At 36.8% G+C, this 131212-nt stretch overlaps 19 protein-coding genes across 22 annotated transcripts; 11 read left to right on the top strand and 8 right to left on the bottom strand.

The window, feature by feature from the left end:
* The first annotated feature begins 5925 nt into the window (after positions 1-5925).
* LOC135693203 (uncharacterized) lies at positions 5926-11843 on the top strand. 2 transcript variants are annotated; one of them, XM_065211603.2, is made up of 2 exons: positions 5926-6306; positions 10797-11843. In XM_065211603.2, exons 1-2 carry the CDS (start codon positions 6213-6215, stop codon positions 11633-11635), a joined length of 933 nt encoding a protein of 310 aa, XP_065067675.2. In that variant the 5' UTR covers positions 5926-6212; the 3' UTR covers positions 11636-11843. The 2 variants fall into 2 exon arrangements, with proteins under 2 accessions (XP_065067675.2, XP_065067674.2); XM_065211602.2 differs by having other exon boundaries at positions 5940-6306; positions 10794-11843.
* Positions 11844-13008: 1165 nt separating this feature from the next.
* Positions 13009-27785, bottom strand: LOC135693202 (kynurenine formamidase). Of its 3 annotated transcripts, XM_065211597.2 has the most exons (13): positions 27181-27785; positions 26146-26292; positions 25219-25263; positions 24478-24568; positions 22627-22740; positions 19803-19854; positions 19530-19615; positions 18193-18265; positions 17862-17959; positions 17040-17118; positions 16264-16396; positions 15848-15952; positions 13009-15328 (listed from the first exon to the last, which is right to left on the bottom strand). In XM_065211597.2, the coding sequence occupies exons 2-13, from the start codon at positions 26179-26181 to the stop codon at positions 15284-15286; spliced, it is 957 nt and encodes a 318-aa protein (XP_065067669.2). In that variant the 5' UTR covers positions 26182-26292; positions 27181-27785; the 3' UTR covers positions 13009-15283. The 3 variants fall into 3 exon arrangements, with proteins under 3 accessions (XP_065067669.2, XP_065067673.2, XP_065067670.2); XM_065211601.2 differs by having other exon boundaries at positions 26041-27773; XM_065211598.2 differs by having other exon boundaries at positions 22633-22740; positions 26146-27761.
* A 4000-nt stretch (positions 27786-31785) lies between these two features.
* On the bottom strand, positions 31786-34404 carry LOC148959012 (uncharacterized). Its single transcript, XM_089111381.1, has 2 exons — positions 34272-34404; positions 31786-33788 (listed from the first exon to the last, which is right to left on the bottom strand). Exons 1-2 carry the CDS (start codon positions 34333-34335, stop codon positions 33157-33159), a joined length of 696 nt encoding a protein of 231 aa, XP_088967507.1. The 5' UTR covers positions 34336-34404; the 3' UTR covers positions 31786-33156.
* A 1521-nt stretch (positions 34405-35925) lies between these two features.
* LOC148959011 (uncharacterized) lies at positions 35926-38544 on the bottom strand. Its single transcript, XM_089111380.1, has 2 exons — positions 38412-38544; positions 35926-37928 (listed from the first exon to the last, which is right to left on the bottom strand). The coding sequence occupies exons 1-2, from the start codon at positions 38473-38475 to the stop codon at positions 37297-37299; spliced, it is 696 nt and encodes a 231-aa protein (XP_088967506.1). The 5' UTR covers positions 38476-38544; the 3' UTR covers positions 35926-37296.
* Positions 38545-40065: 1521 nt separating this feature from the next.
* On the bottom strand, positions 40066-42684 carry LOC148959010 (uncharacterized). The gene is made up of 2 exons (XM_089111379.1): positions 42552-42684; positions 40066-42068 (listed from the first exon to the last, which is right to left on the bottom strand). Exons 1-2 carry the CDS (start codon positions 42613-42615, stop codon positions 41437-41439), a joined length of 696 nt encoding a protein of 231 aa, XP_088967505.1. The 5' UTR covers positions 42616-42684; the 3' UTR covers positions 40066-41436.
* A 1521-nt stretch (positions 42685-44205) lies between these two features.
* Positions 44206-47284, bottom strand: LOC148959009 (uncharacterized). Its single transcript, XM_089111378.1, has 2 exons — positions 46692-47284; positions 44206-46208 (listed from the first exon to the last, which is right to left on the bottom strand). Exons 1-2 carry the CDS (start codon positions 46753-46755, stop codon positions 45577-45579), a joined length of 696 nt encoding a protein of 231 aa, XP_088967504.1. The 5' UTR covers positions 46756-47284; the 3' UTR covers positions 44206-45576.
* An 11-nt stretch (positions 47285-47295) lies between these two features.
* LOC148959008 (uncharacterized) lies at positions 47296-49657 on the top strand. The gene is made up of 2 exons (XM_089111383.1): positions 47296-48156; positions 48640-49657. The coding sequence occupies exons 1-2, from the start codon at positions 48093-48095 to the stop codon at positions 49269-49271; spliced, it is 696 nt and encodes a 231-aa protein (XP_088967509.1). The 5' UTR covers positions 47296-48092; the 3' UTR covers positions 49272-49657.
* A 43-nt stretch (positions 49658-49700) lies between these two features.
* On the top strand, positions 49701-51949 carry LOC148959007 (uncharacterized). Its single transcript, XM_089111384.1, has one exon. The coding sequence runs from the start codon at positions 49701-49703 to the stop codon at positions 51333-51335; it is 1635 nt and encodes a 544-aa protein (XP_088967510.1). The 3' UTR covers positions 51336-51949.
* A 38-nt stretch (positions 51950-51987) lies between these two features.
* On the top strand, positions 51988-55100 carry LOC148959006 (uncharacterized). Its single transcript, XM_089111372.1, has 2 exons — positions 51988-52614; positions 53098-55100. Exons 1-2 carry the CDS (start codon positions 52551-52553, stop codon positions 53727-53729), a joined length of 696 nt encoding a protein of 231 aa, XP_088967498.1. The 5' UTR covers positions 51988-52550; the 3' UTR covers positions 53730-55100.
* Positions 55101-56621: 1521 nt separating this feature from the next.
* LOC148959005 (uncharacterized) lies at positions 56622-59240 on the top strand. The gene is made up of 2 exons (XM_089111373.1): positions 56622-56754; positions 57238-59240. The coding sequence occupies exons 1-2, from the start codon at positions 56691-56693 to the stop codon at positions 57867-57869; spliced, it is 696 nt and encodes a 231-aa protein (XP_088967499.1). The 5' UTR covers positions 56622-56690; the 3' UTR covers positions 57870-59240.
* Positions 59241-60761: 1521 nt separating this feature from the next.
* Positions 60762-63380, top strand: LOC148959004 (uncharacterized). The gene is made up of 2 exons (XM_089111374.1): positions 60762-60894; positions 61378-63380. The coding sequence occupies exons 1-2, from the start codon at positions 60831-60833 to the stop codon at positions 62007-62009; spliced, it is 696 nt and encodes a 231-aa protein (XP_088967500.1). The 5' UTR covers positions 60762-60830; the 3' UTR covers positions 62010-63380.
* A 1521-nt stretch (positions 63381-64901) lies between these two features.
* LOC148959003 (uncharacterized) lies at positions 64902-67520 on the top strand. Its single transcript, XM_089111375.1, has 2 exons — positions 64902-65034; positions 65518-67520. Exons 1-2 carry the CDS (start codon positions 64971-64973, stop codon positions 66147-66149), a joined length of 696 nt encoding a protein of 231 aa, XP_088967501.1. The 5' UTR covers positions 64902-64970; the 3' UTR covers positions 66150-67520.
* Positions 67521-69041: 1521 nt separating this feature from the next.
* LOC135691540 (uncharacterized) lies at positions 69042-71660 on the top strand. The gene is made up of 2 exons (XM_065209414.2): positions 69042-69174; positions 69658-71660. Exons 1-2 carry the CDS (start codon positions 69111-69113, stop codon positions 70287-70289), a joined length of 696 nt encoding a protein of 231 aa, XP_065065486.2. The 5' UTR covers positions 69042-69110; the 3' UTR covers positions 70290-71660.
* A 4418-nt stretch (positions 71661-76078) lies between these two features.
* Positions 76079-87893, top strand: LOC135693199 (transmembrane protein 115). Its single transcript, XM_065211593.2, has 9 exons — positions 76079-76215; positions 76850-76977; positions 79192-79261; positions 80402-80476; positions 80999-81090; positions 81487-81598; positions 82390-82589; positions 83810-83962; positions 85644-87893. The coding sequence occupies exons 1-9, from the start codon at positions 76174-76176 to the stop codon at positions 85852-85854; spliced, it is 1083 nt and encodes a 360-aa protein (XP_065067665.2). The 5' UTR covers positions 76079-76173; the 3' UTR covers positions 85855-87893.
* A 672-nt stretch (positions 87894-88565) lies between these two features.
* On the bottom strand, positions 88566-91894 carry LOC135693206 (actin-related protein 2/3 complex subunit 5-C). The gene is made up of 4 exons (XM_065211605.2): positions 91674-91894; positions 90156-90228; positions 89405-89581; positions 88566-88840 (listed from the first exon to the last, which is right to left on the bottom strand). Exons 1-4 carry the CDS (start codon positions 91811-91813, stop codon positions 88778-88780), a joined length of 453 nt encoding a protein of 150 aa, XP_065067677.1. The 5' UTR covers positions 91814-91894; the 3' UTR covers positions 88566-88777.
* A 29-nt stretch (positions 91895-91923) lies between these two features.
* On the top strand, positions 91924-103489 carry LOC135693198 (uncharacterized). Its single transcript, XM_065211592.2, has 13 exons — positions 91924-92148; positions 92726-92781; positions 92966-93068; positions 93164-93226; positions 94414-94500; positions 94795-94860; positions 95528-95588; positions 97960-98057; positions 99455-99545; positions 100112-100148; positions 100569-100693; positions 102487-102541; positions 102983-103489. The coding sequence occupies exons 1-13, from the start codon at positions 91962-91964 to the stop codon at positions 103040-103042; spliced, it is 1089 nt and encodes a 362-aa protein (XP_065067664.2). The 5' UTR covers positions 91924-91961; the 3' UTR covers positions 103043-103489.
* A 135-nt stretch (positions 103490-103624) lies between these two features.
* On the bottom strand, positions 103625-107566 carry LOC135693201 (uncharacterized). The gene is made up of 5 exons (XM_065211596.2): positions 107360-107566; positions 105875-106104; positions 105303-105413; positions 104776-104916; positions 103625-104254 (listed from the first exon to the last, which is right to left on the bottom strand). Exons 1-5 carry the CDS (start codon positions 107537-107539, stop codon positions 104002-104004), a joined length of 915 nt encoding a protein of 304 aa, XP_065067668.2. The 5' UTR covers positions 107540-107566; the 3' UTR covers positions 103625-104001.
* Positions 107567-109012: 1446 nt separating this feature from the next.
* On the top strand, positions 109013-124797 carry LOC135693195 (putative RNA polymerase II subunit B1 CTD phosphatase rpap2). Its single transcript, XM_089111087.1, has 12 exons — positions 109013-109030; positions 109374-109494; positions 110442-110540; positions 111749-111814; positions 116111-116196; positions 116494-116553; positions 117050-117459; positions 118184-118290; positions 118778-118866; positions 122825-122905; positions 123195-123263; positions 123661-124797. The coding sequence occupies exons 2-12, from the start codon at positions 109492-109494 to the stop codon at positions 123872-123874; spliced, it is 1284 nt and encodes a 427-aa protein (XP_088967213.1). The 5' UTR covers positions 109013-109030; positions 109374-109491; the 3' UTR covers positions 123875-124797.
* A 388-nt stretch (positions 124798-125185) lies between these two features.
* On the bottom strand, positions 125186-128254 carry LOC135693204 (haloacid dehalogenase-like hydrolase domain-containing protein 3). The gene has a single exon (XM_065211604.2). The coding sequence runs from the start codon at positions 126280-126282 to the stop codon at positions 125536-125538; it is 747 nt and encodes a 248-aa protein (XP_065067676.2). The 5' UTR covers positions 126283-128254; the 3' UTR covers positions 125186-125535.
* Between the last annotated feature and the right edge of the window lie 2958 nt (positions 128255-131212).

Below are 131212 nucleotides of genomic sequence, written 5' to 3'. Positions count from 1 at the left end.
TCACTATTAGTGAAACTTCCCAAAACTGCTGTCTGAATCCCAGCCATCGTCCCCATCATTTTCTTCTTCTGCTTCAATTTCATCTTCTGATGGCAGGGCAGCAAACAAACTATCAATCTCTAGACGCCGTTTCTCTGCTTCTTGTGATCTTCTTTGTTTTTCGTGTGGTTGCTGTCCATTTCGCGACCTAATCTCGCCATCCAATGGCATTATGGGAGCTAAACACAAATTAAGTCTCAGAAATCTAAGCAGGAAGACCAATCAACGATCAGACATTGGATATCATGCTGTTAAAGTTGCCTTTGAGCAACTAAAAAGCAAGCTTCAGCAATGCAGAAATGCTAAGAATTGGAAGAAAAAAATTGCCAATCAACATTTTATTTTTACATTTTTGTTGCTTACCATAGAGTTCTTCGTTAATCTTAGTCAAATCTGGTAGAAATTGTTTGCACGAATGCCACAATGGCTTGATAATACTGACTCTAGTCAAAAGTGCAATGACACCAAGTATAGCAGTGCACCCAACTACGCTTTGAGTGTTGCAGAGCACTGTTTCTGTCTGTAATGATTCCCTTGCTCGACTTCAATTTTTGTATTTTTCTCTGTGTCAATTGTTGGTATACCTGACCGGTTCTCTTTTAGAATCGAGGCCAGAAAGTGGATCTGATCAGTTCCATTATCGGGTTGTGAAGAAAAAAGTTCTGTTTGCCCTGCCTAGACATATTTTGCTGGGGTTTGTTATAAAGATCCGTCTTCCTGGCATTCTATGATGCAACTGTGTGAACTGTTTCTGGCTGTGTCTTCCAAGCATCTGCATCTCCAATTAAGTGACTTTTTACTGCAGCCTTTAAACCTTGTCTCAGATCACCTTGTCTAAGATCACCACTTGTAAGAGGGTATTAAAGCAATTCCTCTGAGGACGCATTACTGCCTATCATTGCACTAAAGCTTGCTGATCTTCTTTCAGCAAGATGAAATGATAAACCTATTTGTTCATCTTGCCAGTTGATCAATCAGGCAGCCAGTTTTGAAATGTTGATCGGGATCAGCTAAAAAAGAATCAAAGTAGCTGTCTAGCTTGTTGACGAGACCTTGTAGCATTATATCGTACATCTTTCGAGCATATGCATTTCTTTCCTTATGTGATTAATTTTCCCGATTTTTCTGGTATGAGACCTGTCTATAATATCCGATCAGTATCGTTCATCAATTCTTGTTATGCATTGGCGATGCCTAAAGCTCCGTCTACACTGCAATAATCTACCTAGGCTTAGCTCGGGTTCAGTTACCCAGGAAAAGCACAACCATTTGTTTCACTAACCCAAAATAAAAGGAGCAGCATAAACGATAAAATGTGTTGAACGTGGATCACTTTTAAAACGGTGCTTACACACAGATAAACAGAAAAAGAATCAGACATTAGTACCTATGCGTCACAGCAAATAAAATATAGTACCATTGGGCTCGATCCTTTTGTTCATGTCCTAACACAATGAAAAGTCTTATCTAAACTTACCCCAGGCTCAACTCACTCCAAAAGGTGGGTTATCTTAACCAGTGTTCAACCTGGATAAGTTGCGCTTACAACATTTTAACCTGGGTTCGTTTGACCTGTTTCATTCGATCTGCGTCAATATCTAAGGGAAGACTTAGAAAAAGCACGCTAAAATAAAAATGTCACATAGTCTTTATATCAAGCTGAGGCTAGTGTAAAACAAAAGTTAACTAGTTACGCTAGGGAAATAGTCTATACTTTGTCTTCCAATCACTGCAGAAAGATTCAATTTTAGCGAAACAGCTCTTGTCAGGAATGATCGAACTGATTCTTATTGTTTTATTAAGACTCCACATATGATCAATAACATGTCACTATTTTGTTTCTGATTCAATACAATCCACCATCAATACGATTCAAGCTACGTGCTACACTATCACTGATTAATTGTATCTTCTTCTAATCTTCACGGTTGCCTAGGAAAACGCTGAATGTGTCTGACAGTTGCTTTCTTATTGGTCAATGAAATGCAGATTTGTTGGAGATATGTACATAATTTAAAGGTTTACAAGAACTGAGACAGACCTATCTAACAGTATGTATAACATCCGTGGTCACGGTAAAAAGGCGGTTTAAATCGGGCTTTACTTTACCCTAAGCAATTTGCAAACCACATGTAAAGTTTTGCAACTGTCAGAGGCAAGAATTAATTTAAAGTGCAGTGATGACCACTTTGTACAGTGACGAATTGAAAATATGCAGTGATGAACTGACAAATGTACAGTGATGAATTTCTTCACTTTTCAGTTTGAAACATTCCAAAAATACTACTGATTCGGATGTTTTCAGAATAAAGACAAATGAATACAAATTATCATCGAGAATCAAATGAGATAATGGAATCAAGCTATGAGTGAAACTCAAATAAATGAAAACAATATACAGTTAGTCACAAACACACTTGCAAACGATATTTCTTGTAGATCAGACTTAGTAGAGGATCTTCACCCAATATTGGAAGAAGCACCTTTCCCTGTGAAATGCTATTCACCTACTGTAACCTCATTCATTTCATTTCATTCATTATCAATCAATCCCAAATACAATTCATACGCAAAACTCTACAACTAGGATACATTACAACACTAAGAACTAAAAACTAACAATTTTAAAAACAAATGAAAAAAATTACTTTACGTGATTGGATTTAAGATTGAATGATAAAGGACGAGCCCTCTAAGTAGGTAAACTAATCGAGAGAGAGCCCCCCTCCCCCCCCCGTAAAAAACAAAGAACCAAAAAATATTTAAGAACAAAGGCAGTACATATTAACCAAGAACCAGATGAACCTCATGGGATAGATCATATGTGTTTAATTAAAGTTTAGTTTTGTGAATATGAATCAAGAAGGTAACTTTTTAATTTTGAGCGAAAAACCACAGTAGAGCTAGCAACATGTATAAATAGTGGCAGAGTGTTCCAAAGTTTTGAACCAAAGTTTTGAACCTATTTGACTTGTAGAACAGAAACTGGCTTTCTTGCATTGCATGGCCAGAATGACCCAGTGCCACTACCACCATCAACTGGCCTGCTTCTCTTTGCTTTGTATCAAACACAATACATCACGATAGTAGGAGTGAATACCATTTCTATCTTATTTTATACAAGGATAAGAACTTTTTTTAGTTTGGGTATTCATAACGTTAGTCACGCATAGTTTTGAAAGATTAGTAGCAGTTACAGATTTGTATTATATAGTTAAAGAAGACAAACCTCATATTGCATTTTTCATAAAAAATATGTAATATACAGTAAGGCTATGTTTTGGAAAGTTCTTAGACAAATAAGAATATCTAACAAGGTAAGAGATCTAGTCTCTAAACGACAGCTTTCAATTAAAAGAAACAGCTAGAAACAATTGATTTGCTTTTGGAGGTTCAATCAATAACTTACAAACACAGTAAATTGCATTATACTTCGTTTCCCCCATTCCCAAAGAAATAGTATATTGACTCCATAGGGTGGAAGTGAAGAAAAACTCCCCTGTTATCAGGTTTGCTACTCTCTTTAATTTTGGTCAGGCATGATATGTTCTGGTAAGAGGTATACATAATCGGTGCTAGTTGTAGTTAGGCTAAATTACACTGAAACATGGGCTTCGATGCAAGTTGAAAAGTGAGGAGGAGGGGGGGGGGGGGGGCAAGAGAGATTCTAACAATCATAACAAAAGATTTCTGTTTTGCAAAAATCTATTTTTTTGAAAAGCTCTATTGTCTTGCAAAAAAGTAAGGGGCCATGGCCCCCGGTCCCCAATTTCTCGGAGGCCCTGTGAAAGTGTCGCAGAAAATCATATAAAACGCTTTTGTTCCGTCCTAAAGAGATCCAGTCAAAACTTAGCCACACTCCTGGCCACACCCTTTTTGGCCCCGAAAACCTTCGATTTACGCTGTTTTGTGCAGTAATGAAAATTCCTTAAATTAATGCCCGGTCAAAAGAAACGGAGATTAATAGTTTGCCATCTCGTACCGGGACTCTTCCATCTCGCAAAATTTTGAAAACACTGGCTCCTTCAACTCAACTATCTGCACAACTAGGATAATAGTTCCTTTGGACCGATGGTAATCATGACATCTCCCTTACTCTTAAGGGGCGGGGGCTGCGTTTTTAGACCCTTTTCTTATGTACTAATGTAGATAAATCATAGTAATTTGAAAAATGCTAGAGGCACAATATTTCCTTTGCCAACTAAGCATGCAAGTGGTGAACAACTTTTCATCTAGTTTCCTATCAGTCTAGATATTCCCTACCATATTTTGGTACTCTGTTTCCGCATGCTGGTTAGGTTGCAAAATCTGTGTTAGTGTACATAAAACAGAACATTTAAGCAGCGCAAGATGTTCTATTTTTATTATCGATTGAAATTATCCCAGAAATAGGCACAAAACTTATTTAAAGAATCTTTTTCAATCCATCATTAAAGCAGTTTTCAAACAGCTTTTTAAGAATGAGTCATGATCATGATCATAGGACTTGGTTTTATATAGACAGTTTCTTATGAAAAATGACATTGATCGTCTAAATGATGGTGGGAGATAGAAATCCTTTTTCATTACAAAAGGTGGGCGTCAACCAGCTTACCCCTTTCAGTCTCAATGACGTTGTTGACCACTGGCAATATAAAAAGAGCTGTTTGACGCAGTCATGCCGTTTTACGATTTGTGGATCAACTTCAACAATCGCGACCCAATCGATTTCAGACGTGTTGCATTGTGTGCAATTGACGAAAGCAGGCTTGACCAAAACAATGCTGAATGAACTCTTGGTTACAGCAACTGAATGCGAAAACCTGAGCAGCTATAAAAGCACACTTTCGCCGATTCTCAATCAATCAGAAATATTCCTGTTTGTCGATGTATTTATTAAATATTCATAGCTCAGAAGATTCAACCGTGCAGCAAGGCTGCGTCAGTTGGCCAATGAGTCACAAGACACGATCAATTTTCCATGTGTCTAAGATTTGCAAGCATAAACGCATGAAGCATTTCAAAAGGGAGGGGGGGGGGCAAATTTACGCAAAAGGAAGCACCTCCATGACCTGCAAATAAACACTTAACCTCTATTTCTATAAGGTTGGGAGGGGGCAAGTGTTTCCTGTGCCCTCAGCCACTACAATTAGGCTTCCATGTCATAGCATGCTGCCCTCTGTGAGCAAAAATGTTCTTCTCTGTTGTGAGTCTAGGGCTCTATGGTACCACAATTCTAAATACCAGATAAGAACTAAAGGTTACATTTACAATCTGCACTTTTATTTGTAGAATGTTTGCTCCAAGACTGTTAAGGACATACAAAAATGTGATGTTTAATCACTCATTGGTACTGAATATATTTTCTTCATAAAACCAAGCAAAATTAAAAAAAAGTTCATTTTGATCATAGCCTAAAATTTCTGTAAGCCTCACACTATTTTATTCATACACACTTTTTTATAAGATTGATCGTTGATACACACTCTTTTCTCTATATAAAAACAGCTTTAGCAACCTCGAGAAAAGTTAAAAATCTTTAAGAATTTTCCTTGGAAAACCTAGACATTTGTTTGTCTCACTGTCATCAATTTCGAGTTAAAGGCGAATGTTATCTACGTTGTGTTATAGGTGATTTTAAAACTATCATATTTCATCAGTAAAACTGAAAATGAGATTAAATCCCTTCTTACTTTACCATGCTTAACAATTCTTATCAAGAGTTATGAGACAATCACGAAAGAATCAAATCACAGCATTGATTACTCAGGAAATCCCCCCAAAACAACGAACTGTATTCAGCATTGGTGCCCAAATTCTGGGACCGTGAGGGTCTTTTTGTATCGCTATACGCGTTGTCTAACATTTTGGCATTTTAAGCAGCTTGTGCTTTTACAGCTGAAAACGCAGTTTCAAAACAACGCGAGTCTACACTTTAAAGCACAGGTTCTATACAACAAACTGTTAGTTGGATTGGAGCTGCACTGGATTCCGCCACCCGTACCATATTCACTTCTTCACTGGTCTTTCGCGTTCTGCTGAAATCCCGAAGCAGTTTCTCAACACAACTGGGTGTAGCTCATTTGCTGAAGAATTTTCCATCAATTCCGTGCAAGTTGCGAGTCATCAAAAATTGAAAGGCTACTGCATCGAAAAATTGAGATTTCAGAAAGCTCAAGTGAGAAGAAGAAAAGATGCCGAGGGCTTTTCTTCTGAAAAGGAGTAAGAAAATCAAAGATGAAGAACATAAAGGCTGCGCTGCTGAGATTGAACCGCAACAAAGATCAGGTAGGATTTAATATTTAATTTTGAGGATTGAAGATTCATATTACCTTTATTAAATGTAAATGACGGGAATCTATAAACCTACTGGAAAGATAATTGCATTGCAAAATGCAATTCTGCATGAACAAATTGATATATCTGCAGATAGGGAACTGGCCAACCTACTCAAGAATACGGGAGTCGTTTTCTGCTCCAACTTTGATATAGCTTGCTTGCTTAGTGCAAGATCAATGCGATGTCACCTTTCGTTTACAGGGGCAAAAAGTGTTTGATTAGTGATTCTGTCTGCTCAGTCACAAATAAAATTTGCAAGTTTTTTGTTTACTCATCAAAATCAGATTAAACAGCGATTGACGAGAAGTTCATCACACAAAAACTTGTATGTGCCCAGATCAAAACTGAAAAAGGTTGATCAGTCAATATCAATAAAAGGAAGTAAAATATGGAATGAACTTCCACTTAACATTAGACAGTCAACGTCACTGGGAATTTTCAAGAGAAAAGTGTATCAGCATTACCTTGACGTTTCAGATTTAAATACTTAAAATTTACTTTAAACAAAATTGTTACTAGGCTTTTTAAAAACTTAAAGGACATTTTTTTTAATAATAGTATTATATTCTTATAGCGTAGTTAGTAGAGAGGACCCTGGGGAAGATTAGTTAGTCTAACCAGGTTTATCCTCTGTAAATAAAGTTTATCTATCTATCTATCTATCTATCTGTTTTTTGAATTTTGATTTACCGCATATTGAACATTTTAATTATCATTTGAAGTTTATAATTTGAAGAAAAAAACAACACTCTTATGAAGTAAATGATCAATACAATGCAAAAATCTTGACCAAAGGCATTCCTGCAAGCATTTTACCCTGTCTCTTATCTGCTAGAATGATATATTGCTATATCGTGCTGTATGATTCGTGCTGATCAGCAAAGCACAATTCAGGTAATGATAACAAGTGAAGTAATTGTTATGCTTAAGCTTAGAAATGAATGCCAGTCAATTATTACATCATATACCTTCAATAGGGCAATAAAGGAACTTAAAGATAACGATATTAAAATACCGGGATTTACTCTCAAAAGTCCTGCAGTTTGATCTAGAAAAATAGAATTCATTTTTCTCGAAAGTCTTTGAAAGATTGCAGTTCCCAAGTCTGCTGTAGCGCAGAGGACCTTAAAACCAGTGCAGTGAGGGTCTCGACATCATCAAAGTTATAGATTCAATAGGTACAATCACTGCCGAGCCTTTTGTGACTTTTCAATCGTTTGTATGCAGCCATTCCCCGCTATCTTCAAACAATGTTGTCATATAAAGTTAGCATTGTGATAAAACTTTTTGTCACTTATGGTTTAATGTACTTGGTTTAAGGGCGAGGAGAGTTTGTCTATTAGAGACACAAAAAAGAAATGAAAAATGCAAATCTGTGCTGAAATATTTAGCTGTTCCATGGACTTTTGGCAATCAATGTAGACAACTGTCATGAATGCGCTACACATATACGCAAATCGGTTAGCAAGAAAAGCAGTTATCTGCTCCTTTAGAGTCTTTCCTTCTTGTCATATTCCTTTTCTTCCAGGAATAACAGTCCAGGAATAACGGGGTAGTCAGTGTGGATATGTTATAGAACAAGCTGTTTGGTTTTTTCTCAGTAACATCGAGTAACATCTAAATCTAATTATCACGAGATTTGTTCCCAAGCCTCGATCTCCCTGATGTTACTTTCTAAAATAAAGACGGCTTGAAAAGTGAGATGGGTCGATTGACTTTCGAAGAAGATAGAAAAGAGCCCAGTCTTGGACCTTGGTTAGAAGAAGTGTATACACCACATTAAATCTAGAAACTGACTTGATTGTGTATGGGCAACACAGAAGTATGAATATACATCACAATCTTGTACGAAATAGAGTACCAATAAATTATTGGCACTCGTATATGATATCGACAGCCACAGGTTCAAATGGTGAAAATCAAATCCTTTTAGTGCCCCATCTCCACCAGAAGTAAGGCAAAAACTTTACGAACTTTTTTTGTGAGGTTTTAAGTAGTTTTAAGGTTTGTTCTAAATTAAGGTTTTTCTAGGTTTGTGTTAAAGACTCCTTTATAGATACCTGGCATGACGGACGTTCGTTATACCCTGGATTTGTCATACTGGGGGAGTATATTCCAAGGTTCTGGACTTTTAGATCGTACAAGCGAATCTTTTTTAAAAGCGGAGATCGAAATAACGTGATTCTACTGTAGTTAAAAAACACTTATTCATTAACTATCTTAGTGGACAAGAAGTTTCTGAGATATTCTATTGCTTCTCGTGATGATGCGAAATTTAACACGAACACGTGGTCTACATCAGCGCTAAAATGACGATAAGCATAATGAAATATAAATGAATTTGTGCCCATTTGTTTTAGAAACGAGGTCAACCTCTACACAATCGGCATCAAAACCCTAGCGATGCGCTAATGACGCACAGGACCAGATTAGAAATTCTGAATCACGAAGCAAGGCAAACATACTTGCGGGAACAAACAACGTTTGTATTGCGAATCAAAACCTGCTTAGTTTGCGAAAGCGTTGTGAATCAGTTTTATGTAACGGATTTATTTCCTAATGAAGCCACAAGAATCGGAATGAATAATGCACCCACTCGTTGATTTATGTCGAACGTTCCTTTGGTTTCACATTGACTTGGCACTTCAAAAAATCAAACGTGCAAACGCATTTATCTCGTTATTAATAATTCCGTGTCAAGAATTATCAAATTCTAAATACTGCCTTTAAATTTTTCATGAGAGGTAAAAAATGTTTATCGTTTCGATTTGAAATCGGAAAAGTCTGCTTTTCATGCCTGGTAGAGCATATATTATGGCAACGATTAACCTGTCACCCTATCACCAGATTTATTTATTGTACCTTCGGCTTGGAATATTTTTAATGTTACATATTCTTCCTTATGTTTCCTAAATATTGCCTTATATCTCCTATTTCCTCAGTTTGTTTAATACCTTGCTTTGGCATGTTTTTCTTTGTTACTGTGAAAAAAAACCAAAAATCTTTTTCCAAAACATATTCACATTGACTGCCGCTTCGAAGGCTGGCAGTCCTTAAAGTAAGGGAATATGATAAGACCGAATGACTCAAAATGAGCTTACTTTCTTGCCAACCGAATTGCGTATATACTTGGGTTTTTACGTAAAGTTTTATTAGTAACAAAACTAATATTTGCTTGCATGCTCTCTTAATATAAAAAGATGGAGCAATCAAGTAACAATCCTCCGTATGTAGCTAGGTGTCCAAAAGTTGTTGATAGTGGACAATCGCTCCTAGGCCCTGTTAAAAACGTATGCAAGAATTCATTAGACAATACTCGATATATGTAGAGAGGGAAAGTTGAGTATGCTTCAACTCCTTCTCGAGCGATGTACAGTGATGTGGGCGATGTTCAGCGATGTTGACTCAAATTTGAAAGAAGATGTTCGACACAACAAAGAAAATCGACTTCTTCGTTGTGCCGAGCGTTGTTCAGTGCTTTTGAACACCTCTTTCCGACGTTGTCAAGCCTGCGCAAGCGCAAGGGGGACCTGTAAGCTCTATTTGATAGAAATCTTGCTTTAGGTTTCTGTGATCAACAGATATTGTGTCAAAGTGTTCGATACGATGTGCGTCTTACTGAACACAACAGGACACTGATGAACACAACTTTGCAAATGTCGAACTTAATCAAGAGAAATGTTGCTTTGGTTTGAACAGGGTTTAAGATGTGCAAGGAGAATCTTCGCGACATTATAAACACATCTAGACACTTGAATTTTTTCTTGATAATTGCATGTTAAAACCAACGCCTTCAGAAAAAGTTAACATGCAGCGATTTGTAGAAAATTCAAAATAGAATTAATGTTATTTTAATTTAGGAAGATGTTCAAAGTAGTGAGGATCGATAACACTTAATTCCACATCAGTTCTCGATCATCTCTATTGAGTTTTCTTCTTTGCAACGCATGTCTGAATTCCTCACCTTTAGCCCATTAATGGGAGAACTGAGAAGTCTGAAGAGCAAAGTCGGTGATTGAATGACTCATTACCAGGATTATTATGAAGCTGACAAGTTCTCTGCGTGCAAAATCTATTCACATTCCCTAATCGATATTCTTTAATCGAAACCAAAAATATAAACTAGATCAACAGACTGTTTAGTTATTCCGTAAACTGGTATTGAAATTCCCATTGATGTCATGGTTTTGCGGTGAAGGCTATGCGCGTGTTAGGCTCGTCATAGAAGGTTCAAATCACAGTCAGTGATGAATAGCATTGAGATTTCCTCTTGAATAGAAGACAGTGAATAAGAGTCACTGCAGGGACTGTAGAGCGTTGAGAAAAGTAGGTGGTCTAAGAAAAGTGGCAATCATTAGTCTTTTAAGCTAAATGCATTATATATAGAATATTTAACTTCTGTGTTACATATCATAACTTCTTTCAAATTTTTCCAGAAGCAGAAAACCATCAAGCGGAAGTGGCAAAGAAAAACAAGAAAATTCAAGCTGATGATTCCATCACAAAGCAAGAAAAAGTCAATCCCTTTTTAAGCTTTCTTCCCAAAAATGCAAGCCATGAAATGTCACCAGAGGATAAAGAATTCCATAATTCCTACCAAAGTGCCATTTTAAGTCGCTCCCCATTTTTGTCTCCTTCGCATTTTTTCCTGCCAATCCCTCTGAGACACTCTCCTCTAATGGAAAGCAAAGCTAAAGCCATGATGCTTAAGAATTTCCATGAAAGGTATTTTTACCCACGAACGACTCCATTCAGAGCCCTGGAGACAGTAAACAACAACAGCTCACTGGCTAAATACACACAACTCTCTGACAGATTGAAAAGGCCTATAAAAACCCATATTGAAGATGCCTATCATAGCCAGCCACCCTTGTCACCAGATGACAGATGCATGCCGCGCATTTACCCGTGTAAAGTCTGCGGGAAATCTTTTAAACGCTCATCAACACTCTCAACGCATATGATGATCCATGCGAACATTCGCCCTTTTGCATGCAACTTCTGTGGTAAACGTTTTCACCAAAAGTCAGACATGCGAAAGCATACCTACGTTCACACAGGCGAGAAGCCGCATCAATGTGGATTCTGTGGCAAATCGTTCAGCCAGTCGTCCAATCTGATTACTCACTCGCGTAAGCACAAGGGTTTTAAACCATTCTCATGTGAGCGCTGTGGCATGTCATTCCAACACAAGGTTGAGTTGAGAAAACATACATACACCCATGTCTCACCAAATGACAAAGCTGAGCAGGAAGACAGCCAACCAAAAGCTCTATAAAACTTTCTTAAAGAGAAACATGCAATAATGTCATCATACACAAACTGTGAAGTAGACATGGTTCTATTGTAACAATTAGGTTGTACAGGGACAGGATTAGGTCTTGACAACGGCACTAGAGCTTCAGAGGCTTATTGTGAGAGCGTCAGTAGAGATATATATATATATGAATAGCGTGTAGATAAATTAAGTCGAGAACAGTGACAAATATGTCTGCTTTCTTAAGAGGAAATCATTCTCAAAATAAGTAGCCATAATAATAAGGAAGGTTTTTAAATCTATATTTGGTATTGTTATACGCTGCACCTAACTCGAAAGGAGTCTGTTCCATTAGGAGGTCAATATAGTCTGATAAAACAACCTCTTCAATTAATAATAAAGGTTTCAAAAGTTTTTTCAGTTAGTAAAAATCTAAAGAAAAATGCTCGGACCCTTTGCAGGCAGCATCTAGTGGTTGACTGGAAAGGGCCTAAACCAGCAATCTAATTATCCATTGCTTTAATCGGCTTATGAGGTTCTTATATAAATTTATAAGTGTCTTAAATCCTGTCAATTTATGTAAAGTGTCGTAATACTTTTAAACTATAAAACTAACCCAGTAAACTGGACAATCAGTAAGCAGGATCATGCGACATACAAAATTAAGAGTTCGCTATTGATAAAACCACTGCGGAGGAACATCGAGAACCCCAAGGTTTGTTACCTGAAATAATTACCTAATCAAACTTTGCTGCTATCTCTCTCTCTCCAGCAAAATTTCATTTGCTTCTTATAATTCACATTGAAAACAAAACACAATGTTAATGCCTATACCGCTTACACCCGAGCACTGTATATTGTAATTTTTAGACATCGATGATAGTTTTATAGTGATTTTGAAAAAAAGTTTATTTAAATATCATTATCAATGCAGAAATTCAATGAAATCTCATCCGTTGCTCTTCATTCTGCTTTTGTGCCATCTTTACAGTTTAATTTCTTCACAAATGCAAAGAGTATGAAATTGCATCCCACGATATCCTTTAACAGTGCTGTAAATTAAGCGGGTTGACGGGCAACTGACAAACAACGCGGAATTTTTACCTCGTGAAATGCGTCTTTTACAGGAAAGATGAAGGAAGGCTGATCAACAATAAATCGGCAAATTCACTACGCTTAACGCCCACCACGTTTCCTTACTTACAATTATTTTATATAAGAAAAATAGAAACTTTTAAAATTGTACTTCAATCCGATTCGACCTAGCACCAAACAACTGTTTAAACGATTTGCCAGACTTGATCTATGTTGGGATCACTATTTCTAGCGGTGCCCCTATCTTAATATTTAATGATAGACGAAGTGTGAGATGAAGATTCAGAGAAAAATCATCATTCTGTGTAACTATTTTGTATCAAATCCATCAATATTCTATTTCACATTTCCGCCGATCACAATCCTTACTTCAACTCTACTCCCACCAACTAACTAACTTATTTCGAGTTACTACATACATAATCGCGTTGACTGAGACTTGTCGATTGATATTTTCCATACGTTTGTCCTTATTAGGTATTGAGAATCAAAACATGTTATTTACCACTGCTTTAAATCAAATAGTAAATCAACATTACAATTAAAACTCTACATGCCGCCGTGTATCTCGGCACGTATTACACTACTGAATGTAATAACAATAACTGTGTGGGGTCTTAAAGGCATTGAGTCATGATAAAATGGATTGGGTATACCCTAAGTGCCAAAATCCGCTGAGTCATGATTTTCATGAATGCGATGCTATTGGTTGACCTGAAACTGGTCACATGAACTCACCTCGTACTGATTGACAAAGCAATTTTCATCAATAGCAAGTTGTCAACAACGGATGCAAATATCACATGAAACAGCAGCGATCACGCCGAAACCAAATGGCCCCCTATAGAAAAGGCCTATTTACCATGACTCAATGCCTTTAAGATACCAAGGAAGGTCTGGGCCCCAACAATCTATGCCAAGATTATCTGGGATACATTGTGTTTAAATGGCAGTGTGTCTCAGCAATGCCATGCCTTCAGTCAGAGCAAATCACATTTAGTTTTGAAATATTGCATTAAACATTTGTCTGGTAATATTTTTACAGTGATTTCATACTATGACCAACAAGAAATGAAAAACTGCTTCATTTGAAGCCCTGTATACGGGGGAGAAATATTTGTATTTATCAAATTTAATTTATTTCAAAATTCTTATTCCGTACATTAGTCTCGTCGTCGTGTTGCTTTGTTCCAGGCAACATTTCGTACTATTACTCATTTAAAGATTCATAGAATCCGGCGGACAGTATATCCTGCGATTCGTCGATTATACACATCATCAACTAATCCTTGCCATGCTATGAGACCTAGCATTAGACACCAAAGCTTCCAAAAAGCAAAACAGGGTATATATAGCTTCCTTTCATTGGGTACACTCTTCTATTAGCAAACAATCTTTTCGTGGTACAGAATTTAAAAATTGCTTTGATAAAAGCAAACATTTTGAAATATGTTATTAAAGCTTTTCGTTTGACACTCTTCCGAGTATAAAACGTCAGAACATAGATCGAAAGCTCTACGCTAGGAAATATGTATACCCAGTTGTGGATCGAAATAGGCCAATCAGAAACGCGAGCATATGACTGTTAAGGTTGACCAATCAGTGCCGCTTGCCTATTGAGAATGTCACCTATGGAATCCCAAGGTAAAAACGAACTCCTTCTGTCTACACGATAGTGGTCATGGTTCTTAGCAAAAAGCAACTATCGCGTCATCACAATCTCGATAATTTGGCTCCCACGCTAAAAATTGGACAGCAACCAATTGAAGGTGAAAAGTCAGCAAAATTACTTGGTGTTATCTTAGACCAGCATCTTTTGTGGGAAGAGCACGTAAACAAGATAACATCATCCTGTTTTGGGGCCCTTGCCATAGTAAAAAAAATCAAAAATATCATGTCACTGAAACTTAGCAAGCAAGTTGCTGAGTTGCTAATATGGATTAAGCCGATGCTGTATTTCATCTTCTTTCATTAAAACTACAAAAACAACTACAAAAGGTGGAAAATGCAGCTGCAAGTTTTGTCTTAGGCCGCTAAGTTAAAGAAAAAGGTAACATATCATTAGGCTGGTTACCTATGAAAGAGAGACGAGAATGCCACCTTGTGAAGCTGGCTTTTAATTATATAACAGATCAAAACAAACCAGAATACATTGACATATCTTTAAAAGAAAACAGTAAACATTTGAGATCAAACTCTGCACCACAAATTGCAACTACAATAAATTCTAAAATTTTGAGGAACAGTGCAGCTGAAATTTTTAACAAGATGCCAAATGCGATAAGAAATTAAAAAACGAAAGCCGAATTCTCATCAAAATCTAAATAATATTTTCTTACTGAAGCAAAAAAGAGGTTGTTCGTTTGATTCATAAAGATAATAACTTAACTTTAAATTCTAATTGACTTTTAGCCAAATTTAAAATCTGGTAATTCTTACTTTCTCAGATCTTAATTCGTTTTTAGTCAAAATTGGACTATACAATTCCTATTATGTTTACAAAAAGTTACTATCAAATAGCCTGAAAATATTATGGCAATTCATGGCCAGTTTTCGCCCACAGCTACTGCCAACTCACCAGCAAATTTGTGAAACGTCATTGATAAAATCGACTATGACCTGTAAATTAAAATTTGATTTGTTAAAACATTTTAACCTAAAAGATCGTACAAAGGTCTTAAAATAGAAGTATCGATCAAAGGAAAAAGATTTCCTTTTGCTTCAAATTCTTCATACAAGGTAAAGCTTCAATTTAAAATTGAAGTACAATGGTAATATAATTCCAATATGGCAGCATCATCGGCAAACAGTTTCGTAACTTAGAGACGTGAAAGCAAAAATTGAGAGTGCTGTTTTCAACTTATTATAAAGTTGTTCCAGATGCATGCATCTCTGAATAGAAGGCTTTTTACTCCTATGAGGTTTTAACACAGAGTTATGTATATCTGTTTTAAATATTACACAGGTTCATGAATTGAGTATCAAACAACCTGAAAAGCTGTTTTGTGTATTCCTGTAAAACCTTTATATGGATTGGGATTCATAATATACCTACCTACCATTATTAATTTTATCAAAGACCAGGCACAAGCTGCATCTTGTTAAAAGAAATAAAAGGGGCTAGGCCAAAACACGCACCTTGGTGAGATTATAACTGGGAAGCGTGAAATTGTGAACAATACTGAAATGATCTGTGTTTTCTATACTATCATGTTTAACCTTGTACCCAGCATTTCTCAAAGCCTGCAAAAAGAACACATCAAATAATATTATGCCATAATATCATATCATTACATATATAATATCATATCATAATATTACTTACAAAATATCATATTATATTATTACATATCGTATTATTACATGCCATATTATATCATATAATATTCTTACAGACACATTATTCTACAAAACAATATACTACCATACACTATAAAATACAATACATTGTTTTGACATCATATCTTATCTTTGTACGTAACAGTTAGCTTTATTTAGTTTCAGCATGCTTCGTTGTAAAGTGTTATATAAAAACGTAAGTTTGAATCTCCTACTTCAGCGAACTCTTTTGATTGTCTATGGAATTCTGGCGATTCGTATTGGCCAACGAGGGACATGATTTTACAACTGGAATTGAACTCCATCTGGTCAACTGAGCACATTGGACTGAGCATCAATGCTTCCTCTCTGAAAATAAAAAAAGCAAAGCTAAAGACAAGCAGTTTGAGCAAAACACATTACAAAGGACAGGATTCACCAACAGGTATTCTATTATCATTCACCTAACATATAAATGGCACTGAGGTTTAAAAATGTGGATAAGCTTGATGCGAGGGATCTTATTCTTGCAAATATAACGAGTTAGATTGTTTGCAGCCAAGAAGGGTTGGATTCACATCCAGATATTTGTATCAAACGCTTTGCTAATTCCGTTTCGAACACGCATTTATTGAATATTGATTAGATTCACTAAATACATCAGAACTTTATGTTTAAATTTTCTGTACAGGCTTGTTTCATGAAAGTGTGAAGAGTTTATCCTAAACAGAATCAGGTATATCATAGAAAGATGAACTACTTCATTTGGATTCTGCACTATTGCCTATTGTATCGTCTGTAAAAATTACTTGAAAGCTAATCTAGTGCAAAAACATTCTTCAGAAGGGGCTTATTTCTAAAGCAAGGTGCAGCACAATGATACAAACATCAAGAATGTTTGTTCATATAGAGCTATAATGGCTAGGGCGAGCTGATTGAGCGTTATCACATTGGTGCTTAACAAAGTATTTAAAAATTTTTTACAGGAAACTGGTCTCTAAGAAATTCTTACGTATTCATATTTAGAGCATCGTTGACATAGGTGTTAACAAGAGGTCTCAAATCATACACTCCGCTGATTAGAACCAAGCCTGGCCAGAAAAGAAAAAAGACGAATCATTGCAGATCAAACACTGAACTGTGATAGCCATGCCACGGAAAAATCTTAATCAGAAAGAGGAATTTACTACATCACTTGAAATCAAGGCCTTAGCTAATGAGCAAATGTAAAGTCTTTTGTCGCGTTAGTCACCCCCTGACAAGAGGATCGATCTAAAATATTATTGTACGTGCTACACAATTGCAAAGAGGGGGATGACTCACTCCTAAAATCTTCTAATCCGTTCTTTGAATAAATTTTCTAATATCCCTTTTATGTTCACCGGCTATACAACCTCTTGCAGCAAAATATATATTTTTCATGCAAAATGTAATTTTTGAAAAATAAAGCATTATTTCATTGTGATTGTCCAGGCCATCGTGCTTTAACTCGGCGCTTCTGTAGGTGCAAAGTAATGCACTATCACGATAACAATAAACCCTTTCAAATTTTTCATAATGTATCCAGATTGAGATATTTGGAACATGCATTCGTTATGCTCGAAACGTGCTGTTCTTAACAGTCTATCTAATTTTAGTACTTGTTCTATTTTCACATTATGTTGTTTGAAGGTGGCACAAAATTGCAGAAACATTTTGTGACAAATTTTGCAGAAACATTAAGCTGGTAGAATCATACATTAGAAATGACAGCTAGGAATTAAAGCTCTTGATTGGACTGATTTTAAACAAATAAGACGACTTTATAGAAAATTAAGAAAATGCATTTTTCTACCTTGAACTGGAGACCTAGAAAATCCTAAGGAGTTCCAGTTGACAGTTAATAGAAGTGATGCCAAGTGAGCGCCAGCCGAGTGGCCAGAAACAATCAATCTATAACAGATTAGATATTGATGTAAGTGTGATTTATCAAAAGGATTTCTACATACAATCCCAAAGAATGTAACTTGTATAAAAATAAATGGCTAGTCTCCTTTGGGTTTTCAAACGATCCCAAATGTCCTGTTATCTTTGTGGTTAGCGTAGCTACTGACTGTAGAAATTGGTAGACTGGGAAACTATGGTTCTTTGCAAATTCTTGCATCAAACAACAAATCAATGCTTACGGTGCTGAAGGAAATCTTTCATGGATGGAACAAACTGCATTCCTGATTTCTCCAGCAATTGTCTTCAGTTTTACTATGCACAAAGCAAGTAAATAAAATTATTATTAAAAAAGATCAAAATTCAGGATGGTATAATAATTGAGATTCATATTCATAAAACAAAAGATAAAAGACAAAAGTGAGAATGAAAAGACAACATCTTTGGCCAGGTTTACAATGCGAACATTGCAGACTTTGTGGGCTTCACTAACTTTGTGGATTTATGGTTAATAGTCTGTGTGTCTACGAATGTAGTAATAAAAAATATCAAATTGCTTGCATAATTAATAACACATAATTGGAATGATATGTTATAAATAAATTCTTTTTATCTCTTAACTGCCTAATGACAAAATTTCAACAATGGTTTGCAAAGTCTGCAAAGTCCACAAAGTCTGCAAAGTACTGCAAATGGTCATAAATGGCAATGAAAAAAGCAAACTTAGTACAAACAAGAAAACAGGCACAACCAAGTCTCTAGGAGAAATGCCAAAATCTCAAGAAAAAGTTCAAGAACAAGAAGATCAAGATTAGGAAGAAGATCAGGAAGGAGATCAAGAAGAAGATCAGGAAGAAGAACAAGAAGCAGATCAGGAAGAAGATCAAGGACAAGATCAAGAACAAGATCAAGAACAAGATCAGGAAGAAGATCAGGAAGAAAATCAAGAAGAAGACCAAGAAGAAGATCAGGAAGAAGATCAGGAAAAAATCAGGAAGAAGATCAAGGACAAGATCAAGATTAGGAAGAAGATCAGGAAGAAGATCAGGAAGAAGATCAGGAAGGAGATCAAGAAGAAGATCAGGAAGAAGATCAAGGACAAGATCAAGAACAAGATCAAGAACAAGATCAGGAAGAAAATCAAGAAGAAGACCAAGAAGAAGATCAGGAAGAAAATCAAGAAGAAGACCAAGAAGAAGATCAGGAAGAAGATCAGGAAAAAAATCAGGAAGAAGATCAAGGACAAGATCAAGATTAGGAAGAAGATCAGGAAGAAGATCAGGAAGAAGATCAGGAAGAAGATCAGGAAGAAGATCAGGAAGAAGATCAGGAAGAAGATCAGGAAGAGTATCAGGAAGAAGATCAGGAAGAAGATCAGGAAGAAGATCAGGAAGGTAGATGAAATAAAAAATTTGACAGCAAATGGTGATGGGGTGACTCACTTGGAAAAGAAGGAAGCTGGAGGAATTGGTGAACTACACATAACTCTCAACAATGATAATGAAAACAGCACTAGTAGCAGCAACAACAGTTTGTGTGCCCTAAAAGAAGAACATGAATAAAAAAGGAATTTATCAACCTTTTGGAGCAAGCTCATATCCAACAACTATTGTAGTTATGCCATACTGTCCAAAAACACTTCCAAGAAAACTGTAGTAATCCTTCCTAAAAATATAATGGGATACAGAAAATGACAAATATTCAAAGAAAAAAAAGGTTGAATAGGAGAAAATATTTAAACCCTTGTGCCTCTTTCAGTCTGCAAATAATTTGAAAGGAAGATCATAGGATAATTAAAGTACTTCCTAGAATTTCATGTTCTTAAAAATAACATGTTTTTAAAAAGACAAACCCTAGTTCTTGCCAATATCCACCATGAATGAAGACAAGGATTGGCTGCTTTTCTGAAACATCAAAAATAAATTACATCAAAGCATAAAATAACCAATCTAAAAAGGCTAAAATCTAAAATGAAACACTTTGATGTACCAGACGATATTATAAGAAAATATAAGAAAATAGAACATAAACTCATAGACATGATATAATGAAAAAAGCACAATAAATAAAATGTTACCATGAATTGTGTAATGTTATGTAAGCATGAATCAGTCACCTCTAAACTCATACTCAAGCACACAACAACAACAACAACAACAAAAACGACAACATGACTTCCCCTTCGGATAAAGAAAATACGAGGGTCACTCCAAAATTATTGAGATATTCAAAAACCGCAAGAGGCATCGTGTTCAAATTTTCACAGTTTCTCAAAATACTCTCCACTGGCTTCCACACAAAGTCTCATACGATAAAACCACATATCAAAACAATGGGCCCATTGTTCCGCGGCCAGGTCAGAAACAGCCTCGTTGAAGGCACTAACTGCATCATCAGCGCTATCAAACTTGGTTCCGCGAATTTTTTCTTTCACCGCTGGAAAGAGAAAGAAGTCACAAGGTGCCAAATCAGGTGAATAAGGCGGGTGAGTCATCAACTGAACTGAATTTTCGGACAGAAAGTCGATAGTCAAAGCAGCTGTGTGAGCGGAAGCGTTGTCATGGTGCCAAAGTAGACCTCTTAAGCCGGTCCTTGGACGTTTATTTCGCCAAACTTCTAGAACCTGTGGTATACAGTGGTTAACATACCAATCCGCGTTCACTGTACGACGGTCTTCAACTTGAATTGTTGCGACATGACCCGTCTTTGAGAAAAATGACGCAACCATCCTTTTGCCGACGCTTCTGGATCGCCGAAATTTTTGGGGCGGGTTTTCACCTGGAAAGATCCAAATTGAGGATTGGCGCTTTGTCTCCGGGTCAAATTGGTAAACCCAACTTTCATCGCCTGTCACAATGTCATAAACCCGTTTCGACTTCCCTTCATTAAATTTTTGCAGCATAAACTGGCACCAATTGACGCGCTGCTCTTTCTGCTCATCTGACAAGCAATGTGGCACCCAGCGGGCAGCCACTTTCCGAACTTGCAAGTTTTCATGCAAAATTGTGTGCAATGCTGCTGATCCAATCTTTACGCTATCCTGCATCATAGAATAAGTCATCCGACCATCTTGCTTTAGCATCTTCTCCACAGCGGCAACTGTTTCTGGCACAACAGCAGTTGGGGGCCTCCCTGGGTGGGTCTCATCTTTAAGGCTCTCCCTCCCTCTCTTAAATTCGGCAAACCATCGAAAAACTGTTGCCCTTGAAGGTGCATTATCTCCAAATGTCTGCAGAAGCTGAGCTAGGCATTCTTCTTGTTTCAGCACCCTTTTAAAATCATAATAAATCATTGCGCGAAAATCACGTCTTTCAAGCTCCATTTTTAACAAATAAGAACATCTAAGGTGCTGAAATTCAAAACCCTTTTCTATTTTTTTCTCGCGCTTGAAATTAACAAAAATTACAAAACATGGGTGAAATAGATGGTAGAAGCCACCAAAAAAATTTCAAACTGATATCTCAAGCGGTTACTGAATATCTCAATAATTTTGGAGTGACCCTCGTACAGTAGTGTGAAAAATTTGTTTCAGCTTAAGTCAACTATGTTTGTCCCCTAAATATTGCAGAGATCACTGAGCTCTTCTTGGTCACTGTTCTCTTTTGCATAGGTCTTCTGTGTCTTCACTTGCAATGTCCTTATCTTCTTGTCATCTGTCATCAGGAAACCATGGTACTGATTCATCCTATTTTACTGTGCCCTTTACCACAATATGGCACCACTCTGTTAGCATGCCTTTTTTCCATTCTCGGTGGTAACATCAGATGGAGTTTGATGTACTTTTTCCACACTAATTTGGTCTGAATATTTGCTCTGTAGTTTTTTATTTGATGGAAGTTTGATGCAAACAACATCACCCTTCTGGAATCGATTTGCTCTGACTATAGACTTAGAATCATAGCAATCTTTGCATTTTGGTTTTAACTGCTTGCTTCCTGAATATGACATTAACCAGGAAACTCAGAGGTGGAGAGCTTCAATATTCTATACATCAAAATGCGTAACAAAATAATATGGTATATATTCATAGTAGTGTATAAGGAACACCGCAATGCGACAAGAATAAACAACAACAAACACACAAATCAGTGACACTTTATATTCATAGTTATAACTTTATATACTCAAGTGATATTTTTCTTAGGAACAAGAGCAAATTCTATATAGAAAACTAAGTGGCAGATTGGCAAAGTGGCATTAACAGTCTTTTCTAGCGATTCTAGGGCAGTGATACTGAGCCCACTTTGAGCCCATCACTCTCGGAAGTATTATTATAGGAGTTGATGTTTTGCCTTTAATTCATGACAAAAATTTGAAAGGGAAAGAGGATATAAATGAATTCAAGAGCAACATCAAATGACATATTGATTTTATAAATAAATTTTCTTCTAAACCTGTTAAAAAATAGGTTTAAGGACATTTGTTACTAAACATTGTTTAACTTTTTCTACCCTTTTCAGGTAATATTTTCATTTTTTGGGATGCAGAAAAACATCAGCACAAGCTGACTTTAGTTCAACCTGCAATAACAAATATCAAATCTGCATGCTACATGTAGTGTTGCTTGTTGAAGGCCAGTATCTCTACAAAATTGTCTTTTGCTTGGTTCTATTGTGGTAAGCAAATCTCAAAATACTTAACATTAACAGCACTTTAAAGTTTGGACAATATCAAACCTTCACCTCTTTTCTCTGAACTCTTAGGAAAGAATACATCCATTCTCTCACCAGCACTCTGACCATATTGAACATCAACATCACATTTAACTTTTTTTATTGTTTGAGTACTTGCTAGAATGATATAAAATAAACAATTAAAATCAATTAGAAGTTCCAAAATATATGAGACACTTGACAAGCAGAAAATTTATGTTTAAACTTGTAAACTAAAATGTGGGACTGTTGCTAAAGTAGCACCAGCAGGAGCAATGAAAACTACCTGGGAATAAAAGGTGCTACCCAAGAATGGACAGGAACAAGCTTGTTTTTTCATCTAAAGAGAAAAAATTTTTTTTCCTTTATATATTCTCATAAAATTTTACAAAACAGACAACTACAAGTTGATACCACAGGGAGCATGGAAATACATAGCAACCCTGTGGCCATTACATTAAACATATTTGCTTCAAATTAGAGTTACATTAAATGTTGCAAATTACATGTTACAGATTACTAATAACAAAAACATTTACAATTTTGATGTTAAAACAAAAACAAAGACAAACTACATTGACAAAAACAAAACAAGAATAATGAAAGACAAATTACTTAGGAGAGAAGATTTATAAAACTACTTAATGAAACCTTTCAGGAGGTCTGGATATATTTTAATGTTGCCTCAAGAATTTTTGTATTTGAATTTAAAGATAATTTTTTATGACAATAAAGAATTATTTGCAGTAAAGCTTCATTTGAAAGGTTTGTTAATCCATGAGGTTGCAATATAGCCCTCACATTGTCAAGAAGATCAAGTCTATCTGTATCATAAGCATGGCAGAGCAGCAAAAAGTGTCCCATATCCTCAATACCATCATTTACTGGGCACAAAGGATCCAAGGTAACACTGAAGTTATGTTTGAATTTGTGAAAATTCAGCTTGCTAAGTCCAACACCAAGTTGTGTCAAAATGGATAAACCTTTTGGGTCATGGATGCCTTAGACTAGTTTTTGAGGTTGACGGATAAATGCAAATAGTTGTTTTTTGAAAGCACTTACTGAGTAGGGTTGTTTGATCTCTGGGTCGAGTTTTTCCAATTCAGATAAACAATCTGGATAAAAACTAGCTTTAAATTTATCAGTTCTCGCATGTATTTGCCCTACTGAAGCCTGTCTGCGAAGAATGTAGCCTGATTTCTGAAGTTGGGGTATAGGGCTTCTAGTGTAGTCTGGTGTCAAGTTATTGATTATTTTAAAAAAAGAAACAAGGCGTCTACTCCATCGTCGGTGGTTTAGCAATTCCCATCCGAGTTCATCATAAATTTTTTGGCGCGATGTGCCCTTCCAGGCCCCAATTATTGCTAATGCGGCAGAGTATTGAATGGATTTGAGTTTTTCCATCGAATTTGTCAATGTAACAGTTTGGCTACAATCATGAGTATTCTGTGGAATGTGATATATTACGTCAACATAATCCAGATGGGGACGGACATAGAGTTTATACATTACGCTGAGCGAATATCGTGGCATGTACTTTGAAAGGAATCTTAACATCTCTATACCTTGTTTACATTTAGAAAATTTAAATCTAAAAGCAATGATGCAAATTTCAGATCGAAGATTAAGATGTTTGAAAGCTGTGCCTTGAATCCTGGATATTAGTAGTATGATCGAAAATCTGGGCCATGACTCGCATAACTTGCTCACTTGTTCAAATCTTTCACTCTGTTTCATTGAAATTCCAAATCTTCTTAAGTCCTAGACTAACAAATTTTCCCTTTAGAGTGAAATGATCAACTATGGAAGCACAGATTTTACAGTAAGATTGATAGACTAGATCTGCCTGCTTATCAATATGAGAAAGAAACTGACCTTCAGTAATTTTTTTGACATGTAGTTGAATTATTTCATCGGAAGAAGCCACATTAGACCATCTGCTTGGAGAATATTGATGCTCAAGAAACTGGAGGTAAATCAATTCAATAATCAAAGCTGGTGTATCACACAAGTCAAGAAAAATTGGGCTTAAATAAGGTAATTCTAATCTTTCATTTTATCTTGTTTTCCACTCTACATACATCTATGTGACTGAAACTAACATGAGTTTGACAGTTGGAAAAATTATAATTTTCCATGGGAACATTGGGCTAACTTTTTAAAACATTGAAAACTGAAGATTGTTCTGTCATCTTTTCCATACTATAACTTAAAAACTGGTCAATGCTTCTTGTTGAGATTGAGTTTTACATCTAGTGTTCAGCAGCCTTACACATGTCAGTAAGGATCCAAAGATGTTCTAGGAATCCATAGGGATCCAAATATTCATCAAATTAAGACAAATTTCACCTTTTGCTTATGATTAACCATACTTAAAATATTAAAAAAAATAAAGGAAATAAAACTTCACTACAGCAACAAATTCCATTGAAATGTATAGGAAAAGCAAAATTTTAAAAATGCGGTAATTCGCTACCTGACAGTCCAATTTTGGCACAGACTAATTTCAACATAAAGGTTCCATTTCTATGATCCATTCTTGGCAAATGTGAAGATAAAAAATTGACCGTAACAGACAATTGGTCGCTTGTCAGTAAGGTCTGCATGCAGTCTTACCTCCTTATTGCATTTCTGTTTTTCTTTGTTCTTTTGCTCATCCATCTTGAAGGAAACAGAACAGCTTACCCATATCCATATGAAAGTACCGCAGACCTTTTTGTTTGCAGTGGCGTAGCATGACTTTTTCAACTGGGTATTCTCTATTGAGAAGAGGGTGGGGCAGGGTGTGGCTTTGTGAAAATAAGGGAATAATAATAGGAAGATTAAAAGGACTAGCTATTGACATTTTATTTAATTTTCATTTTGGTCCGGTTGGCAAGTACTGCACTGTCAGGACGTTACTATGATGAAAACAATACTTTGCTAAAGAACCAAACGCAAATACACTCTTCCAACTCATTCATTGTATCAAAATACCACTAACCATTTCATCAAAAGTAATTCAAATCCAAACGTATCATTGAAAGTCAGTAAAAATATACTGGTAAAATATCTCACAATAGTTGTTGCTTAATTCTGTAAAATATGCACTGATGTAAAAAGAAAGTAAATGTAAACGTCTACTCTTGATACCTTAACGCAAAAGGGCTTTCGAAAGTTTAGAAATTATTCAAGTAGGGCATTACATGAGTTATAAATGGTTTGTGGAATGCAGTCTAGACTTTTTTCTTCATGGCCTAATCGTAATATTTTCAACACAAGTTAATGTTTGAAAGAATCAAAGGTAATGAGATGATACAGCACAATAATGCAAATAAATGCGCTCGAATAATGCAAACAAAATAGGTCAACAATGTAACTGAATGCACCAGGAAATTATAAGGATATTATCCAAGCCTATCTGCATTTACTTTATTCTATCACAAAACACAAGCCTACCTTTCCTTTCCACTTTACTGTTAGTGGATTAGGGGTCAAATGAGAGAATGATTATGAAACAGTAATAAGGACATTGCAATAGTTTTTGAATGAAATCATATTTACTGTTTTCGATGAAGCTCCAACCACTCTGACGTTCATCAGCTGTTTACGTTGATCTCAAAATGAGGCTATTTTGAACCAACTTTGAGGCTGTACGCTGCATATTTCTCAGCGTTCCTGGGCACTTACTTTCAAGGATTTTTCCTAAGACTAAGGAATTTTGGATATTTTTAAGGAGATTTTTAATGAAAATATGTTTTTGAGGATTTTTTAAGGAATTTTCCAAATTAAGAAATAAAAACAAAACAATAAAAAACATGATATTAAACAGAACAAAACTAGACAATGGCTTTTAAAAAAGCAAACATTTAGTAAACCAAAGCTTTTCATCTGACACTCTTCAGAGTTTAAAACGTCAGAACAACATGTTCCGCCTAGTATTAGAAACAAAATTCGTCCCCAAAGAGAACAGTCACCTCGGTCTTGCAAATCTAAAATTACAACTAAAACCTGCGATTCTGCTATCGGGCAGCATTTACTGAAAAACCCAGATTGTGCAAAAAACTATAATGGCGACATGTTTCGGATTATTGGTAAAGCCCGATCGTTGTTCCACCTAGCAGTTTTGGAATCTATCTACATGAGCACGAAAAACCTACTACTGTGTAGACAAAAGGACTTCGTTTTCACCTTAGGACTCCATTGGTAACTCCATTCTCAATAGGCAAGCGGCACTGATTGGTCAACCTCAACAGTCATGTGCTCGTGTTTCTGATTAGCCTATTTCGATCCACAACTGGGTATATATATATTTCCTAGCGTAGTGTTTTTTATCTATGTTCTGACGTTTTAAACTCTAAAGAGTGTCAGACGAAAAGCTTTAGTTTACTAAATGGTTGCTTTTTTAAAGCCATTATCAAGTTTTGTAACACCAAAAGATTATTAGAACAAAACTACACAAATCTACTATGCAAGTGCTGGCACTGCTGTAAAAATGTCAATTTTTGGCAATTTTAGAAAGTTCGTTTTTAACAATTTCATGCGCTTGACTATCTGTCGCACTGCTTTTTACTTTCTGCACCAGTTCTAAAAGCATACCATCCAGCTTGATTTGGTGTGCATGACTTCCCATTGCCTTCATGCTTTGATTGGTGTGCATTCAACCAAGTAATGTCTCGCGCTTTAAACTTCTTCTTAAAGATGTCTTTACCAGCTTCAAAGAACTGAACAAACACTCAACAGATGCATTTGATAAAGGTAATGAAAATGCCGTTGCTACCACTTTTCTCAAGTTTGGATACTTGTAACCGCCGTTAAGCATCTTAGCTTCAAGCTGGTTTTTTCAAAATGCTGTTGCGGTTTGATTTGGAAGTATATCGGTGTCCTCTTCCAAAGCTTGCTGCCCCCATTCCAAGTCTGCACGGCTACTGTCTGCTACATTTCTTAAAAACGGTATCAGGGTGAAAGCATCTTGAAGCGATGGAGGCTTGCATTGGACGGCATTTGATGGCAGTAAAAAATCTACACATCTGAACACTGGCTGGTTGACTTGAAAGCGCTTTCTGATTTGCTTGACTAACTCAACCAGGAAGGCAAGGCATGAGTTTCTCACTTTCAAAACATTCAAACCTTTTAACCTTTTATATAAACAATAAAATATGCTTAATACCTATTGTGTTCATAATAAATAAACATAAGTTATTGACATACGTAGTCAAGTTTCGTTGTTAAAGGAAGTATGTTGCGCCGTTCATTGGTTTATCGAAACAAAGAACAAAATTTCTATTTCAGTGAGTTTTTATTTCGTAACAAAGGACGCTTAATGATGCTAACGATGAGTTGTTCTAATTTGTCACGCTTCTTTAATTTCGAGGACCCTCGAAATTCAACAAAATATCGTTTACGCCAAGTACCGAATCGTTTATCGTACTACGCGCCGGGACAAGCATATTCGGTGCAAGCTTCGACTTTGAATATTGTAAATAATAAACCATTTATCGATGATCAACCTATACTCGTTCGGTTTCCATTGAATAATCAAGTAATGACTCAATAGACCTTCCCCTTATTACGTCATGGCGCAATGCATTCTGGTACTTGTAGTTAAACCCGCGAACGTTTGTTTATGTTTTGTACGGCGATCGTACGAAGTTCTGTTATTATTCTGCGAAGTTCTGCCAGTTGCTTGTCGAATTACATTTACGCACTTTGTTGCTGCCATGTGCATTTCTTTTAGACTACAGCTCTTTGCCGTCTTTTGGATCTCTTGCCTTTATTAGGTTTAGAAGCGGCTAGCTCAAGTTCACTGGCAAGTTATTTTCCGAAATGAATGACGCAATTTGTACTGCTGTGGTTTCTTTATATGTGTTTTTTCTACTTGATCTTGAATGCAAGCTGTAAGACTTCTCTGTGTTGCTGAACTCAAAGCTGCCTTAGCGAAACTCGCGTTGCCTTAGCTATGTGCGAGTTAATGCACTGAAATATGTCTAAATAATGCAAAACAGTCTCTTTGATGGAATCAAGTCAATGCTAGGGAAATGAGGAAGGCAGTCTTTTTCATAAAAATGCAGTACATTCCCCTAACAAGGACATTGTTACTCAAATTTACCTAAAAATCTGCAAACTCTATGTCCTTCCTTGGCCATTAAAAAGACCTAACCTTAAAATAAGCGAAAATTTCTTGTTGCCAATGAAAATGATCTGATTTGAAACCCACGAGATTCTCTAAGATCCAAATAAGAGTTGATTTAGAGAGTTGATTGAGAATTTTATCAAAAAATTTTGTGCACCAATTCCAAAGCAATTTTCTGCACTTATCAGAACCAGAAGCACCTAGCTGCAAAATGTTTGTTTGGTTAAAAGTTACTTGAATTGCTGATTTAAAATTTTGAAAAATGAAGATGGAATATTTGAATTTATGCGTCATTGAATCTGCAGTTTTATTTGCACGCCATTGGCTGATTAAACAATAACTTAATCAGACAACAACAAAAGTTATTGCGCGATCTATGTTGTAGCCTGCCTGCAGACTCTTGAATTGAATTGCAACTATTAATCCTTGTAATTAAGCTGAGAATACACATGAAAATTGAAATTGAAATTCTTCCAAGGAAATACCTTTTAGAAGCATGTGTTTCAGCAACGTTGAGCCTTACTTTGACAGTTATGGGGGGGGGGGGGGTGTTGTGGCTTTGTTTGGACATGCTGTGTTAGCGATATATTGAGCACCTTGCAAAAATTGCATTTAGTCACTAAATAGATTGTAACCGCCATGTTCAAAATCTGGTCTTACGTTATACCACGTGCGGTCTCGCAGTATCCTCAATAAAAACTGCGAATGGCTAAACACTTGGTACAAACTCCATGAATTGGTCAGGCTCTTTGCAGCTAGGCGTCACGTGCTTGGTTACCGCATAGAAACGCCTCACTGGAGAGCATGAGATCCAGCGGCCTATACGTAAACAATACGATCGCACGTTTTCTTCGTGAAAATTCTGAGTTTATTCGTAGAATTTGAAGATATGCCAGCATATTTTATCCTTTTTGAAATATAACATAGTCTTTTTAAGCTTTTTACTGCTTTTTTGGCGTTTTCCCGTTGGTTTTTGTCGTCACTTAGTAGTAATAGGTAAATCACCACAAGCTTCAATAGAAGGTTATGGAACAAACGGTAGGCCGATATTTTTGTATTTTATTTTCTTCCATTTCTCTAGCTTTGATGTAATGTCTTGGCTAATTTATTAAACAATTTTTGATTTACGCCAATAATGGTTTTTTACCAGAAGGTATACACAGTAGTGTAATTTGACCTTTAAGACTAAGGGGTACGGGGTCATCATGATGAAATTTACCGACGAAAACATTGATGAAGAGAATTTTAGGTGCTATTTCACCCACCGATAGCGATTTTACCGGGAAACGACGAAGATTTTTTGAACGAAATGAAGAATTGCCATACACTTGCTGACCTGGGTGTGACTCTCACTGCCAGGTAAGCTTGTACATGGAAGCTCGTAAGGAAGTGATGTTGGATCAAGTTGGCAATTCTTCTCGAGTTAGTCGGTAAATCTTCAGTTCGTCCACAGATCGTAACCCATCGCTATAGGTGGGTTAAATTTTATCATTGATCAGTGGCGTACCCAAGGAGTGGAAAAGGGGGGTCTGGACCCCCCCCCACTTTTCTAAAATATGGTCTGCAAGATTTGTCCAAAAAAGATGTAAAACTCATTGGGGGGTGTAGTGTACCGTATGCTTGTGTCAATAACAATTGTAAAGTACTTTGCTATTTACCATAGCTTAAATGAATCAAATAATGAGGGGAAATTTTGCAAAAAGGGCGTTTCCCTGCATTTGCGAGTGGTTGAATGTTTGTTTGAAACCATACAAATAACAAGCTCAGCTTGTCAGAAAACTAAGAAAAAATGGTGTAATACCAACCGCAGCCCTGCTGTACCGGGCGCTGTCCCACAGTCTTGTGCCGAACGAAACCTGGGAGCCAGTATGCTATTGAAGTACTGTACCCGCATTAAAGGGGCGTGTTTCAGCATAGGCATTCTATACTGTTTATTCTCTTTCATACAGAGTGTTATATATGTACACAAACATATCAATATATCTATACATATATATACACATCTGTATGATATATTTTGTGATTATGAGTCCTTGCTAGCTCCTCAGCTAATCCACCAGGCAGAGCATTTCGGGGCTTATGATCAGTATGCTCTTTTACACCTGGGTGCCCCCTCACCCCTGCGTCCAGGGATGATGCCAGCAAAGGTGTGTTAATATGTTGTAGCAGTGTACATAAAATATGTATATTGTAGCCATAGAGGCATGTATCATCCTTTGAATGTAGAAGTATGTTGCATATATAGACAAATGGTTATAAAATTGGGATATCTTGTTTATGCAGATAAATCGCGAATAGAAAAAGCATTGGAGTCTGGTGTGACATAATAGTAATGTTGATGGTGTGGTATCGAGGTATCTTACAATGTCATATGATGCTCAAAATTTAGTATGAGTGAACCAATCTCCAAGGTTGTTGTGCCTTTGTAAGGCGAGAATGGGGGTTTTTGACCATATGTTTTGTAATTCTTTATCCTTTGTTATAATATTCCAGTGTTTTTTGAGAATTTCACGGATGTGAATGGTGCGGTTGTCATAGGGTATAATGAAGGGTAAAACAGAGCCTTTCGGTGTGGAAAAACTGCCGTCATTTATTTGTTTAGATTCAAGTAGCTGCGATTGCGATAGTCTAATGACCTTATTGAACTGTTCATTTATATCATTGATCTGATATCCCCTTATGATGAGGTTGTTTTTTAATTCTTGTAATTTTGAATATAGCTCTTCGTCACTTGTGATCACTCTTCTGTAACGTAAGGCCTGGCTGTAAATGATTCCAGTTTTACAACTCCATGGGTGGAAGGAATCACCGTGTAAGAGATTGCAAGTGTCTGTTGGTTTTTGGTAGAGTGAGGTGGTAATTCCCCCCTCTTTGTGTAAGTTTATTGTTGTATCCAAGAAGTGTATATTTGAATTGGAATAATTTGCTTCAAACTTTATTGTTTTGTGGACGGTGTTGGTGTATTGTATAAAATTTTGTAGGTCCTCAAGGGTGTGTGGCCAAATGAAAATTATATCGTCGATGAATCTTTTCCAAAACATTGGAGTACGCCCCATTGGGGCATTTTGTAAAATATGTTGTTCTATAGTTGTCATAAATATGTTGGCATAGTTGGGAGCGAAGGGGCTCCCCATTGCAGTGCCTTGAATTTGTTGATAAAATCTACCATTAAAGGTAAAATAGTTGTGTTTAAGTATGAATACCATCATTTGTTTGATGTAACTTGTACGCATTGGCGGGGTGTCCCCATAATAATTCCGGATGGCCTCGAGGCATGCCTCGATCCCCTCGTCCTGGGGGATGTTGGTGTATAGAGATTTGACGTCTAGCGTAACCAGCCACGAGTTTGGTGGAATGCTAGTGTGTATTTCGAATATTTGTTGTAAAAAATGAGTGGTGTCTTTTATATATGAGGCACTTTCCTCGACTATCGGTCTAAGATAGTGATCAAGATAGGACGAGAGTTTCTCCGTAGGGGAGCCGCAACCCGACAGTATAGGCCTCCCTGGGATGCCCTCCTTGTGAATTTTTGGTAACAAATAGAATACCGGTGTTCGAACCTTCGTGTTAGGTGTAAGATATTCGAAAAGTGTTTCATCAATACGGTAGTTGTGGAGGAGATGTGTTAAAAAAGTTGTAATCTCGGCGGATGTTTCGATGGTATGATCTACTGGATGTTCTTTGTAAAAGTTTGCATCATCAAGTTGTTTTGTGGCCTCGCGTAAATACATGTCTTTAGGCCATAGTACAATTTTGCCTCCTTTGTCGGCTTTTTTTATTGAAATATTGTCTATTTGTTTTAGGCTACGAATGGCCTCTTGCTCCTCTTTTGAAATATTTAGAGGGTTGTAGTAGTTTTGTGTGTATAGGTTTAAAATGTCTGAGTGTACGTTATCAAGATACTTGTAAATGTTGGGGTTTCGAACAGATTCAGGTTCCCAACTCGATTTCCCCCTAAATGGAGAGGCAGTTGTATCACTTTTGGTGTCCTTGAAGTGGACTTGTAGGAGCATTTTTCTTCTGAATTCATTAAATGATTGTAATGTTGTATGTATATTTACACTTTTCGGTGTGACAACGAAGTTTAAGCCTTTGTTTAAAACCTTTTCTTGTAACGAATTAAGTTTCAAATCACTGAGATTGACAATATTGCTGTATCGCACGTTGTGAGATTGTTGTGTTTTGTTTAAAAGGTATTTGCGTGTTGATGATTTTTGTGTTTTCGCTTTCACGCGATGTTTTCTATTTTGGCCTAAGATCTTTCTAAGGCGTGTTTTGGTATGTTGATTCGTGAATATACGTGTACCCTCGGATCCTGTATGCAGCGAGAACAATAGAAGACAATGTAAATGAGGTTTGATAGTATAGTTGTAAAATAAGATAAAAAAATTTTTTTATGTATATTGTTAAAGTTATATGTATAATTATGAGTTCAAAATTGTTCAACGCCGTTCGCGTTTCCGCTTATTGCCTGTTGTTGAGACCTCTCTGGTTCCTTTGTATCGTATGTGTTTATCCATGGCCAGGGTTTCTGCCCCCGATACAATACCAGCGTATGCACCGGGATATCTTTTTCTGGCCATGTTTATGTAGTTTTGTGTGAGATCATCTTGCGATGACCTCATTGATTCGTGATGGGAGGCCAGTATGTTGCACATGGTCCTGGCGAACGTGCAACAGGCCTCTGCCACTTGTTTTTGTAAATCCGACGAGAAATCGTTTCTGTATCGGACGTTGACCTCCGGGTAGAGAAAAGTCGGATATCGACCTTTCTCTGCGTGTCTCTGAAATTCTTCAGATTTGTCCTGGTGGTAGAAGCTACTCGCCAGGCTGTTGGATATAAGGGCAGTCAATTTGCTGTTCTGCTCTTGATATGTCCCACTATTGTGCTGGCTGGTGGAGTGTGTTTTTTCGGACCTCTTTCTGAGAGGGGCGGAGGACTGTTGTTTTTTCTTCGGTATTTTGTAACCAGAGAGGCCATGCCTGGTGTTTTCGGGTGTGCGTTGGCCACATTCAAGAGGTTCCTCCTCGCTGGTGGTTTCCAGCACCATGTCCAGAAGTTCTTTTGTGTTATCTGTGCAAGTATAGGTATAGCAATGTTGTGAGATGTGTTGTGTGATATTACTCTATATATACAGAAACATATACACACATATGAATATTTGTATATAGGTTTCACCATTTGGATGATATGTATACAAAGCTTTTTGTTCTCGATAATTTTCTGGACAACCAAACCTATGTAGTCGTTCCCGTACCATAAAGGTGGGTCGTGTGATGTTTCATAGGTTGCACGATGTACCAATATCATAGATATGTAGATACAAAGATATATTTTCTTATGTGTACATTGCGTTTGCTTTATATGTACATGTTTATATGTGCACCGACCGGTGTATGCTTTGCGAATTCTGGTATATATTGGTAGAAACATGAATTTTGGCTATATATGTAACGAGTATCATATGAAATACTTGTATAGAGTGCTAAACCATGTGAGGAGAACGAACATTATAGGTGTGGATAATTTGTAATTTGTAAAGTAGAAATGTAGTACCTTTCTTGGTGGTGGATGAATCGCGTGTGTCTTCTTTGTCGTTTGAAAGGTAATTGCTGGCCATTATGACGTGCTGATTTTGTGGATAGTCTTGTGTTATATCAACAAGCGCAGGCGTAGATTTGAGCGAGAGTGAAGCTCAGGGGCTGTTGTATGCCTATTTGTGGAGCATATGATTGAGAGGTCTTGTGGTTATCGTCATGTCAGGCATCCACAGTGATGATGTACGAACAGCAAACATGACCGATGAGGGCGCCGCAGTAGACAAGCCTGAAGCGTTCTCCCGCGGAGATCTTGGGTTCCACCAACGTAGCAATGTTTGTTTGAAACCATACAAATAACAAGCTCAGCTTGTCAGAAAACTAAGAAAAAATGGTGTAATACCAACCGCAGCCCTGCTGTACCGGGCGCTGTCCCACAGTCTTGTGCCGAACGAAACCTGGGAGCCAGTATGCTATTGAAGTACTGTACCCGCATTAAAGGGGCGTGTTTCAGCATAGGCATTCTATACTGTTTATTCTCTTTCATACAGAGTGTTATATATGTACACAAACATATCAATATATCTATACATATATATACACATCTGTATGATATATTTTGTGATTATGAGTCCTTGCTAGCTCCTCAGCTAATCCACCAGGCAGAGCATTTCGGGGCTTATGATCAGTATGCTCTTTTACACCTGGGTGCCCCCTCACCCCTGCGTCCAGGGATGATGCCAGCAAAGGTGTGTTAATATGTTGTAGCAGTGTACATAAAATATGTATATTGTAGCCATAGAGGCATGTATCATCCTTTGAATGTAGAAGTATGTTGCATATATAGACAAATGGTTATAAAATTGGGATATCTTGTTTATGCAGATAAATCGCGAATAGAAAAAGCATTGGAGTCTGGTGTGACATAATAGTAATGTTGATGGTGTGGTATCGAGGTATCTTACAATGTCATATGATGCTCAAAATTTAGTATGAGTGAACCAATCTCCAAGGTTGTTGTGCCTTTGTAAGGCGAGAATGGGGGTTTTTGACCATATGTTTTGTAATTCTTTATCCTTTGTTATAATATTCCAGTGTTTTTTGAGAATTTCACGGATGTGAATGGTGCGGTTGTCATAGGGTATAATGAAGGGTAAAACAGAGCCTTTCGGTGTGGAAAAACTGCCGTCATTTATTTGTTTAGATTCAAGTAGCTGCGATTGCGATAGTCTAATGACCTTATTGAACTGTTCATTTATATCATTGATCTGATATCCCCTTATGATGAGGTTGTTTTTTAATTCTTGTAATTTTGAATATAGCTCTTCGTCACTTGTGATCACTCTTCTGTAACGTAAGGCCTGGCTGTAAATGATTCCAGTTTTACAACTCCATGGGTGGAAGGAATCACCGTGTAAGAGATTGCAAGTGTCTGTTGGTTTTTGGTAGAGTGAGGTGGTAATTCCCCCCTCTTTGTGTAAGTTTATTGTTGTATCCAAGAAGTGTATATTTGAATTGGAATAATTTGCTTCAAACTTTATTGTTTTGTGGACGGTGTTGGTGTATTGTATAAAATTTTGTAGGTCCTCAAGGGTGTGTGGCCAAATGAAAATTATATCGTCGATGAATCTTTTCCAAAACATTGGAGTACGCCCCATTGGGGCATTTTGTAAAATATGTTGTTCTATAGTTGTCATAAATATGTTGGCATAGTTGGGAGCGAAGGGGCTCCCCATTGCAGTGCCTTGAATTTGTTGATAAAATCTACCATTAAAGGTAAAATAGTTGTGTTTAAGTATGAATACCATCATTTGTTTGATGTAACTTGTACGCATTGGCGGGGTGTCCCCATAATAATTCCGGATGGCCTCGAGGCATGCCTCGATCCCCTCGTCCTGGGGGATGTTGGTGTATAGAGATTTGACGTCTAGCGTAACCAGCCACGAGTTTGGTGGAATGCTAGTGTGTATTTCGAATATTTGTTGTAAAAAATGAGTGGTGTCTTTTATATATGAGGCACTTTCCTCGACTATCGGTCTAAGATAGTGATCAAGATAGGACGAGAGTTTCTCCGTAGGGGAGCCGCAACCCGACAGTATAGGCCTCCCTGGGATGCCCTCCTTGTGAATTTTTGGTAACAAATAGAATACCGGTGTTCGAACCTTCGTGTTAGGTGTAAGATATTCGAAAAGTGTTTCATCAATACGGTAGTTGTGGAGGAGATGTGTTAAAAAAGTTGTAATCTCGGCGGATGTTTCGATGGTATGATCTACTGGATGTTCTTTGTAAAAGTTTGCATCATCAAGTTGTTTTGTGGCCTCGCGTAAATACATGTCTTTAGGCCATAGTACAATTTTGCCTCCTTTGTCGGCTTTTTTTATTGAAATATTGTCTATTTGTTTTAGGCTACGAATGGCCTCTTGCTCCTCTTTTGAAATATTTAGAGGGTTGTAGTAGTTTTGTGTGTATAGGTTTAAAATGTCTGAGTGTACGTTATCAAGATACTTGTAAATGTTGGGGTTTCGAACAGATTCAGGTTCCCAACTCGATTTCCCCCTAAATGGAGAGGCAGTTGTATCACTTTTGGTGTCCTTGAAGTGGACTTGTAGGAGCATTTTTCTTCTGAATTCATTAAATGATTGTAATGTTGTATGTATATTTACACTTTTCGGTGTGACAACGAAGTTTAAGCCTTTGTTTAAAACCTTTTCTTGTAACGAATTAAGTTTCAAATCACTGAGATTGACAATATTGCTGTATCGCACGTTGTGAGATTGTTGTGTTTTGTTTAAAAGGTATTTGCGTGTTGATGATTTTTGTGTTTTCGCTTTCACGCGATGTTTTCTATTTTGGCCTAAGATCTTTCTAAGGCGTGTTTTGGTATGTTGATTCGTGAATATACGTGTACCCTCGGATCCTGTATGCAGCGAGAACAATAGAAGACAATGTAAATGAGGTTTGATAGTATAGTTGTAAAATAAGATAAAAAAATTTTTTTATGTATATTGTTAAAGTTATATGTATAATTATGAGTTCAAAATTGTTCAACGCCGTTCGCGTTTCCGCTTATTGCCTGTTGTTGAGACCTCTCTGGTTCCTTTGTATCGTATGTGTTTATCCATGGCCAGGGTTTCTGCCCCCGATACAATACCAGCGTATGCACCGGGATATCTTTTTCTGGCCATGTTTATGTAGTTTTGTGTGAGATCATCTTGCGATGACCTCATTGATTCGTGATGGGAGGCCAGTATGTTGCACATGGTCCTGGCGAACGTGCAACAGGCCTCTGCCACTTGTTTTTGTAAATCCGACGAGAAATCGTTTCTGTATCGGACGTTGACCTCCGGGTAGAGAAAAGTCGGATATCGACCTTTCTCTGCGTGTCTCTGAAATTCTTCAGATTTGTCCTGGTGGTAGAAGCTACTCGCCAGGCTGTTGGATATAAGGGCAGTCAATTTGCTGTTCTGCTCTTGATATGTCCCACTATTGTGCTGGCTGGTGGAGTGTGTTTTTTCGGACCTCTTTCTGAGAGGGGCGGAGGACTGTTGTTTTTTCTTCGGTATTTTGTAACCAGAGAGGCCATGCCTGGTGTTTTCGGGTGTGCGTTGGCCACATTCAAGAGGTTCCTCCTCGCTGGTGGTTTCCAGCACCATGTCCAGAAGTTCTTTTGTGTTATCTGTGCAAGTATAGGTATAGCAATGTTGTGAGATGTGTTGTGTGATATTACTCTATATATACAGAAACATATACACACATATGAATATTTGTATATAGGTTTCACCATTTGGATGATATGTATACAAAGCTTTTTGTTCTCGATAATTTTCTGGACAACCAAACCTATGTAGTCGTTCCCGTACCATAAAGGTGGGTCGTGTGATGTTTCATAGGTTGCACGATGTACCAATATCATAGATATGTAGATACAAAGATATATTTTCTTATGTGTACATTGCGTTTGCTTTATATGTACATGTTTATATGTGCACCGACCGGTGTATGCTTTGCGAATTCTGGTATATATTGGTAGAAACATGAATTTTGGCTATATATGTAACGAGTATCATATGAAATACTTGTATAGAGTGCTAAACCATGTGAGGAGAACGAACATTATAGGTGTGGATAATTTGTAATTTGTAAAGTAGAAATGTAGTACCTTTCTTGGTGGTGGATGAATCGCGTGTGTCTTCTTTGTCGTTTGAAAGGTAATTGCTGGCCATTATGACGTGCTGATTTTGTGGATAGTCTTGTGTTATATCAACAAGCGCAGGCGTAGATTTGAGCGAGAGTGAAGCTCAGGGGCTGTTGTATGCCTATTTGTGGAGCATATGATTGAGAGGTCTTGTGGTTATCGTCATGTCAGGCATCCACAGTGATGATGTACGAACAGCAAACATGACCGATGAGGGCGCCGCAGTAGACAAGCCTGAAGCGTTCTCCCGCGGAGATCTTGGGTTCCACCAACGTAGCAATGTTTGTTTGAAACCATACAAATAACAAGCTCAGCTTGTCAGAAAACTAAGAAAAAATGGTGTAATACCAACCGCAGCCCTGCTGTACCGGGCGCTGTCCCACAGTCTTGTGCCGAACGAAACCTGGGAGCCAGTATGCTATTGAAGTACTGTACCCGCATTAAAGGGGCGTGTTTCAGCATAGGCATTCTATACTGTTTATTCTCTTTCATACAGAGTGTTATATATGTACACAAACATATCAATATATCTATACATATATATACACATCTGTATGATATATTTTGTGATTATGAGTCCTTGCTAGCTCCTCAGCTAATCCACCAGGCAGAGCATTTCGGGGCTTATGATCAGTATGCTCTTTTACACCTGGGTGCCCCCTCACCCCTGCGTCCAGGGATGATGCCAGCAAAGGTGTGTTAATATGTTGTAGCAGTGTACATAAAATATGTATATTGTAGCCATAGAGGCATGTATCATCCTTTGAATGTAGAAGTATGTTGCATATATAGACAAATGGTTATAAAATTGGGATATCTTGTTTATGCAGATAAATCGCGAATAGAAAAAGCATTGGAGTCTGGTGTGACATAATAGTAATGTTGATGGTGTGGTATCGAGGTATCTTACAATGTCATATGATGCTCAAAATTTAGTATGAGTGAACCAATCTCCAAGGTTGTTGTGCCTTTGTAAGGCGAGAATGGGGGTTTTTGACCATATGTTTTGTAATTCTTTATCCTTTGTTATAATATTCCAGTGTTTTTTGAGAATTTCACGGATGTGAATGGTGCGGTTGTCATAGGGTATAATGAAGGGTAAAACAGAGCCTTTCGGTGTGGAAAAACTGCCGTCATTTATTTGTTTAGATTCAAGTAGCTGCGATTGCGATAGTCTAATGACCTTATTGAACTGTTCATTTATATCATTGATCTGATATCCCCTTATGATGAGGTTGTTTTTTAATTCTTGTAATTTTGAATATAGCTCTTCGTCACTTGTGATCACTCTTCTGTAACGTAAGGCCTGGCTGTAAATGATTCCAGTTTTACAACTCCATGGGTGGAAGGAATCACCGTGTAAGAGATTGCAAGTGTCTGTTGGTTTTTGGTAGAGTGAGGTGGTAATTCCCCCCTCTTTGTGTAAGTTTATTGTTGTATCCAAGAAGTGTATATTTGAATTGGAATAATTTGCTTCAAACTTTATTGTTTTGTGGACGGTGTTGGTGTATTGTATAAAATTTTGTAGGTCCTCAAGGGTGTGTGGCCAAATGAAAATTATATCGTCGATGAATCTTTTCCAAAACATTGGAGTACGCCCCATTGGGGCATTTTGTAAAATATGTTGTTCTATAGTTGTCATAAATATGTTGGCATAGTTGGGAGCGAAGGGGCTCCCCATTGCAGTGCCTTGAATTTGTTGATAAAATCTACCATTAAAGGTAAAATAGTTGTGTTTAAGTATGAATACCATCATTTGTTTGATGTAACTTGTACGCATTGGCGGGGTGTCCCCATAATAATTCCGGATGGCCTCGAGGCATGCCTCGATCCCCTCGTCCTGGGGGATGTTGGTGTATAGAGATTTGACGTCTAGCGTAACCAGCCACGAGTTTGGTGGAATGCTAGTGTGTATTTCGAATATTTGTTGTAAAAAATGAGTGGTGTCTTTTATATATGAGGCACTTTCCTCGACTATCGGTCTAAGATAGTGATCAAGATAGGACGAGAGTTTCTCCGTAGGGGAGCCGCAACCCGACAGTATAGGCCTCCCTGGGATGCCCTCCTTGTGAATTTTTGGTAACAAATAGAATACCGGTGTTCGAACCTTCGTGTTAGGTGTAAGATATTCGAAAAGTGTTTCATCAATACGGTAGTTGTGGAGGAGATGTGTTAAAAAAGTTGTAATCTCGGCGGATGTTTCGATGGTATGATCTACTGGATGTTCTTTGTAAAAGTTTGCATCATCAAGTTGTTTTGTGGCCTCGCGTAAATACATGTCTTTAGGCCATAGTACAATTTTGCCTCCTTTGTCGGCTTTTTTTATTGAAATATTGTCTATTTGTTTTAGGCTACGAATGGCCTCTTGCTCCTCTTTTGAAATATTTAGAGGGTTGTAGTAGTTTTGTGTGTATAGGTTTAAAATGTCTGAGTGTACGTTATCAAGATACTTGTAAATGTTGGGGTTTCGAACAGATTCAGGTTCCCAACTCGATTTCCCCCTAAATGGAGAGGCAGTTGTATCACTTTTGGTGTCCTTGAAGTGGACTTGTAGGAGCATTTTTCTTCTGAATTCATTAAATGATTGTAATGTTGTATGTATATTTACACTTTTCGGTGTGACAACGAAGTTTAAGCCTTTGTTTAAAACCTTTTCTTGTAACGAATTAAGTTTCAAATCACTGAGATTGACAATATTGCTGTATCGCACGTTGTGAGATTGTTGTGTTTTGTTTAAAAGGTATTTGCGTGTTGATGATTTTTGTGTTTTCGCTTTCACGCGATGTTTTCTATTTTGGCCTAAGATCTTTCTAAGGCGTGTTTTGGTATGTTGATTCGTGAATATACGTGTACCCTCGGATCCTGTATGCAGCGAGAACAATAGAAGACAATGTAAATGAGGTTTGATAGTATAGTTGTAAAATAAGATAAAAAAATTTTTTTATGTATATTGTTAAAGTTATATGTATAATTATGAGTTCAAAATTGTTCAACGCCGTTCGCGTTTCCGCTTATTGCCTGTTGTTGAGACCTCTCTGGTTCCTTTGTATCGTATGTGTTTATCCATGGCCAGGGTTTCTGCCCCCGATACAATACCAGCGTATGCACCGGGATATCTTTTTCTGGCCATGTTTATGTAGTTTTGTGTGAGATCATCTTGCGATGACCTCATTGATTCGTGATGGGAGGCCAGTATGTTGCACATGGTCCTGGCGAACGTGCAACAGGCCTCTGCCACTTGTTTTTGTAAATCCGACGAGAAATCGTTTCTGTATCGGACGTTGACCTCCGGGTAGAGAAAAGTCGGATATCGACCTTTCTCTGCGTGTCTCTGAAATTCTTCAGATTTGTCCTGGTGGTAGAAGCTACTCGCCAGGCTGTTGGATATAAGGGCAGTCAATTTGCTGTTCTGCTCTTGATATGTCCCACTATTGTGCTGGCTGGTGGAGTGTGTTTTTTCGGACCTCTTTCTGAGAGGGGCGGAGGACTGTTGTTTTTTCTTCGGTATTTTGTAACCAGAGAGGCCATGCCTGGTGTTTTCGGGTGTGCGTTGGCCACATTCAAGAGGTTCCTCCTCGCTGGTGGTTTCCAGCACCATGTCCAGAAGTTCTTTTGTGTTATCTGTGCAAGTATAGGTATAGCAATGTTGTGAGATGTGTTGTGTGATATTACTCTATATATACAGAAACATATACACACATATGAATATTTGTATATAGGTTTCACCATTTGGATGATATGTATACAAAGCTTTTTGTTCTCGATAATTTTCTGGACAACCAAACCTATGTAGTCGTTCCCGTACCATAAAGGTGGGTCGTGTGATGTTTCATAGGTTGCACGATGTACCAATATCATAGATATGTAGATACAAAGATATATTTTCTTATGTGTACATTGCGTTTGCTTTATATGTACATGTTTATATGTGCACCGACCGGTGTATGCTTTGCGAATTCTGGTATATATTGGTAGAAACATGAATTTTGGCTATATATGTAACGAGTATCATATGAAATACTTGTATAGAGTGCTAAACCATGTGAGGAGAACGAACATTATAGGTGTGGATAATTTGTAATTTGTAAAGTAGAAATGTAGTACCTTTCTTGGTGGTGGATGAATCGCGTGTGTCTTCTTTGTCGTTTGAAAGGTAATTGCTGGCCATTATGACGTGCTGATTTTGTGGATAGTCTTGTGTTATATCAACAAGCGCAGGCGTAGATTTGAGCGAGAGTGAAGCTCAGGGGCTGTTGTATGCCTATTTGTGGAGCATATGATTGAGAGGTCTTGTGGTTATCGTCATGTCAGGCATCCACAGTGATGATGTACGAACAGCAAACATGACCGATGAGGGCGCCGCAGTAGACAAGCCTGAAGCGTTCTCCCGCGGAGATCTTGGGTTCCACCAACGTAGCAATGTTTGTTTGAAACCATACAAATAACAAGCTCAGCTTGTCAGAAAACTAAGAAAAAATGGTGTAATACCAACCGCAGCCCTGCTGTACCGGGCGCTGTCCCACAGTCTTGTGCCGAACGAAACCTGGGAGCCAGTATGCTATTGAAGTACTGTACCCGCATTAAAGGGGCGTGTTTCAGCATAGGCATTCTATACTGTTTATTCTCTTTCATACAGAGTGTTATATATGTACACAAACATATCAATATATCTATACATATATATACACATCTGTATGATATATTTTGTGATTATGAGTCCTTGCTAGCTCCTCAGCTAATCCACCAGGCAGAGCATTTCGGGGCTTATGATCAGTATGCTCTTTTACACCTGGGTGCCCCCTCACCCCTGCGTCCAGGGATGATGCCAGCAAAGGTGTGTTAATATGTTGTAGCAGTGTACATAAAATATGTATATTGTAGCCATAGAGGCATGTATCATCCTTTGAATGTAGAAGTATGTTGCATATATAGACAAATGGTTATAAAATTGGGATATCTTGTTTATGCAGATAAATCGCGAATAGAAAAAGCATTGGAGTCTGGTGTGACATAATAGTAATGTTGATGGTGTGGTATCGAGGTATCTTACAATGTCATATGATGCTCAAAATTTAGTATGAGTGAACCAATCTCCAAGGTTGTTGTGCCTTTGTAAGGCGAGAATGGGGGTTTTTGACCATATGTTTTGTAATTCTTTATCCTTTGTTATAATATTCCAGTGTTTTTTGAGAATTTCACGGATGTGAATGGTGCGGTTGTCATAGGGTATAATGAAGGGTAAAACAGAGCCTTTCGGTGTGGAAAAACTGCCGTCATTTATTTGTTTAGATTCAAGTAGCTGCGATTGCGATAGTCTAATGACCTTATTGAACTGTTCATTTATATCATTGATCTGATATCCCCTTATGATGAGGTTGTTTTTTAATTCTTGTAATTTTGAATATAGCTCTTCGTCACTTGTGATCACTCTTCTGTAACGTAAGGCCTGGCTGTAAATGATTCCAGTTTTACAACTCCATGGGTGGAAGGAATCACCGTGTAAGAGATTGCAAGTGTCTGTTGGTTTTTGGTAGAGTGAGGTGGTAATTCCCCCCTCTTTGTGTAAGTTTATTGTTGTATCCAAGAAGTGTATATTTGAATTGGAATAATTTGCTTCAAACTTTATTGTTTTGTGGACGGTGTTGGTGTATTGTATAAAATTTTGTAGGTCCTCAAGGGTGTGTGGCCAAATGAAAATTATATCGTCGATGAATCTTTTCCAAAACATTGGAGTACGCCCCATTGGGGCATTTTGTAAAATATGTTGTTCTATAGTTGTCATAAATATGTTGGCATAGTTGGGAGCGAAGGGGCTCCCCATTGCAGTGCCTTGAATTTGTTGATAAAATCTACCATTAAAGGTAAAATAGTTGTGTTTAAGTATGAATACCATCATTTGTTTGATGTAACTTGTACGCATTGGCGGGGTGTCCCCATAATAATTCCGGATGGCCTCGAGGCATGCCTCGATCCCCTCGTCCTGGGGGATGTTGGTGTATAGAGATTTGACGTCTAGCGTAACCAGCCACGAGTTTGGTGGAATGCTAGTGTGTATTTCGAATATTTGTTGTAAAAAATGAGTGGTGTCTTTTATATATGAGGCACTTTCCTCGACTATCGGTCTAAGATAGTGATCAAGATAGGACGAGAGTTTCTCCGTAGGGGAGCCGCAACCCGACAGTATAGGCCTCCCTGGGATGCCCTCCTTGTGAATTTTTGGTAACAAATAGAATACCGGTGTTCGAACCTTCGTGTTAGGTGTAAGATATTCGAAAAGTGTTTCATCAATACGGTAGTTGTGGAGGAGATGTGTTAAAAAAGTTGTAATCTCGGCGGATGTTTCGATGGTATGATCTACTGGATGTTCTTTGTAAAAGTTTGCATCATCAAGTTGTTTTGTGGCCTCGCGTAAATACATGTCTTTAGGCCATAGTACAATTTTGCCTCCTTTGTCGGCTTTTTTTATTGAAATATTGTCTATTTGTTTTAGGCTACGAATGGCCTCTTGCTCCTCTTTTGAAATATTTAGAGGGTTGTAGTAGTTTTGTGTGTATAGGTTTAAAATGTCTGAGTGTACGTTATCAAGATACTTGTAAATGTTGGGGTTTCGAACAGATTCAGGTTCCCAACTCGATTTCCCCCTAAATGGAGAGGCAGTTGTATCACTTTTGGTGTCCTTGAAGTGGACTTGTAGGAGCATTTTTCTTCTGAATTCATTAAATGATTGTAATGTTGTATGTATATTTACACTTTTCGGTGTGACAACGAAGTTTAAGCCTTTGTTTAAAACCTTTTCTTGTAACGAATTAAGTTTCAAATCACTGAGATTGACAATATTGCTGTATCGCACGTTGTGAGATTGTTGTGTTTTGTTTAAAAGGTATTTGCGTGTTGATGATTTTTGTGTTTTCGCTTTCACGCGATGTTTTCTATTTTGGCCTAAGATCTTTCTAAGGCGTGTTTTGGTATGTTGATTCGTGAATATACGTGTACCCTCGGATCCTGTATGCAGCGAGAACAATAGAAGACAATGTAAATGAGGTTTGATAGTATAGTTGTAAAATAAGATAAAAAAATTTTTTTATGTATATTGTTAAAGTTATATGTATAATTATGAGTTCAAAATTGTTCAACGCCGTTCGCGTTTCCGCTTATTGCCTGTTGTTGAGACCTCTCTGGTTCCTTTGTATCGTATGTGTTTATCCATGGCCAGGGTTTCTGCCCCCGATACAATACCAGCGTATGCACCGGGATATCTTTTTCTGGCCATGTTTATGTAGTTTTGTGTGAGATCATCTTGCGATGACCTCATTGATTCGTGATGGGAGGCCAGTATGTTGCACATGGTCCTGGCGAACGTGCAACAGGCCTCTGCCACTTGTTTTTGTAAATCCGACGAGAAATCGTTTCTGTATCGGACGTTGACCTCCGGGTAGAGAAAAGTCGGATATCGACCTTTCTCTGCGTGTCTCTGAAATTCTTCAGATTTGTCCTGGTGGTAGAAGCTACTCGCCAGGCTGTTGGATATAAGGGCAGTCAATTTGCTGTTCTGCTCTTGATATGTCCCACTATTGTGCTGGCTGGTGGAGTGTGTTTTTTCGGACCTCTTTCTGAGAGGGGCGGAGGACTGTTGTTTTTTCTTCGGTATTTTGTAACCAGAGAGGCCATGCCTGGTGTTTTCGGGTGTGCGTTGGCCACATTCAAGAGGTTCCTCCTCGCTGGTGGTTTCCAGCACCATGTCCAGAAGTTCTTTTGTGTTATCTGTGCAAGTATAGGTATAGCAATGTTGTGAGATGTGTTGTGTGATATTACTCTATATATACAGAAACATATACACACATATGAATATTTGTATATAGGTTTCACCATTTGGATGATATGTATACAAAGCTTTTTGTTCTCGATAATTTTCTGGACAACCAAACCTATGTAGTCGTTCCCGTACCATAAAGGTGGGTCGTGTGATGTTTCATAGGTTGCACGATGTACCAATATCATAGATATGTAGATACAAAGATATATTTTCTTATGTGTACATTGCGTTTGCTTTATATGTACATGTTTATATGTGCACCGACCGGTGTATGCTTTGCGAATTCTGGTATATATTGGTAGAAACATGAATTTTGGCTATATATGTAACGAGTATCATATGAAATACTTGTATAGAGTGCTAAACCATGTGAGGAGAACGAACATTATAGGTGTGGATAATTTGTAATTTGTAAAGTAGAAATGTAGTACCTTTCTTGGTGGTGGATGAATCGCGTGTGTCTTCTTTGTCGTTTGAAAGGTAATTGCTGGCCATTATGACGTGCTGATTTTGTGGATAGTCTTGTGTTATATCAACAAGCGCAGGCGTAGATTTGAGCGAGAGTGAAGCTCAGGGGCTGTTGTATGCCTATTTGTGGAGCATATGATTGAGAGGTCTTGTGGTTATCGTCATGTCAGGCATCCACAGTGATGATGTACGAACAGCAAACATGACCGATGAGGGCGCCGCAGTAGACAAGCCTGAAGCGTTCTCCCGCGGAGATCTTGGGTTCCACCAACGTAGCAATGTTTGTTTGAAACCATACAAATAACAAGCTCAGCTTGTCAGAAAACTAAGAAAAAATGGTGTAATACCAACCGCAGCCCTGCTGTACCGGGCGCTGTCCCACAGTCTTGTGCCGAACGAAACCTGGGAGCCAGTATGCTATTGAAGTACTGTACCCGCATTAAAGGGGCGTGTTTCAGCATAGGCATTCTATACTGTTTATTCTCTTTCATACAGAGTGTTATATATGTACACAAACATATCAATATATCTATACATATATATACACATCTGTATGATATATTTTGTGATTATGAGTCCTTGCTAGCTCCTCAGCTAATCCATCTTATTTATCATACTTCTACATTCAAAGGATGATACATGCCTCTATGGCTACAATATACATATTTTATATACACTGCTACAACATATTAACACACCTTTGCTGGCATCATCCCTGGACGCAGGGGTGAGGGGGCACCCAGGTGTAAAAGAGCATACTGATCATAAGCCCCGAAATGCTCTGCCTGGTGGATTAGCTGAGGAGCTAGCAAGGACTCATAATCACAAAATATATCATACAGATGTGTATATATATGTATAGATATATTGATATGTTTGTGTACATATATAACACTCTGTATGAAAGAGAATAAACAGTATAGAATGCCTATGCTGAAACACGCCCCTTTAATGCGGGTACAGTACTTCAATAGCATACTGGCTCCCAGGTTTCGTTCGGCACAAGACTGTGGGACAGCGCCCGGTACGGCAGGGCTGCGGTTGGTATTACACCATTTTTTCTTAGTTTTCTGACAAGCTGAGCTTGTTATTTGTATGGTTTCAAACAAACATTGCTACGTTGGTGGAACCCAAGATCTCCGCGGGAGAACGCTTCAGGCTTGTCTACTGCGGCGCCCTCATCGGTCATGTTTGCTGTTCGTACATCATCACTGTGGATGCCTGACATGACGATAACCACAAGACCTCTCAATCATATGCTCCACAAATAGGCATACAACAGCCCCTGAGCTTCACTCTCGCTCAAATCTACGCCTGCGCTTGTTGATATAACACAAGACTATCCACAAAATCAGCACGTCATAATGGCCAGCAATTACCTTTCAAACGACAAAGAAGACACACGCGATTCATCCACCACCAAGAAAGGTACTACATTTCTACTTTACAAATTACAAATTATCCACACCTATAATGTTCGTTCTCCTCACATGGTTTAGCACTCTATACAAGTATTTCATATGATACTCGTTACATATATAGCCAAAATTCATGTTTCTATCAATATATACCAGAATTCGCAAAGCATACACCGTTCGGTGCACATATAAACATGTACATATAAAGCAAACGCAATGTACACATAGGAAAATATATCTTTGTATCTACATATCTATGATATTGGTACATCGTGCAACCTATGAAACATCACACGACCCACCTTTATGGTACGGGAACGACTACATAGGTTTGGTTGTCCAGAAAATTATCGAGAACAAAAAGCTTTGTATACATATCATCCAAATGGTGAAACCTATATACAAATATTCATATGTGTGTATATGTTTCTGTATATATAGAGTAATATCACACAACACATCTCACAACATTGCTATACCTATACTTGCACAGATAACACAAAAGAACTTCTGGACATGGTGCTGGAAACCACCAGCGAGGAGGAACCTCTTGAATGTGGCCAACGCACACCCGAAAACACCAGGCATGGCCTCTCTGGTTACAAAATACCGAAGAAAAAACAACAGTCCTCCGCCCCTCTCAGAAAGAGGTCCGAAAAAACACACTCCACCAGCCAGCACAATAGTGGGACATATCAAGAGCAGAACAGCAAATTGACTGCCCTTATATCCAACAGCCTGGCGAGTAGCTTCTACCACCAGGACAAATCTGAAGAATTTCAGAGACACGCAGAGAAAGGTCGATATCCGACTTTTCTCTACCCGGAGGTCAACGTCCGATACAGAAACGATTTCTCGTCGGATTTACAAAAACAAGTGGCAGAGGCCTGTTGCACGTTCGCCAGGACCATGTGCAACATACTGGCCTCCCATCACGAATCAATGAGGTCATCGCAAGATGATCTCACACAAAACTACATAAACATGGCCAGAAAAAGATATCCCGGTGCATACGCTGGTATTGTATCGGGGGCAGAAACCCTGGCCATGGATAAACACATAAGATACAAAGGTACCAGAGAGGTCTCAACAACAGGCAATAAGCGGAAACGCGAACGGCGTTGAACAATTTTGAACTCATAATTATACATATAACTTTAACAATATACATAAAAAAATTTTTTTATCTTATTTTACAACTATACTATCAAACCTCATTTACATTGTCTTCTATTGTTCTCGCTGCATACAGGATCCGAGGGTACACGTATATTCACGAATCAACATACCAAAACACGCCTTAGAAAGATCTTAGGCCAAAATAGAAAACATCGCGTGAAAGCGAAAACACAAAAATCATCAACACGCAAATACCTTTTAAACAAAATACAACAATCTCACAACGTGCGATACAGCAATATTGTCAATCTCAGTGATTTGAAACTTAATTCGTTACAAGAAAAGGTTTTAAACAAAGGCTTAAACTTCGTTGTCACACCGAAAAGTGTAAATATACATACAACATTACAATCATTTAATGAATTCAGAAGAAAAATGCTCCTACAAGTCCACTTCAAGGACACCAAAAGTGATACAACTGCCTCTCCATTTAGGGGGAAATCGAGTTGGGAACCTGAATCTGTTCGAAACCCCAACATTTACAAGTATCTTGATAACGTACACTCAGACATTTTAAACCTATACACACAAAACTACTACAACCCTCTAAATATTTCAAAAGAGGAGCAAGAGGCCATTCGTAGCCTAAAACAAATAGACAATATTTCAATAAAAAAAGCCGACAAAGGAGGCAAAATTGTACTATGGCCTAAAGACATGTATTTACGCGAGGCCACAAAACAACTTGATGATGCAAACTTTTACAAAGAACATCCAGTAGATCATACAATCGAAACATCCGCCGAGATTACAACTTTTTTAACACATCTCCTCCACAACTACCGTATTGATGAAACACTTTTCGAATATCTTAAACCTAACACGAAGGTTCGAACACCGGTATTCTATTTGTTACCAAAAATTCACAAGGAGGGCATCCCAGGGAGGCCTATACTGTCGGGTTGCGGCTCCCCTACGGAGAAACTCTCGTCATATCTTGATCACTATCTTAGACCGATAGTCGAGGAAAGTGCCTCATATATAAAAGACACCACTCATTTTTTACAACAAATATTCGAAATACACACTAGCATTCCACCAAACTCGTGGCTGGTTACGCTAGACGTCAAATCTCTATACACCAACATCCCCCAGGACGAGGGGATCGAGGCATGCCTCGAGGCCATCCGGAATTATTATGGGGACACCCCGCCAATGCGTACAAGTTACATCAAACAAATGATGGTATTCATACTTAAACACAACTATTTTACCTTTAATGGTAGATTTTATCAACAAATTCAGGGCACTGCAATGGGGAGCCCCTTCGCTCCCAACTATGCCAACATATTTATGACAACTATAGAACAACATATTTTACAAAATGCCCCAATGGGGCGTACTCCAATGTTTTGGAAAAGATTCATCGACGATATAATTTTCATTTGGCCACACACCCTTGAGGGCCTACAAAATTTTATACAATACACCAACACCGTCCACAAAACAATAAAGTTTGAAGCAAATTATTCCAATTCAAATATACACTTCTTGGATACAACAATAAACTTACACAAAGAGAGGGGAATTACCACCTCACTCTACCAAAAACCAACAGACACTTGCAATCTCTTACACGGTGATTCCTTCCACCCATGGAGTTGTAAAACTGGAATCATTTACAGCCAGGCCTTACGTTACAGAAGAGTTATCACAAGTGACGAAGAGCTATATTCAAAATTACAAGAATTAAAAAACAACCTCATCATAAGGGGATATCAGATCAATGATATAAATGAACAGTTCAATAAGGTCATTAGACTATCGCAATCGCAGCTACTTGAATCTAAACAAATAAATGACGGCAGTTTCTCCACACCGAAAGGCTCTGTTTTACCCTTCATTATACCCTATGACAACCGCACCATTCACATCCGTGAAATTCTCAAAAAACACTGGAATATTATAACAAAGGATAAAGAATTACAAAACATATGGTCAAAAACCCCCATTCTCGCCTTACAAAGGCACAACAACCTTGGAGATTGGTTAACTCATACTAAATTTTGAGCATCATATGACATTGTAAGATGCCTCGATACCACACCATCAACATTACTATTATGTCACACCAGACTCCAATGCTTTTTCTATTCGCGATTTATCTGCATAAACAAGATATCCCAATTTTATAACCATTTGTCTATATATGCAACATACTTCTACATTCAAAGGATGATACATGCCTCTATGGCTACAATATACATATTTTATATACACTGCTACAACATATTAACACACCTTTGCTGGCATCATCCCTGGACGCAGGGGTGAGGGGGCACCCAGGTGTAAAAGAGCATACTGATCATAAGCCCCGAAATGCTCTGCCTGGTGGATTAGCTGAGGAGCTAGCAAGGACTCATAATCACAAAATATATCATACAGATGTGTATATATATGTATAGATATATTGATATGTTTGTGTACATATATAACACTCTGTATGAAAGAGAATAAACAGTATAGAATGCCTATGCTGAAACACGCCCCTTTAATGCGGGTACAGTACTTCAATAGCATACTGGCTCCCAGGTTTCGTTCGGCACAAGACTGTGGGACAGCGCCCGGTACGGCAGGGCTGCGGTTGGTATTACACCATTTTTTCTTAGTTTTCTGACAAGCTGAGCTTGTTATTTGTATGGTTTCAAACAAACTTAGCTGAGGAGCTAGCAAGGACTCATAATCACAAAATATATCATACAGATGTGTATATATATGTATAGATATATTGATATGTTTGTGTACATATATAACACTCTGTATGAAAGAGAATAAACAGTATAGAATGCCTATGCTGAAACACGCCCCTTTAATGCGGGTACAGTACTTCAATAGCATACTGGCTCCCAGGTTTCGTTCGGCACAAGACTGTGGGACAGCGCCCGGTACAGCAGGGCTGCGGTTGGTATTACACCATTTTTTCTTAGTTTTCTGACAAGCTGAGCTTGTTATTTGTATGGTTTCAAACAAACATTGCTACGTTGGTGGAACCCAAGATCTCCGCGGGAGAACGCTTCAGGCTTGTCTACTGCGGCGCCCTCATCGGTCATGTTTGCTGTTCGTACATCATCACTGTGGATGCCTGACATGACGATAACCACAAGACCTCTCAATCATATGCTCCACAAATAGGCATACAACAGCCCCTGAGCTTCACTCTCGCTCAAATCTACGCCTGCGCTTGTTGATATAACACAAGACTATCCACAAAATCAGCACGTCATAATGGCCAGCAATTACCTTTCAAACGACAAAGAAGACACACGCGATTCATCCACCACCAAGAAAGGTACTACATTTCTACTTTACAAATTACAAATTATCCACACCTATAATGTTCGTTCTCCTCACATGGTTTAGCACTCTATACAAGTATTTCATATGATACTCGTTACATATATAGCCAAAATTCATGTTTCTACCAATATATACCAGAATTCGCAAAGCATACACCGGTCGGTGCACATATAAACATGTACATATAAAGCAAACGCAATGTACACATAAGAAAATATATCTTTGTATCTACATATCTATGATATTGGTACATCGTGCAACCTATGAAACATCACACGACCCACCTTTATGGTACGGGAACGACTACATAGGTTTGGTTGTCCAGAAAATTATCGAGAACAAAAAGCTTTGTATACATATCATCCAAATGGTGAAACCTATATACAAATATTCATATGTGTGTATATGTTTCTGTATATATAGAGTAATATCACACAACACATCTCACAACATTGCTATACCTATACTTGCACAGATAACACAAAAGAACTTCTGGACATGGTGCTGGAAACCACCAGCGAGGAGGAACCTCTTGAATGTGGCCAACGCACACCCGAAAACACCAGGCATGGCCTCTCTGGTTACAAAATACCGAAGAAAAAACAACAGTCCTCCGCCCCTCTCAGAAAGAGGTCCGAAAAAACACACTCCACCAGCCAGCACAATAGTGGGACATATCAAGAGCAGAACAGCAAATTGACTGCCCTTATATCCAACAGCCTGGCGAGTAGCTTCTACCACCAGGACAAATCTGAAGAATTTCAGAGACACGCAGAGAAAGGTCGATATCCGACTTTTCTCTACCCGGAGGTCAACGTCCGATACAGAAACGATTTCTCGTCGGATTTACAAAAACAAGTGGCAGAGGCCTGTTGCACGTTCGCCAGGACCATGTGCAACATACTGGCCTCCCATCACGAATCAATGAGGTCATCGCAAGATGATCTCACACAAAACTACATAAACATGGCCAGAAAAAGATATCCCGGTGCATACGCTGGTATTGTATCGGGGGCAGAAACCCTGGCCATGGATAAACACATACGATACAAAGGAACCAGAGAGGTCTCAACAACAGGCAATAAGCGGAAACGCGAACGGCGTTGAACAATTTTGAACTCATAATTATACATATAACTTTAACAATATACATAAAAAAATTTTTTTATCTTATTTTACAACTATACTATCAAACCTCATTTACATTGTCTTCTATTGTTCTCGCTGCATACAGGATCCGAGGGTACACGTATATTCACGAATCAACATACCAAAACACGCCTTAGAAAGATCTTAGGCCAAAATAGAAAACATCGCGTGAAAGCGAAAACACAAAAATCATCAACACGCAAATACCTTTTAAACAAAACACAACAATCTCACAACGTGCGATACAGCAATATTGTCAATCTCAGTGATTTGAAACTTAATTCGTTACAAGAAAAGGTTTTAAACAAAGGCTTAAACTTCGTTGTCACACCGAAAAGTGTAAATATACATACAACATTACAATCATTTAATGAATTCAGAAGAAAAATGCTCCTACAAGTCCACTTCAAGGACACCAAAAGTGATACAACTGCCTCTCCATTTAGGGGGAAATCGAGTTGGGAACCTGAATCTGTTCGAAACCCCAACATTTACAAGTATCTTGATAACGTACACTCAGACATTTTAAACCTATACACACAAAACTACTACAACCCTCTAAATATTTCAAAAGAGGAGCAAGAGGCCATTCGTAGCCTAAAACAAATAGACAATATTTCAATAAAAAAAGCCGACAAAGGAGGCAAAATTGTACTATGGCCTAAAGACATGTATTTACGCGAGGCCACAAAACAACTTGATGATGCAAACTTTTACAAAGAACATCCAGTAGATCATACCATCGAAACATCCGCCGAGATTACAACTTTTTTAACACATCTCCTCCACAACTACCGTATTGATGAAACACTTTTCGAATATCTTACACCTAACACGAAGGTTCGAACACCGGTATTCTATTTGTTACCAAAAATTCACAAGGAGGGCATCCCAGGGAGGCCTATACTGTCGGGTTGCGGCTCCCCTACGGAGAAACTCTCGTCCTATCTTGATCACTATCTTAGACCGATAGTCGAGGAAAGTGCCTCATATATAAAAGACACCACTCATTTTTTACAACAAATATTCGAAATACACACTAGCATTCCACCAAACTCGTGGCTGGTTACGCTAGACGTCAAATCTCTATACACCAACATCCCCCAGGACGAGGGGATCGAGGCATGCCTCGAGGCCATCCGGAATTATTATGGGGACACCCCGCCAATGCGTACAAGTTACATCAAACAAATGATGGTATTCATACTTAAACACAACTATTTTACCTTTAATGGTAGATTTTATCAACAAATTCAAGGCACTGCAATGGGGAGCCCCTTCGCTCCCAACTATGCCAACATATTTATGACAACTATAGAACAACATATTTTACAAAATGCCCCAATGGGGCGTACTCCAATGTTTTGGAAAAGATTCATCGACGATATAATTTTCATTTGGCCACACACCCTTGAGGACCTACAAAATTTTATACAATACACCAACACCGTCCACAAAACAATAAAGTTTGAAGCAAATTATTCCAATTCAAATATACACTTCTTGGATACAACAATAAACTTACACAAAGAGGGGGGAATTACCACCTCACTCTACCAAAAACCAACAGACACTTGCAATCTCTTACACGGTGATTCCTTCCACCCATGGAGTTGTAAAACTGGAATCATTTACAGCCAGGCCTTACGTTACAGAAGAGTGATCACAAGTGACGAAGAGCTATATTCAAAATTACAAGAATTAAAAAACAACCTCATCATAAGGGGATATCAGATCAATGATATAAATGAACAGTTCAATAAGGTCATTAGACTATCGCAATCGCAGCTACTTGAATCTAAACAAATAAATGACGGCAGTTTTTCCACACCGAAAGGCTCTGTTTTACCCTTCATTATACCCTATGACAACCGCACCATTCACATCCGTGAAATTCTCAAAAAACACTGGAATATTATAACAAAGGATAAAGAATTACAAAACATATGGTCAAAAACCCCCATTCTCGCCTTACAAAGGCACAACAACCTTGGAGATTGGTTCACTCATACTAAATTTTGAGCATCATATGACATTGTAAGATACCTCGATACCACACCATCAACATTACTATTATGTCACACCAGACTCCAATGCTTTTTCTATTCGCGATTTATCTGCATAAACAAGATATCCCAATTTTATAACCATTTGTCTATATATGCAACATACTTCTACATTCAAAGGATGATACATGCCTCTATGGCTACAATATACATATTTTATGTACACTGCTACAACATATTAACACACCTTTGCTGGCATCATCCCTGGACGCAGGGGTGAGGGGGCACCCAGGTGTAAAAGAGCATACTGATCATAAGCCCCGAAATGCTCTGCCTGGTGGATTAGCTGAGGAGCTAGCAAGGACTCATAATCACAAAATATATCATACAGATGTGTATATATATGTATAGATATATTGATATGTTTGTGTACATATATAACACTCTGTATGAAAGAGAATAAACAGTATAGAATGCCTATGCTGAAACACGCCCCTTTAATGCGGGTACAGTACTTCAATAGCATACTGGCTCCCAGGTTTCGTTCGGCACAAGACTGTGGGACAGCGCCCGGTACAGCAGGGCTGCGGTTGGTATTACACCATTTTTTCTTAGTTTTCTGACAAGCTGAGCTTGTTATTTGTATGGTTTCAAACAAACATTGCTACGTTGGTGGAACCCAAGATCTCCGCGGGAGAACGCTTCAGGCTTGTCTACTGCGGCGCCCTCATCGGTCATGTTTGCTGTTCGTACATCATCACTGTGGATGCCTGACATGACGATAACCACAAGACCTCTCAATCATATGCTCCACAAATAGGCATACAACAGCCCCTGAGCTTCACTCTCGCTCAAATCTACGCCTGCGCTTGTTGATATAACACAAGACTATCCACAAAATCAGCACGTCATAATGGCCAGCAATTACCTTTCAAACGACAAAGAAGACACACGCGATTCATCCACCACCAAGAAAGGTACTACATTTCTACTTTACAAATTACAAATTATCCACACCTATAATGTTCGTTCTCCTCACATGGTTTAGCACTCTATACAAGTATTTCATATGATACTCGTTACATATATAGCCAAAATTCATGTTTCTACCAATATATACCAGAATTCGCAAAGCATACACCGGTCGGTGCACATATAAACATGTACATATAAAGCAAACGCAATGTACACATAAGAAAATATATCTTTGTATCTACATATCTATGATATTGGTACATCGTGCAACCTATGAAACATCACACGACCCACCTTTATGGTACGGGAACGACTACATAGGTTTGGTTGTCCAGAAAATTATCGAGAACAAAAAGCTTTGTATACATATCATCCAAATGGTGAAACCTATATACAAATATTCATATGTGTGTATATGTTTCTGTATATATAGAGTAATATCACACAACACATCTCACAACATTGCTATACCTATACTTGCACAGATAACACAAAAGAACTTCTGGACATGGTGCTGGAAACCACCAGCGAGGAGGAACCTCTTGAATGTGGCCAACGCACACCCGAAAACACCAGGCATGGCCTCTCTGGTTACAAAATACCGAAGAAAAAACAACAGTCCTCCGCCCCTCTCAGAAAGAGGTCCGAAAAAACACACTCCACCAGCCAGCACAATAGTGGGACATATCAAGAGCAGAACAGCAAATTGACTGCCCTTATATCCAACAGCCTGGCGAGTAGCTTCTACCACCAGGACAAATCTGAAGAATTTCAGAGACACGCAGAGAAAGGTCGATATCCGACTTTTCTCTACCCGGAGGTCAACGTCCGATACAGAAACGATTTCTCGTCGGATTTACAAAAACAAGTGGCAGAGGCCTGTTGCACGTTCGCCAGGACCATGTGCAACATACTGGCCTCCCATCACGAATCAATGAGGTCATCGCAAGATGATCTCACACAAAACTACATAAACATGGCCAGAAAAAGATATCCCGGTGCATACGCTGGTATTGTATCGGGGGCAGAAACCCTGGCCATGGATAAACACATACGATACAAAGGAACCAGAGAGGTCTCAACAACAGGCAATAAGCGGAAACGCGAACGGCGTTGAACAATTTTGAACTCATAATTATACATATAACTTTAACAATATACATAAAAAAATTTTTTTATCTTATTTTACAACTATACTATCAAACCTCATTTACATTGTCTTCTATTGTTCTCGCTGCATACAGGATCCGAGGGTACACGTATATTCACGAATCAACATACCAAAACACGCCTTAGAAAGATCTTAGGCCAAAATAGAAAACATCGCGTGAAAGCGAAAACACAAAAATCATCAACACGCAAATACCTTTTAAACAAAACACAACAATCTCACAACGTGCGATACAGCAATATTGTCAATCTCAGTGATTTGAAACTTAATTCGTTACAAGAAAAGGTTTTAAACAAAGGCTTAAACTTCGTTGTCACACCGAAAAGTGTAAATATACATACAACATTACAATCATTTAATGAATTCAGAAGAAAAATGCTCCTACAAGTCCACTTCAAGGACACCAAAAGTGATACAACTGCCTCTCCATTTAGGGGGAAATCGAGTTGGGAACCTGAATCTGTTCGAAACCCCAACATTTACAAGTATCTTGATAACGTACACTCAGACATTTTAAACCTATACACACAAAACTACTACAACCCTCTAAATATTTCAAAAGAGGAGCAAGAGGCCATTCGTAGCCTAAAACAAATAGACAATATTTCAATAAAAAAAGCCGACAAAGGAGGCAAAATTGTACTATGGCCTAAAGACATGTATTTACGCGAGGCCACAAAACAACTTGATGATGCAAACTTTTACAAAGAACATCCAGTAGATCATACCATCGAAACATCCGCCGAGATTACAACTTTTTTAACACATCTCCTCCACAACTACCGTATTGATGAAACACTTTTCGAATATCTTACACCTAACACGAAGGTTCGAACACCGGTATTCTATTTGTTACCAAAAATTCACAAGGAGGGCATCCCAGGGAGGCCTATACTGTCGGGTTGCGGCTCCCCTACGGAGAAACTCTCGTCCTATCTTGATCACTATCTTAGACCGATAGTCGAGGAAAGTGCCTCATATATAAAAGACACCACTCATTTTTTACAACAAATATTCGAAATACACACTAGCATTCCACCAAACTCGTGGCTGGTTACGCTAGACGTCAAATCTCTATACACCAACATCCCCCAGGACGAGGGGATCGAGGCATGCCTCGAGGCCATCCGGAATTATTATGGGGACACCCCGCCAATGCGTACAAGTTACATCAAACAAATGATGGTATTCATACTTAAACACAACTATTTTACCTTTAATGGTAGATTTTATCAACAAATTCAAGGCACTGCAATGGGGAGCCCCTTCGCTCCCAACTATGCCAACATATTTATGACAACTATAGAACAACATATTTTACAAAATGCCCCAATGGGGCGTACTCCAATGTTTTGGAAAAGATTCATCGACGATATAATTTTCATTTGGCCACACACCCTTGAGGACCTACAAAATTTTATACAATACACCAACACCGTCCACAAAACAATAAAGTTTGAAGCAAATTATTCCAATTCAAATATACACTTCTTGGATACAACAATAAACTTACACAAAGAGGGGGGAATTACCACCTCACTCTACCAAAAACCAACAGACACTTGCAATCTCTTACACGGTGATTCCTTCCACCCATGGAGTTGTAAAACTGGAATCATTTACAGCCAGGCCTTACGTTACAGAAGAGTGATCACAAGTGACGAAGAGCTATATTCAAAATTACAAGAATTAAAAAACAACCTCATCATAAGGGGATATCAGATCAATGATATAAATGAACAGTTCAATAAGGTCATTAGACTATCGCAATCGCAGCTACTTGAATCTAAACAAATAAATGACGGCAGTTTTTCCACACCGAAAGGCTCTGTTTTACCCTTCATTATACCCTATGACAACCGCACCATTCACATCCGTGAAATTCTCAAAAAACACTGGAATATTATAACAAAGGATAAAGAATTACAAAACATATGGTCAAAAACCCCCATTCTCGCCTTACAAAGGCACAACAACCTTGGAGATTGGTTCACTCATACTAAATTTTGAGCATCATATGACATTGTAAGATACCTCGATACCACACCATCAACATTACTATTATGTCACACCAGACTCCAATGCTTTTTCTATTCGCGATTTATCTGCATAAACAAGATATCCCAATTTTATAACCATTTGTCTATATATGCAACATACTTCTACATTCAAAGGATGATACATGCCTCTATGGCTACAATATACATATTTTATGTACACTGCTACAACATATTAACACACCTTTGCTGGCATCATCCCTGGACGCAGGGGTGAGGGGGCACCCAGGTGTAAAAGAGCATACTGATCATAAGCCCCGAAATGCTCTGCCTGGTGGATTAGCTGAGGAGCTAGCAAGGACTCATAATCACAAAATATATCATACAGATGTGTATATATATGTATAGATATATTGATATGTTTGTGTACATATATAACACTCTGTATGAAAGAGAATAAACAGTATAGAATGCCTATGCTGAAACACGCCCCTTTAATGCGGGTACAGTACTTCAATAGCATACTGGCTCCCAGGTTTCGTTCGGCACAAGACTGTGGGACAGCGCCCGGTACAGCAGGGCTGCGGTTGGTATTACACCATTTTTTCTTAGTTTTCTGACAAGCTGAGCTTGTTATTTGTATGGTTTCAAACAAACATTGCTACGTTGGTGGAACCCAAGATCTCCGCGGGAGAACGCTTCAGGCTTGTCTACTGCGGCGCCCTCATCGGTCATGTTTGCTGTTCGTACATCATCACTGTGGATGCCTGACATGACGATAACCACAAGACCTCTCAATCATATGCTCCACAAATAGGCATACAACAGCCCCTGAGCTTCACTCTCGCTCAAATCTACGCCTGCGCTTGTTGATATAACACAAGACTATCCACAAAATCAGCACGTCATAATGGCCAGCAATTACCTTTCAAACGACAAAGAAGACACACGCGATTCATCCACCACCAAGAAAGGTACTACATTTCTACTTTACAAATTACAAATTATCCACACCTATAATGTTCGTTCTCCTCACATGGTTTAGCACTCTATACAAGTATTTCATATGATACTCGTTACATATATAGCCAAAATTCATGTTTCTACCAATATATACCAGAATTCGCAAAGCATACACCGGTCGGTGCACATATAAACATGTACATATAAAGCAAACGCAATGTACACATAAGAAAATATATCTTTGTATCTACATATCTATGATATTGGTACATCGTGCAACCTATGAAACATCACACGACCCACCTTTATGGTACGGGAACGACTACATAGGTTTGGTTGTCCAGAAAATTATCGAGAACAAAAAGCTTTGTATACATATCATCCAAATGGTGAAACCTATATACAAATATTCATATGTGTGTATATGTTTCTGTATATATAGAGTAATATCACACAACACATCTCACAACATTGCTATACCTATACTTGCACAGATAACACAAAAGAACTTCTGGACATGGTGCTGGAAACCACCAGCGAGGAGGAACCTCTTGAATGTGGCCAACGCACACCCGAAAACACCAGGCATGGCCTCTCTGGTTACAAAATACCGAAGAAAAAACAACAGTCCTCCGCCCCTCTCAGAAAGAGGTCCGAAAAAACACACTCCACCAGCCAGCACAATAGTGGGACATATCAAGAGCAGAACAGCAAATTGACTGCCCTTATATCCAACAGCCTGGCGAGTAGCTTCTACCACCAGGACAAATCTGAAGAATTTCAGAGACACGCAGAGAAAGGTCGATATCCGACTTTTCTCTACCCGGAGGTCAACGTCCGATACAGAAACGATTTCTCGTCGGATTTACAAAAACAAGTGGCAGAGGCCTGTTGCACGTTCGCCAGGACCATGTGCAACATACTGGCCTCCCATCACGAATCAATGAGGTCATCGCAAGATGATCTCACACAAAACTACATAAACATGGCCAGAAAAAGATATCCCGGTGCATACGCTGGTATTGTATCGGGGGCAGAAACCCTGGCCATGGATAAACACATACGATACAAAGGAACCAGAGAGGTCTCAACAACAGGCAATAAGCGGAAACGCGAACGGCGTTGAACAATTTTGAACTCATAATTATACATATAACTTTAACAATATACATAAAAAAATTTTTTTATCTTATTTTACAACTATACTATCAAACCTCATTTACATTGTCTTCTATTGTTCTCGCTGCATACAGGATCCGAGGGTACACGTATATTCACGAATCAACATACCAAAACACGCCTTAGAAAGATCTTAGGCCAAAATAGAAAACATCGCGTGAAAGCGAAAACACAAAAATCATCAACACGCAAATACCTTTTAAACAAAACACAACAATCTCACAACGTGCGATACAGCAATATTGTCAATCTCAGTGATTTGAAACTTAATTCGTTACAAGAAAAGGTTTTAAACAAAGGCTTAAACTTCGTTGTCACACCGAAAAGTGTAAATATACATACAACATTACAATCATTTAATGAATTCAGAAGAAAAATGCTCCTACAAGTCCACTTCAAGGACACCAAAAGTGATACAACTGCCTCTCCATTTAGGGGGAAATCGAGTTGGGAACCTGAATCTGTTCGAAACCCCAACATTTACAAGTATCTTGATAACGTACACTCAGACATTTTAAACCTATACACACAAAACTACTACAACCCTCTAAATATTTCAAAAGAGGAGCAAGAGGCCATTCGTAGCCTAAAACAAATAGACAATATTTCAATGAAAAAAGCCGACAAAGGAGGCAAAATTGTACTATGGCCTAAAGACATGTATTTACGCGAGGCCACAAAACAACTTGATGATGCAAACTTTTACAAAGAACATCCAGTAGATCATACCATCGAAACATCCGCCGAGATTACAACTTTTTTAACACATCTCCTCCACAACTACCGTATTGATGAAACACTTTTCGAATATCTTACACCTAACACGAAGGTTCGAACACCGGTATTCTATTTGTTACCAAAAATTCACAAGGAGGGCATCCCAGGGAGGCCTATACTGTCGGGTTGCGGCTCCCCTACGGAGAAACTCTCGTCCTATCTTGATCACTATCTTAGACCGATAGTCGAGGAAAGTGCCTCATATATAAAAGACACCACTCATTTTTTACAACAAATATTCGAAATACACACTAGCATTCCACCAAACTCGTGGCTGGTTACGCTAGACGTCAAATCTCTATACACCAACATCCCCCAGGACGAGGGGATCGAGGCATGCCTCGAGGCCATCCGGAATTATTATGGGGACACCCCGCCAATGCGTACAAGTTACATCAAACAAATGATGGTATTCATACTTAAACACAACTATTTTACCTTTAATGGTAGATTTTATCAACAAATTCAAGGCACTGCAATGGGGAGCCCCTTCGCTCCCAACTATGCCAACATATTTATGACAACTATAGAACAACATATTTTACAAAATGCCCCAATGGGGCGTACTCCAATGTTTTGGAAAAGATTCATCGACGATATAATTTTCATTTGGCCACACACCCTTGAGGACCTACAAAATTTTATACAATACACCAACACCGTCCACAAAACAATAAAGTTTGAAGCAAATTATTCCAATTCAAATATACACTTCTTGGATACAACAATAAACTTACACAAAGAGGGGGGAATTACCACCTCACTCTACCAAAAACCAACAGACACTTGCAATCTCTTACACGGTGATTCCTTCCACCCATGGAGTTGTAAAACTGGAATCATTTACAGCCAGGCCTTACGTTACAGAAGAGTGATCACAAGTGACGAAGAGCTATATTCAAAATTACAAGAATTAAAAAACAACCTCATCATAAGGGGATATCAGATCAATGATATAAATGAACAGTTCAATAAGGTCATTAGACTATCGCAATCGCAGCTACTTGAATCTAAACAAATAAATGACGGCAGTTTTTCCACACCGAAAGGCTCTGTTTTACCCTTCATTATACCCTATGACAACCGCACCATTCACATCCGTGAAATTCTCAAAAAACACTGGAATATTATAACAAAGGATAAAGAATTACAAAACATATGGTCAAAAACCCCCATTCTCGCCTTACAAAGGCACAACAACCTTGGAGATTGGTTCACTCATACTAAATTTTGAGCATCATATGACATTGTAAGATACCTCGATACCACACCATCAACATTACTATTATGTCACACCAGACTCCAATGCTTTTTCTATTCGCGATTTATCTGCATAAACAAGATATCCCAATTTTATAACCATTTGTCTATATATGCAACATACTTCTACATTCAAAGGATGATACATGCCTCTATGGCTACAATATACATATTTTATGTACACTGCTACAACATATTAACACACCTTTGCTGGCATCATCCCTGGACGCAGGGGTGAGGGGGCACCCAGGTGTAAAAGAGCATACTGATCATAAGCCCCGAAATGCTCTGCCTGGTGGATTAGCTGAGGAGCTAGCAAGGACTCATAATCACAAAATATATCATACAGATGTGTATATATATGTATAGATATATTGATATGTTTGTGTACATATATAACACTCTGTATGAAAGAGAATAAACAGTATAGAATGCCTATGCTGAAACACGCCCCTTTAATGCGGGTACAGTACTTCAATAGCATACTGGCTCCCAGGTTTCGTTCGGCACAAGACTGTGGGACAGCGCCCGGTACAGCAGGGCTGCGGTTGGTATTACACCATTTTTTCTTAGTTTTCTGACAAGCTGAGCTTGTTATTTGTATGGTTTCAAACAAACATTGCTACGTTGGTGGAACCCAAGATCTCCGCGGGAGAACGCTTCAGGCTTGTCTACTGCGGCGCCCTCATCGGTCATGTTTGCTGTTCGTACATCATCACTGTGGATGCCTGACATGACGATAACCACAAGACCTCTCAATCATATGCTCCACAAATAGGCATACAACAGCCCCTGAGCTTCACTCTCGCTCAAATCTACGCCTGCGCTTGTTGATATAACACAAGACTATCCACAAAATCAGCACGTCATAATGGCCAGCAATTACCTTTCAAACGACAAAGAAGACACACGCGATTCATCCACCACCAAGAAAGGTACTACATTTCTACTTTACAAATTACAAATTATCCACACCTATAATGTTCGTTCTCCTCACATGGTTTAGCACTCTATACAAGTATTTCATATGATACTCGTTACATATATAGCCAAAATTCATGTTTCTACCAATATATACCAGAATTCGCAAAGCATACACCGGTCGGTGCACATATAAACATGTACATATAAAGCAAACGCAATGTACACATAAGAAAATATATCTTTGTATCTACATATCTATGATATTGGTACATCGTGCAACCTATGAAACATCACACGACCCACCTTTATGGTACGGGAACGACTACATAGGTTTGGTTGTCCAGAAAATTATCGAGAACAAAAAGCTTTGTATACATATCATCCAAATGGTGAAACCTATATACAAATATTCATATGTGTGTATATGTTTCTGTATATATAGAGTAATATCACACAACACATCTCACAACATTGCTATACCTATACTTGCACAGATAACACAAAAGAACTTCTGGACATGGTGCTGGAAACCACCAGCGAGGAGGAACCTCTTGAATGTGGCCAACGCACACCCGAAAACACCAGGCATGGCCTCTCTGGTTACAAAATACCGAAGAAAAAACAACAGTCCTCCGCCCCTCTCAGAAAGAGGTCCGAAAAAACACACTCCACCAGCCAGCACAATAGTGGGACATATCAAGAGCAGAACAGCAAATTGACTGCCCTTATATCCAACAGCCTGGCGAGTAGCTTCTACCACCAGGACAAATCTGAAGAATTTCAGAGACACGCAGAGAAAGGTCGATATCCGACTTTTCTCTACCCGGAGGTCAACGTCCGATACAGAAACGATTTCTCGTCGGATTTACAAAAACAAGTGGCAGAGGCCTGTTGCACGTTCGCCAGGACCATGTGCAACATACTGGCCTCCCATCACGAATCAATGAGGTCATCGCAAGATGATCTCACACAAAACTACAGAAACATGGCCAGAAAAAGATATCCCGGTGCATACGCTGGTATTGTATCGGGGGCAGAAACCCTGGCCATGGATAAACACATACGATACAAAGGAACCAGAGAGGTCTCAACAACAGGCAATAAGCGGAAACGCGAACGGCGTTGAACAATTTTGAACTCATAATTATACATATAACTTTAACAATATACATAAAAAAATTTTTTTATCTTATTTTACAACTATACTATCAAACCTCATTTACATTGTCTTCTATTGTTCTCGCTGCATACAGGATCCGAGGGTACACGTATATTCACGAATCAACATACCAAAACACGCCTTAGAAAGATCTTAGGCCAAAATAGAAAACATCGCGTGAAAGCGAAAACACAAAAATCATCAACACGCAAATACCTTTTAAACAAAACACAACAATCTCACAACGTGCGATACAGCAATATTGTCAATCTCAGTGATTTGAAACTTAATTCGTTACAAGAAAAGGTTTTAAACAAAGGCTTAAACTTCGTTGTCACACCGAAAAGTGTAAATATACATACAACATTACAATCATTTAATGAATTCAGAAGAAAAATGCTCCTACAAGTCCACTTCAAGGACACCAAAAGTGATACAACTGCCTCTCCATTTAGGGGGAAATCGAGTTGGGAACCTGAATCTGTTCGAAACCCCAACATTTACAAGTATCTTGATAACGTACACTCAGACATTTTAAACCTATACACACAAAACTACTACAACCCTCTAAATATTTCAAAAGAGGAGCAAGAGGCCATTCGTAGCCTAAAACAAATAGACAATATTTCAATAAAAAAAGCCGACAAAGGAGGCAAAATTGTACTATGGCCTAAAGACATGTATTTACGCGAGGCCACAAAACAACTTGATGATGCAAACTTTTACAAAGAACATCCAGTAGATCATACCATCGAAACATCCGCCGAGATTACAACTTTTTTAACACATCTCCTCCACAACTACCGTATTGATGAAACACTTTTCGAATATCTTACACCTAACACGAAGGTTCGAACACCGGTATTCTATTTGTTACCAAAAATTCACAAGGAGGGCATCCCAGGGAGGCCTATACTGTCGGGTTGCGGCTCCCCTACGGAGAAACTCTCGTCCTATCTTGATCACTATCTTAGACCGATAGTCGAGGAAAGTGCCTCATATATAAAAGACACCACTCATTTTTTACAACAAATATTCGAAATACACACTAGCATTCCACCAAACTCGTGGCTGGTTACGCTAGACGTCAAATCTCTATACACCAACATCCCCCAGGACGAGGGGATCGAGGCATGCCTCGAGGCCATCCGGAATTATTATGGGGACACCCCGCCAATGCGTACAAGTTACATCAAACAAATGATGGTATTCATACTTAAACACAACTATTTTACCTTTAATGGTAGATTTTATCAACAAATTCAAGGCACTGCAATGGGGAGCCCCTTCGCTCCCAACTATGCCAACATATTTATGACAACTATAGAACAACATATTTTACAAAATGCCCCAATGGGGCGTACTCCAATGTTTTGGAAAAGATTCATCGACGATATAATTTTCATTTGGCCACACACCCTTGAGGACCTACAAAATTTTATACAATACACCAACACCGTCCACAAAACAATAAAGTTTGAAGCAAATTATTCCAATTCAAATATACACTTCTTGGATACAACAATAAACTTACACAAAGAGGGGGGAATTACCACCTCACTCTACCAAAAACCAACAGACACTTGCAATCTCTTACACGGTGATTCCTTCCACCCATGGAGTTGTAAAACTGGAATCATTTACAGCCAGGCCTTACGTTACAGAAGAGTGATCACAAGTGACGAAGAGCTATATTCAAAATTACAAGAATTAAAAAACAACCTCATCATAAGGGGATATCAGATCAATGATATAAATGAACAGTTCAATAAGGTCATTAGACTATCGCAATCGCAGCTACTTGAATCTAAACAAATAAATGACGGCAGTTTTTCCACACCGAAAGGCTCTGTTTTACCCTTCATTATACCCTATGACAACCGCACCATTCACATCCGTGAAATTCTCAAAAAACACTGGAATATTATAACAAAGGATAAAGAATTACAAAACATATGGTCAAAAACCCCCATTCTCGCCTTACAAAGGCACAACAACCTTGGAGATTGGTTCACTCATACTAAATTTTGAGCATCATATGACATTGTAAGATACCTCGATACCACACCATCAACATTACTATTATGTCACACCAGACTCCAATGCTTTTTCTATTCGCGATTTATCTGCATAAACAAGATATCCCAATTTTATAACCATTTGTCTATATATGCAACATACTTCTACATTCAAAGGATGATACATGCCTCTATGGCTACAATATACATATTTTATGTACACTGCTACAACATATTAACACACCTTTGCTGGCATCATCCCTGGACGCAGGGGTGAGGGGGCACCCAGGTGTAAAAGAGCATACTGATCATAAGCCCCGAAATGCTCTGCCTGGTGGATTAGCTGAGGAGCTAGCAAGGACTCATAATCACAAAATATATCATACAGATGTGTATATATATGTATAGATATATTGATATGTTTGTGTACATATATAACACTCTGTATGAAAGAGAATAAACAGTATAGAATGCCTATGCTGAAACACGCCCCTTTAATGCGGGTACAGTACTTCAATAGCATACTGGCTCCCAGGTTTCGTTCGGCACAAGACTGTGGGACAGCGCCCGGTACAGCAGGGCTGCGGTTGGTATTACACCATTTTTTCTTAGTTTTCTGACAAGCTGAGCTTGTTATTTGTATGGTTTCAAACAAACATTGCTACGTTGGTGGAACCCAAGATCTCCGCGGGAGAACGCTTCAGGCTTGTCTACTGCGGCGCCCTCATCGGTCATGTTTGCTGTTCGTACATCATCACTGTGGATGCCTGACATGACGATAACCACAAGACCTCTCAATCATATGCTCCACAAATAGGCATACAACAGCCCCTGAGCTTCACTCTCGCTCAAATCTACGCCTGCGCTTGTTGATATAACACAAGACTATCCACAAAATCAGCACGTCATAATGGCCAGCAATTACCTTTCAAACGACAAAGAAGACACACGCGATTCATCCACCACCAAGAAAGGTACTACATTTCTACTTTACAAATTACAAATTATCCACACCTATAATGTTCGTTCTCCTCACATGGTTTAGCACTCTATACAAGTATTTCATATGATACTCGTTACATATATAGCCAAAATTCATGTTTCTACCAATATATACCAGAATTCGCAAAGCATACACCGGTCGGTGCACATATAAACATGTACATATAAAGCAAACGCAATGTACACATAAGAAAATATATCTTTGTATCTACATATCTATGATATTGGTACATCGTGCAACCTATGAAACATCACACGACCCACCTTTATGGTACGGGAACGACTACATAGGTTTGGTTGTCCAGAAAATTATCGAGAACAAAAAGCTTTGTATACATATCATCCAAATGGTGAAACCTATATACAAATATTCATATGTGTGTATATGTTTCTGTATATATAGAGTAATATCACACAACACATCTCACAACATTGCTATACCTATACTTGCACAGATAACACAAAAGAACTTCTGGACATGGTGCTGGAAACCACCAGCGAGGAGGAACCTCTTGAATGTGGCCAACGCACACCCGAAAACACCAGGCATGGCCTCTCTGGTTACAAAATACCGAAGAAAAAACAACAGTCCTCCGCCCCTCTCAGAAAGAGGTCCGAAAAAACACACTCCACCAGCCAGCACAATAGTGGGACATATCAAGAGCAGAACAGCAAATTGACTGCCCTTATATCCAACAGCCTGGCGAGTAGCTTCTACCACCAGGACAAATCTGAAGAATTTCAGAGACACGCAGAGAAAGGTCGATATCCGACTTTTCTCTACCCGGAGGTCAACGTCCGATACAGAAACGATTTCTCGTCGGATTTACAAAAACAAGTGGCAGAGGCCTGTTGCACGTTCGCCAGGACCATGTGCAACATACTGGCCTCCCATCACGAATCAATGAGGTCATCGCAAGATGATCTCACACAAAACTACATAAACATGGCCAGAAAAAGATATCCCGGTGCATACGCTGGTATTGTATCGGGGGCAGAAACCCTGGCCATGGATAAACACATACGATACAAAGGAACCAGAGAGGTCTCAACAACAGGCAATAAGCGGAAACGCGAACGGCGTTGAACAATTTTGAACTCATAATTATACATATAACTTTAACAATATACATAAAAAAATTTTTTTATCTTATTTTACAACTATACTATCAAACCTCATTTACATTGTCTTCTATTGTTCTCGCTGCATACAGGATCCGAGGGTACACGTATATTCACGAATCAACATACCAAAACACGCCTTAGAAAGATCTTAGGCCAAAATAGAAAACATCGCGTGAAAGCGAAAACACAAAAATCATCAACACGCAAATACCTTTTAAACAAAACACAACAATCTCACAACGTGCGATACAGCAATATTGTCAATCTCAGTGATTTGAAACTTAATTCGTTACAAGAAAAGGTTTTAAACAAAGGCTTAAACTTCGTTGTCACACCGAAAAGTGTAAATATACATACAACATTACAATCATTTAATGAATTCAGAAGAAAAATGCTCCTACAAGTCCACTTCAAGGACACCAAAAGTGATACAACTGCCTCTCCATTTAGGGGGAAATCGAGTTGGGAACCTGAATCTGTTCGAAACCCCAACATTTACAAGTATCTTGATAACGTACACTCAGACATTTTAAACCTATACACACAAAACTACTACAACCCTCTAAATATTTCAAAAGAGGAGCAAGAGGCCATTCGTAGCCTAAAACAAATAGACAATATTTCAATAAAAAAAGCCGACAAAGGAGGCAAAATTGTACTATGGCCTAAAGACATGTATTTACGCGAGGCCACAAAACAACTTGATGATGCAAACTTTTACAAAGAACATCCAGTAGATCATACCATCGAAACATCCGCCGAGATTACAACTTTTTTAACACATCTCCTCCACAACTACCGTATTGATGAAACACTTTTCGAATATCTTACACCTAACACGAAGGTTCGAACACCGGTATTCTATTTGTTACCAAAAATTCACAAGGAGGGCATCCCAGGGAGGCCTATACTGTCGGGTTGCGGCTCCCCTACGGAGAAACTCTCGTCCTATCTTGATCACTATCTTAGACCGATAGTCGAGGAAAGTGCCTCATATATAAAAGACACCACTCATTTTTTACAACAAATATTCGAAATACACACTAGCATTCCACCAAACTCGTGGCTGGTTACGCTAGACGTCAAATCTCTATACACCAACATCCCCCAGGACGAGGGGATCGAGGCATGCCTCGAGGCCATCCGGAATTATTATGGGGACACCCCGCCAATGCGTACAAGTTACATCAAACAAATGATGGTATTCATACTTAAACACAACTATTTTACCTTTAATGGTAGATTTTATCAACAAATTCAAGGCACTGCAATGGGGAGCCCCTTCGCTCCCAACTATGCCAACATATTTATGACAACTATAGAACAACATATTTTACAAAATGCCCCAATGGGGCGTACTCCAATGTTTTGGAAAAGATTCATCGACGATATAATTTTCATTTGGCCACACACCCTTGAGGACCTACAAAATTTTATACAATACACCAACACCGTCCACAAAACAATAAAGTTTGAAGCAAATTATTCCAATTCAAATATACACTTCTTGGATACAACAATAAACTTACACAAAGAGGGGGGAATTACCACCTCACTCTACCAAAAACCAACAGACACTTGCAATCTCTTACACGGTGATTCCTTCCACCCATGGAGTTGTAAAACTGGAATCATTTACAGCCAGGCCTTACGTTACAGAAGAGTGATCACAAGTGACGAAGAGCTATATTCAAAATTACAAGAATTAAAAAACAACCTCATCATAAGGGGATATCAGATCAATGATATAAATGAACAGTTCAATAAGGTCATTAGACTATCGCAATCGCAGCTACTTGAATCTAAACAAATAAATGACGGCAGTTTTTCCACACCGAAAGGCTCTGTTTTACCCTTCATTATACCCTATGACAACCGCACCATTCACATCCGTGAAATTCTCAAAAAACACTGGAATATTATAACAAAGGATAAAGAATTACAAAACATATGGTCAAAAACCCCCATTCTCGCCTTACAAAGGCACAACAACCTTGGAGATTGGTTCACTCATACTAAATTTTGAGCATCATATGACATTGTAAGATACCTCGATACCACACCATCAACATTACTATTATGTCACACCAGACTCCAATGCTTTTTCTATTCGCGATTTATCTGCATAAACAAGATATCCCAATTTTATAACCATTTGTCTATATATGCAACATACTTCTACATTCAAAGGATGATACATGCCTCTATGGCTACAATATACATATTTTATGTACACTGCTACAACATATTAACACACCTTTGCTGGCATCATCCCTGGACGCAGGGGTGAGGGGGCACCCAGGTGTAAAAGAGCATACTGATCATAAGCCCCGAAATGCTCTGCCTGGTGGATTAGCTGAGGAGCTAGCAAGGACTCATAATCACAAAATATATCATACAGATGTGTATATATATGTATAGATATATTGATATGTTTGTGTACATATATAACACTCTGTATGAAAGAGAATAAACAGTATAGAATGCCTATGCTGAAACACGCCCCTTTAATGCGGGTACAGTACTTCAATAGCATACTGGCTCCCAGGTTTCGTTCGGCACAAGACTGTGGGACAGCGCCCGGTACAGCAGGGCTGCGGTTGGTATTACACCATTTTTTCTTAGTTTTCTGACAAGCTGAGCTTGTTATTTGTATGGTTTCAAACAAACGTTGTTCTAATTTGTCACGCTTCTTTAATTTCGAGGACCCTCGAAATTCAACAAAATATCGTTTACGCCAAGTACCGAATCGTTTATCGTACTACGCGCCGGGACAAGCATATTCGGTGCAAGCTTCGACTTTGAATATTGTAAATAATAAACCATTTATCGATGATCAACCTATACTCGTTCGGTTTCCATTGAATAATCAAGTAATGACTCAATAGACCTTCCCCTTATTACGTCATGGCGCAATGCATTCTGGTACTTGTAGTTAAACCCGCGAACGTTTGTTTATGTTTTGTACGGCGATCGTACGAAGTTCTGTTATTATTCTGCGAAGTTCTGCCAGTTGCTTGTCGAATTACATTTACGCACTTTGTTGCTGCCATGTGCATTTCTTTTAGACTACAGCTCTTTGCCGTCTTTTGGATCTCTTGCCTTTATTAGGTTTAGAAGCGGCTAGCTCAAGTTCACTGGCAAGTTATTTTCCGAAATGAATGACGCAATTTGTACTGCTGTGGTTTCTTTATATGTGTTTTTTCTACTTGATCTTGAATGCAAGCTGTAAGACTTCTCTGTGTTGCTGAACTCAAAGCTGCCTTAGCGAAACTCGCGTTGCCTTAGCTATGTGCGAGTTAATGCACTGAAATATGTCTAAATAATGCAAAACAGTCTCTTTGATGGAATCAAGTCAATGCTAGGGAAATGAGGAAGGCAGTCTTTTTCATAAAAATGCAGTACATTCCCCTAACAAGGACATTGTTACTCAAATTTACCTAAAAATCTGCAAACTCTATGTCCTTCCTTGGCCATTAAAAAGACCTAACCTTAAAATAAGCGAAAATTTCTTGTTGCCAATGAAAATGATCTGATTTGAAACCCACGAGATTCTCTAAGATCCAAATAAGAGTTGATTTAGAGAGTTGATTGAGAATTTTATCAAAAAATTTTGTGCACCAATTCCAAAGCAATTTTCTGCACTTATCAGAACCAGAAGCACCTAGCTGCAAAATGTTTGTTTGGTTAAAAGTTACTTGAATTGCTGATTTAAAATTTTGAAAAATGAAGATGGAATATTTGAATTTATGCGTCATTGAATCTGCAGTTTTATTTGCACGCCATTGGCTGATTAAACAATAACTTAATCAGACAACAACAAAAGTTATTGCGCGATCTATGTTGTAGCCTGCCTGCAGACTCTTGAATTGAATTGCAACTATTAATCCTTGTAATTAAGCTGAGAATACACATGAAAATTGAAATTGAAATTCTTCCAAGGAAATACCTTTTAGAAGCATGTGTTTCAGCAACGTTGAGCCTTACTTTGACAGTTATGGGGGGGGGGGGGGGTGTTGTGGCTTTGTTTGGACATGCTGTGTTAGCGATATATTGAGCACCTTGCAAAAATTGCATTTAGTCACTAAATAGATTGTAACCGCCATGTTCAAAATCTGGTCTTACGTTATACCACGTGCGGTCTCGCAGTATCCTCAATAAAAACTGCGAATGGCTAAACACTTGGTACAAACTCCATGAATTGGTCAGGCTCTTTGCAGCTAGGCGTCACGTGCTTGGTTACCGCATAGAAACGCCTCACTGGAGAGCATGAGATCCAGCGGCCTATACGTAAACAATACGATCGCACGTTTTCTTCGTGAAAATTCTGAGTTTATTCGTAGAATTTGAAGATATGCCAGCATATTTTATCCTTTTTGAAATATAACATAGTCTTTTTAAGCTTTTTACTGCTTTTTTGGCGTTTTCCCGTTGGTTTTTGTCGTCACTTAGTAGTAATAGGTAAATCACCACAAGCTTCAATAGAAGGTTATGGAACAAACGGTAGGCCGATATTTTTGTATTTTATTTTCTTCCATTTCTCTAGCTTTGATGTAATGTCTTGGCTAATTTATTAAACAATTTTTGATTTACGCCAATAATGGTTTTTTACCAGAAGGTATACACAGTAGTGTAATTTGACCTTTAAGACTAAGGGGTACGGGGTCATCATGATGAAATTTACCGACGAAAACATTGATGAAGAGAATTTTAGGTGCTATTTCACCCACCGATAGCGATTTTACCGGGAAACGACGAAGATTTTTTGAACGAAATGAAGAATTGCCATACACTTGCTGACCTGGGTGTGACTCTCACTGCCAGGTAAGCTTGTACATGGAAGCTCGTAAGGAAGTGATGTTGGATCAAGTTGGCAATTCTTCTCGAGTTAGTCGGTAAATCTTCAGTTCGTCCACAGATCGTAACCCATCGCTATAGGTGGGTTAAATTTTATCATTGATCAGTGGCGTACCCAAGGAGTGGAAAAGGGGGGTCTGGACCCCCCCCCACTTTTCTAAAATATGGTCTGCAAGATTTGTCCAAAAAAGATGTAAAACTCATTGGGGGGTGTAGTGTACCGTATGCTTGTGTCAATAACAATTGTAAAGTACTTTGCTATTTACCATAGCTTAAATGAATCAAATAATGAGGGGAAATTTTGCAAAAAGGGCGTTTCCCTGCATTTGCGAGTGGTTGAAGGGCGTGGTCAAAAAATTCTGGGGGCTATGCCCCAGACCCAACCCCGCTGCTGCAGCCCTGGGTACGCCACTGTCATTGATGACCCCCGCATCCCCCTAGTCTTGAAGGTCAAATTACACTACTGTGCGTACCTACTGAAAAACAACTATTAATTATTGTAAATGAAATTAGTTTAATAAATTAACCAATACATTAAATCCAAGCTAGAGAAACGGAAGAAAATAAAATACATAAATATCGGCCTACCGTTTGTTCCATAACCTTCTATCGAAGCTTGTACTGATTTACCTATTACTCAGTGACGAAAAAAATCCAACAGGAAAACGCCAAACAAGCAGTAAAAAGCCTAAAAAACTATATTATATTTTAAAAAGGGTAAATTATGCTGGTATATCTTCAAAAACTGCGATTAAACTCTGAATATTCACGAAGAAAACGTGCGATCGTATTGTTTACGTATAGGCCGCTGGATCTCATGCTCTCCAGTGAGGCGTTTCTATGCGGTAGTCAAGCACGTGACGCCTAGCTGCAAAGAGCCTATTGCTATTGATTGGAGGTTTGCACTGATCTGTGGAGGTTTGCCTGTGGTTCATGGTGATATATTGGATCCCTGTGGCAATACACGTAAACGAGTTTGAGGTAACAACATGGCGCTCGCAATGTTAGTGCAGAAAGTCTTTCAATTAAAGGTAAATGCTTAATTTTCTTGCATATTATTTTTAATTTCATAAAGACGAAAGGTAACGGAACATTTTGCTAATGAACTACGTAACCTAAGGGTCTTTATCCTCAGCCACAGTATTGTGAATGATTTTCATGCAAATATTTTACACTGATTATCCCTTCTAGTTCTTGTACATTTATTTTTTAGGGCTAATACAGAACCTAACACTTAACGAATCATTGGTCCAGATCTAGGTTTAGGCTAAGCATCAGTTTTTTCTAGCTTTATAGGTTAATATAATATCAATTAGTGTATACTTTTATACGGAAAGAAAAAACATTTTAATCCTGGCATGGAGAGCTGCTCACTGAGTAAATAATTTAAGCTGGTAGGTAAGCTTTCGTATAAAATTATTATAAATATTTAATCATATGGTTACACTTTTGGAATGTCGAACAGGATGGCTCTTAGTTGTTACTCAGTTCATTAGGCAAACGTTAAAACTACTCTCTCAATCTCTTTTAACAATTTTCTGATGATCGCATTTTAATTGTGAAACTCAGAGAAGAAACTCACAAGCTTCCATATTATATACACCAAAGTGGTGTACATATATCTTCCTATATGGCATCAATTTGAAATTTTTACTTTTTTCTTAGTCATGGCTCAAATTGACATTAGAGAATATGTCACTTGCAATACAAGGAACACTGTTATCTGTAATTATTCTATATCTGCTTGGATTGGCTCAAAGTGTTTACAAAGTGCTAGCGGTCACCCCCGGATTGTAAGTGATTCTAATATACTGTTTGACCTATGCTGTTTGCTATCAGTTGTCTCTTAGTGTCAGATTGAAGTATCAATGTGGTGCAACATTTTAAAAGTGAAGATAACTTTGAAGTTTTCATAATAACTGAAGACAAAAATATAGAGCTTAAAATTTGTGAAATAGTTTTCAAGTAAAAGTAAAGTAGAAATGTTTTTCATGTCTTTTGCTTTCTTCTAACTTTTTTTGGTGATTTTAATAGGTGCCAGCTACAGGCCTGTAGCCAAGGGGTGGCAATGCCACTCCTGGAGCAACTGTAGACCAGCTGTTTGACACACTGAGAATTTTATCTCTAAATTTTTTAATGGGATTTTTTGTCGTTTTCATTGGATTGTCGTGATAATTTGAGTGAATTAATACTGGTGGAAAAAAAATGGTTACTCGGGTCAAAAATCTGTTTGCTGCCAAGCAAAAACTTAGCACTACTTGGGCACTCCACAAAAAATTTTCAGAATGTCTGCCTGGAACACGTTGGTCAGGGCATTTCGAAATCACAAATTATGCAAATAACAATTTTGGGGACAATATTGTAGTATATAGAAACACACTGCTTACATCAGAAGTTGTCAAAGTAGGAATGTTATTTTCTGCTATCTTATATAGACACATACTTCTTGAGCTAGCCTACAGAAACTATAGAATATTGCAAAAGCAAGCGCTTAAAATTGTCTTAAAATCAAGAGAATGGAGTCTAAAAGGCAAAGACAGTGGCTTGGTCAAAGGATTGAAGGAGGGGGTGTTAATTTTTGTAATTGCCTGCTGGTGGACTTTTTAAAGACAATAAACACTTTTGAATCAGCTTCAATCTTTCAGACAAAATGTTGTCACAGCACTGTCTATAGTTCAAGCTGTGAGAAAAGATCTTAAGGAATAATGTGTATACTTGAGTAAGGTTCAATACGTGAAAATGGTTGCTGATTTTTGAAAAAGCAATCAAATTCCCTAAAGTCAGCATTGTTCAGCAAAGAAGGGTCTTTGTTCCCAAGCTCTTTGATAATTTTGTCAGTGCCAAGCATTCTGTTAGAATGTTAAATTCTGTTAAATTTCAGGGTATTCTGTTAGAAAAATCTCACCTTCCAAATATGGTAAGGGGTAAAAATTGGTCATGTGACGACTCTAATTGTAGCAATATGTCGGAATTTAAAGAAGAGGCTCTAAAAGACTCCCTCTAGATCATTTTTTTATGATAATAAGCACTTGCCATGCTCTAAAGTCGTAAACAAAACAGTGGCTCCTCCGCAGAGGTAATATGCTAATATGACGGACATTAACCCCCGTATTTACCCCTTAAACCCCAATAATTTCCCGTTCACCATCACTTTTCCAAATAACCAGACCCATAGCTACCTGAAAATATCTATTTGAATTTCTCCGCCCTGAGGTGGCACCTACCGCCACTGTAGCCTAGTCTATCACATCAGTTGTAGTTACTGCTGGTGCTGGCTTACATCAACACATAAGGACTGTAAGGATTGTTTGATTTCTACATTAGCAAATGTAGATTCCCCTCAACAAAATTCTCTGCGAGCAGAGAGGGAGTGCAATCTTGCATGCCTGGCCTTTGATAATATGATTTTGATGGAAGACATAAAATTTGAAAGTTTTCTAGCTGAAAAGAAATGTAGAGGTTTCCTAAAAAGTTGTTTAATTGCTAAAGATGCTTCCACTAACCCCCCCTTCAACCCAACAGATAATTCCACTTTAATCTTAGGCTGCATTGACCATGGGGAGTCACCGCCCCTACTCCACAGGCCCGGCTACGGGCTTGGCCAGCTATCAGCAGTCAAGCCTCTCATGAAAATTTAAAGAGGGGACCATGGCACCCATTGCAGCTTTTTAATGTTCCATGGCAAAAGCATTAAATTTTACATTTTCTTCACCTAAAAGTTATCTATAGGAAGAAAGGTGCCTTCATAATTATCAATGAAAATGACTTTTACTTGTCAATTGTTGAAACAATTTAGTCAATAACATTTTGAAATCTTAAATCTTGATTCATCCTGGGAAAACGGAAACATCAGTGCCTATGGTGCTTCCTACTTTTGCCAGTAAACTAAACCATTCATCATTTGAAACCACCAAACACAGCAGATAATGTTGGCAAATAATGATGAATTAGGGAAATTCACTTTAACATCTTATATATCAAATATAATTCATATTCTCATTTTTCAGTCTAATACCACCAAATTTCAGAATCTGGACCTTAATAAGTGGAGGCCTTATTGAATCTAGCATCTTTTATGTAAGTTGTTTTTTATTTTAATAACTTGTACTATTAAGATGTAGTGATTGTAATTTGTTGATACTTTTATAAACTGCTAGATTGCTACCCAAAATGGTACCTATAAAAATGTAGAAAATAAAAATTCAATTGAAAAATGACATGATTTCAGAAGAAATTATTTGTAGTAAAACACGAGAAATCTCTCATAATAAAGTTGGTGGTTCTAGAAAAAAGTCAGATGATGGAAATATGAGCTAGAGCACATGGATTCTTTTCACCATCAGAACCCTTAACATGTTATAAGTCTCAAAAATGTTTTTCCCTGGAGTACTGTCCTCATATTTAGGGTGCTGCTCAAATCTCCCTTGTGCCTCCTTGACAAAATCCATTCTAAAGGCATTCATCTAATCAATAACTGCAACCTCACCAAGTCTCTTCAAGTCTCTCTCCCATTGATGCTATACCGCTGATCTTGCCATATTTTATAGCTCTACCTCCTCCCTGTTTCACAGACACTTACAACCTGTCTTTATTAAAAAAAGAAATAAGCATGATGTTTCCTCTCTCATTTCCTAATCCTCTCTCCCTTTCCCTTGCTAGGGCTTCGGTATAGATTCATAAGCCTTTCCCTAACATCACCAACTAAAGAAAAACATCATTTTGTATCAGTTTTCCTGTCAGTTTTCCTTTGAACGATGCTTTGGCAAAGCTCTACTCGTATCCACTCATCAAAATAAAATGATCAACTGTCCTTTTGTAAAAATGTATGCTATTCGCCAATCCTTTGTTTTTGTAATTTTTTTAGTGTTTTGGCAAAGTTTCATTTTGGAAAACAACCAATTTTTGACAATGGTTTTGATAACATTGGTTTTGATAACATTGGTGTTGAAAACATTTGTTTTTTATTTGTTTAAGTTTATTCTACTAGATACACCTTAAACAGGCAGGGTAAACTTTTACTTGTTTCTATAATAGAATGTTCAGTAACAGGGCACCATTGTAGATTGTTTGCTAAATGGGATATTTTCCAACTGCATTATAAAATTGCAATTTTTAAGTTATGTTCTACCATTGTCAGTTTGCAGCCCAAGCTATTCGAATGTCTTTTGCACATTTTTTCTTTTATTGATCCTGTTGTTTTTATTATTTTATCTGTAGGTTGTAGTTGACATTGCAATTTTACTTGTCTGTGGAAGACAGATAGAGCCATTATGGGGAGCTTTGGAGTTACTGGTGAGATTCCCTTTTGTCTGAGATATAATTATTAACCTTAAAGATTCAATTGGGTTTTCACATCAAACCAAATCTTTTGAAGCTCTTGCTTACTTTGCCAGTCCAATAGTATGCTTCATGTTAATCTTCAACTTTTTATGATTGCCATGATGAATTTTACTTCATTCAAACTTTTTTATTTATGCAAGCAGAATTTTTGTCTTGCAACATGCAGTTTTTATTCAAATTTTGCTTCAACAATTTTACTAGTTGTTCAGATATGTGTTTCTGAGTCCTGTACGATTTTTAGCGGGAAAAACTGAAATTCTGAAATTTGTAATTTTGAAGTATGTGGATTCTTGCTGTCTATTTTAAACAAAAGCAGGGCAAAAAAATTGTTTTTGATTTTGGCAAAGATTTCCAACAAATCTTGGCAAATTGTCGGCCTAATTTATTGGCCTGTTCAACTTGGTTGTTCTATCAATGGCCATTTCTTCTGAAAACAATTTATCAAGTTTTGATGTTCTACTTATTTTTTTGCAGAAATATTTTGCTATTCTTGATGTATTTGCTTCAATTTCAACAACAGTTCTTTGCTTGTTAGTGTATTTGTCAACACACAATTTTGATGTCTGGTAAGAACAGAAATGCTTTTCTTTGTCTGCTTGTTCTTCTTAGTACAACTTGAGTCTCGCTTCTCTATGAAAACTTTGTTGATCACCTATTTTTCAGTTATTTATATTGTCTCTCTGTGTTGCTTATTTACTTCTATCTGATTGAATGCTTTCATCATTTCTACATTTTTACTACAACAATGAGACGGAAATCTTTGCTTTTGTCAAAAAGAGATCTCTTATTGAAGAGCCATCATTAACGTAGAAAAATTGTTCCATGCATGCCAATTGCTGCATTAGGATTTTTATAGTAAATAGATCTGTTTTTGGCTTTCAAATACATAATCAGGAAAGCCAGTATCTGTCTTTTATTTATGTCATTCGTTGGTAAGCGAGGGACTTTATTATTTTTTCCAGGTTTGCTACATTTAGTGGGATGGCAGGTATCTGGGGAGGCATCTCGGTGGCATTTAAACAAATAATGCCAGATCAGAAAATCGATTTGAGAGTAACAGAGATTCGAGCTGAGGTGAGTGAGCAGTTATCTAATAAGGAACTTTAGTTTAAGGGTCCAAGGCTAATATTACTGCGTTTGCTTGATACATACTCCACCCGAAAAAGTTTGGAGGGTTAGACTTTTTGGCCAATCACTTTGCTACTAGCCAAAAGGGGCCCCACACCTAAGAAAAAAGATATGTAAAGAACAAAGGCCCCGCATATTTTTTCCCCGGTGCCCCGCAGTCCCTAAAACCGCTACTGCAGATAAGCCAGAAATTAATCTGTTTGTACACTAATTTTAAATGGTGGACAAGCAGAGTGTTTTATATGAAAGTTAATAAGGTAATTGTAAACAGGAAATAAGGAAAAATTGTCTGTAACATCTGAAAAATACTGTCTACCGGTCTGCCATGCCCTTTGTTGAATCTGTACAACCTTTGTTGTGTCTAGCAGGCTAGCTCCAAGTTGAAATCAAAGTTTCACGTTTAACATGATCATCAGGTTACTATATATATTTAGTTTACTGTCGACAGCTAGTCGCAAGTTAGAACGTCACCAACAAAAGTTTTTGAAATCATCGAATAAATAACAGATTCTTTAAGCTTCGTATTATCATAAAACCACGGCTTACTGTTGCTCATAAATAGGTGCAAAGTTTTTGCAACCTTAGTCACAGCTTATCCTTAAAGTCAAGAAACAAAAGTTTCTCATTGAACTGTACTGATTTTGATAATAGCAAGCCTCCTGACATAAACTCTGACTGTATCTTTCTCAAGAGCTTCTGCTTGATGCGTTGTCACCCGACATTACGTTTTATTTTAGAGCCTCCCGTCAATACTGCTGTTTGCAACCACAATCTTTGCTGTTGTTGGCATACTGCCATTTACGAAGCCCCTTCATTTCTTCAGTGGCATCGCTGTAGGCTGGGTTTATCTGCGCTTCTATCAACCAAGAGGCAAAGGCATCAAAGGAGACATGAACGAACATTTCGACCTGGCTTCGTTCTTTCCTGAGCCAACACAGTAAGTAGATTTCGATATCTTTTACTTGGTGATATTATATTTTGCTTTTAATTTTGTATATTTAATTATTGATTGACACTACAGTGATTGTTGATGTCAAACTATACCTCTAAGTTGTAAATGCGCAAATCAGTAAACGTGATTTAATTGTTAGTAGTTACAAATAATGGTTAAGTGGCGATTTCGATAAATATGTTTTTTATTTTTAATGTTTTCAATAGAATAACAGCTAAGCCTATCAGATGTTGACTGTGATATGCCTTATGAGTACTAGTTCCTCCCTGCTGTTTGGTCTTGGTGCCAAAATATGAGCCAAGGCAAAGCAACTAGTTTTCTTTTATTTAAACTTTGCCTTTCATTTGCTTTATCTCAAAATTTCATTTGCAATATATTTACGAGATTATTTGAGGTTTGCTGTTGTTTCCAAAGTATTCAAAATTATGTTTATTAATGTTAAGTTATTAAGGTGGCTCTTTTACATATCTCCGAATTAACGTTAGTTCTTGACATTATCAAGTGTAAACGACTTCAGCCTTCAATAGTCAGTGCAATTATGCATTTGAATCAGTTCCTGAATTTCTAAGAAATAACTTGATTTGTTTGGGAAAAGAACAGATTCTTCCCGTAAATAGGAGATCATTTCTCATCGATGCAATCAAGAACTTACACAATAAAGAAAGAACATGTACATTGACGCGATTTATGGCTCGCTAGAAGAGTTAGACTTCTTCGTTTTCAAACAACGGTGCTGTTATCAAAATAGGACGAAGGGAACTTTCTTTACATATTTTTGGTAAAGAGATGTATTTATCGAACCACAAAACGCCACAATATTACTATAACCAACTTAATCACCTAATCACCTAATCACCGGCACAAAACCAAAGTTAGCGTCAAAATATACAAATGAACGAACATGAAATATATTTTTTTCAGGGACTGTGTTACAAAAATCTTGTGAAAAAAGGTCGGAGCAATCAACATTTAGGTTTATTAAATTGGAAAGACACGATCATTTAATCGTTTATCCACAATTTATCAACACTGCCGTTAATATTGAATCATAAAGCCTATTTCTGTTGGATTTTCATGATATTGAAGTTCTGTGACATTTTTTTATGGAGGAGGGGATCGCAAGTATAGTAGATTTATCAGCTATTCTTGCACTTTTCTCTATTTTTCATTCATTTTAAATACGATAAAGTGACACTGTCTTTTAGGCCTGCAATAAAGAGTATATCGGTAGTTGTGTACAACTTCTTGGTAAGAATCGGTGTATGCAAAACACCTGTGCGAACCTACGATGTTGGTTCATCTTCAGGCATCACCATCAGTTTGCCAGGCACAAGTCCCAATGACGCCGAACGCCGCAGGTAACACAAAATTGTTGTTTCTTTACATATTATTTTGCGTCTGAATCACTTATGTTCAGTTATGCGTGTCTTTTCAGGATCGTTTTTAGCCTTACTGTAAAAAAGCCAAAGAATTTCCAAATAATCTTTGAAAGATCTCAGTAACAAGCAGAAGTATTTTCTGCTAACATGTAGACTTACTCGACGAGCCTCTGTTTCGGTATTGCCTCTTTTTACGGACCCTAAAACTAGTCAGCACAACACGTATATTATGAAACATAGAATTTTTGTTAATATGCAACTGTAAGCAAAACCCGAAGCGAATGGAAAATGACTTGAGAAGATTGATTGGCACTTTGTTTGAAAGTTCAACCACTTATTCAATTGAAGAGTAAAATTTTGAAAACTCCTATCAACTGAAATTAATCTGTCTTTATATTTTACTCTAATCAATCATGCGGAATTTTGGAATTTTTAATCAACCTCAACCTAAAAGACAATTAAACATCTATGTGCTTCACAAAAGACTTGTTCTATGTGCCACCTTGTAAAATGCACCTAAAATGATCAGCGGCTCACCTTTTCATTCAATAATATTTTTTGACAAAAAGTGTTTTGAATTATTTTAATGTGGCAATCTGAAAACACTTTCTTGAACTTATCGATATCTTTTTGTGTCTCGAACGCTTTTCTCGAACGTGAACGCTGTATGTTGTTGAAACTCTGCAAGTATCAAAGACAGTTAGCTTTTAGGAAGAAGTAAATATTGGAAAATATTTTAGTGCTTTTTTATTGACAAACTTCCAATGTAGCACGATTTTTCATCGTTTATACAACTCAGAAGACTGAGAGGAAACGTTGTCCCGCTGTTTCCGAAAACCTGTTAGTCACGGCAACGATAGCTCATTTCGGCCTATGATTTGAGTTCAATTCCAATCCTACATGATCCATGATGGGCATATTAACTTGATCTGATCTGATGATGATTTTGTTTTTGTCTGATGTCGATAATTTTGTTGTTTGTGATGATGGTCGAAAGTTTGTTTTTGGCTTATTTATTGCTAAAAGTTCCTGCAGAGTAATAAAAGATTTGAAACAATTTAGTGATTTTATTTATTCTCAATGTTAAATGGGTGTTGCCATCTACTTCAAAAGCAAATTTAGACTGAGAAGCTACAATCACTGCCAAAATTACTTGGAACAGCCAACACTTTGCGCTCTGCTTTTCTATTTTTAATTTGTTTTCCCGAATACAACTACTTCCGTCCCCCTTTCCCCCCAAAACAATGTTGAAAGTATAGAAAAATATCATACAAAGCACACGAAAAAGCGTACTCCACAACCCCTTCCTTTTTTCTATAGTAAATCAACATTGTTCTTAGGGGGAGAGGGGGGGGGGCTGAATTTGCCTTTGAAAACTGATGATGTTCTAAGACTTTTGGCAGTGATTGTAATTATCGGATACTGAGTTATCTTCCAAGAATTATTATCATAATATGGAAATCTAGTGAAGTGGTATTTAAGTTGATTCCTGATAAAGACAGGATTACAAAAAGTTTTGATCATGCCACTTGCAAAGGTGCTAAAACTTTGAAAATATTTGTATTACATGTGGTACATCTATTTTTGATTCTTTTGTTTTCACTTAGCCATGTCAAATGCGCTTTTCAGGACATTGAATAAGGAAAACTTTTTATTTTAGGCGAAAAGCCTTGCGTGCCTTGAATGAAAGGCTTAAAAGAGAGAAAGAAAATCATGATGAGACAGGTGATGATAACTGGCCTTCGATTGATGATGATTCTACAAAAATTGAGCCTGTATCAAATGACACCAATATTGACATTGAGAATACCAGCAGCTCTGACCCAGATGTTGAAATAATCGATAAAAGTGAAATTGAAGAGCAACAATGATGCTTCAATACTTGCTCTTCAATTACTTATCATCAATGAATCTTGGATCAACTATTTATCGGGCAACTGACATGGCATCAATCTATAATGACTAGTGGCTTTTCACATTGTCAGTTTGGGGAGGTGTTTCAAAACCTGGTGTATTCTCAGAGAAAGCAAGGTTGGACATGCCTTCTTGATTTCATAGCTGCTGAATGTAATAAAGTAATTCCTTGAGGTTATAAAGGTTATGGAAAAAGACTTAATTAAACCTGGGATGTTGTAACTGCATATTTTTAGGATAGGACTACTTGTTACTTTCTTGGGTCTAGAATTTGAGTGAAAATTATTTTCAGGGTCTGTCCATTGTATTACTTTTTTTGGGTGCATAAAATTTTGAATTGTTTTGCTTAGTTGTTTTAAAAGTTTTAAAAGATAGATAAATATTGCCAACTTACTTGTGCAGGGCCAGGAAAACTTTTTTTGATCAATTTTTATGCCAGAACTCTTTTGGGTTGTTTTATACCCAAGCCTGAGCACCCAATTTCTAAATGTAGAAAAGTTCCCTCCTGGAGAATTAACCTTTAAAATCAAGTCAATATTGAATATTCGAACACATCATCATCACTAGCTTATCACATCACCACATACATCATAACATGACTATTTGTGATTTGAGTTTTCAAGGTTTATTTAGTTATTTTAAGGTAAGGAGTGATATGTTTCGATATGATTGCTTAGAAAACAAGAAAAGAATGATGGACGCCAACTATAATGGAACAGAATATAAGACTACAGGTTTCTTTTTTGGCTACAAATTTATTTTTATTCAATGCCTAATTATTATCATTTTGTTGCTATTAATGATATTGTCAAGTTTCAACGTTTTAAACATGGCTATGGTTGTAAATTTAGAATGAAATTTTGTTTGCCTTTACAACATACAGCAATTTTTGTTGATACTAAAAATATTTCATGTAAATGTAATTTATAACAAAATTGTTCTCTGAAAATTATTAATACTTTAGAAACCAGCTTCTAGATACTTCGAAATTATTTTAAATTAATGAGAAATTGAATTATGGTAGCACTATATTTACTGGTACTGTTAAAAAAGAGAAATTGCCACAAGAATAGAGATTTATTTGTAGAAAGTTGCTGATATTTGTCAAGTCTTGGGGGTTTGTTTTGTTTCAATTAGTTCTCTTCTCAAGTAGCATATTTCAAATGTCTGACAGAACACCTAGTTGAGATCAAACCCCTGAATTTTTATCAACTGAAAATGTTACAGCAACCATAATTAAGTAGTTATGGATTGAAGATGTTTTGGCAAAAATAATAAGTTTATTACTGAAATTTGCAATGGAAGAAAAACATTTCAAAACGATATTAAATCACACAAAAAACCTTTTATCTGGCTTAATGTATGTATTAAATTACAAGTTTTCAAATTTGTTGTTCCTTGAATACTCAGATGTAAAGGATTGCAATTTGGCTCTGACCTGGCCTTTTAAAGGTGGGATTTTTGAAGGTGTGGTCTAAATTTCCTTACACAGGTGAATGTTTGATGGATGTTGTAAATATGTTATTGTATTAATATGTATCAACATGTTACTGTACTTTGAACATTGTCTCTTTACTTCACTTCCCATTAAAGATGAAAGTTTTTTAACTTTCTAAGTCAACATGCACAGCTATGATAATTTCAAAAACAACCAAAAAAATATAAAATTCTTGACATTCACTCCAGATCACCATGAAGTCATATTCACAACGCAACTAATCATTCTTTGATCTACCCCACAAAAAAGTCTACATACCTGTCTAAATTATAATACTTATTGCATAAGATTTTTTCTCCAGCTAATTATTTCTATAATTGTTCCTATTACTGTGGTTGCAATTACAAGGGTTGGGTGGGGGTGGTTGCAATGTCTGGCTTGCTCATAATTCTTATGCTGAATATCAGGCTTCTACAAAAATGCTGTCTCACTTTTCTGGACAGTTTACTGCCTTGCATGAAAATAAAATACCTCCTAGTGTAAAATTATCAAATCTCTGTGAATAATGAAAATTGCTTGATACCATATAGACAGAGCTATACATGCTATTTGGTGTAAAGAACAGGACAGTTCTAAGTTGCTACTCTGAGTTTCATGTTTAATGCAATCATCAGGCAAGTAACCACTGAACAAGAAAATGTTCATTGTATAAGCAGTCTGCTGAATGCAATGTTTGTCAGCTAAATGATTAGAACTTGGAATGTTGTTTTATTTTCTTGTTTGAATACTCATTTTTGCTTTTGAAAGTAACACAAATATCTGTATGTGATTTTTTATGTCCAGTTAAAGTTACTTCTGATTCTTTCAATTTGAAGAAAGTCTAACAATGCTAGACCAGTAAAATCTAAGGCCACCAAAAGGATGATGATTTTTGTGCTACTTTTGGTTGTTAAAAGGCAGATGGTGTAATTCTGGAGTGAGATACATACACAGGTATGTTGAGCAATTTTTGAAGATTTGGGTGTGTAGAACAGAACATCTAAGTTGTAACTAAGTTGTAATCAAATTCACTTAATATATCACAATTTATGTCCCTAGACTAACTTGTGTACAACCATCAGGAAACCTATAATAAATATTGTAATTCAGTGATGCTTATTATGACAGAAGGTTTAGATGAACAATTCTTGTTCTTCATTACAGAGATGAGAAATATTAGAAATCATTCCATTTGCTTTTGTTGCAAGTCCTTCATTTTAATTTTTCAAGGATATGGTTATTCAGGGCTACCAACAAAACAATGCAAATGACAAAACAGGTAATATAAAAAACTGATGTGTCCTGTGGTTTTGAATTTACATAATAATCAAGTCTTCCAAAGTCATTTACCAGATAAAATTTTTATGGAAATATAATTTTTGGAAGTCTATTTTCCAAGACATTCAGACAGTCTTCCGGTCAGCAAGTACTCGAATGATGCTGCCATGTCCACCATGAGCAACAAGCTGAAAGAGAAAATTACAATTGTCAAAAGTTCATAGCCTCAAAGCTTTATTTTAATGGGTATTACAGCAGCTTAACAGTATCATAGCTTGCCCTGATACCCATCTTCCAGTTAGTCAATATTGGTTAGAGCTAGTTAAAAAGTTACTGCAAGTTTGTTCATTTTCCAAAAATTTGTTACTTAATCAAAATAGGCACTTCTCTGGGATTCTCTGGCAGGTTTCCCTTGTACAGTAAAGTGAAATGCTTCAATTTTTATCTAATTCCAGAAGTTGAACTTATCAGAAGTGTCCTCAAAAGGACAAGGTAAGAAACACTTACTTATCTAAATTGACAGTAACTCTGAAATGCAGGCAGACAAATTATCAAATTCAATTTATATATACCAATCTATAGATATTTAAACTTTATCTTTATTTTAAAGAAACACCTCATTGCCAAACTTCACTCAATGTTTTTGCATCCAGCAACATAAAATCATATCAAATATTGCGTACTATGTAATCAATCAAAATGCAATCTTTGAAAATTCAAAAATTAGAGGTTAAACCTAGCATTTAACACACCTTGTCATGCCAAGTTAACAATGATGCACAATAGCTATCACTTGGTTCTGAAAATCCCCTGTAAATGTATTTCATCAGAACATCTATCTCATGAAAATTGAGGCTTTTTGCTGCAGCCTCAACCTCTGATGATTTGTAGGCTGTTAGGACTCTTATTATCAGATCAAATGCTTTGTCCTGTAGAAGATTCAAAAACAAAAATATACTGGTTGACAATAAAAAACCTCAAAATTCTGATACCTGAATCATATTGGAATGCCCTTGATTACTTGGATAATTAATTGCATTAATCTGTAATGTTTAATAGTGTGATTTCATGGTCAGGCCTGGTCATAAGACTTTTAGCAGGGGAGTAATAAACAGCTCTCATAATAATTTCAAGGTGAGCTCGATTTGTAGAAAATCAAGAATAAAAACAAAAGGAAAAAGTTAATTCAAGGAGAGTAATTTGATTTTTGCTGTCATTTGAGAAGATGGTTTAAATTTGATAAACATTGTTTTTTCTTTTGGGTACTATTGATCACAATTTTAGGCGCACAATGAATCTTTCTTTATGACTATTTTAAGGTGCACCTTGAGCACCTATTGGGGCAAGGCTTGCCTGATGCTCATGAATGTAAAACTCTGGCGAAACCTTGCTGTCTTTCTGGGGTATGCCAATCTCCTTATTCACTATTAGGTTTAAACTCTTGAGAACTCATTAAAAAATGATTTCTTAAGGTCAGCACCCAAATGAAAGCTTATTTCTTACCTTTCTTTCCTTATTTTTTGAGCCGGCAGGAGCTTGTTCAAGTAATAACTTCAGTGCTTCATTATTTTTCTTACTGGGTTTACAAATTAAGAAAATTTGAGATATATAATGAAGTATATTATTAATAAAGAGCAAAATTGATATAAGTAGCTGAACTATTTGATATCAGTCATTAACCAAATATAATATTCTATATAGGTTGGTTTCCAGTTTCTTGACTGCTACATTTCTTCATCTACATTACATTATCTAGTGCTACATCTACATTATCTCAAGCATGGTGTGAAAATCAGCTCATTTTTATCTTGTCCATTGAAGCTCATATTTCTATGTCACTATCTTTTAAAGTTTAGGCAGACAGCTTGTAGTTAATTGACAAACATACTTTAGATTTTTGTCTGACTTAAAATATCAGAATACTGATACAGAATTTTAAACTAAAAAATATGTCCAGTTGTTGATTGAAACAAGCCAAACTGAAATCATGAGCACATTTTCTTCATTCAGTACAGGATTTCTGAAAAACTTTTGAAAATTAATATGCAAGTTTGCAACAACTTGTTGTCCTTGAATTATTTTATTTCCTAAATGTGGGGAATGGATCAAAAACTAAAATTTGTGTTGAATCACAAGGGAACTTGAATTTGGTCTCTCCAGGATGCCAATCTTTTGTGTATGTTTCAGGAGAGATGTAAAGGCAAGTCTTGTGAGCTGACAATAGGATTTAGGGGGAAACAACTGAGTCAGGCATTTTATCATGTTTCTTTTCTTAGTAGTTTTATTGTACAAAGTGGTACTTGTTGCTATATTTTCATGTAAAATGGCTTCATTGTTAGGCACGATCAAATGCCTGCATGCCTATTTTTGAGCCAGCATGGCCATGCCAATAGAAATATTACCAAGGGTGAGTCTCTTCTTTCTACATAATAGAACCTTTTTATTGTTATGTGGACTGATTTTTAAACTGCTATTTAGCTCTGCCAAAAACAAAAGGCTCTGCCAAAAACTGAAAACATGTCCCCATTTTCAGTTTTTGGCACAATCCAGGTAATTTTATCAATGCTGCTTGATGGCAGAACTAAAAGTTTTGGCTGGTTTTAGTAATACAAGAACGTCAACTCCCTTGGTAATATTTTCGACAGGCTAGTGGCAGTAGTGATGCTAGCTAGGCATATTTTCTGATTTGCTAATTTCAAAGCACTATTGGTTAAATTTCTTTCCTCTTAAAATTTTTTATCAATGTTCGGACATTTTCTACACTGAAGAGTGTCAGAGAAAAAGCTCAAGCATGTTTTAAAATGTGTGCTTTTTTAAAGCCTTAAATTTTCTACCACTAAAAAGCTGTTTCCAAATGCATGGGCAATTTATGCTTTGTACGCCAATCACACCAAACACTCACTAGCCTTTAAACCGGTTTAGTTTGAAGTGCAAATATCGCTTTTGAACAAAATAACGGCATAAATGTGAATAATAAAAGTGGACGTTTTAAAACTGGCCTAGAAACAAGGAAGAGGATACGACATGAGTAACTGTTGAATGTCTCCTTCGCTCGGTCCTTGATCTTGCACTTCTTCGGCTTGATCATCCTGGAATACATCTTCATCAAATTTATCAACATCTACTTTTCTAAATTCTCGTGCTGATGATGATTTAGACATGTTTCTATCGTGCTTTATTTCCCCAAAGCTAACTTCGCCTTCCGCAGAACCCTTCCCTTTCCTTCGCAGAGGCGTAACATCCAGGAGAACCTCGAGTAGATGCTGTAGCAAGATTGCCTCTCATTCGCTCAAATTAAACACTCTTTTCATGGAATTTGATCGCGGAAGCAATCGACAAACTGAAATTATGAAAGCTCTTATCAAAGATGGCGATTTTGAGTCTTACAAGCTAGCAACATTGAATAAACCTGTACCAAATGAAGGGGAACTGCTCATCAAAATTTTAAAAGTGTCGATTTGCGGGTCTGATATTGCTTTATATAAGTGGAATGATGGTAAGACTAGTTGAATGTTATTCAAGTTGAATAACATTATACATACCGTACTGTTGTAGAAATCTACTCTAAACAGTGTGCATTGTATTCACTACATTCGAGAAGTTTTCTACAAGCTACATAACCACGCAAATGAATCTCCAAAAGCCAAGTTAGTTTGTTAGGAAACATTTATAAATTTTTTTGGAAAATATGTCTTGCATATCACTAAGGAAAACCACATGGCATATTGTATGCCCCAATTCTCCCGAAAATTGAAATATTTTGCAAAAGGGGCCACAAGTCGCTTTTTTGTAAAGGGGCCACAAGTCGCTATTTTGTAATCCTTATTATTTATCTCTGCACAGTTTTATTAGTGATTTAAATTCACTTGTCAATTCTTTGAATTGAAAATCCTAATTCATATTCTGGCAGCAAAGCAGTTCATCAATTTGTTCTACCAATTCTCTAAAAGCATGTTTCAATTTTCTCCAGAGCATTTTTAAAGATGCATTCACAGCTCTAGCTATTTTTAACTGTTTGATTAGCCAATCTAAGTTTTTGCTAACATTTTAAAGCTTATGTTTTTTATTTTCAGTTGGCAAGAGCATTGCTTCTCTCCCATTTATACCTGGGCATGAATGTGTTGGAATGGTACTTGAAAATTCAATATTTTAGCCAATTTTCATTTCTTTGTTTTTATGGAAATATATTATTTTTATATCATGTCATATCAACCTTTGTTATCCAAGAAGTAAGCAACAGAAGAGAGAGCCAAGAAGGGTTTGAATGTGCTATTCTTGAAGTAGTTAAATGTACTTTCAGATGCTTTTTTCAGATTGAAGCTATTGGAGAAAACTGCCCACCAGAATACAGAGAAGGACAGAGAGTATGCTGTGAAAACCATTTCTTTTGTGGAGAATGCTATCAATGTTCCCATGGTAAATAATATTAATTGTTTAATATCTTGCAAAATTTTGCAATATTTAATTTAAAAAAAACATTTGTTACTGTGTATTTTTTTGTGCTATTTCAGACCAGCAAAATGTGTGTCAAAATATGGGGCAATATGGGCATGGGAGAGGAACAATGCATGGAGGTGTGTGGAATTGTTTCAAAGTATTTATATATTGAGAAATTTAAGTTACAACCGGATAAAGCAGCCATAGAATTTTATGCTTGAGCGTAAGAATTAAGAAACAAAATTCATTTCTGGTGAATCTGTGATTTATTTTTCTATCTTTTTTTAAGTAAAGCAAAATATTGTTTTAGTCTTTGAACTGCTTTGTACCCTTTCCAAGTATAATTATGAATTCTGGTTTGGTACTATTTACAAAGTCTCTTTCCAGGAACCATCTATTTTCTGCCAATCACTTTTTTCCAAGCACTCTAAAGTTGCAGTAGTTTAGACAAAATGGTATTGCTAACATTTCTCATTTACTCCTTATGTTGACTGAAAAAGGAGAAGCTAAAACAGTGCAAAGAAAACAACCATTTAGTATGATGCAAATGTAATCATTGTTTTGAAATAATAATTGATAGATATGTCTCCTTTGGTATATTTAGTATTTTGTCCTTTGATATTTTTAAGCTACTCTCTATTATAAGTCACAGCAAATTTGGTTCATAAAAAATGTAAGCCACCCTTGGTTATAAGCTGCACCCACAAAACTATGTGGAATTACTTGGCTTGAAATGACAGATTCAAAAACTGATAAAAACCTAATTGTGTACTTAACCAAGAAATAGACATGAGAAGTTCAACCAACAACAATATTGTCCAGCATGGGATCATCAATAGGATCTAGAAGTAATTCATCCTAGTCTTCTGCATGAACATTCTCAGCTTCAAGGTATCTAGCAGAAAAGCTTGGTAGGATCTGGATAAAATAATATAAGCCACCCTTGTTTATAACCCACCCTTGATTAAAAGCTGCCACAAAACGTGCCAGAAAATAATTACAAGCTATCTCTTATATTCGAATAAATACAGTACTTGATTAATTGAATGTAACTTAGTCAAGGTAGGATTACTAAAGGTGCAATGGGCTTGAGAAAAATTGTTTTAAGCATAATAGCTATTTCTCTTTCCTCAGAGTTCCACTCATGAGAAGACAGAATGACTCTAATTTCTGCTTTTAAACTGTTCATATTATGTTACCAAAAAGTGAATGGTAACAAATGGAAGTTATCTTTTATAGTTTTATTGGCCATTTGGATGCTTGATTGGCTTTTTATAAACAATCAATTCCCTCTGAGTTAACTCCCAGTCTGGCATACTTTCAGGTTGCTCTGAGTATTCCATCATTCCTGCACGCTACTGCTACATTTTGAAGACGGATATTGATGACAACAAAGCCTGCATCTTGGAGCGTAAGTAAGAAAAGCTGACCAAAGTAATACTACTGCAACTACACAGACATACTACATGTGATCTTGAAATTTGTTCAGAGAAATATAATTTATATATTCTAGATTATACATTGCAGCAAGGCCACACAAAATAAGCTGTTAAACAGGTTTTTACTTTGCAATTCAGATAATGCAAATAACTGTGCATTTAATTATTTCCTGGGGACATCTGTCGCTTTTTTGTTGCAGATTTTGATGTAAAGTTTTGATCACACGTTTTCAGTAAATGTCTGATGAAGTTATTTTTCTGCATAGCCTTTGGTGTTGCCCATAATGCTTGCGAGGAATTAAAACCACAAAATGACACGGTTCTAGTGCAAGGTAAAGCATTGTAACAGCTATAAGATTTTCTTTTTATTACACGCATTCCATTCCATCTCAGCATTTTCTCTTTTTTGGCTCTATCTGAATCAAGAAAAATATTTCCCCTTTCTTACAACTTAATTTGATTATCCCGAACAGAAATAGTGGAAGGAAAATGCGATCCTTTCTTCCTTTTGAAGCTCGTATGATATTTTCCATGCTCTGTTCCCCTTAGCTTTGGTCTCTTAGTTTCTTCCAAGAGTCCGAGTCTCCAAGTCTCTGGTGTCAAGGACAGCCTTTCGGCCAATGTTTTCAAAACCTCCTTAAAATAATGAATAAAATCCTATTCTAGATATAGAAACTGGAGCTCTGTTGCTTACTCGAAAGCAGATAAGATACTCAAAGAAGAAACTTGGGAGACTAACTGTGTTTGCTCCGCCAATGAAAGAGTCCAGTTTCCGCCTGTGAAAAGCTATGCCTATATAGCATTTCCTTTACCCTTTCTTTAAGTTGATGCCTTTGAAAACTGCAATCATGCAAGGCGGGGAACCCCTACTTTCATGGCTGTAGATTGTCTAATATGTGGGATTGTGTGGGTTTTCGGTAAGAATGAATAGATTTTTGATCGAAATTCGTAGGATTTTTCGAATTCTGCTAATTTTTATGGATTGATGTCTTATTATAGGATGTGGTGCAATTGGCTTAATGTCTATTGGTATCATCAAATGGATGGGAGCATCGAAAATGTAAGAAGGTCTCTTTCATAAATTTGCATGCCATGAAATCAGAACTTCACATAGAAGACACGATGTTGTCCTTTTTTGCTATCTTTGAATAACCATCCATTAATTTGTAATTTTGCGTTAAGAAAAAAAGATAATGGAACTTAAGCTTATTTTGTTCTGCAAAATTTAAAAGTAGCATTACTGCTAAAATCAGAAGCATTACGATTTTTGACGAAGATATATTCAGAAGAGCTATTTCCACTCTCATTTGGTTACATATTATATCAATTTAAGTTTCCTCAACCGCTTTAAGCACATAGTAATCCGTATTTGAATGAATAACCTATACAACCATCTGTGTTCACATTGTTTCTTTGAGACGATGTTATTCGCCTATCTGTGATTTCAAAATGAGCCGCAGTCTTAACATGGCGTCTGTTCCATTTTAATTTCGATCCGTTTTCGATGTGCGTTTTCAAATCAAACCGTTTTCAGTATGTAGCCACAGTAATAACTTCCAACGTTGAAGAACTAATAACAAATTGTTTCTTTAGCAATTTGACACATCAGCTAAGCATACCTCCGTTCGTGCGAGCGTCTTTGTATTTCCTCTTTATCTTCTATCATTTGCATTCAAAGCAGGGGCGAAAATACCGGGAGGGTGTGGGGGGGGGGGGGGTGTGACACCCCCCCAATCTAAAAAATAATCGATTTCGCAGGGCAATCGAAGATTTCGCAGGGCGCCAAGAAGAGCTTTGTTGCCACGTAGAAATGTCACCTCTGAAGTTCGTAAAGGGCCGTTTAGGAATTTTGAAATGGAAATATCATATTTGTTATGAACCTACCTTCCTGATATTGCATTTTAGAGAACGGAACAGGTATGTAAGGAAAAGCTCCGTTATTTGCAAAGCGAAAGCATGTCTTACCGAAAGTCATAGCCAATGGATGCAATGATTGATGCATATGTTTATGAGGGCAAGGTTGAGTCCATATAAATAAATTTCAAGTTGTAAAAAGTTTTCATGACAAGCACGGCGTCACTGGGGGGAATAGGGGGCTGAAGGCCCTCACTTTGGTCAAGATAAGAACTTTTTTATCATTTTTTCTATTAATTTTTAACAGTGCATGAAATAAAAAGAGAGTAAACTGTTAAGATGCCGATTTTGTTTGATCTAATTACTAACTTTTTCACGTATATTTTTTTTCTTTTATTTGCATTAATTCAGTAAATCACTTTCTGTATCATTGCAATGTTTTAATTTTGGATGGCCTTCTCGATACAAGAAACTGCACATTTCTGTTCAGGAAATAAAATTTCCCCAATCAAAACAACATCTTCGTCTGTCAGTCACAACTATGTGCAGTCTGAAACGAAAGGTTACTGTTTCTTTCCTTCCCCAACGTCTATCACTAGAGTTTTAGCATGACATGTCCCTCCCTATTTTTCCCAATAAACAATAATCAGTTTTTTAGCACAATAGTATTTTGCTAAATTTTAGTCTGAAAGATGCTTTTTAGCCCTATTACAAGGTATAATTTCAAAAATTTTCTTCACGTCGGACCCAACCATGGTGGGTCCTCCTATGTCACTAAAGGTGATTCTTAGTCCCCCTGGGCTCAATTTCGTTGCTCCGCCCATATAATGCACCAAAAAATCATTTGCCACGAGATAGAAGCTTTATTATCAAGGAAAACCAAATTTGACATATAATTTACGCTCACGTAGAGAAATAGAAGTTTCAAGTTTGTTTTTATTGCTTAGAAGTTTTTCCATGGTAAAGACCAGTGTACACTGGTGAAGCTTTCACTAGTAACCTATAGAGTATAGACAAACCTTTGCTACCAGGTCTGCTGGGCACCACTCAGTTTTGCAGGGCAGAAACCCTTTTCACCCCCCCCCCAAACCTACTGGCCAAGTTACGCCCCTGATTCAAAGCACTCTCAACACAACAGTCTTTAGCCCCCCCCCCCAACAACAACTTTGCAAGGACTTATGTTGGCCTGCGTAAAATACATTTTTCTCTTCTACTTAAAAAAGTATAACGTGACTAGTGCTTAGAGTATTAGCTGATACTTCCTCTTGTCTTTGAAAAAATAACTGTTCTCCCTTCCAAATTCAATGCTGAATGCATGTTGTTTTTCAGGGAAATATATAACTGCAAATCGTCATTGATTTGGGGGAAAGGGATAAATCGAAGTTGCAAGGGCTGCGTAAAGTAGAAACTTGCAATGTTTCATTTTGTCTCAACAATTTTGTCAGCGATTGTAGGGATGATGTCCAAATCGATAATGCCTTCGAGCTGAGAATCTATTTTTTCCCTGTTTGTTAATTTTTTGGATTTTTTTATTTTAAAGCAATTTCGTGACCACTTGATGTGTTTTTAATTGTTAGAATCGCTACGGATATTTTTGACCAAAAACTAGAGAAAGCAAAGATAATGGGTGCAGATGTTGTAGTTAATGGAAGAAATGAAAATTTGAAGGATGTTGGTGAGTTTGAAATGTTTTTGATAAGTATCGTTGATTGCTGTTGGGCTGATTTCTTGGTATTTCACAAGGCTTCTCTCTGTGTGCTACAATCCTTGCAAAACATAGTTGCAAGGCATTAGCTACCTTTCCAAGTCACCAGCGCCAGGGACGTCAGAGAAGGAAAGCATGAGGGTCACACGCCGTGTTGCCTTTCAAAAGGAGGGACAAAAGGGACCAAAGTGCCCTTACATAAAAGTACCCTTGACATCGGCCTTTGGTAATTGCCAAAAAGATTCATGCGGAATTCTGACTGTAGGGCTTTTTTCACGATGACATTTCTCAAAACATGATAAAAACTTCTCATGTCAAAAGTTAGCCAATTTTCAAGATACCCAAAAAAGATCACGATAAAATGACAGTTAATAAAGAGTAAGTACAAGCTGGAAAATTATCTTTCATATGCCCTTTTTATTTAAGCCTGCCCCGATGCCCCTCGGTCGTTCCGTCATCCCTGATAAACGCTGTTGCTATATTCTTCCCCCTCCCTGGTACAATGTTGATTTCTACTTTAGATGTGTTTATGATTACAATCCTAGTTAAATTGCCACTTACAGTCATGCAATATTGATGTTAATCGACATCGTTTTAGGGGGAGATTTTGAAATGGGAGAAACATTTTTGTAAGGGTTGTTTTAAAGCTTAATACTTGCAAAGCATCTGAAAAATTTTAGCCACTGCAACGGTTATGATCTTCGAAGAAAATGTAAACAAGATGTTCCCGGATCTCTTTACAAGAGGGCAGTTTCACGGCTAACAATTAGGCAGACGCCTTTTTCAGCTCAATTTAGAATTATACCCAGTAGTGTTATGCTAACAAAATAGCAAGGGGAGCTCTTGCACGAAATGTTGTGAAAGACAATAGCAAAAGTAGAAATTGGCTAATTTTCAGTATCAACAAGGGGGCTCAGCCGCGTCTGCCCTTTAAGCCCCTTAGCTCTATACCCCTAATTATACCTAACTGGCTGTTCAAAGCTCCATGTTTGAAATCAATAAAGAGATGCGTTATGTGCATTAAAATTTAGATCTGAAAAGATACCGATATAGAATTTTGCATAATATCACATGTTCCCCATATATCATATATCCCTTTTGACAATAGTGGACCTAGGCAATTTTATTCGCCGTAATTGCCTTGGGCCCCGTATTTGCTTAAATTTGCAGCTTTGCCATCGCAGCTGAATTAGAAAATTCAAAAATTGCAGAAAAAGTATTAAAAGCATTTTGATCTGGTACTTCTTACAATATATTGTTCTCAGAACTTTGGATCATCTCTCCTCTCGCATAGCTGTAGAGTATGGTCGAGAAAGCGAACTATTTCATAACAGGCATATCGTTTAATAAAAGAATTTTTTGTTCAGTTTTCAAGGAAACAGATGGAAATGGCGCGGGAAGGATTTTGGAAGCCTCTGGGGCACAGCCTCTGGTCAACGAATCATTTCAATTACTTCGGTAATTTTAAATTTTTATAACACGATACAGCTTCCAACTGAAAAGATATACTTTTCATGATGATGCATATTGTAGAGACTTTAATTCTTTTTCATGTCTCTCTTATAATAAAATGTCAGATTTTATGGTTATCTTGTATCATTATCTTCAATCGGACATTTATAGTAACTACAATAAGTTAATAATCATACTAGATTTTAACTTTAAATATCTATCGAGATGCATGATTACGATGATGGTATTTTAGATATTACTATATTATCTTAAAAGGTAAATAGCAATTTGAATCTTCTTTCTGTTGACGGTTTTCTTTTTTACAAAATTTGAAATTAATCATATTTTTTTTCTGTTCGCCCCATTTAATCAGAAAGGTCCTATCCGTTTCATACTCGCCTGTGCTCCAGACAGTTAATTTTTTGACATCGTTCAGCTAGATTTCTACTTAAAAAGCATCAGAAATTTGGCATTTTAGAAATTGTCACAACTCCACATGTCACATTTCATATAAAGTAATTAAGTCAATATGTTTTTACCGTTTGGCCTAAAAATTGTATTACTCTTCGTAGAAAGGGCGGTATGTGTGTATTTGTTGGGATTCCCAAGGTATGTATCTTTTTTAACTTTTGTTGACCAGTAGCTCACTGGCATCACAAAACAAAAAGTTTTTATCAAGGGGCTTGAACTACACTTGCCTAGATATAGGTTTCATCGGTTATATTGATTTTAATAGGAAATGTTATTTAAAAAAAGTTTTAATAGATAGATTAAGCAGTTTGCCATGGTTGCTGTGCTGCTGGGCTGTTGTGTGTTTGGACAATGACGTGACAGTGACAAAATGTCTCTTTTGAGAACTCAACGTCACAGAAAAACATTTCGGGAACTTACTGTAAAAATCTAACTTATTCAGAGACATTGAAAATACGTACAGAAGCATGGATGTTAAAGCTTATGAGTACCTTACTTTCAAATTCAATACCATTATTTTCTATGCACCAGAGTGATAAAGATTCTTTATTTCGACAGGAACCTCTTCACGTGGAAAATGTCGGTCGCGATATTATATTCAAGTCACTTACACTGAAAACTGTTCATGGACGAAAAATATTTCGATCATGGGAAGAATCAGAAAAGCTTATCCACGAAAACAAGTAAGAAATTTTTCTATTCGGTTTTCCTATTTCGCATCTCTTAACCTCTTCACTTCCTCTTCGAAAAAATCGCTTTTGGAGGAGTTCGTTTTCACCATAGGACTCCATAGGTAAACTTTTCAATAGGCAAGCGGCACTGATTGGGCAACCTCAACAGTCATGTGCTCGCGTTTTCTGATTGGCCTATTACGATCCACAACTGGATATAAATATTTCCTACCGTAAAGTTTTTCAATTTATGTTCTGACGTTTTATACTCTGAGGAATCTCAGACGAAAAGTATGACCCAATTATTTGTTTCTATTTTCAAAGCCAGTTTTATATTTGTACCACCAAAATATTGTTTGCTTTTCATTTCGTTTTAAAACTCTACATGGTCGTCTTAAAAATGTTTTCATTTTTCATCGTGCAGCCTCACCAATATGATATTCATTTCCGATGCCTATAAAGTATGCAAAAGGGCAAACACTTGTTTATATTTTCATCCAACCCAGGCCTCAAATATTACCGTTTTATGTGATTATTTTTCAAAATTCAAACTTAAATCTTACCATTTATGTCGAATTTTTTCCCCGAAAGCTGGTACACACAGAAACTTGTACGTATTCTTGAAATATTGGGAAAATATACTTTGAATTCAACCTTTTCCAAAAAATCCAAATACCCAAAATACTGAAAACGGAACAGGTTTTCCATTTTCCTTTTACTCTGAAAACAAATATTTATATTAATAAATTGGATTGACGAAGCAAGGAAAACCGCCTAACCCTGTTGTTGCACTGGGCGCTTAGTTAACAACGACTCCATTTTATGGGTAAGTCTAAACGACATAGAGATATAAGCTTTTCGTATATTGAACACCTCCTTTAAAATACGTTGCATTAAATTCTTCAAAACACAAATATAGTGAAATACAAGTCCAAAGGAAAAAAATGAAAAGGAAATTATTTGACTACCGAGATTCCTTCAGAAAATGATACAAATAACTATTGACGCTATCAAGAAAAGCACGAGTCCGGAGGAAAGAATAACAAATTTGCGTTTTTTTAGGCTTACAGAGAAAGATAATGAAAACGTCTTTCTTTCCTTTATGTTACGAAATTGCGCTCATATACAGCAGCAATCACTTTGTACTTAGCGAGGATAGATAGTTGTGACAAAACATGGGCTTCTCCTCAGCTTTTACTTCCAGTGGCTGGAATTTCTAAAAGAGAGCAGTCGTTTCTCTAATACTTCCATCCTCTTAAAGGCCAGGTACGAGCAAAATGAAGCTATTTTTAAATTGGGGGGGGGGGGGGATTTTTTAATAAACATATAGAATTATTATGTTGAAAATATCGTACAGAGGTAATGTACAAATATGTACAAACCAACACAGTCATGGGAGAGAGGTATAAGAGGCAACACGTGCGCATTTCTAAACAGTATCATCTGCAAAACTTGGTTTGGGGACCCTCTAGTCATGGGAGAGAGAACTGAGAGGCAACATGTACAAATTTTCAAACTCAGTACGAACTGCAAACGTTTTGGTTTTGGGATCTTCTAGAATATTGAGGGGGCTCAAGCCCCCTGCTCTCTCTACCTACCCCCTTGAGTTTATCAAAGCAGATCCCCTTAAGGCAGAATCAATCAGGCATATCTTATATCAGAGGTCTATTGTGCTATGAGAAAAACATTGGGGTCCTGAGAAAAAAAATTCTCAAAAACTGCCAGCAATAACAAAGTACATACTGACCTGTCTCTACACCTCAGAAAAGAGGACACTGGCTAACACAAATATTCTTGAATTTTAGGGTTGATGTTAGCTGTATTATCACCCATGATTATCCAATGAGCAAGTTTGAAGAGGTAATTGTGCCGTGATACAAGTTGTGCAAAATTTGGGTTAAGGAAAGTTGTTTTTGATATTTGAATAATTTTTTAAGAACTGGCAACATGGAAGGTCAATTACCAACACTTTTGCCAAACTGTGCCTGCTAATATTTTATAATTTCTACTCATGTAGCACAACAGAGTCACAGCAATGTTGCAAAATCGCATTTCTGTAATTATGGAACATAAAAAGGGCAGGTGTACATCTTAGACCCCACTTCTCACAACTATTCTGTCATTGATAGCACAACTATCTGAGAGTAAGAAGGATTGTTTTTAAAATATATTCTTTAAAATAGGTTGAGGAAATTGCTACACTAGAAGGTTATTAGATTTTTCAAGGTGACATAATATTTGGTATTTCAAGCTTTGATAAGAAAATAAATTATTTCCAAAAATGCATTTTTGTTCTTGCAGGCCTTCAGAATTCTTTTTGATGGTGAAGGGTGCAAGATTATCCTGGATCCTTCCAAATGATGGTGTAAATAATTATTTGACTCCAAAGATAATTGATTATTACGAAATTACAAGCAAACATGTCATTAAAATGAAATTACATTAGGAAGGATAGGATAAGTACTTTGGTGATGTTATTTTATCTAAACTATGAAAAAGTATTGTTATTTGGAACAAGCTTTTTAACCAAGGTATTATTATTTTCATTATCACAATGATTTTACAACAAGTCTTTTATTATTACAAGTTATGAACAAAATACCATTTGGCTAAAGACAAAATTTTATTGCCTGGTAATGGGTGTTTATGAGTATGCTTTAAAAGATGAAAATATATAATTTAAACAGGTACACAATATCATTTCAATTTCCTCAATATGAATGAGAACTACAAACATATATAAATATCAAATATATAATAAAAAATAGAATATAGACTAGAAATGAGACATTATAGTCTGTCTGATGAGTGCGCAGGCACGAAACTGGGAGTAACAGAGAACATGTCTCATTTCTAGTCTATTTTCTATACTCTGTTCTTTTGCACATCGAGCACTGTCACGTCAGAATAGACAACGCAATCTGGAATAAATATCAAGATATATATCTAAATATTTCAAATGAGAAATTGTTATTTTATCATTATAAAAAACCTTAGTATAAAAATAATGCAGTGTTTAAATTGACAAGATAAAAATTCACAGTGTGAAAATTCACCCAAAAAAACTTTCAAGCAAAAAGTTTTTAAGAAAACATTCTGACAAAACTAGTGAATTTTTTGTCTTTTTCTGAAGATAATGATATCTAGCAGAGTTATTAGATTAAAAAAGTGGAGCCGTGCGAGCAGTTGCAGGCCTAGAATTGGAGGGTATATACAAATACAAGAGAAGCATATTACTAAAAGGCAGCTGGTTTTACTAACCAACTGATTAACTGCAACTGTCCCCTACTTCCCTCTGTTTAACTGCACCTAGTTGCAGGTTAGGTTGATGAAGTTTCCTCATGTAAAGTGTCATTTTGATTGGGTTCATGATCTTTTGTTGACTCTTCCTTTGGTATGTGTTTAGGAAGGTTTAATTTACTCATAAGTTCTTCCAATTTGTTTGCTTTACGCAATTCATTCTCTTGAATTATTGTATACAAATGTTGAGTAAGTTCTTCTTTCCGCTCTTCCTTTAATTTTAGGTCCAGTTTTGAGTTGACATATTCTTTTTCTGCTTTTTCATGGCGTTTTCTAAAATAACATTAAACAGACAGTACATCATTAAAATAATGTTTGCAGTGACAGTGTAGAACATAAAAATGGCTTTGAAAAGAGGAAAGAAAATTTCAAAACATACTGTGAAATTATGACAAGCAACACTGATTGGGCAACCTGTACAGTCATTTTGGCCCCTTTTTCCATCAAAAACTGGGTTCATACATTTAATAGCTTAGGACTTTTTATCATTAGTCTGATGTTTCATACTCTGAGGAGTTTCAAGGGAAAACTTGAGTATGTTTTAAAATGTTTGTTTTTTCAAAGCCATTTCAAAAAATGATAGGTACATAACATATCTACATCTCTATTTGAAATGAAATTCAAGAATCTGAGATGCAACAATTGTAGAAGAAAAATATTTTGTTGCTTTGCCTCTAATAGTTGAAACACTGCAATATATATATATTGCAAAAAAGGCATGCTAAAAATGAAGTGGGGAAGAATATAAATGAGATTTGATAAGGAACATCACATCAAGACATGGAAGAACTTACTGTGCATGACAATATGAAATAGTTGCTTCTTCTATTTTAGATCTTAATATCTCCACATCATTTGCAAGCAAAGAATCAAGCCTTGCTAATTCCTTTTGAATTGTCTGTAAATTGACTGCCTCATTTTTGGCTTTTTTAAACCTGTGAAGATGAAAAACACATGTTAATGTTCTGTTGGATTTTTGCACCATTTGTCAGTTGATAATAAAATTATTGAAATGCTCATCTAGAATGATGCTTGGAGGTTTAAATTTTTTATCTTTAAATCAATAGGTTTCTTGTTACTGTCTAGGGAAAACTTACTAATGATTTTTCTGAAAAATATTTTAGGATTGATTTGATACCATAATTTTTTTAAACAGCTGTGCTTATTAAAATAAATCACAAAAATCTACAAGATCAATATTGAATTATTACACCATTAAAATGTCTGAAAAGTTAAAAATAAATGATTGCAACAAGATCATAGAAGAAAATAACCTTTAAAACAAAGAATGATGAATATAAATAAAACTGATTCTAGTAACCTTTCAGTTATGGTATCTGAAATTATTTTCTTTTTCACTTTATTTTCTTCTTCCATTTCTTTTTGTCTCTTTTGAAGTTTTTCTAGTTCTGTCATTTGAATTTCTGCAGCACTAAAATCGTTTGAAAAATTGCTAATACTTGGATTAAAATATTAAAAAAATATTAAAACTTAAACTAAAATGTGTTTTTGTTATATCACAATTGTGTGGCCTTCCATAAACATCAATTAAATTTTGTTTCTTACACTAGGGGCATGTTGACACAAAACTAAACAAGCAACCAATGAAAATCTTAACCTTGTCTTATAATTTTAAGTATGGAATTTAAGAATTGAACACAATTACTATTTCTTATTTGCCTTTCTTTATTCCTCTCCAACTAACTATTTCTAGATATTCTTCAGCACTACTAGGACCTTGATCTTGTGAGTTCTTGTGATCCCTCTTTAAATGGTTGATACTTCCCTTATATGGGCACATTATGGTATATTTACCCAACCAAGAAAATTCGTATAGAAACACTAAGATAATTCAATAACAAACATTAATTCGAAGAAAATCAATATCCTTACTCTTCATCTGAAATAATTCTTATATCCACTTCTTTCTGACTATTCAGATTATTTGCATTTGTGGCTGAGGATTCTGGAGATTCATCTTTGTGCTTTGTGTCATCCAATTCATTCTGTTGAGATTCCTTTATTGTTTCTTTTTCAAGATTGTTTTCTTGAAATTTCTTTTCTTTGGCAAGAGCCTGACCATTTTCTTTCTTATCATTATCATGTTCCTTCTTGTCATTCAACTAAAGGTTAATTGAAATGATAGAGTTAAAAAGACTCAAGAAAGTATTTAGAAAATTTCACAAGCCAACCTGGTGACATAACAGCACAGCCGCCCTCAAGAGAGGTTGGGTTATCTGTTAGTGTAACCTATACTGATGCATGTGTCTTCTTATAGAGGTGAATTTGCTTATAGTAACAGCAGTGTTATAGTACTAACAAAATAACAAGGGGGGGGGGGAGGGTTCTTCCATGTGATGTTGCTAAAAAAAAGAGAAACATTATAAATTGGCTAATTTAAAATTAGTATCAACTAGAGTAGCTCAGCACCCCTGAGCACTATACCCCTGAGTCACAGTGCTAGTTGCAGTCAAATAAAAATTAGATCAGAGTAAGCAAAGCAGTTCAATTTAGCTCTGTTTACAGTCACATTCTTTAGGTATAGTCATCAGGGTAAAGTATTTTTCAACAAGATTTCGAGAGTGTACACAGCCAAAATTTTTTATGCCTTCTGAAAATCGATAAAGTTTTCTTGAATGATTCTGATTCTCGATCGGTGATACACTAGTACGATTCTAGGATTTTACATGCCACAGATTCTAGCCAAAATTTATCCAGAAAAAGATGGCTCAGAAATCAACCAGGCATAACTGTAGATTAAACTCCCTAAAATACAACTTGCAAGTTTTTATAGTGTAGGTTTGTCATGGTTAATGCTCGCAGCAGCTCTGGTGTAAAACGGGTCTGGAATGCAGATTGGTTTTAAAAGATTGGTCTGGTGCATTAATTTGGCATCTCGAAATTGCAACAGTTTAGTGTGATAAATACCAGGGCTACAACCTTTTTAGGTGTGCATATTCGTAATTGCTACGCTCTTGTTAAATGTGCAACGAAAACAATGAAAGTTATATCAATCATGTGCGAGCTTGTTCAATTTTGCAGAGTGTAGACATGAAACTTTTCATGCAACATTTGATTTGATGTGACAATCAGGCATCTACACTTGAACAGTGCTAAAAATCGAATCAATTTGAATTTGATAACAAAAAAGTAATTTTAATGGTATATGGAAGATTAGGTTAGTGTGTGGCAGGGTCCCCAAATTGGAAGTGGAGGGGGCAAGGCCAGCAAAAGAAGGGGGTCAAAGCTTCTTTCCTCTTTTACTGCAGCTTTTAAACTACTTGCTTCGCAAAGAAGTGGGGTTTATAAGTGGGGGGCGGGCCCTGTGTAGTCTTAGTATTATTGTTTGAGTTTTACATTCACATAACAAGCCCCCACCTCTTTGGCAATACGATTGGACCTTGTTTTGTCTCTTTTCATATTTGCCTTGCGCCTTTGATCCTTTTTTACTGCAAGAGTTGCTTTCAGTGTAATCTGTTGCCTTTCAGGATTCGTTCCATTTGTTTCTTGTTTCAAATGTTTCAATTCCTCGTCAGTAAATCCAGCCCATCCGGCCATGGTTTCCACGTCAATGGTTTACACAGATCAATTCATTTGTTGTTGTGGTTGTTGTTGTTTTGCGCAACAACAACAACAGCAACGTTTTCAAAAGATTTCAATCCAACTCAACTCACTGTCCCTCACTCACGAGAGATTTTGTCTTGCAGAAATCAAGAAGTAAAGTATGAAATGTAAGGACGTTTTATGCATTTTTACACCCCTTTATGAACTTCTAAAAGTCCACTGTTAAAATAAGGCTGTCAGTCATTTATTCGTTTTATAGTGTGAACATTTTAAGAGATGCAATCTTTTAAAAAACAAAGTTGGCTATATTATGATATGTCATTTGTCAAAACTTTGTAACTGCACATTTCAATTATTGGCATGACCTTTCGAAATCATACCCAACAACAGGGATGGATCCAGAGCAAATTTGAAGGAGAGGCAGTTTGTTTATGGGGGCGCTTAAAAACTTTCAGAAATTGCAACGAGTGTTGTACGCTGTCATGACTAAATTTAGTAAAGGTCTCTTATTAAAATTTGTCCCTTAATAGATAAATTTTCCCGCTGAAGATTTGCTGCTCTGCTGTAGTGGCCTAAACTTTGCTAGAGAACTCTGCAAAAGGGGCTGACTTGAATTCTTTTTCCTTACTAGGAAATGGAATTTCTAGGGGCCGAGAAAATTTGCCGATTTTGGTTGATAGCTGTATATTTAGACAGTGCTTTGAAGAATGCACCTAAAATTTAATAGTAAGTTAATATTGCAAGGTTTGATGAAGAGGGTGACTGTGGTTGGTGGCAGAGAAAGTTTAGCAGCTATGAATTTCAGAGATAGCTAGGAAATTGGTCTGGGATATTTACAACATCGACTGAGAACCAAGGACCCTAGGCAAAACACACAAATATTCAGAATTATGCTCCATAGTTTTTTTTGGTTTTATTTTGACATGAATATTGGACAACGTTTAAGCACAAAAAATCGACCACTGTTTGAATGACGGCAGAAATTAAAGAACACAACTTTATTGATTTGTTGTCTTCCAAAGTGTTATTTTTCTAGCAAAACATTTTCTGAAAAAACTTAACTTCAAGGTAATCCTCGAAGTAAATTAACCTTTAGGTTTCCAAAACTTTTTGACATGCTTCTTTTTCTTCAAAGGGTTGTGCACAATTTCCAAAAAGGGTGCCAGACCTGCTTTAACTCATTGAGGAAAGGGCAAATGCCTCTAGTTTACCCCTTAAAATGCCACTGCTCAACAAAGGAAAAAGAAAGCTATTGCATATGCTTGCAACTATGCTGGACTTCTTGTGCTCCCGCCATGGACCATTTCATTTTATTTCTATCATACATGTTATAAGCAATTAATTAAAATTATTGAATAGATCTGAAGTTGCCATATTTAGAAACTAGAAACATCTCATTGGCCTCGTCAAGGCTTGCTCTTGTGAAAGGTGGTCTTTTTTGGACAACAGAGCCCGTTCCACCAAGAATTGTGATGCAAAAAGGAGGTGAATCAAGGGGTTTTAGTCGGGCTATCTTAGTTCTCTTATTTTATCTTGATAAAACCCAATGAATTTACTGAAGATTGTGCATAAAATACCCATCATTAAATGTTTGTTTATGGGTATATTTAAATGAAGTTCTGCATGTGGAAATGGAAAAGAACATCATTTTGTTTGGAGAGTATATGACAGGGCAGAAGTAGATTGTCAAAGCATTTGGTGTCTGCCATTCTTGCAAATCTAGTAAAAACAAAAATGGCATAGATCATCACATTTTTCCATCAAGTTTGAAAAGTCATTTGTTTTTAAGTGAAATTGTAGTGATTATCATTTTAATGCTTTATAACAGGGATGAAAAAATTTTGAGAAAAAAGATAGAAGACCAAGTTGCTCATGAAAGAAAAGCCTACAAGAATGTTGAGAAGGTGGTTCTGTCTGATTCAATTGAAAAGAATGAATTTCAAGACATGGTATACAGGTTTTTGTTTAAGTTTGTGAACATCTATAGTTTTGTGTTTATAGTTTTGATAGTCATTTTTTCTAATTTCTGGTCCTTATGAAAAATAGAAATTTTCAAATTGTTTTTATCTATATACATAATTACCATCATTTTACCATAAGACCTTTATAAATCAAAATACCAAATACCAAATACAGCTAAGCCCTAACCTTGCAATAGCCTACTCTTGAATCAAACCCCCACCTCAAAGTCACTTTCTGCCATTTTGTAAATCTACTCTAAAATATTATACTACCTTCAAATAAGTGCCCTTTTTGAATAACCTACCAACCAAGAATTTATTTTTGATAATTAGCCTTAGGAATCAGTTCTCTCAGCTTGAGGCATGTGGTTGCACAACCCGTTGCTTGGCATAAGCTAAACTATGTAGGCATATTATCACACACTTGCTACTCAAAATGTAGCGATAGAGCATGCCACAGCCATTTGAATTTTGTAAATATTACTTTTTAGTTAGAAGCTTTGTCTTGTTGCCACTGTATAACTACAGAAAGTAATTTTTAGATTGAAAACATGTTAACAGTCTAGCTACATCTGTTCAGTACATTACTGTATGAATTTATGTTGGGACCAAAGTTTTCGAATTTCCTTTCGTTGGTGAGACTTTATTTAAGATTTAAGATTTAAGATGGCATGCAAAACTGTAACATCAATAGAACTGGTATTACTGCTTTTCCGTGCGATTTAAGCTTGATTTTATGAATTGCATCCCTCAATGAAAGATTTTACTTGGAGGCAAACAATCAGCCATACACCTGTTAAAATCTTTACAGAGAGGCCTTCTAGGTATCTTTTTAATCTATTCATTGCCACTCTTATTATCTTTTATTGCAAAACACAACTATGCTAGTGGTGGCTGATGTAGCTATTTGACATTTTTGCCACTAAACGTTTCAGCTAAACGAGATCATGCCCGGCCACTATTCAGACATTGTTGAAGAAAGATCAATTTCAAAACAGTGTGGCTACCCATTATGTTCCAATGCTTTGAGCAAGGTAAGTGATCAAGGTTGTGAGTGGATTTGATTTTAAACAACAGAAATTTCAACACTGGCAGGGGATTTGTTCTTTCTTTGACTTAGCTTAATCTGTTCAACAACACTGTACACATCAAGCTTTCCTGACTCAGGAAAATACAATTGCAATATGGTCTTTGGTTAGTTTGATATTTTGGAGCAAAATGCTGGAATAGCAATGTGTTAATTTCACTTACCCATCAAAAACCAAAAGCCTTTTAATACTTTCCCGATTCTAGTTGACTTGGTGCAAATGAATACTTTTGCCACCCTTTACTTATACCTAAGCTTTAATAGAAAGTCCACGTGGAGATATCTCATATCAAGTCTGGAAAAGGGTGCTCTCTCCTTGATTAGCCTTGCTATTGAGAGAAATTTCACTTCATGCAATTCATTACATACAGGCTTTTGGTGTATTGGTCAGGAATTAAGAACATCCTGTTCTATAACCCTAAAGTGTATACAGCTCTACCTAGAAAGCGTCAAACATTTTCTGGCAAACCAGTAAACAGTTTTTTATTATAAATATACAACAAATTTTCTATTTATAATGTTATTATATTTTAACTTCGTTTTATATTTGCTTTGTATATAATTTTTATTGTACATAGTTTATTGTCTAGTAGAGCAACTGAGAAATTGTATGTAGTGAAATTTTTCAAAGAATGAAACTGAATTAGATGTAAGTTATAAAAGATATTTGCCTAACCATCAACTTTTTCAGTGGGTGGGTACAAGACTCTCTGTAATGTTGTGCCATGCCCCATAATAAGCATAATATGATTTTCGTTTAGCTTATATGAGCTATTGGTGAATTTTGTATATGTTTAGTGTTTGTGAATGCATGCTTGTCAGTCAATGTCAGGGGCAAGGCGTTGTGGAGGAGTATAATAGGGCAAATAACTCGATAGGTCATCTGAGTTCTTTTAATTTGCCCTATGCTTTATTAATTGTAAATATGTTTATTCATGTAGCATTTAATTAGAAGCTTGAATTTATTATAATTGAATTGAATTGAATTGAACTGAATTGAATTGAATTGAATTGAATTGAAGGAGGCTATTTGTTAAACTTTCCTTGCTTTCTCTATTGCTTGTAAGCTTAATTTTTTCAAAACGTTGTCGCCAAACCCATGTTTTTTCTTTTCTGTTTGCATAGCAATTTAATGAACTCTTGTCTATTTTACAGGTTCCTAGACAAAAATTTCATATATCGATGGAAAGGAAGCAAATTTATGACATAACCGAAAGGAAGGTTAGTTTGCTAAATGTTTTTAGAAAAATAAGCATTGCTTTTTTACTCAGGTTGATGTTCAGCCTCTGCCATGCTTGGCAAACATTCAATGCACAAAACACTGTTTAAAGGCCATATGTCTCTTTAGCGGTTGGCTAATAAAACAAGAGCGTTTGGAGTGATCGGGTCACAAAAACGGATACTGTCAAAAACAGAGCAGTGTGAATGGGGCCCACGTTACAGTTTCATGTTTTGCCAGCACTTGCAATTATATTGGGTAATGTACGGAGTTTTCGACGTTGTTTGATGGACTTTGAAGACATAATCGAACTTTCAATTGCTGTCAATCATCACAAAATGCTTATATCGATGCCTGACCACCATAACGAGCAAGTTATCAAGAAATTATTTTGTAGCTCGTTTCTCCTGCCAAATCTATTTTTGTAATGTTTGCTGATATACGATTTATTTCGTTGTGGTCAGATCCTTTACTTCCCTTTATTCCATCCAAGGTTTTGACAATGATGCACAGAGCGCTATTTCCACGTGACCGTATATCCATTTTAGTCACATGAAATTATTGGATAATGATATTTTTTCACAGAAAATTTCTGTATAGACTATCACAAAAAATTCAGTAGCAAAAAGTTGCTGATAATATCTTAAATTCTCTTTCTTATTTATGTATCTCTTGCTTTCTTCAACAAAATAATTTCATTGCACATTGGAGACTTTTAATATAACAAATTCCAAACTGTGTGTAAGAAGGAAGAACCGCAGGATAGGCTGTCAGCCGGATTCTGTGAATCTTGCAATGATTAATAATACGAAAGATATTCAGGAACAAAGCAATACGACGACGAGAATCCAATGTAACGAGATAAAATTTTCAAAATAAATTAAATTTAAAGTGCCACTGAATTGAAAAAAATGAAATTTTTTTTATTGTTGATTCTGGTAGACTAATCATCGCTGATTTCGAAAAAAGGTTTAGTTTTTTAAATTGGGGCCCACAAATAGGGGTTTCTGGGGTTCTTTTGCGAGTAGGTCGTGTGAAAAGAGGCTGGGGCGAGTGACGCATTAAGATTTATATAGTCAATTCAGCCATAGTGAGGCCTGTAAGAAGATAAAAAGTTACAAATTGTGTGAAACATGATACAAGCATGAAACTTGATAGAGATAGGCAGTTTGATACGCAGAAAAAGATAGGGTGTGAATAGACGCTGACAAATATCCCCTTGTGCTATTTATAGAGTGGGGTACCAGGTCCCAGATCTCTAAGCAGTGATTGTCATAATTTAACTTTTAGATCGCGATATCAGCGTGGAACTTTGTAGAGATAAGCAGTTTGATACGCTAAAAAAGATAGGGTCTGAATAAACGCTGAAAAATACCCCTTATGCTATTTATAGACTGGGGTACCAGGTCCCAGACCTCTAAGCAGTGATTGTCATAATTTAACTTTTAGATCGCGATATCAGCATGGAACTTTGTATAGATAAGCAGTTTGATACGCTGAAAAAGATAGGATGCGAATAGACGCCGAAAAATTTCCCTTGTGCTATTTATAGACTGGGATACTAGATTTCAAACCTCTAAGCAGTAATTGTCACAATTTAACCATCAGATCGCGACACCAGCATAAAACGTGATAGAGATAGGCAGTTTGATACGCCAAAAAAGATAGGGTGTGAATAGAAGCTCAAAAATATCCCACCGTGCTACTTATAGACTGGAGAACAAGGTTCCAGATAAAGCAAGTTATTTTCATAATTTTCATTTTGGATCACGATACCATGACAATGATGCTAACAATGATGCTCCTGCTATAACCAGGGACGCCAAGACGCTCCGTAAGCCAAAACGGATATGCGAAAAGATATTTGCAACCACGAATTCTAGATTAGCTTAAATTGATTATTTTTCTTGCAAACGTTTAAAAAGTTTTGCTTTTTAAGGAATAATTTTGTTACATTTAATCAATTCAATTTAAAATGAACTTCTTTACTTTTTGAGGCCCCCTGACCACGAGGCTCTGGGGCAATTTATCCTATCTTGACGGCCCTGGCGATAACTGATGCTTCGACAGTGGCAAAGCAAGTTGGAAAGTGGGAAAAGCGCCGAAAAATGTGCATTTTGTGTGGTATTATAATAGATCAACTTTTTCCCTTGATCAATTTGCTCACTTTTATTCATAATTTGTAAAGCTGTTGGTAAAAGCATTCTTATTCGACACGCTCAATAATTTACAAAAGGTAAATGATCGGCATGAAGTCTTGGTAAAAACTGCACGCAAAAAGTTTGCTTATTTCGCATGGGCTCGGAATTTTCGCAAGAAAATACATTGCACATGTCTTGTAGTTAGATAGCTAGTGATATTTAGAGCACAAGTATCGCACTATTTCCATCCACTTCGCGTTTTTTTTGGTTTTTTATCGCACTCGAAATACAGTTTTCAGTACTGAAGCCCGCATCACTTCCGCGACTTATAAACGTTAATGCGTCACACATTCCTGAAATTCCTCACAGACCGCGCACAAATTTTCGCACAAAAAGTCTTGAAAATCGCAACTTTGAAGCGCTGTAGCTTCAAAACGCTTCACAATTCCGAAAAACGAACTTCACCATCGGAATCAGGAGCACTGACTTGACTTAGAACATCAATAAAAAAAATTTTGATTTTTTCAATTCAGTGGCACTTTAAGGAATACTAATTCCAAGCTACTTTTTCACGGGCAATTTATAGACAAGTTTTTTTCCTGAAAATATTTTTGATGAAATATGTATGATATTTTTCATCAAGTGTTTTATATCTGCATCCTTGGTTCGTTTTGTTATAATATCTAGAAGGCCATGTTTATCAGATCCTTAAAATTGTCGACCACCCTTTTATTTTCATGCATCTATTGAATTACTGCAACTGGAATTGAAATTACATATCTCCTTGAACGAACATTTTTCAGACGTTAATAAATCTTAGGATTCTTAGAATTTTTACTTGCATTTCCAGTTCATGGTTCGTTGCGAGTAAACTGTTATGCTAAAACTTCAAGCTTCTCTGGTCTCATCTCTTTAAAGTTCGCGATTCATCCCTAAATATGAATAAAAAAAGCGATAAATTAAGTGCAGATAATTTTCATATCATTTACGGTATTATTTAATGTATCGATGATGTTTTGTTTTAAGAGTACAGACAACTCTATGGAACTCTCTTTTAGACTGTAAAAATTTTCCAATTACAAAATGCTCAATTTATACGAGTTTTCGAAATATCTTGGATTTTGCCTCTGTTATTCCTAAATTTAAAGCGTTTTCCCGTGTAATTGCAACTTGGAAAACAGTTGTAAATCAAGTCGCTAGTGCGTATTATATTTACGGTACGGCATGGAGGTAGGCCCGAACTTAATCATTTTTCCCCGGAGAAAATTTGACAAAAATGACTTAAATAACAGCCATTTATTTAACAGCCACGAAAGTATATTTGTAGTCAACCCTTATCGTTAATATGCTTTAAGTTTGAACTAGAAAAGGCTGTTTTCCTCAGGTAATGGTGTGATGTGGAGCTATAAAATTGGTCGAATCACTTAAAGTCAAAATTTTAGAGATTCGGATCACAGGGGTATTTTAAAGGGTTTATCGAAAGATTTTCAAGGGACCGGAAAAATTTGTTCAAATTAGTAAAAGTTCGAATTACGAAAGTTCGAATTAGACAGAGTTGATTGTGTTGTTAGGATGAACGTTACAAGCTCTGCAGGTTTTGCCGCTCATTCTTAAGTCGAGTGCAGTATTGTCATCATTTGGGAATGTAAATGATCACACTAAAAGCGTATGATCATATCAGTGAAAATATAACATTCTAACTGGTGTGAACGAAGCCTAAGTAGCCCCGAAGATGAAAACATATCTGTTAAATAAGCACCGAGGAAATCAAAATGAGTCATGGCAACATGATACACCGGTATTACTTCACGTAAGCAAGGTCTCAACTTCTTCCCTTTTTTAGTTGGAGGTGTTAGAGAAAGGGCGAAGCCCTAACAAGGGAAAATAGGGAGGGGTTTAGGAGGAAAGATCGAGCTTATTAATTTTAGATTTGAATAAGACAGGTTATAAGCTACGTGAATATGCCCTAATTTGCTTAAATGAGTACATGAGACCGCTTTCATTGTTATAAAACAACCGATAGCTCCCATTTTAGACTTTGCTTTTCCTTGAAGCCTTTTATTTTATTCTTCTATTGTGTAGAATCCAAACTTATGTAAACAGATTTTCTCTTTTTTCTCTTTTCTACAAATTTGATATCTTGTCTCTATCTTACAGTGTTACTGCAGCAGCCAGTGTTATAAAAATAGTAAATATGTTGCATCGCAGATCCCCTCATCTCCTCTATGGCTGCGAAAAGACAAGTAAGTATATAGAATTGAGCCATATCATCAACGCCTTTGATTTGCCATTAACATACAATGTTGCAAATTGTAGACGCATTAAGCAAGAAAGATTTTTTTCATTGATGTGTTTTGGAATCTGTCTACAATCTTTACTTTTTTAACAAAAATTGGTTGATTTTGCAAAAAAGTTTTAGTAACATGTTTCAAAATGTTTGCTTTTCAGAGCCATTTTTTAAATTCTGCACAACACAAAGATTGCTAACAATTTATTAGTGCTGTGCTGTACATAGGTTTTGTGTTTTTTGTTCCCTTTAGAATTGAAATCGAGTTTCTTGAAGATAAATTGAAGGTAGAGGACGAGCCGGTAGAGCAGGAGTGAGTGTTTTTCATGTTTATCTTTTTTAAACTTTAATTTGACTAGGCAGTTTCTGTAATATTGTATGTTCCATGCTTATATTGTCTATCAAAGCTGCGTGTTATAAGCTGGACAATAGAAAAGTTCAATCCTTGCCAAGGGGAGGGGAGGGGGTGATTTAGCAGTGAACCCTCGGGTTGCCACTTTTGGATTTTAAGATTTTGGTGTTCTATCTATTTTGGTAAGAATTGAAGCTGTCATTTTTTTGAAATTTGGTCTTACTTTGTTTTGTGTCGTTGTTGCTGTGTGCTAATGATACTGCAGAGAGTCATTGCAGATTTTTATTGGTTGCTGAAGGTTCATGTAGGTCATAGCTCATTGAAGATCATTCTCCTCACTTTAATTCATTTCACAGTCAACCAGCGCATTTCTTTTTATACAGCAAAACACTATCCCCCTTACATTATAACTGCAACATTTTACGTTTTGTATTTGAATGATTTTTGTATTTTTCAGGATTTTTGATGCTGATGATACCAAACTAGAAAATATGCATCTTTCATCTCCGGTGGCTGTTATAAAGGAAACAGCCACTGAAGAAAAGCAAATTAGACCTGGGCATGAAGCCCATTCGAAGCCTGGCGATGAAACTTTAGATTCGTCATATACCAGCCATCTAGAGACTGCTAATATCCCCTCGAAATCTACAAGCATCAGTACGAAGTCGATGAAACTTGAAGGTGTTTCTAAAGGCGGTAGTACAAAGCTGATTGACCTTCCGGAGGAGCCTGTAGCGAAGGGGAAAGACATTGACACTGATAAGTTGTGCAGTCTGCTGCAAGAATGGTGTACGGTTGATACATATGAATATTTCAAAATGATACACAGCGAAGTTGAAAGTCAAGACGAAACTCAAACCACACAAGGTATTTAGAAATTCATTCATAGGCACCAGGATTTGGTGGTATTATGTTCCAACTGAGTGATAATAATCTGTATTTGGTAATTCTTAAACTTTCGAACTCACCATAGCTTTATATTTTGTCATATGATATGATAATAAGTGTATTTACCCAGTAAGGTAAATGTGTTTGCCTACATATACAATCCATACTTCAGGGAAGTGCCAGTTGAGAAGTCAGTTGGCCTGGGCCAATGACGGCATGATGATGTTCGGATTACAAGCTCTTTCACTCGCTGCCTTTAGCCCCCTCCACTCCAAATGCTACGTAAAACCGATAATATGAATTTAACAGTATTATATTCTATCAAGTAATACGACTTAAAACTTAGTGATAACAATGTCATCAAATATGGTGTTATCTGATACAAATCATTTTTTCCTGATGTCGTATTTTATGCACCATAAAAAGACCAATTTCTAATGCTTGCATAGTAGCTTTCTACGAATTCATTTTTCTACAAGACCTTCGTGTCTTTTTTGGTACATTTTCGCTAATCCTTAATTTTTCTATGTATTTATGATATTCGAAAAGTTGAATACTGACTGCGTTGCATATTCTAGTCTAATTAATCGATTCTAAAATTGCTGCAAATGTCATGAACATCTCATAAGTGGCTGAGCAATACTTGTTTTTCCATTGATAACATACTCAAATGGAAAGTCAAATGTCTTTTTTTGTTTACAAGCTGAACAAAGGTCGTCATTCGAGAGAAGGAAAAAGTCAGCAAAACGATTTTTGCAAGAAAACGAAGAATGGGAGCAGGAAGTGACTTCAAAAGATGTAGGACCAGTTGTAAGTATCAACATATCTGCTTCTTTATAATTATCATCATGTTTATAGAAAGATCTAATATCAAAACGGACTTTCCTTAGATAAAACATTTATTTTGTCGGATGGGTGAATCGAAGATATGCTTGTTTTGTTCCATTTAAATCTATTACTTCCAGCATGTTTTGTATTGTTATGTCTGTCCGTTTTGTTGAAATGTAAAGTGTCTAAGATATAAGTAAATTTCAATCACATAAAAGCAAACAGTCTCTTCAAACAGTTCAAATTCTATCTAAATTATCAAATAGCATTTTGATATTTTAAATAGGAAATGATAAAATATTATTTTTCAACAATTATGAATCTGCCTTGTATCATCTCATTTTTCTACTTCATATGCTAATTCTCATTTTGGTAAACTAAATATTATTCAAGTCTTAGTATGGTGTTGACCGTTCAGTAGTTTGATGTTAAGTGACAGGCTATTTTTGTTTGATTTGTTCACCATTAGGTTTCAAAGAAATTTGTATCGCCACTAATTGATTCAAAATCCCAACAAAGCATCAGAAGAAGAATAGTTTCCGAAAAGCTGAAACATAGGTCAGTTTTATATTTTTCTGCTCTTCGAGTATAGCAGATTCATTATATGCACACTTGTCGTTCACACACGAATCAAGACAAATCTCTAAATACCTGTTGCAAAGATGACAACTGTCAATTTCTATGAAAAAAGATTGTCACAGCTGTGCTTGTCTTGTAATAGCTCTACATTTTTTATGTCATTTTATTTTTCTTTGCTTATTATCAGCCCATCTGTTAAAGACAATACAGGTTATCCACAACAATTTCAAATTGCCAGGCCAGTCGTCTGCTTTGTTTGAATGCAAAAGGTCCATAGCTCGTCCGAAATGTAGCAATAATAAACGACTCTGTTGCACAGGGGGACAGTTCTTGCTTCACTTTTCTTTCACTTTTTCGATTGCTGTTATTTTGCCTCTGTTCATAAATTTATGAAAATAGACCAGATTACAGCGGTTTGATGAGGAAAAAGACTGTGCTCATGTGGCCATGTCTGAGCCAATTTTAAACACATTCAACTGTTTTGCATATATTTAGAGGTATTTCATAATGCTTTTTCGGGCTATAGGGTCCATATTCAAAATTCTGAAAAAAGATTTTTCTGACGTCAACGCTTAACAACTTTATGATATCACTGCTGTAAAAGGCTTTCTCTAAATGAATTTGTAATGCGTAAAACGAGTGCAATCCTGCAATCAAAGTTATGTAGTGCCTTTTCAATAGAAAAACATTTGGGATGTTCATCGCAGTCTTTCAATAGCAAATTTGCTTGATTTTGTTGCTTTTTTGAAGCTAGTGGTGAAAACACGATAATTGAACAATGTAAAATTGCCTTTAAAAAATAGCAGTGAAGATGCTCTGTTATGAAAAGAAGATAATTTCTTTGCCGGGATAATAATCCTGTTCTTTTTCAGTCTTGTTAACTTTGCCAAATTCCCATATTGTCTTCTCTTACACATGCTGCTCTCAAAAGGCAGAGTATATAAGGCACGGTAGAATAAATTTGGCAAAAAAGTACTATAAAATTTGTATCAGTCAGTTCTTTGGGTAATTCTTTTTAATATTATCATGCAAAAGCAAACGGCAAAAGCGTTTCCCTTAGTAACTGCTGCATCTGCTATACTGGTGTAGGGTCCTGTGAATGACTGTTTTATGAAATGACTATTTTTAAAGTGTCAAATTTTTAGGTGTCCAGTGTTAAGTGTCAAATTTTCGATAAAGATGAGCTTTAAAATACTAAGCATGATCGCCTTTTTATGCTTACATGTTTCTAAGGATGATGAATTCCTACAGTTATTATTAAAATGGCATGGGACTGCTTTGAGCGTGATGACATAGGCCGCGTTATGCTGTGTTTAATAAACTCAAACATGGCTTTGAAAAAAGCAAACATTTAGTAAACTAAAGCTTTTCGTCTGATACTCTTCAGAGTTTAAAACGTCAGAACATAGACCGAAAACTCTACGCTAGGAAATATATATACCCAGTTGTGGATCGAAATAGGCCAATCAGAAACACGAGCACATGACTGTTGAGGTTGACCAGTCAGTGCCGCTTGCCTATTGAAAATGTTACCAATGAAGTCCTAACGTGAAAACAAACTCCTTTTGTCTACACAGTAGCGGTTTTTTGGTGCTCATGTAGATAGATTCCAAAACTGCTAGGTGGAACGACGATCGGGCTTTACCAATAATCCGAAACATGTCGCCATTATAGTTTTTTGCACAATCTTGGTTTTCCAAAAGATTTTAAAAAAGTGCTAGCCTTTTATGAAGTCAAACTATGATGAAAATTGACCGCAAGCACAATTGTAATTTTTAGTCTAGCAATGTCATCCATCAAATAGTAGGGTTGAAATAAGGAGCAGGAGTGTTAATAAATAACAAACAAATAAAGGAGCTCCTGTATATGGCAGACATCAGAGTAAGCTACATAAAAAGGTTTCAACACTGTCAAAATGCATTTAAAGTTTCTGTGTTTTCTTTTCCGTTTAAAACCATAACGAGTAATGTCTTAATGTTTACTTATCTTTCGTTCTCAATGATGAATTACTTTGTTCAAAGTTTGCGTGGGTAGGGTGGGTTAGAAGGAATTGGGTAGCTTGATTGCGTGGACAGGGTGGATTAGAAGGGGTTGGGTAGCTTAATTGCGTGGGTAGGGTGGGTTAGAAGGGGTAGGGTGGTTCAGAAAGGATTGGGTAGCGTGTTCTATCACGTTAAGATCTGTAATTTGTAACTTTTTGTTTTATTCTATTTTATGCTGTTTTTTATAGTTTAAATGACTTGAAAATAATAATTGAAAATTAATGAAATGAACAGGGCCTTAAAGAAATGTAGCGACGCTGCCAGGAAACTTTTAGCACAAATTTATTGCAGGAAATTGTTGCTGTTTGCCAGGAAATTTTTAGCGTGAAATCTCCATTGCTTGATTTCAATATGAACATTTTTTCATGCTATGCACTCTTTCTACGAAAAGGTGTTTTCTTGTGATATACAAACATACTGTATAACTTTTGTTCTGCGCTACTAACAAAAAACAAAGATTAGCTTTCAAAATACAATCATCTGGTATTATCAGCATCTGTTATACCAAATTTCGGGCATGATTTTCAGCTACTAATTTCATTAAAGGAAGCTAAAACAAAGTTCATTTCTTTCTATACATTAGCCATTCTATATATGTAAAAACACTTAAAGACAGCCAATCTTGCTACGTCAATTGTTTTGAAAATGAACATGCCCCGAACCCTGCGTGGATGTGGCCATTATTATTCGTCTTCTCGACTGGCATTCACATACATTTTTCATCGCTTGCTTTATAGAATGTAAGCGTTTTGGTCTTACATCTTTGTCTCTAGCACCACCTCTGATAGAAACATTAATTTTAATCATTCAAAAATAAAAAGTGTTCTTACATGTTGTATGAACTTTTAGCTTTGATGATAAAAATGAGCAGCAAACATGAATCCCAGAGCAAGATGTAGGATGAACCAATACTTAAAAAGTATCTAGTTTGCTAGTACTGATATGAAATTTGATCAAAGTTATTATAGATTTAATATCTACTAACTTTAACCTTGAGAGCAAACTATTAGTATTGTGCTCGGTCATGTTCTTCTTGATCATCTAATACAGTATAGACAAAATTATTGCTGTTCGAATAGCTATCATCAAAAATCGAGGACCAGCAATAAAATCTTTTTTAGTATGACAGTTTATTTTTAGGACAAATTTTTAAACAAATCAAACAACTTAAAGTATAACTTTCAGAGCCTGGAAATTTTGTCGAAGCTTCACAGGAAATCTTGAATTGTTTATTTTTGCTGCCAGAAAGAAAAGCCCTTTTTCAAGGCCTGGAAATAAATGTTGAAATTAGACATTTATCTTTGTAACTATTATAGAATTCTTTTGATTGTTAACAGATTTACAAATTTATGTAAACTGTTAGTTTCTCATTATCAATTTTTATATTCTTTTGAATCAATGGCCAAATGTTACAACAATGTGTCCTGCCAGTGAGCACCCCTACAGAATAAGGCCAAAGTGTCCATATGAAATTTTCAAATGAGTGTCCTTAGCACTTATGCAGTCATTTGCTGTTTAAGATTGAATTTTGCACTCTGCTGTCAAAATTTAAGACAAAAAGCTAAACGTTTTACAAGAAAGTATGTTGTGTTTGCCTTCGCTTGCAGTTGCTAATTTCTTTCTTTAGATCATTTACAAGTAACCTGAGATCAGGTGCTCATGGCAGAGGAGGCTTTTCCATCCAAGCTTTTAGTCTGAGCCTGATCTCAGGCTAGTTTACTAGTTGACTCCATATCCCTGTTATCTTTCCTGTTCTTTTTCTTTGTTTACATTGAAATACTTGTTTACATTGTCAAATTCCTATTTTGTCTTCTCTTGTACATACTTGCTCCAAAAAGTTTTGTTTATGAATTTCACAACATCAAAAATAAATGCTGCTTCTTTTTGTTTCACAGCTTTACAGAAGTTTTTTCCGAGTTATGTCTTTCATTAGCTGACTTCAAATTTGACCTGACATCACTCATAAAAACGTTCAAGTAAGTTCAGTTGTTTGTTGACAAATGAAACTGAAAAATGTTAATTGAAAATCTTTCAGTTATTTTAGCTTTATTTCAGTTATTATTTTAGGTAATTTTGATTTCATAAGGGTGTCTATGTTAACAAGATATACTTGATGTGATTTAGCAACTGTCATGCATATATAAGATGCAATATATCACCAGGTCAGAGATACCATATAGTCTAGAATGAAATATAACCATTATGACAATGATAAGGGTGCCAGATTCTCCATGAATTTCAATAACTTTGTTTGACTTTTCACAGGTTTACAAGTCAGAATATAACATTGCATCCAAAAGAATGGAAGGTTGTTGCAACAGCTATTTTGCATATGTAAGGTCCTTTTTTGCTTTGCTTTGTAAACAACTCTTATAATAGTTTTGCCTTTCATCTATCTCTTTTGAGGACTTTGCATAGTTTATCTTAAGTTAAAGTCTATTCTATAGATAGAAATTTATTTCAAAAAGTACCCATAATTCTTAGATTTTGTTCTTAGGAAAAGCAGGAATAACTGTGAAAATATCAAGATAGAATGTTATTTTAATGGGACATTGCATAACTTTTTACTTAACCAATTATACCCACATGCATCCTTTGGTTATTCATTCCTCTCACCCAAATAACTATCTGAAAGCAACTACATAATTGAAGTTGATGTAGATACACCTATAGTTAGTAGAATTCAAACAAAGGCTAGCAATTTATTAAAAGTTGTCAAAATTTATTCTAGGGTTTGCCTGCAAGAGAAATCACTTAAAGAGTCAATTGCTGCAAGGTCCAAGGAACTTGAAGTGATATTAAAAAGCTGTGGAATTGATCAAGATAAGTTTGTGAAACTTGTAAATATACTAAACAAAAGTACAAATAGAGAAAAACCTCATATACATCAAGATTCAGGTAAGGATTTACCAGATCTTGATTATGATAATGATTCTCTGGATTAAGGATTATATAAGTATGACAGTGATTCAAAGCATGACCCTATGGAAAGATGGACTGTTTGAAAACTTAGTCATTCATGTTGAATCATTCATTATGAAGTCAGCTTGCAACTGACTGGAGGTGCAATTATATTCTGTCGCAAATGGATAGTATCAAATTGATGACAAACAGTTTATTGGATGCACTTATTGGAACAGGTAAATTGGCCTGGTACAAAAACTCAGATATATGAAAATCAAGAAGACACAACTGTGAGGTAAACATGAAAGGCCATAGAGAGGCTTTTTGAATAGGCAGCTGTGATTTGCAGGCTCTACGAATATTTCAATGTACAGTGTAACGGAACAATATTCTGCACAGTGTGTTTTGTCAGGGGAAAGAGAAGGCTAGAATAATTTGGGTTAAAGTGATCATCATTTGTTTGGAAGCCAATTTTTTCAGTATCCATTTTACTATAAAAATGTGTTGGGTTATGGTAAATATTTGATGGGATTCAGCTGACTTAAAAAAATCACAATCTAGTACTTTTTCTGATAATCACAACACTTAACATTTTTGTCAGGCTCCATCAAAGGATTGTTCAATGCAAATGGACTCTTAACTGAAATGAAATTCTACCTTTTTCATTCAACTTTCTAGCAAAAACTACCTAGTAGATGGGCTTTTTAGTCCAAAATGGGAAAAAGTGTTTCCCCATTTCCACCCTATGATATTAAAGGTGTTTTGTACCTCATTGTATAAGAAACATTTATTAATGTAATAATTTTTTAAGAAATAGGAGTATAATGTTATGTCACTTTAGACTCTGGTTGATAAGTGGCAATGTCATTGTGGCATGTCCAATTGCAGAAACTTTCTCTTGATTTTGCATTGATATTATGGTGTTTTAAGAGGTTCTTTTATCAAACATGCAGAGTCACTCTAAGCTTTCTCTAGCATGTTTACCTTCTACTCTCATCTTTTTGTACCATGGTTGCCTCATGATATGCCAAAAGTATGATAACTGGTGCTGCACAAGTACTCCTGCTATTTTCCTTTCTGTCCATGACATGTGCCAAGTTTTACATATAAGCAAGGCATCAGTTGCTATGAAGGCTCAATGGTTAGGCTATGAGGAATGCTCAGTAGTTGGGAAGTTAGTAACAGAAAAGAATTGTGATTGAGTCTTTTAACAGTGAGAAATTCATTTATAGGATTAGTTTGGTACTGTTTGCTGAAATTTGAAATACTATATATAAAGAATAAACTATTCTAGTCTAATCAAATAAGTTTTGGTACCACAAAATTTGAAGATGGCACAAAATAGCGAAACATTGCATACAAAAGTGCTTTTCATCCGACACTCTTCAGAGTATAAATGTCAAGCTATAACCAAAAGTAACAGAAAATGTATTTCCAGTTGTTCATTTAAAACAATTGGAAAGGAAGTCTTAATAGTATGGATCAAAGATTCTGTTTGCACTCTACATGGTTAATAAAACAATTTCAAGTTTGACACAAACATGGTTTAAGTAACTACTTCACCATGATTTTGTCAAAAGTTTTTATATTCTCAAACTTTCCTGAAATTTTAAGATCAGTGATGCTGTACCATTTTATGATGTTAATTATTGCTGCTCCATCAACACATTGTCTTTAACAACACATTGTCGTTCATCGAAATCTATAAACACAACTTATCAAGATTTTGTGGTAAGATCCTTTCTAATGAATCAATGGTATGGATTTTATTTCTATTCTCCATTATTTCTTCATTGTTCATGTCTCTTCTTATCAAGAGTGAATTGAATCCAACTTGTCTTGAAGGAAGATAGTCAAGCTGGATACTGTCTCCAATATGCAGTGCTTCACAAGGTTTCAAATTCTCAGCTAAAACCAAGGCAGCTGAAAACATCTCTGTATTTGGTTTAGCCTTGCCAAAAACCTTTGAGCATAAAACCAAGTCAAAATATTTTTCCATATCCATTTGATCCAATAAAATGTACAAACGTTCATCAAAATTTGATATTATTCCAAGTTTTAAATCTGTTTTTGATTTTAGCTCCTTCAGCACGCTAAGAACTTCTGGGAACAATTCGTGTTGTCCTTTCATACTATAGTCAGTATATAACTGATTAGAAATACTCCTTATGACCTTTTTGTCTCGAAGGCCTAAGTTGTAGAATACTCTTTGAACTACCTCATACCACCAATCTTCGGTTGATATTCCTTTTTCGTATCCATAGTTTGGAAGACGCCGAGTGACTTCTTTGTATGCTTTTGAAAATTCCATGTCAGTGTCATCAGCATTAAATGTCATTTTAGTTGCTCCGTAATATTTATTTGCAACTGCAGCATAATATCCACCCACTGGACCACGTATTCTAAGAAGTGTGTTTGAAAAGTCAAATGTTATAAGCTTGAATCTCATATCTGTTTAATGAATGAGTTTCCTGCTCATCTAAAATGGATTTATATTTTTTATTTAATACGATGTGGCTACTGTCCGACGTCAGGGATTACTCTTTGTGACAGTGGCCTACATCTGTCAGTGTTTCCAATGTTGAATGCAGGCCAGGAGCCATGCTGCCGTCGCCTCGATATCGTGGAGTATTGTTGCGGGGCGGGAAGAAGAGTCGCGGGAAAAAGAAGTCACGGGAAGGAAAAGTTACAGGGAAAAGTCATGGGAAGACAGTCACGGAAAGAAAAAATCCGGAAAGAAGAAGCCGCGGGAAATAACATTGGCCACGTTTTCACTACGCGATAATCTGGTCTTCCACTGCTCACGACTTATTTTGAACATTTGCATCTTGTAAATGTTTCCATAGCAAGCGAATTAATTTTGCAAATTTAATGCACGCTAGGGTTGTTGCGGTTAGCGGCGACGTTTATTTAGCGTCTGAGAATTAGGAGGTTGACTCGAGTTTTTTATTGTTCCCTGATTTTGTATAGTTCTTGGTTGATAACAGCACATTGTTGCTGATGAAGCTTAAACCCTTACAGATATTGTCTTGTCATGTTATTATTTTTTCTGGTTTACTTGCTGATCGCTTAATAACAATTCCTTACCACCTTCGCGATTAGTCATGTACGCTATTCAAGATCACAGTGTTTCGTGCCGTTAATTGTACGCCACTTTATGGGGTTGGAATGGTCGGTGACTTTTAATGTTCGCGTAATTTTTCTCGTTGAAATTTAGTTCCTTAAATAATCGTTTACCTTACTCTATTTCAAATATTTTGACATAAACCTTATAGGTTGGTGAGAATAACCCTTTTTCAGAGTCCATGTAGTTGCATTGAAAACATTTTCACAAACGTTAGTCCATTTGCAAAGATGGTGAAATTATTACCTATGTAGAAAACAGATTTTGCTAGCAGAATAATAGAAGATATGGCGTTTTAAGAGAAACAAAAATCTTAAACAGTAATGGGTATCAGCTGATAGATTTCTACATAGTCAGAGATTGCTCTGTTTCCTTAAACATTATTCCCGTTCTCGAAGGTTATCTGGAGGAAATAGCTATGCATTGAAAAGAATGAATATTAATTAAAAGGTAATATGTTAAATCAAGTTTCATATGTTGTTTTCACTGGTGGTGTAGAATCCCGCTTGTGCCATGAATGCGATGGGGGTCATTTTCGTGTCTCCAGATGAGAGCTAGGTCCAATGGGTGCTTGCGTTGTCTCCTTCATCTATAATGATCATTGTTCTTTTGTTTCGATTATCTGACATCATGTACGCTTTTTACGGATTAAAGAAGAGAAAGCGCGCAAAATACTGATAGAATGTATAGAATACTAAAGACCGCGAATTATTTGTTGATATTTTGATTATGTCAGGAAGGGTTTGACTATCCCTAAAAGTTTCAGGCAGAATTTCAAATCTATCATCGTAATTTAATCATTCCAACTTACGTTTCCTTAATTCTTACTAATATGTTAATATTGCATTCTAACACTACAAATCCATTAATGCATCTAAAACAGCATTTTCTGTTAAAAATTAATCTTATCTGGCATGACTTGGTTCACTCGTTGTACTTGACACTGCTTTGGTAGGTATTCCATCATATCACGTTTCCTAGCTTCTTTCTTCATTTCATCAAAAGACATTTCATTAACGCTGGCCTATGTTGAATTAAACTTTGAAGGGTTTCCAGCTTCTCTATCTGTGCGAATATTGAAAAGATATGCCACTAGGGTAAGTCGTCTCTCCCGTTGAAAGCTTTTGTGCATATTTAATCACAGCTAGCTTGGATTTTGTTGGTAACAGCCTTGCGAATTCAAACAATAGCGCTCTTGATCCTTGCAGCAAAACGATGATTTCATGCAGCATCTCATTTTCATCAGCCCTGTTCGTAAAGAAGGCACTCTTACGTTTATTTTTTTCCTTTTTTGTTTGTATGGCTTAATTCCTCGAAATAGCTCTCCGGGAGCTTATAATTCAAGTGCTTTTTAGATGGGGGCTTATTAGAGAGGGTATTCTAAGGGGGCAATTCGAAAATTTGTGGTAATAAAGCAAATTTATACTCAGAATAGGTTAAAAGAAGGATCGAAACCCAGGGAGGCACTTAAATATTTATATACAGGGGTTCCATCCGCAGTGATCAAAATTCACCTAAAATAATCAAAAACAAAAGTTAACAGACCCAAAATTATCAGCTAAAAAGTGTTGATTAGGCCCAAAAATATCAAAATAAAAATCTTGTTGTTTGGCACACCAGTCATAGTAAGCCAAGAGACCACTAGTCATAGTAATTTAGACTGCTTCCTATAATAATAAGTTTAGAAAAATCATTCATTTATTCCTGTTTCTGATACTGTTTTGTTTTCGTTGAACCCGTATATATCAAAAGGTATACGAATAAATCACAAGAAAAATTCTTACCCATAAATATCAGACGGTCCCCTCTGTGCAAAAAGATTCGAGTGATCCCCCTGGGGATCGAACTAGGACGCTATATTTATCTAGATGAATTAGTGAAAGAGACTGCCACACCTTTGAAAGCTTAAATATCATGTAGCAAAAAGAATTAATTATTTGAATAGGCACTCCATGATTGCATATACTTTGAAAGATGGCGTGCGAAACAATTGGACCATAATTGGGAGGCTTGGGCTAAGTTACCCTTGCTATATATTACTATGTAACTGAAAAAGAATTCACCTAACACTCATTAATTCGTAAATAGCGAAATACGAACCTTTCAGTGGATAAATTTGCGAATACTTCAACGATGAAATTATAGTCATATAAGGAGTTTTTACTGACGAAGTAAGCCTTGGCATTTTTCATAAACTTCCAAGCATTTGTTTGATGATCGTCTTTGCATTCGTTGATTCTCTCCTGTATTTGTTTTGCTTTAATCAGATCGAGGTATTTCTCTCTTTTACTGTCGTCTGTAGAAACAGAGCAAGTGGAAGACCACTCCGAACAGTGCATAGAGTCAGATGAACTACTCTCTCTTTCTTCATTTGATTGCTCGATAGAAGAACTTCCATTTGCTCTATCAATCCGAGCGCTAATGTATTTTCTGTCCATTGTTGTATCTATTATATACCCCGTAACCTTAAACTATGACTTGACGTGTTTGTTCCACTCTGGCTTTGTTCTCTTTGTACCCCTCTCTTTGTACCAGTATCAGTCTTCGTTCTCTTTGTTCCTTTCTACACCTTCACTGTTGCGATTAGTTTATTTCATTCTTGCGAATTACCTGTTTTTCTCAATGTTGTTATTGGCGTTTTCCAGCATCGAAATTCATGATTCGACTGATGCGTCGGCATTCGATCAAACATTCCCCATTGATCGTTCGTCTTTTCTTATTCTATTACTTGATCTAACTTTCAAAGCTGCATTTAAGATAATGAAATCATATCTTATCTCCCTGAATTTCTGACCTTACACGCATAACTCTTCCTGGAGGCTCTACGTGAATGGCTAGGGATGCAATCTGTTATTAATTCTAATACGCAGAGGAATTTACACAAACTTTTAGAGAACTGTTCGCTGAAACTTTTTTTGAATTTTACCAATGTCTTTCAAGAAATGGTCTGGTATTGCTTCTAGGTTGAAAACTTTTAACAATCCTCCTTATCCGACTAATGTCTCAGGCAAAATGCGTTTCCACCTCTTTTTGGAGAAATTATATAAGACATGTTTTTATACATGGTAAATCCTTCCATATGGCAGAAAATCAGAGATGAAAATACTTAGTTATAGCCATTAATTTAATGTATTCATTGTAAATGACGTATCCCATTTTTACATTTCTCCTTGTATTTTAAATTTGAAAGTGTTTGCAGACCTGTCAACCTTAAATTTTCAAAACCTGGAGATTTTAGATTTTTCCTAAAAAAAACAGGAAGATTTGGTCAAAAACAGGGAGATCACAGTAATCCCTGATAATATGTTGTGCTCGGCAAACAGTTTATGACAAAATTGATCATGGAAGTCAATGTGACCATTATATCTTAATTATACCTCTGTAAAGAGAAAACATACACAATGGACCTGTCTTTGAAGCATGAGTTGCGCAATTCAATCGAACATTCGGTGAAGAATCTTCCTAGACATTCTGCTAGACACTTTTGAAACCGGGAGAAAATTTTAAAAAACTGGAGACCGGAAGAAAGCAATCAAAACCGGGAGTCTCCCGGCTGAACCGGGAGGGTTGACAGGTCTGTGCTTGTTTAAAGTCACCCTTATCAAAGTTTTTATTTATTACCATAATCCATAAAGACATTTATATTCTTCACTACACAAAGTTAAGCCGGGGGTTCACGACGAGGTAAAGGTGGTGCAGCAGGTGTGGCAGTTGGCTGATCCGTTTGAAGTTTTGTTGTGTTGGTTGTTGGCTTGTAGTCCGGCCTCTGACGTCTAAGATGTGAACAGTCGGAGGCCAAAAGGTCTGAATGGTAATTTTGATGAAATTCGATCTACTGACAACAAAAAGCAAAGTCTTAACGGCCGGAAGTGGTGCACGAAGTCAGGGCGTGGCCCCAAAGTTTCCCAAATTGTTGAAAAAATACAACAGTCAATGTCCAAGCTTGACTTTCGGAAAAAATTCTTCAGAACAAAGCAACAAACACCGTTCTGTATATTTAAGAGGGTTAAGTTGGTACAATTTAAGACCCCTTCAAAGTTTCCCCTAGTTGCTGAATGAATTCAACAGTCATTGGCCAAACCCCCGTCTTGTTTTAAATTCAAGGTAGTGTTCTAACTCAAACATTGGTATTGATTTAAGACGATTATCTTGGGACAATTACCCTTTTAAACGCCCCCAAAGACACCCTGTAAAAGTTAAATAGATGCACAGTCGTCGGCAAAACTCCCTTCTTTTTTCAAAATCCAGTTAATCA

This window comes from Rhopilema esculentum, chromosome 11 (assembly GCF_057945365.1).
Source record: "Rhopilema esculentum isolate cy_ngs chromosome 11, ASM5794536v1, whole genome shotgun sequence".
NCBI lineage: Eukaryota > Metazoa > Cnidaria > Scyphozoa > Rhizostomeae > Rhizostomatidae > Rhopilema > Rhopilema esculentum.
The sequence above is the reverse complement of the archived record's forward strand: the minus strand, read 5'-3'. Positions and strand labels throughout refer to the sequence as shown.

Bases quoted from the DNA above. Each gene is read 5' to 3' on its own strand.
- LOC135693203 (XM_065211602.2), top strand. From the start codon at position 6,213: ATGCCGAGGGCTTTTCTTCTGAAAAGGAGTAAGAAAATCAAAGATGAA. The intron at 6,307-10,793 runs GTAGGATTTAAT...AAATTTTTCCAG, and splicing joins TGAACCGCAACAAAGATCAG to AAGCAGAAAACCATCAAGCG.
- LOC135693202 (XM_065211597.2), bottom strand. From the start codon at position 26,181: ATGAACGTCAGAGTGGTTGGAGCTTCATCGAAAACA. The intron at 17,960-18,192 runs GTAAGCATTGAT...AATCTGTTATAG, and splicing joins GAAAGATTTCCTTCAGCACC to ATTGATTGTTTCTGGCCACT. The intron at 17,119-17,861 runs GTAGAAAAATGC...TTTTCTGGCCAG, and splicing joins TTCTAGGTCTCCAGTTCAAG to GCTTGGTTCTAATCAGCGGA.
- LOC148959012 (XM_089111381.1), bottom strand. From the start codon at position 34,335: ATGGCCAGCAATTACCTTTCAAACGACAAAGAAGACACACGCGATTCA. The intron at 33,789-34,271 runs GTACTACATTTC...ATACTTGCACAG, and splicing joins TTCATCCACCACCAAGAAAG to ATAACACAAAAGAACTTCTG.
- LOC148959011 (XM_089111380.1), bottom strand. From the start codon at position 38,475: ATGGCCAGCAATTACCTTTCAAACGACAAAGAAGACACACGCGATTCA. The intron at 37,929-38,411 runs GTACTACATTTC...ATACTTGCACAG, and splicing joins TTCATCCACCACCAAGAAAG to ATAACACAAAAGAACTTCTG.
- LOC148959010 (XM_089111379.1), bottom strand. From the start codon at position 42,615: ATGGCCAGCAATTACCTTTCAAACGACAAAGAAGACACACGCGATTCA. The intron at 42,069-42,551 runs GTACTACATTTC...ATACTTGCACAG, and splicing joins TTCATCCACCACCAAGAAAG to ATAACACAAAAGAACTTCTG.
- LOC148959009 (XM_089111378.1), bottom strand. From the start codon at position 46,755: ATGGCCAGCAATTACCTTTCAAACGACAAAGAAGACACACGCGATTCA. The intron at 46,209-46,691 runs GTACTACATTTC...ATACTTGCACAG, and splicing joins TTCATCCACCACCAAGAAAG to ATAACACAAAAGAACTTCTG.
- LOC148959008 (XM_089111383.1), top strand. From the start codon at position 48,093: ATGGCCAGCAATTACCTTTCAAACGACAAAGAAGACACACGCGATTCA. The intron at 48,157-48,639 runs GTACTACATTTC...ATACTTGCACAG, and splicing joins TTCATCCACCACCAAGAAAG to ATAACACAAAAGAACTTCTG.
- LOC148959007 (XM_089111384.1), top strand. From the start codon at position 49,701: ATGCTCCTACAAGTCCACTTCAAGGACACCAAAAGTGATACAACTGCC.
- LOC148959006 (XM_089111372.1), top strand. From the start codon at position 52,551: ATGGCCAGCAATTACCTTTCAAACGACAAAGAAGACACACGCGATTCA. The intron at 52,615-53,097 runs GTACTACATTTC...ATACTTGCACAG, and splicing joins TTCATCCACCACCAAGAAAG to ATAACACAAAAGAACTTCTG.
- LOC148959005 (XM_089111373.1), top strand. From the start codon at position 56,691: ATGGCCAGCAATTACCTTTCAAACGACAAAGAAGACACACGCGATTCA. The intron at 56,755-57,237 runs GTACTACATTTC...ATACTTGCACAG, and splicing joins TTCATCCACCACCAAGAAAG to ATAACACAAAAGAACTTCTG.
- LOC148959004 (XM_089111374.1), top strand. From the start codon at position 60,831: ATGGCCAGCAATTACCTTTCAAACGACAAAGAAGACACACGCGATTCA. The intron at 60,895-61,377 runs GTACTACATTTC...ATACTTGCACAG, and splicing joins TTCATCCACCACCAAGAAAG to ATAACACAAAAGAACTTCTG.
- LOC148959003 (XM_089111375.1), top strand. From the start codon at position 64,971: ATGGCCAGCAATTACCTTTCAAACGACAAAGAAGACACACGCGATTCA. The intron at 65,035-65,517 runs GTACTACATTTC...ATACTTGCACAG, and splicing joins TTCATCCACCACCAAGAAAG to ATAACACAAAAGAACTTCTG.
- LOC135691540 (XM_065209414.2), top strand. From the start codon at position 69,111: ATGGCCAGCAATTACCTTTCAAACGACAAAGAAGACACACGCGATTCA. The intron at 69,175-69,657 runs GTACTACATTTC...ATACTTGCACAG, and splicing joins TTCATCCACCACCAAGAAAG to ATAACACAAAAGAACTTCTG.
- LOC135693199 (XM_065211593.2), top strand. From the start codon at position 76,174: ATGGCGCTCGCAATGTTAGTGCAGAAAGTCTTTCAATTAAAG. The intron at 80,477-80,998 runs GTGAGATTCCCT...ATTTTTTTGCAG, and splicing joins GGGGAGCTTTGGAGTTACTG to AAATATTTTGCTATTCTTGA. The intron at 81,599-82,389 runs GTGAGTGAGCAG...GTTTTATTTTAG, and splicing joins TAACAGAGATTCGAGCTGAG to AGCCTCCCGTCAATACTGCT.
- LOC135693206 (XM_065211605.2), bottom strand. From the start codon at position 91,813: ATGTCTAAATCATCATCAGCACGAGAATTTAGAAAAGTAGATGTTGAT. The intron at 89,582-90,155 runs GTAAGAAATAAG...AATCTTCTACAG, and splicing joins CAAAAAATAAGGAAAGAAAG to GACAAAGCATTTGATCTGAT. The intron at 88,841-89,404 runs GTGTGTTAAATG...TTTCTCTTTCAG, and splicing joins TGTTAACTTGGCATGACAAG to CTTGTTGCTCATGGTGGACA.
- LOC135693198 (XM_065211592.2), top strand. From the start codon at position 91,962: ATGGAATTTGATCGCGGAAGCAATCGACAAACTGAAATTATGAAAGCT. The intron at 92,149-92,725 runs GTAAGACTAGTT...TTTTATTTTCAG, and splicing joins TTTATATAAGTGGAATGATG to TTGGCAAGAGCATTGCTTCT. The intron at 92,782-92,965 runs GTACTTGAAAAT...TGCTTTTTTCAG, and splicing joins GGCATGAATGTGTTGGAATG to ATTGAAGCTATTGGAGAAAA.
- LOC135693201 (XM_065211596.2), bottom strand. From the start codon at position 107,539: ATGGCCGGATGGGCTGGATTTACTGACGAGGAATTGAAACATTTGAAA. The intron at 106,105-107,359 runs GTGGGGGCTTGT...ATTAACCTTTAG, and splicing joins CCAATCGTATTGCCAAAGAG to TTGAATGACAAGAAGGAACA. The intron at 105,414-105,874 runs GTAAGGATATTG...AAACGATTTTAG, and splicing joins AGAATTATTTCAGATGAAGA to TGCTGCAGAAATTCAAATGA.
- LOC135693195 (XM_089111087.1), top strand. The intron at 116,554-117,049 runs GTGAGTGTTTTT...TGTATTTTTCAG, and splicing joins GACGAGCCGGTAGAGCAGGA to GATTTTTGATGCTGATGATA. The intron at 117,460-118,183 runs GTATTTAGAAAT...TTTGTTTACAAG, and splicing joins CGAAACTCAAACCACACAAG to CTGAACAAAGGTCGTCATTC.
- LOC135693204 (XM_065211604.2), bottom strand. From the start codon at position 126,282: ATGAGATTCAAGCTTATAACATTTGACTTTTCAAACACACTTCTTAGA.